Source organism: Acanthopagrus latus, chromosome 6, assembly GCF_904848185.1.
Source record: "Acanthopagrus latus isolate v.2019 chromosome 6, fAcaLat1.1, whole genome shotgun sequence".
NCBI lineage: Eukaryota > Metazoa > Chordata > Actinopteri > Spariformes > Sparidae > Acanthopagrus > Acanthopagrus latus.
In genome coordinates this window covers 22,627,345-22,770,984 of record NC_051044.1, presented here as the reverse complement: position 1 = coordinate 22,770,984, position 143,640 = coordinate 22,627,345, and the positions used below count along the sequence as shown (strand labels likewise).

Sequence of the window (143,640 nt, the reverse complement as noted above, 5' to 3'; positions counted from 1 at the left end):
CAGCCACACAGGTGTTTTCACTCGTGTTACCACACCGAACATTTACTCGGGGCAGTGTGGGCGTCTACGAACTGTGCCTGACTGACACCTCTCTCGACCACGCGTTGGATTTGTTTCATCTGAGGGACGACTCACGTCCTCGCGGGCCTTTTTCACAGCACACATTTTGACCTTTGTTTTAGCAGGAAAAGCACAGGTGTTACTGATGACATTAATGATGGTTAAAGTACCTGTCCAAGGGGCCGTCTTCCCTGCATGTTTTAGTCAGTTCCCTGCTCCGACACACCTGATTCAAATGATCAGCTCATCATCATTTGAATCAGGTGTTTAGCAGCAGGGGTGTAACTAAATCATGCAGGGCAGGAGGCCCCCAGACCAGGTTTGAATACATGAACAGCATGACATGATACAATAACATGTAACATGATGTATCAATAACATGATACATAATAGCATTGATGGAATGTAATTAAGTGAATTTATACAATTTTTACTAAAAACTAATTTTGAGATATTTGTACTCAAGCGTTTCATTTTTCAAGCTACTTTATACTTCCACTCCACTACAATTGTGCTTTGTACACATATTTAGCTTTTTACTCACTACATGTGTTTGATTATTACCTTAGTTACTAGTTACTTTGCAGGTTACATAAATTAATTGACGGTATCTTGATGGCAAGCAGATAAAACAAAAAAACGAAAAAAGTAGTATCATACATGTAAAATGACAAGTATTATTTACTTGTACTTGTACTGTTGATTCTTAAGTGCATGTTTTGCCTGAAAATTACATTTAATACTTAATTACATTTAATATCAGACACATTAAGACTTTTACGCAGGTACAATTCATATGGGAGACTTTTATCGTGTGACTTCACTTTGACACCACATCATCCGAGTCACTTTCCTTGTGTAACCTCGCCATCATATATCAGCTTTATGTTTTATAGTGTTACAGTCGAGCATTTGACTGATTCTTATTATGTATATTTTGCTCCACATTGTATTCATTCCTATGAGGTACCTGGACTGCATCTATGCTGCTAAAGTTATAATTATTCTTTTGTTTTTCATTACAATTATAATTTCTGCAGTTTGTTAAAGTTCTCACTATATTAGTGTTTTTGTTACACCCAACAGCAGCAGTTGCATCCACGCTATCCTTCAGAATTGGGATGAGCTGGTCAATAATGGCTCTGTTGGCTTTTGAGTCAATCTTTGGCTTGTTAAATGTCAGTGGGAACAGAGAAAATCCACTTTCTACCATTTTGTCAACTGAGAGGATGTTTTTTTCTAATACAAGTGTAAAGTTCCACTCCAGCCTGTATATGCAACTCAATCACCAGGATAAATGTTGGTTTCTGATAACTACAGATATGCTGAAACTTAACAGTCCTTTATATTGCAGCTTCAGGTTTCTTTAGTTCCAATTTTATTTAGTGACAAAGCTCTGGAGCTTATTCTCTGGTCAGGTAAAGGTACAAAAACCACTTGGTGAGGATGAGAAAAAAGATCATGTTTTAGCTTAAAATACCTCTTTTGGTTGGACATGTCCTGAGGTTGCCTTACAATTTTAGAATGCAGTTGAACTTTGGTCAGTAGCTTGGCAGCCTTCTTGCTTATCTCTACTACCATCCTCTCCACCTGCCAATATTAAAAGTGAGGACATGAACTGTAAACCCGATGTGACACACTGCAGGAACCTAAACTGCCCACATTTCATCCCGGTGTGAGGGCCGGTGGATGTATATGGATGATAATCAAAGTAAAGACTTTAAATTGTTCTTTGGCATGCAGCTCGTTAATGTAATACTGAGTGTCATGCCCCCACCCGACTGTATACCATATTTCAATTCATTACCGTCACACTCACTCCTGCTGCCACAGAGCGGTACAGTACCAATCACCAGAGTAACTTCCTGCAGTCCAGCAGCAGAGCTGAGGAGTTAAAGGGTTGAAGTGCTCTCCCTCCGTCGGCAGCAGCTCATTACTTATCCATGAAGGACTGTTAACCACACTGAAATGGAATCAGATCTATTCACAACAATGGTTTTAATTAGATCTGTGTGTGGGTGCGGGTGTGGGAGTGTGTGTCTTGATGTACACCACAGCGCGTGTCTGTGTGTGTGTACAGAGCGCGAGCTTGTCAGTGGACGGCAGCAACCTTGAAACCCAGGAATCCCATGTGAAACGTGATGGCGCGCTTTGTGTGTTTATCACCTAGGACTAATTGATTAATGTGTTTCACCGCTGATGTCGTCTCGAAAACAAATGGCCTCCCCCGCACACACAGACACACACGCGTGCGCACACACACATCACTGAACTTTATGTAATTAACGTCTGAATGGACCATGTTTTTCAGATGCGCCAGTGCTGATGTGGAAAATAAGAGGGGATTAATGCAGCCCTCTGTTAATTCCACAGCCTGCTTCAACACAAGAGGCTGACCCAATATAGACAGTGAATCCTATGTAGTTAATAGGGTAATTAATACTTAAGTCTTCTTAACACTGTTCTCTGTGGTAGCGTGACGCTACACCTTGTGCCCACGAAGGTTGTCCAGGGATTTTGGTACAAATCTCCTCTTAATCATCCAATTAAAAAATCCATCAGCACTCTTATATACTGTGTTTTGCTGTTTAGTGTGGCAGCTAAATGTGCAGATAACTGCTGTACCAATCAAGTTTATTATCATTATTAATGTTAGATTGTTTTTTTTTTTTAATAATAACAGAAACATACATTTTCAGCCATGAAAGTGTTAAAAAAAAAAAAACACTGTGTAAGATGATTTAAAGCTGGAAAATGTCTTACATTAACACGGTCACATATCATATTTCATAGTCTGATGTCCAGTCAGTCTGATCTTTGAGCAACACAAAGTGTGACATGTCAAGGACTCGCGTGAAGAAGTAGAAGCTAAAAGTGTCCCTGTTGGCCGAGAAGGGATCAGAGGGATGGATGACAGAGGAAATGGGGAGTGGAAAAATAGAGAGGGAGAGTACGAGGGAGGGAAGGTGAGAGGCGGAGAGGGAGAGAGAGAGAGAGAGAGAGAGAGAGAGAGAGAGAGAGAGAGAGAGAGAGCGTGGTGTGATTTCCTGTGCGACAGAGCCCCACAGCAGACATGGGAGGAATAGCAGGTAACCAGGCGATGGAGAGAGGCTTAAAGAAGATGATACATTTTTTTTGTTTTGTCACATCACTTGATCCAGTGTGGCCTGAGAAGTCTTGTTTCCTGTTTTCTTTTTGTCCTTTTGTCTAAAGACTAGTGGACTAACAGTCCAGCAGGTAAATGATTTTTCATATAGAATTAAATTAAATGATCAAGTAGAAGACAGACAGTGCAGGCTGGGCCCAACCCACCACTGCTAAATGCTAAATTATGAATCAGAGCTAAACGTTTACAAACCTCTCGTTGAAGGAAATAAAAGCCACTGGGAAGGGGAAAAACATTATTTCACTAATGTCTCCTAAAAGAACCCAAGGAGGCTGCTGGGTAATAAACCTAAGCCTTTAGTAATTCTTTAAATCCCGTTTGATTTAAACTGTTGGGAGCTCTCTTGATGACTGTCTTTTTGGCAGTTTTACACTCCACACGCTTCTCGCTTCCTTCAGTGCTGCACAAACCGACTGCTCTCGCTCACATAACACACATACACAGTGTCTATTTAAAAGTATTCATGAATATTGTATTGTGTATTGTTCTTTTGTAACTAATCCCCACAGGTGATTGGTTAAATATTCATCAGTGCATAGCAACTGTACCATGTCAAACTATAGCAGCTATGTTTCAGGCAGATGTTGGGAAGGTTCAACTATACCTTTTCATTTTTGGACTTAGCACAGTTTGATTTAAAACTGTTGAAAGCGATACGCATATGACGTAATATCATATGATTTAATTGTATAATGCATCAAAAGTTCCATTTCTCATTGACTGAATTTATGTCTCTGGGTACACGGAGGGATTTCTCAGTCAATCACATAAGAAATGAAATAATTGCTATATAAGAGAGTAGAGTGGTATCCACATTTTGATGAATGTAGTGTCACAGTTGGAAAAAGGGAAGTTCATATCAGTCAACTTAAGTGTATCTTTCAAACAGTTCATGTTAACTGCTAATGTTTTCGCCTCCACGATTAAAACGGACTGCTAAGATCTGCAACATGAGGACCAGCTTGACTACTTATGTACACATACACAATTGTTCTTGGAAGATTACTTAATTTTCTGCAGGGAAGGAAAAAAACAGAGAAGATTGGTAGTCAAATGCAGTGTTTTTCTTCTGCCCTCTTTTTACTTTCGACAAAGAGTCATTCAAACCATGCACAAAATGACAAATGTACAGGCAATGGTGATGAGAGAAACAAAGTTGTTGCAAAATATGACAGTATGACGTCTTAAAATCACATTCAAGGACCCTGTCACAGTTTCTGTATTACAGCTGTATTATGACATCATTTTCCCTCAGATATTTAGTGTTTGGGTCTGCATGACATCCACCAACTCTGTACAGGATGTCTGTGTGCAGAATCAAATTCCATTGTCATAGACATCAAAACTTAGTTTTTTTAATTCAATACCTGCCGTAATGATCACAATTCTTATATTACTTCATGAAAATTAATGAAACATATTGTTCTTTTTTACATAAAATTGTGATAGTAGCTCAAACAGCCAGTGGTTTCCCAGCAGCAAACATGCTAGCAGACTAGCTAGCAGTAAACTAGCTTGGCTACCCCATCCACATGTGGAATGTCCAATGCACATGTGACATTTTACTTCCACATGATAAATGTTCAATTTACACAGGGAAAAAGCCGCTCACGCATGGAAATGTATGAGAATGTGGAACTTGCATGAGATTTCATGTGCATTAATGTTTTGATATTCCACATGTGGCAAAAGCCAACCGTGTATGAACAGCTCACATGTGAAACTGTACATTTAACATGCAGACATTTTCATTCACATGTGAGAAAAGCCGATGCTGAAAATTCACCTATGACGGTTTTATTTTCACATCTTAAAATTTTGTTGTGCGAATTTCACTTTCTTTCTTGTGCAGCGTGTATTTTTTTCTTCGAATTCTAACCCACGTATTAGAAAAAGTGGCTCACATATGCACCATTATACGTATTGCTGCACAAAAAAATAACACGACAGTAAAAGTAAATAGCAGTCTGAAGCCTGTTTTCTGTTGCATTCTCTCACATTCCCCACAGCAAACGTACAGCAGATGAGCACAAAGAGGCTTGTTTACTTAGAGGTAACCGGCGCTAACAGGCTTGTGTCATTAACCCTCGCCGGGCTGGCAACGCAGACAAAGACCCGCTTTGAACTCGGCAGCCGACTAAACAAATGACATCACTGCAATAATATACAGAACGGCGGGCTTTGTCAAGTTCAGGCAGCAGCCGTGTCTTAGTAACACATTAATCCTGGTGGTGGGAACTGGCAAATCACTGCAGCCTTAGCGGGGCTTTGTTATGACTTCTCACCTCTGAATGAGTGTTATTACACAGATTTGTCATATTTCGCAGGAGATGATATTGCTAATTTCCCATTGTGCTTCGGGAGCGACAAGTTGCATGTGGATGAGAGCAGATATTTAGTCCGAGGCTCTAACGAAAAGACTGCGAAAGCGCTGAAAGGTCAGCGTGGTCAACACAGTGACCACAATACTCACGGACTGTTCTAACATAGCCTGTATCTTTGGAACAAGAGCATTTTCAACCTTTAAATATGACACGTCCAGGGAAAAGCCTATGAGACAAGTGTGACCACTCTGGATTGTGTGCCTCCTCCAAATGTGATGACTACACACAACGCTGCGGCACAATAGTAAGTGGCATAGCCGGGTCCAAATAATCAGCTGAATGAATGCATTTTTCAGAAACCATTATTCGGATGTGGCGATGCGCGCACAACAAACGTACCCCACAACAAACGGAGGCATCTGGAGGAGGGAAAAAAGTTCCTTTCACTGAGCTGGCATGATAAGAGCGTCTGTATTTCCACTCCCTTTATCACTTCCCGTCCCAGACAATGGATTGAATTTCAAAAGCCAATAAACAAGGGAGATGTCCATTCTGCATGGCAGTTATCACAAGCCAGCGTCCCACTCTCATTTGCTCACCCTCCTCCTACCCCTCCCTCCCCTTCCTCTCCTTCGCACCCCCCTTTTTTTCTGAAATGAGTAGGAAAAGAGAGATGAAAATTAAAAGTGGGGAGGGAGAGTTGAGAGAGAAGAAAAGGAGCGGAGGAGATGAGACGCCTTCATGCTCCGGCTCTCCTTTCATTGGACTGATAAAGGAAAGCATCAAGGCCAGGAGTGGATGTGTTTTTTTCTGTTAACTGAATGAGGCTTTTGAGGGTGATAGTGAGGAGCCGCTCCCCTGAGAGATGTTTGGAGGAACGGGGAGTGGTGAGCCAACATAATAAATATTCTTATCTGTTATTGTCATTGTAATGGGACAGGGCAGAGGGAGGGAGGATGCGACAGCGGATAGCTCTGTCGGTGCCAAGGGACCTGACTGTGTTGACATGCAGAGGAGAGAAAATCAAAGGAGAGACGGAGAGTGAGGGAGGAGGGAGAGGGCGAGGAAAGATTTTAAGCCAGAGGGAGTTTGCGTGTAATTATTGATGGGTCGTCCTGGTGGGAAAGAGGATATAAACAAGAAAAAGGTGACAATGAGGCTTTTCTCCTGCAGCCTATTGCTCTACTGTATCGCTCACTGCCAGGTGTTCTCAACAGGAGGGAGGACGTGTGGTTTAATTCGCAGGCATATCATAAATGGGCAATTAGGTCGGCTTTTCATATAGCGTCACTTTGATTGAGGAACGATCTGCCGCACAACTGTTCCACAAGCCCGGTCACACCAGCGCTTGTGACAGAATACCAGGAAATCAGTGGAAGTGGATCCCTTTAAGGAGGGCATTCGTGAGGAGCGGTCACGTATAGTTCAGTCCTGACACACAAATTCACGTTGGCGACCAGGTGCAAGCCGTCTCGGCAGCGCTAACCTTTGAGGAAAATTTGACACGGGGAGTCCAAAGTGGAGGAAACTCATCACAGCTGTGTCACACCATCCAATTTTATATGATCCCACTCTGTTGGATTATAAACCACTCCACAAAGGAGAGGCACTGTGATCTCCAGCCAGCCATGACACAGAGCGGATGGGACAAGTATGTTCCCCCGAATTAACTGTGTCATCAACCGGTTAGCAACCGAGCAACCCTGTGTCTACCAGAAAAATATATACTGCTAAATAGTTTCCACAAGGCTATTGGTTCACAGTGGCACTCTGGTTAAGGTTATGTAAGGATTGTGGCAGAACATGATCTTCCCCTTACTACAACATGTCCTCACAGTGTCCAAACACAACCATAAACAGATTTAATAATGCTGAAGTCCCTACAGGCAGATATTGTATGCTGGTGGAAAACGAAGGAAATATGTTATCGGTGATGTTCCACAAAATTTATTTTTTTCATTTTTGTGACTTCCCAGGTACACAGATTAATATCAATTTATTATGTTAAAATACAAAAAGTAAATTGGACAGCATTATGTTTCCTTTAAAATGACTCTGTCCGAAGGAAACAAAATCCTGCTGGCTGTTGTCGCCTGTTTTCTGTGTTTTGGCAAAAAAAACTAATGAGATTATTCCTCAAAATGTCAAACTGGGGCTTTCAAATAAATACAAACATTAAAAGTGCAACATAAAAAAAGTAAGAATTGGCCACCTGTCCAATTCATTTTCCATCAAGTATCATGGAGTGACCGCTGACTGCTGCGAACTGTGACTCTCATTTGGTAGTTAGCTCAGTTAGTTTGCTTTGGACCATGATGGAGGCTAGCTGATTTAGCATGCTATCTACAGTAGATATCTCTGCAACAAAACACAGACATCATGACATCAAAACAGTAATTTTCCTCAAACTTGTTTATAATTTGTTCATTCTTGAATGCTGTTGATTAAAACATTTAACATTTCTACAAAAGGGCGCACTACTTCATTCACTGGCAGTCAGTGTAGGCTTATTTGGCATTACATCGTTAGCTATCTTGTTCCTTTGGGGCAAGAGGTGACCGTATTTGAAGAGGGTGGGACTGTGGCAAATACCGTAATTGGATCCGACTGAAAGCCTGAGGACATGCCGTCCTGGTAACTTGTCAATTACAAGGTAGCAATGCTCTAAAGAGCACCCTGCTTTATTGTCTGTTCAAATGAGACCATAATTTACTAAATAAACATCATGCTGGAGTGAGGAACACTTAAAACTAAAGATTTGAGATCACAGACTCATCAGGAATCTGTTTACTTTAAGTAATAATCAAGTAAGATGTGGGGTCATTTTCTCATAAGCTTAAATACAATCAAAATAGTTTTTACAACCACTGGAGTTGCCCCCTGGTCATGGTCGTTAGACAGAATGCAAGTTTAAGGCACTGGCGCCATTTTCAAATCAGAAAGCTCGGTCTACATTTATTCCAAAAAGGATATTATGGATGTTATGTTCACACGTGTCCAGTTGTTGGTTTATTTGTTGGTTTGTTGGTTTGTCACCAGGATTACACAAAAGCTACTGAAAGGATTCCCATGAAACTTGTATGGAGGACGAGTCTCTGCCCAGAATAGACCCCATTGACTTTTGGTGCAGATCTGGAAAAAGGGACGGGTCAACACTAGTTGTCACAACTGCACGTTAATGATAACACCATACCTCTGTGTCAAGTATTTCAAAAAGATGGCTCCTCTCTGTCTTTTGATCAAACCTCGAGGATTAACTGTGTCGAGCACCTGTGGAGGTTCACTCCGAGGAGCAATAAGGAGGCAGTAGGTGAGTCAGGGGGTTTGTATATGGAGCGCACATCAATCTATAGACTTCGAAGAACGCTTCCCAATTTCTCCTCCAGAGTAAGACTCTGCTGATGGCCCCCTAATGGAGCGTCATTTTTGTGCCCATCTCCTCCCCTTCATATATTATCATCCAATATATTGATTCATCATCCATACACAGCATGCTCCCAGTCTCCTCTCCCCCTGCCCCTGTTAAATGGCCTGCTGTGGACAGTTAATGTGAGTTATCATGGTGAGGTTCCACCTATAGGCTCAACAGACTATGGTCTCCAATGCCCAGTGGACAATTACAGTGTCCAATGTGCAACAGTGTATTTTCAGCTAAATGGACTCGCTGTAACATATCACTTTAGCCCTGGGACTTAAACGTATATACATTCTCTTAACAAGTTCTTGATGTATGTGATGTATATGCCATTTAAAGCACGCCCTAACTCTCTTCTCTATAGACAAGATGTCACACGGAGCTTTTAAAACATGAAATAGCCTGTGTTCTGGTGGTCTCACAGTCCGATACCCTGACACGTCAAAGCTCCTCACAGGGACTGCCTCGCTTTCACCCTCTCGTTTTTCCATAAAAGAGAGGAGGGAAAATCATTGTAGAGAGAAGCAATTGTGTGTGTGTGTGTGTGTGCGTGCGTGTGTGTGTGTGTGTGTGTGTGTGTGTGTGTGCGTACGTGTGTGTTTGCATGCCTTGGTTGTGTGTGAGTTCTAAGGCAGAGAAAACAAAGAGCGCGGCTGCTCTACTTTGTATGTGTTTGGGTGTGCTTTCATGCGTACATGTTGCTTTAAAATTTGTATTACAAAAATCCACCGACGTTATTGATTTTGCGGTGAGGCTTCGCAAAGAGTGAGCACGAGCTCGTGCACAAACACACAAGCAAACACAGACGTATAGTGTTCTCTATCTTATTGTGATTTCCTTGTATATTAGGCAAGCTGGCTGCCAGGCTGCATGCTCAGTCTGATCAATTATTTAAGCTACCTTGAGCTCTCTGGGTTTTCCCAGGATTTATTAGGTCCAGCTGCTGGAAGTTTGGCACAATGAAAAACATGATGCATTGAGAGAGGGAGACAAATACCACAGAGACTCGTCAGCCATGTGCCACTTATTGCAAAGCGGGGAACGGGAGAAGTGTAACATCAGATTTTTTTCAAAGCGTCGAAAAAGGGATGATGTCTTTGCTTCTCAGAGACGGGGCAAAGTTTGGTTGGTTCCCACCTCGACATGATAGCAAACTGTGCATGAGATATGTTGCTTTTAACTGGAGAGAATGAGATATGTGTGTGTTTGTTTGCCTGAGCATAGTGCATGTGTGCACACACGTTACAGTATCCGGCATTTGTGTGTGTGCATGTTTCCTGCCGCACAGTGGCAGCCTGCAGCTGTAATAAATGGGGCCTGGGGATAGCTGAGAGGATGGGAGGTGGCAGATCATAAATAATCATTTATCCCACCGTTTCCCCTGCTTCGCCGCCTGACAGACCACTGGGTACAGGCAGGGAGCAGCCAGCAGCGCGAGCTGAGACGCAGCTGCAGCGTCCGCGACGCACATGTGGCCTCAATGCTCTGGGGCAGATTTTCTTCACAGCGGGTCTATCTTGCTGATACACCAGTGAAATAAGCAGAGAGAGAAACTAGACAATTGTGCAGATACAGGGCGAGGAGTGATCAGTGTGACAACAAAAAAAAAGAAAGAAAGAGAGCATTTGCAAGGAGACGAGCTATCTGATGAAAAATGCTGCCACGAATGTGGAGAGAGGGGCATGAAGTAATGAAAAGGTAAATGAAAATCAAAAAGCTGGCCTGTATTGTTATGTGTGTTATTTATCTTAAAATCAATAGCCACCTTACCCATTAACTTTTAATGTGTACTTCCAATTGGAGCCTGAAATTAAACAGTGCTGGAGGAAATCAGCAGCACCTAATGGCAGAGCCCTGGGGGGAAATTCACTCATAAACACAGGTTCACTGTTCCTGCAGAGGAGGAGTATTGGCTTGTGAGTGGCAAAAATTTGTTCTGAACACAGGGGTGATAAACTGAAGATCTATGATGCACTTAGGACCATTGTCAAAAAGCTTAGTGCTATTAGTCAAGCAACATGAAGCATTCACAATCATTCACAGTAGTGTAGCCCATTGAAGTGCAATGGCTTGTGTATCGCAGCAGCATGACGCTGATGAAAGGAGATGCAGAGATAGAGTATTCTCAGTATCCACAAGTCCCAGTGCGCCAAACTTTGTATTGCATTTACATTTGATGCAGCGAGACATGGGAATGAAAGAGAATTTTGTGAGGGAAGTGCATTATTCAGGCTTTGTACAGGGCTAGGTTGACACAGAGGGGCTTTTTGTAAATGCAGTTTTAAGCCAGAGGTATGATTTGATCTTCTTTGTTTCCCCGGCTTCAGACGGTCTCTGTCCTCGTCTGTCAGTCCGTCTAACCACACACGCAGACACATGTGCGAGCTCCAGCTAATACGGAGTACCGTGACGGTGCTCAGCACTCAAAGGGAAACATTAATCAGCGCTCCCAACACCTCGGCCTTCTCCAGCCGAGCAAAGTAAATCAGGAAGAAGTTGGACGGAGAGAAAAGAGGAAATAGCTTTGATTTAATTTATGGCCTCCGCTTTCATGTCGCCACACGCCTGACTAAGTGTCAAAGTAGCATTTATGATGTATGAAATTAAATTACGGAGGAACACCACCACACACAAAGCACAACACACCTGCGATGTGTTCTCATCTCGGCGGCTGCACTGAAAAGGCCCTTCATTTCTCTGAGTGTAACAAGTCGCTCTCCATTTATCTCTTTTTGCCTGTTTCTGCACAACATAAATTCGGCCGACATCAAAACCTAGGAGAAGTTAAATTATTGTGTCGAAATGACGCAGAAGTGCTCCTTATGTTCAACAGCCACCCAGGCAGACCTGGGAATTAAAATCCCACAAAATTCTTTGAGTCCACCTTTAGGTTCAAACCAAAGGAAGGAGAATTTGATTTGAATTTACTGTGACAAACTACTCTTGCCAGTGTCCAGTGGAGCAAAGGTCAGCGAGGGAACACGCAGTAAAGACTAGAACTTCTACAAGAAATAATGATGTGACACTTTAGGGATCCCAGTTGAGAAATTCTCTTTATGCTCTCTCCTACTGGGTGCTTCAAAGCATAGGGTCAGCTACAGTTCAGTGCCACTACAGCAGGCAAATACCCAGCGGGTAGTTCATTTGTTTTGTTGTGCTGTACTCAGTATATCGGCCATAAGCACAGTTTGCAAGGTGAAAGTACGCAGGCTGGAGTGTCTATAAATCTTATGTTAAGGTGGCTAGCGGCTAGCAGCGCAGCTATAGGAATGGCAGTGTCAGTCGGTGGTCCACTATATTGGTCTAGACTGAAATATGTGAACAACTGTTGGATTGATTGCCAATACATGTTCAGTACTCAGTGGTGCGTGATGCAAAAAAAAGGTTGACTTCTGGGCTATAAAATGACCCGGATCATCCGCGTTGTTGGGCCCATAGATCATGTGCATTAGAGACGTCCACCGACTGAGCCCGCTAACTTCCTGTTTAGCGCCCGGCTAACTAGACTTTCTAGACTTTCCAAATTATATTAGACCAAATGGTTCAAATTATGAAAGTCAAATGAGTTTTTTTGTAAGGGTTGTGAAAAAAATCTTTATCCAACATTTTATAACAGCTTCTTTCAGAATGTAAGCTTATGGGGAAAGTCATTTTGGGCCCCGATGAATCACATGACGTTGCACTTATACAGTTTGGCTTCAAATTCTGGCCCCATTCCTGGGGACTTGATGTGTACATTCCATGGGCTGGACGACGTGCAAATTATGGGGCAGATCATGGCTATTTAGACCCAGGAAGTCACAATTTTTGGCTTCATGAGCCACTTAGCAGCTTCCATAGGACTGAAGAAGAATCAGCCTCATTGGTATATGATGCATGGCAAAAACAGCATCATAGCTTATCACTGTGAGCATGTTAGCATGCTGACAGTAGCATATATAGCAGAGAACAGTGCTGTTCATACTGGAGTCACAGAGCAGCTAGCATGGCTGTGGCTTCTTCACCTTGTTTTAATTCAGTACTTGTCAAGAGTTTATCTTTCTGCCTTGCCAACTTCACTTTACTGCATTCTTTACGTGTTTGCAGCGTGCGGTAAAGAGATTCATAAGGGTTATGCACGCGATCACATCAGTAATAGCATTGCTAGTAATTTCGTCCATGACATTTTTCATGCTACCTGGGTTGCAGAGCTGGCGATCATAAAACCACAGGCTGTTACACTGCCCTCCGTTGTAAAGTCGTCATGGCATTTATTTCCACAAAGCTGCCCTCCTTCTTAGTGATTTTACACAGCAAAAGAGAGAAATTACACTAATGTGGCCTTGCAGCTGTACACATTAATGTCACTATTCCTCTGTCGGTCGCCGAAGCGCAAAAAAAAAAAAGTTCCAGTGCCCATCTCCACAACAACACAACACCTGCGTCCATCTTCATTGTTTTATGTCGGCCTTAGGCACTCGGATGCGCGGCCAGTCATAATTATGACTCCACAAGTTGCGAGTTTACGATGAGCCCATGAAGGCACGCCCTGCCTTTCATATGCTGGGCTGACAGTGACAGACTGCCTCTGCCAGGCATAAATCGACAGAGAGTCACCCCAACAAATTAACACATGCTGCCTTCAGTTGCCTGGTGGAAATAACAAAATTACAAGTTATGGGGTAAATATGAGGCAAAATATTGGTTTTATCCACGCTCGAAATCACAGATTGATGTCAAACACTCTAAAATGTGAGGTGGGTATCTGCATGTAGCCTGGTTGAAACGGTTAAGGTACCAAAGACTATGTTTTATAACTTAGTCTGAGGCTACAATTAGGTAGAGTAGGTATAAGAAGTGGGCAGATATGAAATTTATGAGATCTGAGCAAGTCTCTTAAATGCTGTCATTACTGGGACATACTAACAAGCCTAAAGGCCCACTTCATTCACTTCATAGTAAGATAGCAGGTTGATAATTGTTGATACATACACTTATCATAGAGAAACAAAGTTGGTAAAAAAAAAAAAAAATCATTACAAATTTGCATCCAAACTGTTCCCTTTTCTGCATTGCTGCATAGCAAATAAAGGACAACATCACAGCTGCAGTCAGTCAGTCTCTTTTTCTTCTTCTGCGTCAGATCACAGATGTTCTGATAAAACCCACGTCCCACCGTGAAATCTGTACATCGTGAAATACATTGTGAAAAATAGACTTTGAAAGACTGGTAGGAAAAAAAAGCTTCCTGACACAATTCTGCGCATATAGTGTCAAGTGTAGGTGTGGACAGCTGCACTGATTAAAACATAAGCATATTCATTTTGACGCAGTGGTGGACTCTGGGTGTTTGAGGAGCATACAAAGGCCAACATATTTATGGGGGTTGGGGAGAAGTGTTTTCACCGGTGCACAGAAAGTCGTGATATATTTATAGCAAAGGGAGGCAAATAGGACAATAATTCACTGAATGATGAGTATATTCTGTCTTAAGTCTGGCCAGTGGGTCATTTTGTTCAGTTCGTTTAGATATGGGAAACTACATTACGATTTTTAGGGATTTTTTGGTTTACAAAACGGAAATAATGTCCTAGGGTTGTAATATTTTGCATTATTTAATATACTGTTTTCCTAGTAGAAGGTGCTTATGGTCGAAGTGAGCACTCAATTGCTGTCACTGAACACTAAAAGCTTTGGATAAGCAGTTTCAGATGTCCAGGTCCCAAAACACCTGCTGCATCACTTAATGTACATTTTGAAACATAGCAGCCTACATATCAGCTCAAATCGTGTGTTTTATATGACGTGATGACTGATTATATTGCTTTGCCCCATAACTTCAGGTGAAAGTAACTGAACCTCCACTTAAAGACAGTTTGACCTAGCGTTTTAGATTTTTATGCAGTGCTTAGCTGTGACCAGAGGCGTTAATCTTTGGCTAAAATTCATCCTGGCCCTTCCAGTCTGAATAATGAGCCTGCTTCTAATCCCCCCCCACCTGCTAATGCATCCCCTCGTTTCTTCCGCGCTTGGACTCTTCCCACTCCAACTTACCGTCCTTAATCTTGCGTCTGCTTCTTCTCACAGGCAGAGGCCACCTTTTTTAACAGGGCTGGGGGGAAAAAAAAAAAAAAACTGCTGAGTAACTTCACCCGCCTCCCTCCTCCTCCACCTCTTCCTTCCTCCTCAACACCCCCCCCCACACACACACACACACACACACAAACACACCCACTGGGCACCTACAGAAAGTGATGGGAGGAAGAAGGGAAGAGAGGGTGCAGGGGGGCTTGCTGCTGCTGCTGACGTTACGCGGCTCACAGGACTTGCCCGTAAATGAACTCATTTTTCATCCTGCCTCGCTCCCTCCTCCCCCTCCTGTTAATGACTGGCACTTTCCTCATACGGAGCACCGGCCCTCTGAAGAGCCTGGCGAGTGACAGAGCACCATTCATCTCCTCGTGACGGAGGACGGGGGGGTAGGGTGAGAGCGGGAGGTATAGGGGCTGGCAGACAGACACGTGGACAGATGCTGGGGAAGAAAGAGACAGAGACAGGTTGCAAGCAAGGCTAGATTAAGGAACACTTCTAACAGTGGGAGCAGGTAGGAGATAAAAGAGTGGAGGAGAGAAGAAGTGGCTGCCACAGATGGGACGGGCACATGTCCCCCCCACCCTTCTTTTTTCTGATGTGCCAAACAGCTCAAATGCCAGATGAGCCATCAAGTAAACCAATAATCAGCATGTTTTCATATAGATTTTTCTATCTTTGGTTAAAATAATAGGCATCCTGCCTTTACCCGGCTAATGAAAGCTTTTGTACTTGCTGTTTCTAAACACCTGGTACCCACAAGGACGTTTCTCAGAACAACCCTCCGAGGCGCAGGGGGTGATGCAGTTTATGTTTACAGAAAGAGCAACGGCAGCTTGTCTGGAATAAATATGATGCTGCTGTCAGGTTCAGAACTTTTCTCCAAGATGTCAACTTTTCACGAACTGAGAAAAACCAGCGATGAGTTTCGGAGTTAAAGATCCCCTCAAGAGATGTTATGAGGTGTACGTGAAATACTCTTCTTTGACAAATAACTTGTATATAATATATTATATAGGTATGAAGTCATTGTAAACTATATTGACCAAAGATCAAACCTGATATGTAACATTTTTCTCATCATCAGTGTGTGTTTTCTTTTCTTTTGTTTTTGTAATTCATGTAATCTGAAAAGTGACACGTAACTACAATGTAGTGGAGTAAAAAGTACAACAAACTAAGTATAAAATAGCAGAAAATAGAAATATTCACGTACAGTACAAGTACCTAAAGAATTCTCCTGAAGTTCAGCACCCTAAAATAATACATTTGTGAGTGGAGGCCAACCTCAATGGAAACGATGCCATGTGAACATAATGGGGGTGTTAGAACAGGGATAGGAACAGTGGTTAGAATAACCAGTGATCAGAAAAAATGTAAGTAAATAACTCAGAGGAATTAGTCATCTCGAGGCATCTTCAGTCAATTTAGGCCTGATTGATTTAAGAAATAAAAAACGCAAATTAGTATCAAAACATTAGCAGTGATCGCAGGTGAATTAAATGTACAGTTGTATATGATGACTGTGTGTCTGACCGACTGTTTAGAGTCCTGCTTTTTGTTACTCTGAGTCACAATATGCCTCGTCTCTTGCTGTTGGTGTCGGCACAAATCTCAGATGCTCAGCAGCGCTCCGCTCAACAGGACAGTCTATCCTTTAAGAATCAAGGACTTGCCCTCTGTGGGCTACAGAGACGGCTGGTTAAACTTAAAAGTTTCCTTCTCCAGGGCACAGCAGCCGTAGTCAGCTTGAGCTCAGTTACATCGTATTGGAAATGTGTTTTTGGTGGAAAACAGTATAAAACACGAACGCTTCTTCTATTTTGTAACTTGCTACTGTGATTGCTACTGAGACACAGTCATGAAGGATCTCAGTTTTTTGGTCCCTGAGGTTTGGGAGGGTTTTAAGTGTCAAAAGTGGGGTCACACATCAGGCTTAACCCACATGTGACTGGAGAACATGGTAATACCACAGTTTCAACATGTGTTGTGTTTATACATACACATAATCTAACACGTCGGGTTTATTGTTGCTTTTGCAAGCAAAATTTAACTCTTATAGCTCTCTCACAAAGTGCACAAAACTTAAGTAGTTTATCTCACAGACTACAACACTGCCATGAACATTCACTAGCATTGTGTGACCTACAGTCTATTTCCTTTTGCGTGCATGTGTCAGCAATGCACAAGGAAGCGCACAAAGAGGAAACACGTGTAGCGGTAGATCAACAAGTGTGTTGATGATGGGATGACACTGAATACACCGTCTGTTCAACCGTCTCTGCAGGATGGTCAGGTTTTCTATCATAACTGCCTTTCAGCAAGAATCTCTGAAATCAGACACATATTTGCTTTTGTGCTGACAGTGCTGTCATGCTAGTTTGGCTGGTTGTACTCACCAGGTTTCCATCTTGATCTAGCCTGTTAACACACTAAAATGAACCCACTAGCAGTAAAGACAGAATGCAATTGAAATTGAAATGAATGTCAGGAATTTAGTGTTGGGTAGAAGCCAGTTTTGACCTGATATGAAGCTAGATCAAAAGCCTGTAGGTTTCATCGTCTGGAATCATACGTGCAGGACTTTGTGCACTGCAAAATTTTGAAGGTCGATTTCAGTTTCAGAAAGCCAGGAAACAGATTCCCTCAGAAGTGCAGAGTAAAGCAGACTACTAAAACCCAAGTTTACGAGCCACAGTAAAAAGTTTTAACAACTCTAACTCAAATTATAACTTTGGTAATTTTGAGGTAATCGGGTTCCCTTGAATTTTGAAAAGTGAAGTCACTCTGTCAGATTTTACAGTGCAGACGTCGAGCTGCTTCGCAGAATAAATGGAAACTGTTCGACTACATTTAATTTTTTATCATATGCTTTATTCCAGTTCCTGCAGCTGGTTTATGGCACTTTTGTGTCCGTTCTCCTATCTCATCTCGCTGCTGTAAATACAATTCAAACAATAATACATACACTTTTTAGACATTCAGTTTGCGTTACTTAGAATTTAATTAAAAGATCACAAACCCTGATTGTAGACGATTTCATTCAACAAATCTTTTTTCTATGCAAAAGACAATTAAAGATAACTCTCACACGCATACAGTAACAGAACGTATGGCGAAAACCAGCAAGTCGCTGGAGCTTCATTATATTTATAAGGTTATTTGTAAGGAATCTGTGCAGTTAGTCCCACATAAGCCCCGAGCCTACATCTCAAATATCAAATTACCATAAGCGCTTGGAAGACGTCTGCCTTTGGTAGACTAGAAAATCATCCCTAGCTCTTGATTAAGAGCACAGTGCAGATCAAATACACCCTCTCTCATTACATATAATTAAATAAAGTATAAATATGCATGAGCCAGTGATGAGCATCTCCATCTCTTGATCACTTTTCGGGGTCGACCTTTTGCTCTTTCGCAGACTCTGGAACGCTGGCAGGTGTTTGCCAAAATAGAAGCGTTATTAAAAATTCAAGCATGCGGTGGAGAGAAAAACACGCCCCACTGTTCAACACAAATCTAATTGTGCTGCCTGTTTCCTCCACTATCGTATTACCTGTTGGTGGGATGACGGATCGCTGAGCCCGAACAATGCTATTAGGATGGGATGCATGTGACTCAGATCCGAGGGTTCGGTTTTGGAAGTAAACAACATTATTGTGATACCGGAGAGCGCGATTAATTATGATTACACAATTATGATTATAAAACAGGCGATGTGCTTCGGAGAACTTGTGGTATCTTCAATCTTTAAATTATTATTATTATTCTTTTTTTTTTTTTTTTTTCAAAGAAAGAAGAAAGTGTCTGAGAGCCGGCATGTTTCTAATGAAATCTGTCAGTTTTAAAGTTATGTGACCTAACAATTCACGTGAGATCGGTGCTGAAGCTGAATTAAAGTGACAGATGGATTGGTGGCTGCTTTGCCAAGGAGGGTTTATGGTCAAAATAGATCAGCCACCGATCACACAACAAAGACCGATGTGTGTTCAAAGGGCTGAGGATCCTTTTTTGAGCTATAACGTTGCGTAAAGAACCTTTAAAAGAAAATAAATTGAACCGTAGAGAGCGTGAAAGGCAACAGATGAACCACCATAAACATAAAAAAACTGATGAATCTGGAATGAAAATCTGAATGTATAAACACATGTGATGTGATAAGATAAAAAAGATGATACCAAACCTTAGAATGCACATAATCCGCTGTGAGCACATCAACGTCTGTATGTATCTGTGTTTGTGTTTGTGTGTGTGTGTGCACACTGTGAAAAAGAGTTTGTTTTTGTTGTTTTTTTTGTCTTTTTCGCCTGCTGAGTGTGGCAGATGGAGTCAGGCTCAAAGTGACACAGCTATAAAGCAACACCTGGTGGAGATGGGCTGGTCACTGCTACATCTGTGGCCATCAGGGCTGAGTGTGTGTATAGGGTGCACAATGTGTGTGTGTGTGTGTGTGTGTGTGTGTGTGTGTGTGTCCTACGGCCAGCACAAGTGTTGGCACACCGTGGCCAGTGCGGGTGACGGTGCCAACCTGAATTCTCTGTGAGAGGCGCCAAAAAATCAGGAAAACACATCAGCTTGAAGATGCGAAAGAAGAAGAAGAAGAAAGAAAAAGATAGAGGCAGCTGTGGAAGCGTTCGCTGTCTGAACCGGCAGATTTGAGACTATTTTATTTTATTTTCCTAATATTTTGCCTCCAAGGAGCGTTTGTAACCGTTAGATGTTCTGGGCTTTTTCATAAGAAGCTCTATTATGTTCTTGTCTGAATAGGAGACGAACAAGCTCTTCATACTTCACACAAAGCATGCGAACTCTTGCCACGACGACTTCTTGAACTACTGCTGTAATCTCTCTAAACGCGTCTGGTTTGCCATCTAGTGCCAGCGACGTTCATTTTTCATGTCGTCTTTGGTTGAAACTTAGGCGGTGGAGAGAGAAACATCAGGCTGCACAAGCTTTTCGAGCGCGCTGGAAATGATTTTATGTTTCATCATCGGACGACTGTCGTACAGCGGATTCCACATTACGGCGTGGTGGGGAGGGAAACGCGTCCACGTGGGCCGGGTGGAACACATGACATGAGATCTGTGTGAGAAGAGCTGTTTTTTCAAATGCTAAAGATTCTCAGAAGACGTTTTGAAATAAGTGCCTACATAGTGTTTATATGCATACATAGTGAAAATCCATACTATAGTAAAACAAAATGAGGTAGGAAAAAATATGCATTAACATTTAAGGGAGGTCAGAGATAATAAATGATGGTCAATGCATTAATTAAAATGCAGGGTCGCGCTGCTCTAATACAAGCAATGGAGAGAAAATACACAAAAACACAGGGCCGTAGATGGCCTTGGTCGTGCCCACAGCAAGATAATCTCCAAAGGGCCCCCCAGCACATGACTGTAAGGGTTAGAGGGTTCTGTCGGGCCCTCTCCTGACCCGGGGCCCAGGACAGACTGACCGGGTCAATCCTGTCCGTGTGCGTTGTCGCTCTTTCTGCCAGCGTTTGTGTTAAAGATAACGCAAGCGGCTGTGTACGAGGGGCACAAACTGTAACTACGGCTAGCCGATGATGCAGCAGGTGCTACGACAGTCGGGTGATTCAGCATAGGCTGATTATGATAACAAATGATGTTGGAGATTTGATTATTTTGTCGCAGTTAGTGAGCAGCGAAGAAACATGTACAACATGTTCTGGTCAGGTAATCAAGTAATTAGCCGACCGACTGATGAATGCAGGCTAATACGGCAGATTTTGCTTACAGTAGTAGCATGCTAGCTGTGTATGAGAGTCATGGTTCGTATGTCTTTCAACAAAATATTTAACAAGCCAGCTACACACCTGGCAGGCCGACCTCCACACTATTTTGTCACAGTGCATTGTTAATCCGTTTTTTTTTTTCTCTATCATGCTCCAAACGCTTAGAAGATTAGTTTGTCTCCCGCGTCTCCTGTGGCAAAGAGCTGTCCTGTTGTGTCTATTTTACATCTGGTGCTTTTGTCCTTTACTGCACCATGAAACACTTAATGACATCTGATCTCGAACGTCGCTACATAAACTTTATTTACTGTCTGCCCCGTAACAATCTGCCTCTCCTGCTCCAGAGACAACAGGGCTGTTCCGATCTCCAACGGAAACATATGTGCGTCAACGCGCACGTGAAATGCTGAGTAAAGTTCCTTAAGTACTGAGTCCAGCTTCCTCTGTCTGCTCTGTCAACCACAGAGTGTTTCTCTACCTGCCTGCGCCCACCTTGCTCTACAGTTAGCCTTTCGGAGCCTCTCCTGTCCCGGCAGCCCGCAGCCCAGCCAGTCAGAAGTCATTACACCCGCTATTAACTCCTGCTCAGCTTCATTAGGCATGCAAATTGAGGAGGGACAAAGACTTGAAAAACTTTACTCTGTCTGACGCCCTCCTCCTCCTCCACCACCTCCCTTCTCTCTCTCTCTCTCTCTCTCTCTCTCTCTCTGTAGTTCTCGTTCTCCCCGCTGCTAAACTCTCACCTGTGTTCAATTAAGCCTGGATCTGCATCGAATGGTCTGATGTGAGAATTCGTGTCGTGTCTCCAACCGTGGAGACTCTAATTGGCAAAGTACATGAGAACTGCAGGCTCAGTGGGATGACCTTAAAGTCCTCGAAACAAAAACTTGGGTGATTGCGTTTTTTCTCCTGCTGTCACATCCGGCCTCGTCGTCAGTTGAGAGGGTACATAAATGCGTTATGATGCTTCCTCTCACGGCATACAGATGTCGCCTTCCTTCCTCAAAGATTTCTGGATTCGTTAAATGTTACATTATGAATATGAATAATTTAAAATCGTGACTTTTTTCTTTTTTTTTTTCAGAAGAAGGATGCTACAAATATCCTCTTGAAATATTCATGAAGATCACGCTCAACTCAAACAGTGGCCGATCGAAATTACACTCGGTTGTATTTGATAACGCGCGCGGAGCTCCGCGATTTATTAATGCACTGGCTTGTCATAATTTTAAGTGGAGGAGGTTTCTGTTCTCACACCGTTGACCTCCATCCCTCTTTAGTAACCCTCTCTCTGTCCCCGCTGTCGAAAGCCACCAACATCAGAGGCGAGGCCAGCATGGGTCAGGGCCAATCCTTTGCTCTGACGGAGCATAAATGCATTACCAGCGGGCTGAATTACCAGGGGATAACACGGTGTGTCGCGCCGTGCCACTGTGCATCACACAACAGGTTCAAACAGGTAGAAAATGTATTCAGAGGAGAGGAATAAAATCAGGCTCTGTCAGGTTGCACGATAAACACACCTTTAACATAATCTGGGGTTGAGCGTGTGTCGCGCCGCGAGGCAAGATCTGAGCGGCAGTTTTAAGATTAAGACATAGATTGATTTCATGTCCCAGATAATGAGAATTGTTGATTTGATGTCAGAAACAATTAAACCATTTTGAAGGCTGTCACTGGGTCGGAGTTCTTTTACAAGAAGGGGATCAATGAAATCTTCAGATGTTTACATCTTTATGTGTTTGTCTTGTGATCTCGTGATTTTTACCAAAAGCCAATGAATCCATCCACATTTGTCATCCGAGTGGAAGCGTTGTGAGCTATGACTGTTTCAGCAGTCAGCTCAGCTGTGGAGCTGTGGAGCAGCTATTCTGTAGTAAACAGTGCCTTCCGCTGATTCTTAAAAGAACTACACTGACATGACTGTCATCTGAAACAGGAGGAACGTCATGTGAAGGTGTTACTGAGATCATCATCGTGCTGCGGAGTCCTTTCTTCAGTCTTTTGATTTTGGCAGACGTCGATGTTTGACTTGTAAATCTATAAACCTGTGGGACCTGCAGAGATAGTGTGTGAATAAACAAAGCCAGTGACTGAAACAAAATCAATCATGTGATTTAAAAGTTTTGACATTTCCAACGTAACTTTGGACATTACTTTTAACGAAGCATAGATTTCATAAATTCCTGCGTAATTTTCGAGACCTTCTCTCCATCAGGCCCACAGTGATGAAGCATGTCTCGCTAAAAATCCTGCCAGTGCTAAATGGTGCCGTGACGCGCGCGGCCCGGAGGGCAAGGGCCAGCCGGAGGACAGGTGGCAAGCTAATCATGTGGAAAATGAGAGCCTGGAAGGCGAGTGTAGGGGTGGGGAATGGGGGCTGATGAGGGGTGTCCACCTTGTGCTCGCAGGTCCTGGCCCGACTGGGAACAAGACCAGCGCTACGATCCCCCATCCCGTCTGCCAGCTCGCCCCCTTTCCACCCGACGGACCCACAACTCTATTTTCCACACAGCGTTTTCTCACGCCACCTCCGAAAGGCCGACCTGTCGCTCCACCAACCTTATCGTTTCCTCGTTAAACACATTCATAAGACACTCACTCATTAAGTCGTTACACTGAAGTTAAGAGGATGAATGATATTTTAACCAACCTGTCTGGTCAATCCAGTGTTTTTCCATTTGTTCATTATGTGAAACAAATCAACAAGTCATTACACAGAGCCCACACAGTCACAACGACAGGCCGATACTTAACCCTCACAATGCAGCTAATTGCTACTAAGCTGTTGTCGGCTGAAGCTTTGTCACTGTCTCATAGAGAGGTCAGCAGTGTTAAAGCTAGACTACATAACTTTGGCTGGACAGCATCCACAAGTAATAATCAGATATATTTATTTAATGTTCCAGTATTTGTGCCTCTTTTAGCTGTGATAAGCCGAGTGTCTCTGGGCGTGGCACTCTACCCCTCCAGCCTGCTGCAGTCAGCTCACTTGTTCCTCATCAGCCTGCATTTAAAGCCTGGTTTCTCACTTGCTGCCGGACTACTCTTTTTTTTTTTCGCTTACGTTTTGTTTGTTTGTCTGTTGTCATCCTAAGTATCCAAATATCTTTCTGCACTCCAGGTCCACTTGTCATCCAGTCTGCCCGCCTGCTGGTCATCATCTCCGCCATGACACTCATCGCCCGCCAGCCCCTCATTCACCTCCTCGTATTCGTCTTGATTTGCCTTTACAATACAAGCTGTTCTAATTAATCACCAGAGTCTGTGTGGTGCATATGGGCCCTTACACTCTGTGGTTTTAACAGAAGCTGATTTGTTGTTTTCTATGTCATAAGGCACTGAGTCTCACTTTGAAGAAAATCGACACAAGACATGTTACACAAGACACAAAACAGTGCATCGCAGTCGGGTGAAGAAATATTGTTCACCATTAACTTTACTTGGACTCCTTGCGATGCCAAAGAGCTGCTAGTTCCACCGTCACCACTGTGAATCAACACCAGACTATTCCAAGTGTGGTTTTGGTGTATTTGGAACCACAAAGCTCATTCATTAGTGGGTGATCGCCGTCAGCCTGACAGACAACATGGCTTATACGTGATTTTGATCCAAAAACAAATATCACCAGCATAGGTCTTGTCGATACTCATGATTTAAAGGTTTGGTGACATTTAGTGGTGAATGTCACAGATTGCAACCCACAAATTAACCCTCGCCTCACCCTCCCCCAGAAAAAAAAAAAAAAAACCTGAAAGGCCCTCTCTGGAGCCAGCGTTTGGCTTGTCCATTCTGACTTACTGCAGAAACATGGTAAACCCTGTGGAGGATGACTTGCTTCCTCTGTAGATAAAATAGGCTCATTTGAAGGTTACAAAAACACTAGTCCTTTAACACCACTGATCACAAATCATAATTATGAGTATTACATTCCATTTCTGCCAATAAGATCCCCCCACCCCCCACCCCAAAAAAAAAATCCTGCAACTTCTTTCAAGGCACCGGTTTAGATATGTGTGCGATCCGTGAGTGAAAGGAAAGAAGCTGCAAGATAGTGGCTTCTACAAAACACATCAACTCAGAGAATGATAACATCAATCTTACAACAGAGGGCATGTCAAAAAACAAACAGGTATTTCTAGGCTATGTTGTCTCCCAGAAGAAAGTGTGTGTGTGTGTGTGTGTGTGTGTGTGTGTGGGTGGGTGTGGGTGTGTGTGTGTGTGTGTGTGTGTGTGTGTGTGTGTGTGTGTGTGTGTGTGTGCGTGTGTGTGTGAGATTCCCACCATCCACATGATAAATTAGTAACTCAAAGCCTGCACCATCAAGCAGAAACTGAATGACTACCACATCGGACACAGGCGCCATGTGAGAAACAATTATCACGTAGCCTCAGCAACTTCCATGTGACACCAGGGTGTGAATGAAGCACAGAGGTTTTTCTAAATGCTCGGACGAGGCGTCCATGTGAAATGGGTTCGGATCAATGAGGCCTGAGTGTATGCTCAAACTCCAGATTTATTCTGATATATTTTTAACAACATTTTTGTATTAGGACTATCACTGAGAGCTGAGTGACCGCATCGATTCATTTAGCGGAAGGCAATTTGGTAAAGCAGGGCATGGTGGGTAGTTATACAATGCAAGACAACAGCTATGTTTTTCTTTGACCAGAGGTAATTATGTGATTTGGTAACAATTTAGCAGTAAGTGGAACTAGAAATAGGATCAGTACTATTGTGGAAAAAAAAAAAAAAAGAGAAGGGAGACAGCATTTTTTTTTTTTATACTTCTCTTATCGATCCTACTCTTTTTGAACAATCAATAGTTTTCTAAATGACACCGGTATTACACGATCAATACTTTTGGTATTGATCTGTTCATCACTAATACCTGCGAGCTCACACAAGCCATTTGTACACTCCCTGTCCATCTTGAATGGGCAGGAGCCAAAGTAAACAGATGGCTGAAGAAAGGAGAATATTTAAAAATAGCTGGGACGAGCACTTAAAAACACTCTAGATTTTTTTAAATGCAAGTGTTTGCGTTCTCTCTTTTTCTTACTTGTGAATCCTATGAATTCTTGCTGCTGGCAGTTAGTACCCAAATATTTTGATTTTAAAAGAAGCTAATGAGTGGAGCCCGGTGGTCTCTAGATATTTGTCCTGGAGCTGATGAACCAGACGAGAGCGAACGGCGAGTGAAGATAATGCTTACTGCACAGTCAGCAGGTGCTGACAAACAATATGACATAGCACTGGTGTTATAAACATGAATGATGGTGGCATTCAGTTGTGGTGAACCATGCCCTTACAGTTGAATGGAACAGAATCAGAATTAATGTGTTTGATTTGAATTTGTTTCAGCTGTTATAATCAGTCAAAAGACCTGTTTTCCCTCTGTCATGGTGGGAGTTTTCATTCTCTCTGTAGTGATCATAATTGGGTAATTTCATACAAACTCACCTCCGGCCTCCAAGTTAATGTCACTATTGAATGTGCACTGTAAGCCTCACAAAATCAAAATGTGTCCTGAACATCCAAGAGACCCCGATGAAACTTGAGAAAATGTATTCATTTAATAGTTGTTGCTGACTGGGTACAATGATCAAATTAATAACAAGAACAAAAAGTCTGTCAGTTTCAAAACTTCTATTCAGCATGGTATTAATGTAGCTCTGTCACATTTAGAAGTTATTTGGTCCTGCATTAAAAAAAAATTGAAGTGGCACAGAGCCTGTTATATATAGCTTTGGAAATAAAAACACGGTTCTGCTCTCCGGCTCTTTCGCTGCTCACTGCTCCACTACGTTCACCAGCTAGTCGTTAACTTTGACTGTGGGATGTTTGGTGCAAGACAATTGGGGTTTTCATAACTCAAATATAACTGTCCACTGCAGCTGTAAATGAGGTTGATGGCAGCATCAAAACATTAAAGCAAAGTGCCATAAAACCAAAACAATCAGCTAAAATGCTAAAAAGCTTCATACCACTGAGGGCAGCTGTCATAACTGTCTGTTGGTTCTGGCAGTGCCTTTTTTCCAATTTATTTCATTTCCATAAAATATTGAGTAGTGAAGCACTAAAGCATTCACACCAGTGCAGATTATACCATTTGTCACCATGGATGAGATGCTGGAGTAACTTAAGGTTTTGCTACTCTCAGCAGTGAAACTCAGAATGCAGCAACACCAATAAGTCACTTACAAACAAACGCAGGTGGACTAAGAAGCTCTGATAAAAACATCTATTAATAGATTGAACTTTTTCCTTTAAAACTCTCCTAAATGTCAACCGCACAGAATTTATTGCAGAAGTGTGACGGAGAAACTGCGACAGAGAGCCTTGGCGTTTGAGCCATTAAAGCCGGAAAACCTGCACAGGAACAGAGGGCCACAACAATGTCTGTCTCCTGGGTTAGCCCTTCTTTGAGAAAATAAGAAGGGCTGCGGGGCAGGAGAAAACGGGTCAATATCACAGTGTTTTTCAGGAAGGAATATTGCTGTATGTGTGTTTGAATAACATCCTGAGGGGAATTATTGATCAACACTACAGCTTGAAAAAGAAAAGTCCCTCAATGGCTTCAAATTGTTCCTAAATTGCTGTCAAATGAATGCCACTCACATTAGGTTAGCTGCATTCGGGGGGGGGGCGCCTTGGGTGAAATCGAGTGTGTGTTGCATTTGGGGGCAATATTTGTTTTCTGTTTTGATGTGCGTCGCAATATTCAGATTTTAAAGCAAATGATTTCTGTGACTGTGATCTTGCATTCATTATAGGGTCCCTATAAATATAAACTGAGTCACCCCCTGATCATACACGTATAATCTAGCTCCCTAACAAAATAAAATACAATCCTCATTAAGCAGCTCATATTGATGTCATGTTGGTGAGAAAATCTGCTCTGTTTCTTTATCAACGTAACAGATTTTGCCACAATTGATGCGATCGCTGACAACAGCAACAGCAGCTCTAGCCCATCTTCTCTCCACAGGGAAAAAAAGGAAAGAAGAAAAAAAAAAAAACAATACCATGCCAGTGTGATGACATGAATTGCAATTTAGGAGTAGCTTCACCCCCCTGACTTGAGAAAGCAGAGGAAAATTAAATCCTGTAACTGAGGGGTTCTTTTTCAGTGCAGAACCCAAATTAGAAATTTTTCGTCTCCCTTTCCCTCATCCTAGGATACAGGCTCATTAATATTTATTGGTACTTTTACTTTGTGGGACGACACTAAAAGTAGAGCCGTGACCCACTTCGGGGTCTGATCCATCGCTTAAGAATACATATTCTGCTCCGTTTCAGATGCGACAAAATAAACCCCCGCGTTAAAAACGAGAAATAAACTGCAAATAAAAAACGAAGGATCTCAATGACATCAAATCCCATTTAGTGGACACAACAAGCGGAATATGAAAGTGTGGTGAGTGAGAGACGCGGGGAGGCAGAGAAGATGTGTTATCGAACTTGCCAGAAGGGGAATCAACTCCCCTGTTCCTCTCCATATGTTGCTACGGTGATGTTCCATGACATCCATCCTGACGCAGACACCTGCCAGCCGGAGGTTCTCGCACTGTTCCCCTGCACGTCCATCTGGACCACTACTACCACTGGCAGCTGGATAAAGCAGGACAGGAAGGAGGAGGCAAAAGTTGGGGGAAAAAAATAGGAAAATATGAAAAGAAAAATAAAGAATAGTCTGCTCTGGTGAGGTCTTTTTTCTCTACGAGAGTTCAACAACATTGTTTCGGCTATCAGATGTTATGAAGCGTGCAAGGTGTTCTTTTTGAAATGAGCTTTAATGGCGCATTCATTCATCCCAGCTCGAATGGAGTGTTTGGCTGTGCTCTAAGCAGCAGCTCCCTGTCTGTTAAAGATAGATCAGCAGGCGAGACAAGGGGAGAAATAATGGAGGAAACAGAGGAGGAAGGAGAAAAGCCGTTTTGTCCCTGTCGCCCTATTAATTTGAGGAGAACTAGGAAATGCCAGCAGGATTAAATGTGTTGCTCCCACGGCTTTTTTTTCTCTCACTCCCCCCCCACCCCTTACTTATTCTTTCTCTCTCCGAGTTCAAATTAAAGGATGGAGGGGGGGGGCTGGATGTTGCGTGGGGCAAGGAGGAGGGTGGAAAAAGAGAAGAAAGGTGTTAATTGCTTGCCAATCGATAATTCTATAATTACTTTGTGACAAATGGCTGGCTTGCGGTGCTAGGGTAGGTTCAGAGGAGGGTGGGGGGAGGAGGAGGAGGAGGAGGAGGAGGAGGGGGGTGGTCAGTGGGTGGGGATGTTAAAAGGGATTGGCCATGATCAGGAACGGAAATATTTGCTTTTCTGCCTACAAGCCTGGCTGCCCCGGGGATTTGTGACAGGGAATTTATGTCAGGTTTAAACGTGAAGCTGAGCCTCCCCGGGGAGGGAGGGCGGGAAGTGGGGAGAGGGGTGATGTGCAGGGTGCGTACACACATGCACACAATGACACCACACAAAGTAGTTTTTTGCCTCAGCATACTTTATCCATCAGGTTGGATGAGTTACAGAATCCCTTCATGCCGCGGTACACGAGACAATAGCCACACAGGGTATGAAAGCATATTAAAGACAGGCTGGCAGATTATCATTTTTGCACCATTAAATTGTCAGACCGGTTCAAGAGGAGAGCGAGCTGTGAAAGGGAACCTGGAGCGAGTGGTTCTGAATTTGGCTTGAAGACTTTGAGTCCACTACCGCTTGTCACAGTTCACTATCTTCCAATCACAGTTTCATTATGCCAGCCGAGCGTGAAGTGATGGGAGTCTCTCCTAGCCGTAGGGGGAGCTTTAGGCAGACAGCAGGTGGGCTATCCGGAGACCTGTACAGGTCAGGGCACCATGACACCTGGCGCCCCCTAGCTGCTACAGCTGGGCGGGGGAGGGTCATAGGGGCCAACGTGAGATTGATGGCCCACCTTCACTCATGTCAAATCACCTGTCAGCACGCCCCTGGCACTGAATCCATTTAGTTCCGAGCCACCATTAACCTTGGACCAGTTGGATTCATTCCCCCTCTCCATGGACCGGGCCCCCGCAACCTTTGTCTACTACAGCTGCCAAACTAGTTACTGGCCTCAACTTTTATCATGTTCACTGAGCTTCCATCAACATGGCTGACTTTTAAACGGTAAACAAGGAGATAGTTGGAGGCAGAGTTGTGCTTCCTCAGCCAAGTCTTTTGGGTACGGAAAAACCAAGACGGACGGCTTTATGCAACGTGCATTTTGGCTTTATTGACCCAAAGCCTTAAAAAGTGACTTGCTGATGGAGTCAACCTCAAGGCCTCTTACAGCTCAGTCTATGGCTGTGCACGCCTTTGGATAAATGCACTGTATGGTCATTGCTGTGTTCTGTTGTGCAGCCTGATATCATGCAGAAGTTGATATTGTGTATGTATGATCCATCTATATATGAAGCATGGTTATGAGCAGATGTTTGATCATTTCACAGGCCTATAAAAGGGCGATTGGGCTGCCAGTGGCCGCTGTAATATTGATTGATGGTGGGCAGGTGGGGGCCACAGTGCTGCCCTCAGACAGACTCTGTTTATTTATACAGTCTGCCGTCTGCCCACCTTACCCACCACAGGGCTACATTCACTGAATTTACAGTCGTCAGGAGTGTGTGTGTGGGGGGGGGGATATGCTAATGACGCAGCATAGCCCTGAGGAGAAACAAAAACATTTTCAATCCAAACTTTCCACACCCGTGTCAGTTATATCAGACCGGATCTCGTGCACGTTCACCACCAGCACGGCGCATACAGTATCTCGGCTCTCCACAGTACAAATCCATTATTTGCTACTCTGTCCCCTGGGGCATACATAAATTGGATCCAATAATGAGAGGCAGTAATGATTGTCTTTGCATATTTGGTCTTGATTTTCAATTATATATCGCTGATATTATTGTTCTGGATGCTGTGCGTTGTGGTATTAAATTGAACTTCTCCGTAAAAAATGGAGTCTTCTTGAGCATGCAAAGGAGGCTGTGGTTTCAGGCAAGGTCCCTGCAACAGGCTTATTCCAATAATGAATCCGTGTGACCACTGCACGAACATTTGCATCATCCCAAATGTGCCACCACAACGTCTGCATCTAACCTGGATCAGATAATGAGCGCGCTTGTAAAATGTTGTCACACAACACAAATACAAGTCTAAGGGTTTATTCCTTTGCTGCGACACAGACAGAGACAGAACAAATGAGAGAGGGGAGATAGTCCTCTCCACACCATTAAGGATGCTGAATAGTGAAGTCCTTGTTCCATTCCAATTTTCTAAGCTTTGAAGGAGTCAGTGGTTGGATGCGGGCTGCCTCACAGAGCGTGTCTTCTGTTCCACTGAGCACACAGTAGCTTAGGGATCAGCCTGTGTCCCTGACAGGAATGTGTGCCACTGAGTGTTGGCCTGTCCACTGAACAGAGCTGCAAGCCTCAGATCAGTGGCATTGGCTGGCCCACGGGTTGTTCTTTATGGCTGTGTCGCTGAGTGGCTGGCTCTCCACTGTGCACACGGCAGCCCTCCAGATGGATGCTGGGACAGCGGAGGCCACAGGGCTGAAAATCCCATCAAGCGGCAGTTCCAGGCCCTTGCACTGAGAAGATGAAGCGCACCGGCTCGCCAGGGGACACGGGCCAAACCCCTCTGCACCTCCATCAGCCCCCAACCCCAATCCCTTCATGCCCCTCTTTTCCTTCCTCCCTTCATCCCTCTCTTCCTCCTTTTCTTCCTTTTACAGGAGAAGACTGCAAGCCCAACCAGCCAGAATATGGAGTGTGGCCCTCGGGGTCTGTGGCCCTCACTTGTTAAATAAAGGAGCTGACTGGTTGATTGATAGACCCTCAGCAGTCCCTGCACCTCACATGTTTCCCGGTTCGCTGCCTTATATACGAATCCTTTGTTGGCCAGGCCTGCGTTAGCGTTTGTTAAATGTAGTGTTTGATGGATGGCACCAATTTTCCTCCAAAACCCAGATGAGCCACCTAAGCACCTTTCCCCCTCCCCTGGTTTCTACCCAGGTAAACCCCATGAGCATGAGGGGACAGGAGTGTTCTAAAACGGTATCAATCAAACAACCTTGTGCACGGCTGCAGCGGCAACGCAATGTTTCAATTATGCATCTGTTCCTCAGCGCCTGACATTTCAACCTCTCACCCCCACCAAGGCACAGAGGAAGTGCCCTGCCTGTTGTCCTCACCTAAGTCCTTAATTTTTGCGTATGCATATCTGTCACCATTTGCTGTAGCTCCATACTACATCTACTATCTGCATGGACTCAAGAGTCAACAGGGTTTATTGTTATTGCCCAAAAAAGACGAGGGCTACAACTGACAATGTCTCAAAATTATGATTTTTATTATCAAATCATTTGCCAGTTATTTTCTTGATTCATCGATTGTTCATCCATTTAACAGTCAAAATTCTTGATGATAATTACCTAAAGCTCAAGGTGTTGGTCATCAGTTTTGCTTCTTTTGTCAGTCATCAAAAAGTCTAAAAAACAAAGTTGTTCAGCCTAGAAAAGAAAAAAGAGACAGCAGCAAATCCCTACATTTAGTCAGTGAACATGAGAATCTTCAGCACTCTTTCGAAAAATTAAGGGTGCAACAGCTACCTGAGCTAAATAGCTAATGGCAGCTACAGCTAGCGGCAGTTGATAGCTGATATACTGCCACCCAGTTACATAGTGCACTTTTAACCAAATGTGAAAACATGTGTCTGTCAATCCGCTGATAACGTGATCAAAGTTTTATAATCGGTGGACAAAAGCATGATTAAAAAAAAACAATTATCTAATTGGACCCACGAGTCTGTTATGCCCGGTCATAAAGTTAACAAACAGTGCCACCAGCCAACACTGACTATCTCTGTCCCTTCTAATGCCAGAGGCATGCTCTGAAACCCACAAAGGCTGCAGAGGAGTGTAAGCCTGATGCAGTGCAGCGAACCGACAGGTGAAAAAGATAAACAGATGCGAGACCAGTCTCTGGGGTGTTGGGTTCATTTGTTACCTAGCGAGGACAGACATATTCCTGTCAGACAAGCCGTGGCAGCACCAGATGCGAGGTCATTCTAGTTACGGAGTGAAAATCTTGGGTTAAGGACAAAGATTCTCGCTTCACACAAGAGACGGCCATGGGGTTTTATTTCCCCTGTGGTCCCCTACAATAAACGCTCATTCCACACTTAACTCCAAGAAGCCGGAAAGCTTTTTTAATAAAACTGAAGCTTATTCGTCATTGTTTGTCTCTTGTTCATTTCGGGCCTATAATTGTGATCAAACAGCAATTTCGATGATGGATTCGGTAGTTGTAATGTTCATCTAGAATTATTTAGTGATTGATTTTTTATGTGGGAATAAAAGTGCAATGTATTTTTCATTAATTAGCTCATAGTGACTGTTAATTCAAGTCCAACTGAGTTTAGCTGCACAAATTACAACTTACACTGATGTAATGGCGCTGTAACCCACAGAAACGTACACTACAATACAGCTCTCAAATACTAATTTTTCTCACACTCAGTTTTAAGCATGCCCATTAAGTAAGCCGGTGCAAAATATGTATTTATTTAAACATATTCTCTCTGAGTCAGCAGTGTTTTTATGGTTGTGGTCCTGAGCACCACTTCTCTCTCTTAGTGTAATATATATATTTGCCTTACTGGGGAGGACAGACAGCAGACAGGCACATAGAAGGAGGATATGGGACGGTACTTGAGACACACTGGCTCCTGACCAGAACAACTGGCGCCTCTCCTCTGCAGATGGACACACAGGTGGGCTCACAGGTGGAGAAGGAAGGGGGGGGGAGTGCTCTGCCAGTTTTGTGTCCTGCTTGGTGTGTGTGCGCGTGTGTGTGTTTGTCTGCATACAGTAACATCTGGACCATGGTCCACTGACATGTCAGACAAAGGATTTATCAATGAAGCTACACTGCACCCTTCTGGATGTCTGCAGCACCACACGGCCAAAACAGCCACAGATTTGATGTCACTGCGTAGATTTCAATGTCTAAATCCTCTTCTCTATCTTTATTCTAAATACTTTGTATCATACTGTTACCTGCCATCAACAACAGGTAAATCTGAATTTTCTTCCTTAAATCAACAAATTCATAAAATAGTGGGAAAGGTGAAGCACGAGCCTCCACACAGAACCAGGCACAAATATAATTACTAAATGCCCAACTGTTTTAATATACGATGGTCCTTCTTTTCATAGCCTCTCTTTTTCAACCCTTCCTATATAAATGTTCAACTTCCCCTTAAAGCTTCTGCATAAATGAATTGTCCAGTCTATGAAAACATGGGCAGAACCAAACAATATGATTGCAGAAAGCAAACTGACAAATAATATTGATCGCTGCAACACACAGACAGCTAATCAATGAATGTATGTCCTCCCCGCACAGGCTGCGAGTCTAGATCAATGTTTTAGAAAGATGAGGCATTGGCAAATAAAGCAAAGTAGTTCTGAAGCATATCCCGCTGTTGTGAAATGGAATAAATTCCCCAAACACGTGAAAGATCGACCAGAGCTGCAAGAAGTGGTCCAGCCAGGCAGTTTGAACTCAAAAACAACAATCATACTTAATGCTATAATTTAACTAAATACTGTTGTGTTTCTGCTTATCATTTTTCATTCTTGTCTGGTTGTATGTTCTTCACTTGCTCCCTGGCCTCAAATCATGAACAACCAGATGATTTATTGATCCAAACGCCGCCTCCAAATAACCTGCACAATTGTTTCATCACCTTGTCATTATTGCCCCATGATGAGGTGGCCGCCAAAAGTTGGTAAAGTCCCTCAAGGGTGTCTCTTTCAATAGTGAATTGATAGGCATATCAGTTTTCATGGTTTGCAGGCCCATAAGAGGTTACAAGTTGTTATTGGCTCGCTGGTTGCACGGTCAGCTTACTGACCTGAATGTCACGTCCATGTGTAAAAAGTAGTCAGGCATATATCGACCACTCTGGGAGTCATCTGGTATTGGTAGTCGTGGCAGCACAATGTAAAATGTGATCTCTGGAGAAAAAGATTCCTGTGTACTCCATGCAAGTTAAGCACACAACAAAATGTGAACAAGCAGCAAAAGTCAAACTTGTATCTTTTAATACATTCACAAAAGATTACATCAATTATGCCTCTCTTGCGGAAATTAGTTCTGCCCTTAAGTAACAAGCAAATGTTGCAAATGTTCCGTTACAACAACTCGAAGCAAATAATAGCACACAGTGGGTCAAAAGAGCCAAAAAGCGAAGAAACATTCAGTCTGAGACACGGCGTATCAGTGTTGTCATAAGGCGAGACTGGCTGAGATGGAAATAGCCTCAGAGGTTGGCCTGGCCCAGATGCTGAGTGAGAACTGCTATAAATAGGCAGTGATGTTACAATAAAACTATGTCAAAAGGCACAAACAAAAACCACTGAGGTCAACCTGTGAGCCACAAGTGAAAGTCAGCACAGGCCACATCACAGCTGAGAGGCAGGCACCATTTAATTACTTCTGAATGAGAAAACTGCACCGTAAGAATTTGCTGAATGATGTTACCAATATCATTCTTTATTGGTGTTCCTTTGTGGGAGGTTACTTAAAGGGCAAGTCCATCAATGTAACACATTAAAGTTTGTTTTCAGGTCTTGAGGCGTACTAGTGTGTACGTGATAATAGTAGTATAAAATCTTTAGTGAGTCATAGGAGAGCAATGCTAAACCAGTGGACTGCTTTTCAAAATCTGGTGCTTACATAACCAACGATGCAACTTTGCCAATGAGTGACTTCATTGGAGGCAATTTATCAAATTACATGCAGCTTCCTCTGGAGCCACAAAAATGTGTACTACTCTACTGGTACTGCTGTTTTTTTACTTTTACTACTTTTTCCCATATATGCATCAGTACTCCCCAAAACCTGTAAGCTTTAAAAAAGGTGCATATGTGTAAGAACTGGCTACTTGTCAAATTCATACTCAAAACAAATATGGTACAGGAAGCAGATCACTGAAACTGCTAATTGCTGCTAGCTACTCTTAGCTAGTTAGCTTACTAAGCCATGTAGCTACCAGGTCAAGCTGGGACGGAAGTGTTAGTGTTTACACTGACAGCACCCGAGCTATGGACCAGGATAGGACGGGGCTTACTCGTTAGCAGTCTAACTTCTGTAGTGATCTATGCAACACCATACGAAAACATCATGTCAAAACTGCTAGTTATTCACTAAAATTCTAACATATTGCCCCTTTGAGGAGAAGAAATGGTGGAGTTACCCTTTAAAAGAATACACTTGCTGCCTTAACAGCAGTTATTATTGTATAATATACAATAACACATTTTGACCCACAATTATGGAAAACTATTTTGAAGGAGCTAAAGGAGAAACTAAGGAAAACTTTTGTTCTGTTGACAATGTCATTGCACATAAAAGTTAACTTACCCATTAAGGGAGAAATAAACAATAATATTGCATAATAAATGTACAACATGCACCAATGTAAATGTAATGAATATAGCATAACAGCATATCACACAAAGTACGTGGCAGTAATTATCAACATATGGCACTAGGACATATCACTGCAGTTTCAAAATATTCACATTAACAAAACACAAGGTGACAAAGAACCCTGTAGTCAGTTCATTTGATCATTAAATGCTTCAAAATGAATTGCATCTATAGACTTCAACACTACATACCAGGCAGGTATTAAGTAATAGTGTTTCAGAATTACAAACATCAGAAAACCTTCCAAAGAGACTTATTATTTTGGATGTGGAAGTCAATGTATTATACATTATAGCAATAGCTGTTTAGCTGCATTCAGAGGTCAGCAAAGCACAATAAAGTCAATTACCAGACACTTAACAAAAAAAAAAAACCGCTACAGCCACAAAAAGCCGTTACCTGAGGTGGAGCATAAAATATTTAGTGCCTAATAAATGCATCTTCTACTGGGCTAAGAGTAGTTACATGACACTGTTACACAAATGAGAGCGCATGCTGTTTGTAATGATTAAGCTTCAAGCATTCATCCTGTTAAGTGAAGCATAAACCCTGACTTCCTGAAAAGTATCTGGTGGCAGACGAGAAGAGGAGTCATTAGTGTCAAAGCAAGGTAGGATATCCCAGTCAAGCTGGGATGTTTTTTTCATCAATAAAGAATATGTTATGTGGCCTACTCCCTGCTTTATGACAAAAATGACACCCCTTCAGTTATCCTCCCATAAGACAATCTGTTTGGCTTTTATTTAAGTTAAAAGTGCACTGACAATGATGATAACAACTTTATGGCACACAATGGCAATTATGCCTTACTCAATTCACAGTTTGCACAATCCCTTTTTGATAAATGACAAAAAAGTAAGACTACCTTCTGAAGGTATAAATGAACATCTGAATTCACTAAAAACACATCCTCACTCACTTTATTACATTCTGGGGTTTTGCACAGCCTTACTTGGTAGCTTATGGTGGTGAATACTAACTGATGTTAGCAGACTTGTGAGTTAATCACTCAGAAGTGAGTGATTAACTCACATTAGTAAGTCAGTTTGTTGACTTTATGACTTTTCTCTTCTTGTGCTACTGTCATATCATATTTTACCATTTTGTTAAGTCATTATTATCCCTTATGGCTAGAGTAGCTGCCAGTAAGCAAGAGTTACATTGTGAAGACAACATAAATCACAAACGATGCAAAAGCATTAATGTGAGTTTAAATGAAATAAAAAATTTCCGGATGAGGTTTTGAGGACGTCACGTAGTGTTAAAACTTTGTTACAGAAATGTTTTTCCAATTTCATACAATGTCCCTCCTGTCAACCACAAAAGCAAAATTTCCTAAGCTTGTCTTACAAGCAAATTGGGTCATAGGCTAATCAAGTCTGTTCGGCTCAACATTCCCTTCGTGCTACACCCAAACAAAGTAAGCAATCTCATCCAGATCCACAGGATAGTCCGTGAGGTGAAGTGGCTCCTTGATATCAAATCTTTCCCCCTTGTAACTTTTCCAACGGCCGGCGGGGAGGTAGATATCACGCTCTTGCTTTCCAGGCTCTAAAACTGGGGCTACCATGAGGTCATCCCCAATCAGGAACTGGGAGTCGATTTTATAGGCTGTCTCATCACCTGTGGCAATCCACCACAGGGGCCGTATGATTGGATCCCCGGTGTCCAGCACCTCACCAGCCAGCTCCAGGACCCGTGGCGCCACAATACTCTCATGGAGAGCTGTGTATTTCCGAGCAATTTCAACCACCTCGTTGTCGTATTCCCATGGCGGAATTGAAAACTGCATGGAGGGCATGAAGGCTGACAGCTCCAGCCAGCGGATATAGAGTTCTCGATCGGGTAATACACGATTCCCATCCGTGCGGTTCAGATAGGCATTCCCTCCAATCATGTCTGGTAGAATAAATTGATAGCCAAGAATGCTGATGGTGAGCACTGTGGGGATAAGAGACTTGAGACCCAACTCATATCCCCACACAGAGTCTCTGTCAATTGGTCTGAAGAAGCAGGATATGTTCTGGGACTGGTAGCCGCTGCGCAGCTCGGCTCTGTCATTATAAGGTATAGCCATTTCCGTGTAACGTCTTGTGAAGAAACTTGGGTCCCGGATGGGAGTTCTGGTACTAAATTTCCATGGTAAGTAGTTGGTCTCCCCTGCGTCAAATTTAAAAGATGACACCCCATACCTGGATCGCAGTGAACGTAGCTCATAAGAAAACCAATCACGGGCTTCTGGATTTGTAAAGTCCAAAATGCCGCCAATGCCATTCCACCAACGCACCAAGGCTGGCAGCTGGCCAGTTGGTTCCCGCACAAACAGCCCCCTCTCTACACAAGTATGGAAGTTTTTTGAGTCGTAGTTAACAAAAGGGTGTATCCATAGTGACACCAGAAATCCGTCTGATTTCAGTTTTTGGAACATGTCCGAGGCATTGGGGAACTTTATCTGGTCAAACTCAAATTCTCCATAGCGGCTAGTGTAGCGATCATCTAGTTCCAGGTGGCTACAGTTAAAGTTATACTTGCGGATGTTGGCAGCATACGTCAACAGTTTCTCTTGGTCAATGTCAGTCTTATGTAGTGCCCAAGTTGACCATATAGGATGGCGAAACATGACTTTGGCGGGCACTTTGTTTGGTTTGTTGAAGTATCTGCGGACCATGTACTTATGCATGGATGTAACATCCAAGCCCACACATACTCTGTAACTAAGTTCAGCACATGGTATCTCTCCTGGGTTTGGCTTGAAGGGACTGTCGTTGTAACGTGCCTGGAAGGACATGGTCTTCTCTGTGTCATTCCAGCCCAAGTGGAAGGGCACGGAATTGTTGATCTTGATTGCCGTAGCATTGGATGAAAGCCAGTAACTCTCCAAAATTCCACCAAATTCATTGCGGTTTGCGTAGATGTCACTAGTAACAAAGGGTTTGGGAGCCTGTTGGCCAGAAATAGAAATAGGCCAGTGCTGAATTGCTGACACTGCACCACCATACCAGTGTGCAAACTTGTATGTCATGGCATGCTCAACCGGAATGTCAGGAACAAGTTCCTCCCAGCGCACTCGGTAGCATTGTACCGTGTCCTTGGGTCGTACTGTCTCGATAAAGAAGTTCAGTTTTCTGTCTGTGGTTCTTTCACAGCTCAGCATCTCTCCTTCTTTGGAGCATGAATCCAAATCAAGAGTACCTGACCTGCCAAGATTTAAATATAATTATATTTTCAAGAATCTCTCAACACACACCTCAGGTTTTTTTTTTTGTAACAGTGAAAAAACTGTAGTTAGCTGTGTTAATTTACATTTAACTTTTCTAAAATATTTTTCATAACAGAACATAACATTTCAAAGACCACTGTAAATACCAACCTGAAATCCATTCTGAAAACAATAGACCCTCCCTGGTTACGGATAATGTAGCCATCTTTATTCAGATCCAGCAACTGAGTCTTAAGCAGCTCAGCTTTGCGCAGGGAGGCTATGTAATAACACCAAGCAGTCACTGCAGCAATCACCAGCACCAGGCCAATCACTCCAGCTCCGACTAAGGGTCGAGTGTCCTTGCTGTGTTTCTGCTTGGGGATAACATCTGTGATTGTCCCTCCCGCTCCTCCTGGTACAACTTGATACATGACTTGTACTGTTCAGTAGGCAAATCTGAGAGTTGCTGTTCTACGGGTCATTGAAATGTTTTCCAGGGAAACCTGTGTCTTTATGTCAGTTTGTCTTACCTGTATTGAGAGAGAGAGATAACCAACATTAAAAAAGTCAGTGCAGAGGTCTTATATGCAATCTTTGCTCTTCTCATACGATCGTTGATTTCAGTGTAGTACTTTCAGCTAATATTAGTCACTAGTTCTGGTCAGCCATGAAATTTGAGCTTTAAAACCACTTAACTATCAGATGCATTGAAAAGAAACAGTCCTAGTCAGACCAGCAGATGAGATGTCTACCCTTTTCTCAGTCTATCTTGTTTCCCTGTCAGTTCAAAGCCTCCATTACATTTCTAGAATTGTCTTACATGATCTGCATTGCTGCACAATGTGATTTCACAGCACTTAGAGGTATTACGCTGTCAGGAAGTAAACTTTAAAGATGTGTCTGAGATTTAACAAAACAAATCTGCTGCCAATTACCCATAAGAGGATAAAGTGGATGTTCCCAGCAGTAATTCTAACATATGAGTTCGATTGAAAGAAAACTCATTAGTATGTAAGGAAGTAGAGAAGCAGAAAAGGGGGATTTTGGCCTTAAAGCTCTGCCAGTCCCGGGAAGGAGAGGAAAGAATAATAAACTTTGTGCTCCATCAAGCTGGTCTAACTAAACCTGGACGTAACCTGGTTCTTTCTCGCCAAAAATCGGACATTTTATCAATCCTGGCAACGTATCCAACAAAAACAGAAACACAGATGTTCATCTCTACTGCAGCAGGGATACTGCAAAAACTCTTATGGGTAATTAACTAGTTGATGTTTGTTACTGTGGCTTTAGCTAATCAGAATAGATTACATTAAAGTGCACAGCTGACCGAGGGGAGTTCAGTCTACTGCAGATTCTCTGTTCGCTGACTGCTTCTCGCTGCAATTGACCCTCGTGGTCTGCCATGGCAGCAAGGGTCGATAATAAAACATGCTTGCTATTAATTAGCAATCTAATTGACTTATCCTGTGTTCAACCACCCTTTGTATAGATTTCCCCCAACAACAGGAGTGATAACATAAGCCCATCATTAATTAACAGAGAACTAAGCATTTGTTCCTTGGAGATCCTCTCAGGCTGCTGGACTTGGGGAAAAACTGACCCCGGAGGTCATGGGAAGACTAACTATATATTAGGCCTTTTCTATTAAATGTATGTCTTTTCATGTAGATTTTTAAAATTATTATCACTATTCTAAAAGTGCATTTGACATAAGAACTTGTGATTTTTTTCTGATTCTTTGATTTTGCACATATGACATCAAGCTGCAACTAACATTCTTTTAAGCATTTATCAATTTATTGAGTAATCCACCCCCGCCCCCACTATCAACACATGTTAATTCCTAGCAGTCAGGATCTAATTAACTTAAATCCTGTCCAGCAGAACAAGAGATCTAGGATGAACGAGACGATGGGTTAAATGCAGACCACAGTGTTGTACTCAGTAGGCACCTTATCAATTTTTAACATGGGGGGTGACCAGTTTCAGTTCATTCACTTATGGCTCGCACACTTTTGGGTTTTTTTGGTTCCAAAGTCACAGTCCAGGTCATAGATTCTAACTTGGACAAACCTCAGGAAAAGGATCAATAACTCAGGCAGACTAGGCAAACAAACACACAACCCTTCTGCCATTGCACTCTTTCTGCTACTGGGGGATGGAGGGGGGTGGCAGGTTAACAAGGTCATTATGTATTCCACCTCACCCCCTGTCAAATCGCCCACTGACTATACTCAGTATTATTCCATTTATCATCGCAGCTCCAGAGCAAATGTTCACATTTGGAAGAAATAATTGATACAAATGACAAATGGAAAAAAAAAATGATAATGATAAATTTCTGTCACTTAACTGATGGCTGACTCATTTCAGCTTTTTTTCCACACATCTAGTGGCTTTTCTGAACGGCCATCTTCAACTCAAACAAGATTTTCCTCACAGAGAGTGTGTGCAAAGGCAGAGAAATGCTCAGACTGGTGCATTTCTCTGTTGTGGGTGTGATCACGGGGGCTCATATCTGCCACTTCAGCCGATTCCCTATCTGATGTGGCCGGGGGAAAACAAACACAGGGGTGCTGATACAGTCAAACAAGTGTGAGAAACACTCACGCAAGATGTTTATGTGCCTGCGCGTTGCAGCATTCACCCTGTAGTTGTGTACTGGGTAACTCGATGCTTGAATGTTTAACTAGCTGACGTTAACTAGCAGAAGTTTCCAGAGCACTTTAAACAGATATAGACAGTGACGACCCTCACTGTGGACGTGTCTATTTGCGTTTGACTGATTTCGCGCTAAGCTTTTTACGTGCGTGTTTTTGTTTTCCCATGAAATGCAAACCTACAATGCATGCGAACAGCACTTCAGAGCTCAGAGCCTCATAACACAGACGAGAAATGTCTTCTTCTGCAACTTGTACACACGTCGCCTCATGGACAGAAAAGCTCCGTCGTGGCGCGCCTCGCTGAGCTGTGCTCCAAAGTTAACGAAGGGAAAGTAACGGAATGGATGCAACTAAAATGGCGTTTAACTATTCTTTACATTCGTCCTGTTTTACTTTCAGCCGCTCGTTTTTTTAAAAAAAAAAGAGTCGTGTTTACCTACCGTCAGCAGCCCCCTCTGCAGCTCCTGCCCCAACTTGTTTTCCACAGTTCACAGAAAATGATCATCAAGGCATCTTGTTGCGTTTCCGTCTTGGCAACGCCCACGGCAGCATGGGAAATGTAGTCCAGTCGGTCTTTATTTACTCACGCAGCAGACAGCTTTTTACGTGATACGAGCAAATCACACAGGTTGAAAAACTTTGGAAAATGTGCTCAAAACATTTTTTTTAAAGGAGCAGGGCAACAATTAATAAAAAATCGCACGTTTAGAAATAGTGTTTTGGTATTTCTATGCAACATGATGACCTTATCAGCACTGGTTATTTATTTTGTCTAATGTAAGGTAGATATCACCACTAAGCACCTATAATAATCACCATAATTGTGATGTAGATGACCACGCTGGTCATGGAACAGGACACATTGCTACAGCCTGGTACTAAACTGAAGTCTTTGAAGAAAAGTGAATGACAGCCAGTTCATCTTGTCAGAGCTTTCCAGGGATGATGTGGAACATGATTTGATTTAATTTGTTGAGAAGCAACAGATCTGAAAAGAAGCATCCGAGTGTAGCTGCATGACATCAGCTCACTTGATTGTGGGAGAAGAGGATGTCTTGGTGCCACTCATGCCATCTTCATTTTAAAATGAGCTCATTCATTTATTAGTCATCAATCAAAACAGCTGCTTATCCTGCAACCTGTCTACCAACACTGAAATTAAAATCCAGCTAATGTATTTCAAATTATTCTGTTGTCAGTAATCATACACAATCATAGTTTCCATTCTGACATTCATACATACAGTTTATTCCTAATAAATGGCCACAAAAACGTTTGTTTTACTGGAATAAAATGTTTTACAATATGAGCTAAAATATGTCACCATCGTTGCTCAAAAGGTCATTATTAGACCCAAAAATAAGATAAATGCCACGTAATAGCTATTAAAAGAAAAATATAATTTTTAAACAAGATTCAAATTTTCAAACCACACCAACAGATGTCAAACCACTGCAAAAACAACCGTAGATACATCTTTTATCCAGCACTGTCTCTGTTATGCTAAATTTTGTTGTTGTAAATGTATTATTCACTGTAGAGAAAATCAGTAATATCTGAAAAAATGAAGATTTGGATACAACTGTTATTCTTTTATTTTCTATTTTTAATTGTTTATCGAGAGTGGGGTAATGTGAGGCTGAGGGAAACTGTAGGAGCAGTTTCTGCCCAAAGTTTCCAAGCCCAATGTGTCAGAGGAGGATACAGGTCCTTTGAGCCTACACTCTCTAAGAAGACAAGGAAAAAAGAAACCTTGGAAAAGGCAATTCAAAGAGGGATCCCTCTTCACGGATGGCTGGGAGAGCAGTGCCCAGAAAGCAAAGCTGGTGCTGCCCAGATCTGGCCCACACCAGGTCTAAGTCACAAGCAGGCCATAGCAAGAGATGTCAGCCAAGAGCGAACAGGCTGCTCTTGGCTGACATCTGGTGCTCCTATGGCCTGTTTGTGACTCAGATCTGGCGAACAGGAGCGGATTGCCCTAGTGCCATCATTCCACGGGGTATGTGGGGTGTGTCCGATGAGGGTGTCTGCAACACTTTTGTTATCTGGATATCATCTAGACAACTGAATGATGTTTGATTTTTTTTCCCACTGCCATATCTGTATTCAAAGCTCAAAACATGTAGTGAAGAACATAATTAATTGATTATCTACACATCTCCATGTCGATTAAAAATGAAATCAACTGTTTTTGATGTCCGTATGTTTTTGGAGTTTCACAACTACAGAAGTGCAGCGTGCTACAAAACGGTAAATGGGGACTTGTTTTAAAGCGTTAAAACTAAACAACTTAAAGTGCCTCAGTACAGCTTGTCCAGTGTAATCAAAGCCTCCAGAAGCCCTGAGATCCCTAATCGGTCTAAAAAGACATGACTTGCAACCTTGACTTCAGGTGGAGTTTGTGCACCCAGTTCAGTCATGCAAATGCTTTTAGCTCAGCAGCTACAGTGAAAATTTCAGCTTTCAAAAGCGTGTAAATGACGTGTTTTCAAATCAATTCGGGATCTCCGGGCTTGCAGAGACTTAAATAACACAGAATAACCTGTATGGAGCCGTCTTGTGGTCTTTTTGTTGTTTGTTTGTTTGTTTCAGTTCTTCTTCTTTGTCTGTTTAACTTATTTGTCTTAGAAGGTGCATACTGCCATCTACTGCACAGGAGTATGTGGTGTGTGAAATATGACACTACTTCACATCATAAAACAAAATCAAATAAAATAGAATCCTCCCTACATTCTGTGGATTATCCCTATCTCATTATTTTAATTCATAATTCATTTTTACATTGTTGTTTTACATTTCCAGTCCCATTCTACTTAGGTTGTTGAGAAGAATGATGCAATGCTGTGTGTTGCTTTGAAGCCAAATAAACGTTTTCTTGACCACAAAGCTTCACTTGAAATGGGGCTGAGCAGATTATAACTATATTTCTATTTTTGGGTGAACTGTTCCTTTGGTGTCATTGACTGACACACGTTAGGCCCACAGCGCCTCATTCGATTTGATCACGACAAGCCCTCCCTCGTGGGGAGAAGATCTTTGCTGCTGATTTAGAACTGAATTGTAAGTGTCCATGCTGCATGTAGGGAGATAATAGTGGTGAGAGTGCAGCCAGCAGTCGCATTATTCATTCTTGCACCTCGTCTCACTGGGTTAATTTGTAGAGAATTAAACAATAGTGAAGTTAATGATCCCTCATTTTGCTGGGGAGCCTCCAGAGCCCCGTCAAAGACCTCTGCAGGTCCCCAATCCCCCACAGTGGAAGCCCGTGCTCTAATAGTCCTAACGAAGGCACTCAGACACAAACTCTGGGTGTATGATGTAGTGGCCAGCCTGGTAGGGCTTCACCACATGGAAGCAGCTGTAGCACCCACTGTTGAGAGATCGTCAGAGCAAAAGTGGTGATTATTTATAGTACTAAGAAATCTTTCCATCAACACAATATTTAAAATGAAACACGCACCTATAATCCAGGCTGCTATTGGAACTTGACCTCCAGAATTGTGTCCGTGGAAAGTGGCGTTGAGGGTTGCCCGTTTGGGGTCTTGTCCGAAGATGAATAGCTGAACGTTGCCTGTCAAAAACAATGTCCAGTTTCAGGTTTGTTTTGTTTTTTTGTTTTGTTTTTTACACAGTAACAAGATTCAGATATCACCCAATACTGCTCAACAATTTATCAGGTGTTTTCAGGGTTTTAAAGGATATGAGAAGAGGTCAGAGGTCGTCCGCTCACCTGAGTTGCTGTGCTGAGAGAGGATAAACATTCCTCTGATAATCCACTCTGATGTAAAGAAAATCAATTAGAATCAATGAGTATTTAGTGTTATCTTTGGACTGAAGATTAAACCGATCAACTGCTACCTTGCTGGGTTCTTCAAAGCCGGGTGGAGCTCAAATCCAGGGCCCGCAGGCGGCTCAGTCAGCTGTAGTTTCTGCACGCCGTCAGCAGAGGGCAGAGCCTGTGCTGTGGATGGGTTGACAGGAGGCATGTGGTTTGGTTTGTCCGTGTCCACTGTGTTCAGGTGGTTGTCAGGATAAGCTGTAACCGGACTGTGGAATGACAGATGTCTGACTGGGGGGAAGAGAGGGCGGTCGGCGTCCACAGGGGCCGAGGGGGGCGGTAGTGTGCGGCACGACCTGTAGTTGGGCTGGAGACTCCGGGGAAACAGAAAGTCCTGGAGAGGTGAGAGAAAGACGGGCACGCACACTGTAGGCAGTGATGTAATGTAACTAAGTATATTTACTCAAGCACTGTACTTAAGTGTAATTTTGGGGTACATGTACTATTTTCTGCTACTTTTCACTTCCACTGCACTACATGTTAGAGGCAAGTAGTTTACTTTTACTCCTCTACATTTATTTGAAAACGTTAGTTAGTAGTTACTTTGAAGATTACATGCTGCATCAATCCAAAGTAGTGTCTTTCATAAATCCAGTGGACTTAATTTTAAAAAAGCTGATTCCTAAAGTCAAAAAAAAATTGATTATTAGATCTGATAATCGATTAGGGAAGAATTGTCAGATACAATTTGTAGCACTTTTTTTGAATTATTAGAATCAGTAATGGGTGTTTTGTGGCTAGTAACTAGTTACTACAATGATTACATAAATGTGAATGTAGTGAGTAAGAATGTTTGCCTCCAAAATGTAGTGGAATGGAAGTATAAACAGAAAATAGGAATACTCAAGTAAAGTCCAAGTACCTCAGAACTGAGTAAGTGCATTTTGTTACATTTATTACTGTACTCAAGTACAGTCAATATCAGATACTGTAACACACAAATAATGACGGGTGACTTCTACTTTTTCCAGAATATTTTTACATGATATGTTTACTTTTACTCAAATATGACTTTAAGGTACTTTTTAAAACACTGTGTACAGTTATAAAATACAAGAAGAAGAAGTAGATAAGGTGAAGAAGAATCTGGATAGCACTAGCACAGACAACGTCACCTCTCCTTCTATTTTGTTTGTTGTTGTTTTTTTCATTATTCTCATTAAATGAATCATTTGTATTTCTCCTGCGTGACTTTCTTATCTGTAATCACTGAAATACACTGGAAACTGTAAACAAAATTAGACCTTAATGTGCAAAATGTAAATGTTCCATACATTACTGTCATAACTTTCACGCAGTCATTGGGTTGTTCTTTTCTTTACAGCAGAGCGGCTTTACTCTCCTCCGAGCTGTGTTTACTCCGTGTCAGGATAAATAAATAGGCATGAAGGAGGTGCTGAATAATAGATGGGATACAGCTTTCAGTGAGCACGGGGAAATGTAAACAACCAGTCGCCAATTAGTGTAAGACACCTAACTCTGGCTGCATAAAGAGCAATAAAGAGAGTGCCAATATTAAGTGACTCGTTTAGTCTTCGTTTGACCTTAAATGCACCACCAGAAATGCAATGCTATGTTTCATTAGTTTGGAGACATTATTTGCTAAATTATATCACATATCAACATTTTTTTTTAATCAATTATAAATGAATACATCATCCTTTTAAGCCCTCTTACCGGCCGGGGCTGGGGGTTGTTCCTGCGGTTGGCAGAGGTGGGTCGAAGTGGTTCTCGCTTGGTCCTGCCGGGAGACGCAAACTGCTCTTTGTACGCGGTGATGTAGAGCTGGGGAGCCATCTTCACTGATTGTCTCACTTATTTTCCACTGCTCTCCTCCTGTCCGTCTGAAAGTCATGAACATCCTTCTCCTCCCCTGTCACCTGCTGGCTCCTCCCTTCCCCTCATACATGTGTATATGTTTAACTTCCACTTCTGTCTGCACAAAAGCCAATTATGTGTATGTTTTTTTTCTGCTGGAATTTGTTGCTATGTTGCCACCAGTGTCGCTTGTATATATTACTTTCACTCTGTTTAATGCATCACGACACAGTATTCATCTTGTGCATATGCATCAGTTGATATAGAGCCTGTGTGGATCCTACTCAGCAAGTCAGAAAAATGTATAAATGTTGTAAAAACGTATAGCTTTTGTGATGAATCTGCAATGTTGGAGGTAGAGACAGGTAAAGAGCATCCTTGCTGAACCAGAACAACTCTTTGTTGCTACCCGAGCACTCAGTCACTAATCCTTCTAAGCCCCGGGCCCCCTGCAGAGACACACATACCTGGGGTCACTGTCCATGACCTACTTCCCCTCACAGGGGCTCTCGCAAACCATTCAGCACTGATCTGAAAACACTAACGCTCAGCTCTCAGCTGTTCAGCCGCCTTGCAGCCAAAACAGAATCAGTCTTATCAGATCCGCGGGACTGGAGCAAACCAGAAGAGAGAGTTCTAAGAATCTCCCACCATCACCACCACCACCGCTACCACCCAGGGTCACCTCCACTCACTGTCAGCATGCCACACGAGCATCAATAATTCACCAAGCGCTGTAGGGTGCCTTTGTGTCTCCATTGCTCCCTTTGAGTTATCTGTGACAGGAACTGGCTGTTCATCTCGCTGCAGTGGCTGGGCCTTGTTTGACAGCCATGTTAAGCCCAGTCAAATCCATGTCAACAGATGCAGAGCAGAGGACACAGGGAATCATAGCAGCGATGTGGCAGGAACGTCCTTCACGGCCACTCAAATCAAATCCCATCTCTAGCTCGTGTTCCCTTTCTGTGGCACACTTTGATGTGAGCAAAATCCCAAACGTCTCTTTTTATTTGTTTCCTTTACAGTACAGCGGATTAGTGAATAATGAAAGATACAAAAATCTTTTTTTTAAACAATATACATTTCACAGCAAATGCGCACTTCACAAGACGTGCATATATGAGCAGTCTGGGCAGGTTCTTGTTGCACCGCTTTCATGTTCTGCGCTGGCTGTGTAGCAGGAGTCCATCATGTGCAGCGCTAGACTTCAAAGCCCTTGTCATCACACACTCAGCGCGCACGGCCTTATTTACTGGTGCTTGGATTTCACTGCTGCTTTGAGCTTTGCGTAGAGATAGCCGAAATTCTGGAAGACAGAGCAAACAGATACTCTAAAGAAAACAAATCCCGATACATCAATCTGCCAGTGCTTTGAAAGTATTCAACGACAACCGAGGTAGTGCAGCAATACAATATGAATGGGGTATAAAAGGTGCATTAACAAACCTGAATGGCATAGTAAACAATCCCCAGATAACCAGCGATGCAGCCACCAAGGAACAGATCAAAGGCTGCAGGCTTCACTCTGGGAATAAAAAAAACTGTCAATGTCCAAGTGTTTATTGAAATCACCACATGCACAAACTGCATAAGAACACAGATATTTACCTGTACATCACTATTGGTTGGTTCATTTGATCAAAGAAGGTAATATCAGGGTCCCTGTATGAAGAAATTTAGATGATTAGTTGTTGGTTATTTTCCTACGGTACAAGTGAGGACATAGAAGAGGCTTCTGCCACCACGCGTTACCTCTTGTCCTGTCGGAAGGCGTGTCTGTGAACCTGCTGCAGGTAACGCTTGAACTCGTGCTCCAGTGAGTTGACCAGCAGGACGTGACTGGGCTCCTTATCCAGCAGCTGGGTGGCCCGAGGGACCGACGTGAGGAAGGACATCAGACTGGACATACGGCCATCATGAACGTCCTGCGTCAGGGGGAAGACGAGGATTTAAGGAAAGGAGCATGTAGGAAACGTATGAGATGAGTTAAAATATCTAAAATACTAAACTTTCTACAATTTAAACCCATTACAGTCCCGATACACTCTAACAAATGATTTCAAATGAATTAAAATGCTAAGGTTATTACCCAGAACCAGGCCTCAAGACACAAACACATTCTGCAATTCTCATAAGGTAACACCAGAGGTCAGTATTTATCTTTGCATATTTATCAAAATACCTGGGAACTTACCATCTGGCCCTTGAAGACCTGCACATCTTTTGGCGTGCCCTTGTAGACGGTTATAAAAAGATAAGACACACGTTAAAACGCGTGCCAAAAAAAATAAACTGATGATGAAATGATGAAAACCACAGTTTCAGTACTCGGACACATGCACTCTGTTTCCATGCATTTATCTACCTTGTCAGAGAGATTGTACATGTAACGTGCCAGTGCTTCGGCTAAGATGACGCCATTACGTTTGAGTTTCCTGAAGTCCACTTGTGACCTGTGAGAAGACACAAAGAACAGGTGGTAAATGGACTGTGTTTATACAGAGCTTCTTTAGTCTTACCAACTACTCAAAGCACAAGTTAGCAATCACACTCATCCATACACTGGTGACAGAGGCTACCATCAGAAGCAGTAACTAGTCACACAACAGTGGAAGAGCCACTGGGATTTGGGATTTTGGTCTGGTCCATGTCAGCTTCAGGGGTCAGGGATCGAACCACAGTAGTTCAGTATCACTTGATTGTGTAATTCCTAACAAAATTACAGTGTGACTCCTTCGATGTGATAGCGTAAGCTTGTGCACTTGTTCTGGGGATCAAAGTGGCAACATTGTGAATGGCAATCAACCTGCTCAGGTTCGTCTCTTGTTAACAAAGCATTTGAGGACACAGTCAGGTGGTCAATCACACAATAAATGTAATATAGTACAATTTGTTGCAATGAATGTTACTGTGCAATGTTAACTAGCTATATTTGTGGTTATTTTGCAGATTAGGACCCCAGGAAGACTAGCAGTCCCTTTGTGGAAGCTAACTGGGCTCCAATAAAGAATGAACAGTATCTAGAGCCTACATGGTGTCCAGGATGGAGCCACGGAGCTCAGATTTGGGGTCTTCCAGATGAGACAGAGTGAAACTGGGTATCCTGCGCAGGCTGTAGCGCTCATGCTCCCAGGCAACTGTGGACTCAACAAGATTGATCTTCTTATGGACCAGTCCCAGCCTCACCCAGGGAAACCTGGAGGTAACCACCTGGAGGAGGGATCACAAATTTAAACTCATAAGAACTAACATAAGTCCACTCCATAGTTTGTAACTGGCAGAAGAGCTTGTTACCTCCTCCAGCTGTTGAATGAAAGCATGCATGGGAGTGTCCGGTTTAGGGGGACGGGACACGTGCATGTACAGCTCATCACTGTTGGCCAGTGTGTCCAAACACAGAACAAACGCCACATTGTCGTGGAGAAGGCTGGACTCTGGAGAGGAAAAGTTTGGATGAGATGCATCAACTGGGTTGCTCATATTCAGATATGTGTTAGCACTGCGGCATTACTTAACATGTCTGGCACAGGACAGGCCCCAGATCCCAAACGCTTGAAGAAAAACTCACCAGCATGGTCCAGATTCTCTTCAATCCATCTCTTTGTGCCAAGGAAATTGTATTTTCCTCCTCCCGTTAAGGAGAACATTAAATTATATCTGAAAGACCAAAAGGCAATCTGACATCAAACATTTTATTCAAGATAAACCCAATTCTACAACATGATTTGCACCAAAAAACACGAGTCAGTCTCAAGATAACGAGATAAGCACATATTTGTTTATCTGGCAGTATCCCCCTAAAAAATTGGTGATCGTCTACAGATGTCTTAACAATGGGACAATTATTTTCTTCACTCATAACAAAATTGCATGTTGTCATGGTTATCATTGCTTACATTTTAGCATTACGGGCCGCTTTGGATACACGACCATATAGCATATGTTTGGTTATGTTAGACGGTCCCTCTATGTGGGAATTATAACTCACAGTGGTCTGGTGCTTGGGCTGCTAAAAAGCTTCTGGAAGAGACGTGCCAGCTCCAGCAGGATGGCAACCCCACTGCCATTAGAGTCTGCTCCATACGACAACCACTGTGTAACACGCACACACACACACACACAAAAAAAAAAACCTGCATTAATATAGTATTTTTAATTTGAACAAGCAGGGCCAGATCAAATGGATAGAATTCACCGGGCAGACTGTACACACATTTTGATATCTGGTAAACAAACCAAAAAAATATTATTTAATGAATTATTTAAACAAAAATAATTAGCCTTATATCAGCATATCACTTTATAATGTTGTATTCATGCAACTGATAAGTAACCATTCACTAAGAAAAGTATAGCCCTACATTACATAGTGAGTTTATATGCATGTTACATTTTAATGCCTTTACTCATTCAGATGTAAATATTCAAATATAATTAAATAAATTATAAATAATAGTTAAATAAATAACAAATAAGGTAAAACCTCAACAGCATTTCCATGCATATCAAAATATTTAAAATAACTGTGAAAGATTATTTAATGTGGCCAGTTGACGTTCCTTCCCCCTCCCTCTGGGCCCCCTAGTGGCAAAGAGGCCCTAAACCTGCACCTAGAGGGCCTGTGCCAAGATCCAAGCCAGAGTGCAGAGGCTGAAGTTTTAGTTTCCATGTGGTGGAGCTTCGGAACCTGTGGCTAACACATGTTTCATGAAGTGTTTCATCAGTGCTATGTAGCTCACCGGTGCCAGCCCATAGGAATCATAGTGCGCAGTGATGACGATGGTTGGCACATCCTCTCCTGCACCAGGGAGCACTCCCTGAAATACAAATCATCAGTTATACAGTGCAGAACTGAGGAGCCAAAGTGATCAGGTTTGACTGAGATACAAAGTCTCACCTCCAGTGCGACTATGGTGTTGTCAGTGATGGCCTTAATGGGAACGTTGTTGCTCACTAGGATCTGAAAGGCCGTAGCTGTGACCATGCTCCGAAGGACTGCCAACAGTGAAAGCACACAAACCTTAGTGTAAACATGCTGTCGTGTCTTAAATCTAAATGTACATCGACGCATCATCTCGCTCCTCTCACCTCTGATGAATATAGATGAGGTCCTGGTGGCTGCAGCTTGCTTAACCTCCTCATACATGTAAAGCAGCTGCTCATCCTCAGGCGCCACGTACACCGGCATGAGGGTCTCCTTCAGCAAGGCTTCGCTCTCACCCACCATGAAGGACTGAGAGGGAGATAGAGACATCATGTCACAAGGCACAAATCATTAATATTTTTTTTTTTCTCATAACACAAGCTGTTATGTTACATAATTCTCTGGAGCATTTGGCTAAGATTATATTCAGAAAATCTTCACTGAATTGTATCTGATGTCATTTATTTCCTCGTTGCCTTGCAGCAGGCCCTTGAGCACAACGTCTGATGACTTGTTACCTGTAAGGTGTCATGGGGGACGGCAGAGATATTTTTGGGCAGCAGGATCAGCACGGCAGCAGCGTTTTGCCTCTGGGCCTCGAGGTATTTCTGAGTGGTGAAGTCCAGCACCTTCATGATGACACAGCGGCGGGTCAGCACCGGCTCGTCAGCTGAGCGCGCCTCCGCCACCACAATAGCTCCGCGGCAACCTCAGCAGACATGAAAAGGACACCAAAATACACTAAAACTGGAAAGTTGTTGACGTTTTTCTCAACCTTTCACAAACCTTTCATTTGTGTCTTTTTGAATCACTGATTATTCTAAATGTAACAGAACTAAAGACCTCTCCCAATCCTTTGCTGGACTCAGCCATTCATGTTGATGGATCTGTCCCTGAAGATACGAATGACATCTACAGTTTTAGAAGATGTATGCCTCAAAAGCACTAAATAACATGTGAGATGAGCAGGGATCCTTTGTGAAAGTACCAGTGCGACAGTGCAAATATAACCAATGAGAAGTCTCGCATTCAGAGTGCTAATTATGTAAAATTATAGAAGCATTATCAGCTAAATTAAATTTAGGTTTTGAAAGGAAAAGCGGGTGGTCAGCAGAAAAAGTGGCTTTCGGCGGACGTCAATGACAATAAAGAATTTAAATTAGCAAAGTTATGCACCACAAATTTATATTAATTTTTCAGACCTTCCCCTGACCTTTGCGTTTTAGGAAATATTGGATATCTTTATCTATTTGGGCCTAACACAGTTAAGTAACCACCAAAAGGGGAAATCTCTTTTTTTATAACTCATTGACATGTAAAACACCCCAATTATAAACTGCTTTTGAATAAGGGGTCACAATCCAGAAAGGTTGGGATACTAGTTTGATATCTGATGTCCGTATAATAAGTATAAAGTAGAATGAAATGGAAATATTCAAGTAAACTACAACAAAACTGTGCTCAAGTACAGAGCTTGAGTACTGTTTTTTACTTCCCAGTACCACTGATGATTAGCTCTGTTAACCATTCCAGTTTACATTTCTGCAAACCATAGATGCATTCAAATTTGTATGTGTCATAGACGATGCACCATTTCCACAAAAATGTCTGACTTAACAGTCACATTACATGTCTTATTAGCTGACATTCATGTCGGGGGTTAACAGGGACAGTGAAGCCAGTGGCCACAGTTCGAGTCTGTGTTTCAACATTTTTAAGGTTGAAACCACTGAATATATCCAACAAGTGACCACAACATTCCAATATTTGCAAACGTCACACTACTGGAAATTGCTAAGGAGACCTTTCGGATAAATTCCAGTTGTGTTTGTGGTGACAATGCACCTACTTTGAGCCATAACATGATGTTTTCCTAACCTTAACCAAGTGGCTTTTGTGCCTAAACCTAACCAGGTGAGTGGTGTTCGAACATAAAAGTTGCAACATAAAGAAATATAGATAATCAACTTATCTGTGGTTATGCAGAACTATACTTTACCAACTTATTACCAATTTATTCTGGCGACTGGCTATCTCTGAACTTACCATGCTTCTGTTGTACCAGGTTGTACTGTTGCATCCTGTAGGCAGTGAACTCATAGGAGGATACAGCAGGAAGAGCGGAGCCATGCAGACACTGGACGCAGAGCAGCAGCAGCAGCAGACCGGCGGCTACACACGCGTCTCTCGGCGACATGATGTCACGTCCTGCCTCGCTTTGGCTATAGTTTCGATCTACAAGGGAAGACTGATGTTACAGTAACCGCAATCAAGGCCTGGCGGTCTACTGGCATCATTTTTGGGTAGAGTTAGGGTTTTCCTCACCTCTCTCCTAGGAGTCCCGCCTCATGAGCTCTTCTCACTACGTCTTCCTCAACTTCACTACTACTCCTTGCAGCGTGGACACAAACTAAGGCTTCTCCCGTAGGTAAGCCACCATTCACCATCTGCTCCCAAGGGATCAACTCAAGGCTAATCACAAATACCCAACCCCCCACCCCCTCACACTCACTACTCATCTGTCTGTCTATATAGCTATCCCTCTTCCTCCCCATCCTCCCCTTCCTGGCTGCAGCGCTACACCCATATACTCCAGCAGGTAATCACACATCGCCAGCAGAGACTCTGTGTGGGAGGCAGGCAAACTGTTTCGTACAGCAGCTATTTGCTTCGTCTCCTGCAGAGAAGAGTTTGGCGGGCCCAGTGGATTGGAGCTCTTGACAACTGACAGAGGCTTTACAGGCCTCAAATCATTGTGTCTGTCATTGGAACATGTAACATACTGTTTTAGAGAAATGTCTGTAAAAGGATTAAAGGTGCAATGCATAAGAATTGGAAGAACATAAATGGAATTCATATTCCCCTATCACCAGAGTAACTGCTGCTGACTGGACTCTGTTTATACATCCTTGACTGTAGCCACAGTTAGCTTGTCAGCTCAGCTAGCTGTGCAGCTAACCAGGCTACTAGGGTAGTGTTGGTGTACATTGCTGAGCACAGGAGCTTTGGACTGCGGCGGAGAAAGCGACTTACAGGCCAGCGTGCTGACTTCAGGAGATACTGTATATCTGTAACACATAACGTAGACATCTATGACATAACATCAATATCTGAAATTCTTTCACGTTGCACCTTTAAAAACAATACAAAAACGTGGCACAGTCAGACTTGAGATATCTAATATTTATTTTTTGATATGTTGCACTATACACGGAACTTTGAACACTGTTAAAATCTAAATGGAACCAGTTTCACAATCATCATAATAAGCACCTGACAAATAAAAAGCGTCCGTCCGCATATGAACTGCTTCCCATTCTTGAAAAATAAATTAAAAAAAACACACAACTGCAAATAAATAGCTTATCTGTTATAATGCATTACTTTAGACTCCCCAAGTGAGACGACATTGGCCAGAAGTAGTGCATCCAGTAGGACCTGTGTGTGAATCTATTAGGATGTTAATGATAGAAAAAAAAGGAGAAAAAAAGAAAAGAAATCAGCACCAGTCAATCACACAGTCAGTCACTCAGTGTTAATGTTTACAGAGCACAGCAACAGGTATCAGTGACATATTACCTGACCGTCTTCATTCTACCTAATGCAAGTCATTTAATTATCTACACATATGGCACCGTATTTGCAAATGAAATGTTGTTTTTAAGCTTGCTTACTTTTGTGACTCAAATGCTATAGAAACATTGAGGCTATATCAGATATATCAGTGACGAGAGAAGTTAATAGTCAGAAGTAACATCTTGTTTTCTCTTTCCCGGTGTTTTTTAAGTTCCATTTACTCTCCACATACACGAACATGAACTTTCTTTACCACACGCTCTCCGAATGAGAACATTCTCAAGAGACGCCGTCATTTGAAGCCAAACATATCACACTGTATCATCGCTCAGTGACTTACATAAGATGGCTTTTGCTGTTTCGCTGTATGGATTTTCATAAAAATGCAAAGTGCTCAACCAAATAAGAAGCGCATCAGGTACAAAAGATGAATGCAAAGTTTCCCCCAAAACACTGCGATATATCCACATAGTATTTCAGAAGTAACTTCACATCTTTATCTGAAATCCTCTGTACAAAAGTCAACAGAATATTCTGAATGTTACCATGAGAGTGTAAAATGCACACATGCTTCAGGATCAGTGGCGGACTCGGGATGTTTGAGAGGCAGACATTTCATCTACCACCGAGGAATCCCAGAGGGTTACTTTCAAAGCATTTTTTTTTTTTTTCCAAACATGGAGATTGCCCCGTCTGCTCCCCCACTCCCCGAGTCCACCACTGAGCGGGATCGAGTTAAAAGTTATTCTAAAGAATAAAGAGTTCTTCTCAGGTGTCGTACTAGTCAAAATATGCATGATCAGGGAGTATTTTACATTTTACAAACTCTCGTTGTTACTGTGTTTTCGGGAAACTCGGCCTGGTCTTCCAGTGTCATTTGTACGGAGCAGACTCACATTCCAGCCCAGTCAATAGGATAAAACGCTGGCAGTTATGTTTCTGCAAGCCACTGATTTGCATTTGTACAAGTCATCAGCTGCGCACCACACCACATCATGTTCACCGACCTTCACATTGGGAGGTGGAGGCAGCGACGGTGGAGTTAGTGGCAAAGGCCAGTAACGGCTACTTGAGGCTGCATTTAGACATTTCTAAGTGTGACTGCTGGATATTTTTAAAGGGGACTTTTGGATCATTTACAGCTTTGCTTGGGTTGAACAGGTATTTTAATAGTATCCATAGTTTGCAGAAACATACACTGCCAACATATATTCTGGTGGTTGGGTTGCACTTGTAGGTGACTTTTATGATCCGATGTCTGTAAAGCTCTACTGATGTCTTCAGAGTGATGTAAACATGAAAAATAAACAGTATTCTTTCAGTTACAGCAATTACTATTTCCTTTTTAACATCATGGAAAAACATCCATTGGCATGAAGCAGTGACAATACACAGCTGTGTCCGGTGCTACATATACAGTCCTCGTCCCCAGATCAGACAGATTGGCTATATTGAAACTCAAGGGGAATATGCACAAATGTACAGCCATACACAACAAACACACCTACAACTAAACCTAAACAGAAGGAGAGCTTTTTACACCTTCCTTGGTTTGTATTAAAAAATAAATTAAAAAAAAAAAAATTAAAAATTAAAAATCCCCTTTCATTTCCATCCAGGCGATATGGAATCACTTTACAGACATTCTTCAGAACCAAAAGTGCACAACTCTCTATGTATCTGCAGATATTCTACACCATTCATCAATTCATGTATCCACTCAAGTTTATGAATTTTTCTGTAGCCACATTCACTGGTGGTGACCGCCTCCGAGATCCACTTAAACATCCACTCATGTCGGGGACAAAAAAACAAAGAACACACCAACTCATGAACGGTTTCTCTATATCTACTGATACTACAGCAGGTGAACCTAAATGTGACTAACTTGATGTTTTTTTCAAAGCACGCCTCACATAATGTCTCATCGGCACAAGGATCTGGTCAGGGGGTCAGTAAAAACTGTGAAATTATCTGCACAGGCTGGTCATCTGGACACAGTGTTAACAGGCAACATGCAAAACTAATTTGTTTTCAGCTTCTCTGAACTGAATGTGAAACAATCGAGCAGTACAACCTTGGTGTAAGAGACGAACCTTAAATAAAAGAAAATCTTGGACATGAGATCTTAGTGTAAGCATTAGTGTTTTACCGGCAGCCGGGTGGTTTAGAACTACTCTCGTGGACATAATTAGACACACACACGTCTTTATCATGTTTGACACGTATACACAAGAAGATGAAGCAGACCGGCTGAAAGGAATGAGAGAGAGAAAAGGAATGGCCGCTATAAAACTTTCCAATCTCCTCTCATCCATCGCCCATCAGCGACACACCAGCAGAAGAAGATTCCACGCATGGTGTGCTGATGTCACGGTAATGTCCCCTTGTCACCATCTCCGGTGTTTTGGTTGAATCGCTCCGTTTCTGCTCTTCCGCCATGTCGCACAATCCTTTAACGGTCCTTGCAAACCACAAAATTATCCACAAGCATGAGATGGAAGTCAAATGAAGGTGAAGCAAAAGTAACGTGTTTTCCTCAGAGGTAATGTTTCTGCCATCAGTCGAGTCCTTCGCTAAACCAACAATGCAGAAGTAAGATGCACAGACCCTACCATAGGAGGAACGTGCACGGATACTGTACATATTGACTCTTTTCTCAAGACCTGACCCATCTCCATTTCTTATTTTAGCATTTAGAAACCCTTGTTTTCCCTTTGTGCCATTGCCAGCCAATAGTTCTTCCTCCCTGCTGCCACTCTGGTCGATGGTTGGCCTCAGTGCAGGTGGCAGGCAGGAGATCTTTTTTTTGGGTGGGGGGGGAGTAAATGGTGCTACTGGATTTGACAGGCCGTGGAGGGAGCAGCCTGGCAGCACATGCAGGTGGGGTTGACCGCTTTTGGGGGGATCAGATCCAGGTCCTCGTCATCCGGGATCTCATCAAGCCGGTACCCGTCCTTCAGGAGCTGGATGTTCAGGTCCTGGTTGATCTGCTGTAGGAGCAAAAGAGAGGAGAGGCAGCATCAGCAGGAGCTTCAGGGCAATCTTGACAAACTATTGAGCTAGAAATGACCTTGTTAGCTCAATTATTTACTACGCTGGATCTAAAAATATTATTGAGAGTGTTCAAGAACATGGTGATCCAAATCAATCAAATTTTACAGAAACAAAAAAAAACAAAACAGGAACATGGAGTACAGTCAGGTTGCTGGTGGAAGTGGAGTGAAGTAAGAAGCAAAAATAAAAAGAGGAAGAAAGAAAGAGGAATTTGGATGAGAATCATGAACAAATATTTACACGAGACTGTGACTGTGAAAGGGTGCACATATACCTGGTGTGGGTGGTGTGACAATGGAACTGGGTGTTCGGGTGGTGATGATTGTGGATTCACCAAATGACGCTGTGAAACAGTATAATGTGTGTATAGATACCTGGTCCCTCAGACATCTCACCTCGGCTGAGGAGTATCCTGATGAGGAGTATCTGGACATGTCGAAGTCATCGTCACTGAAAGACAGAAGACATCAGCGGTTAGACACGGCAGACTCAAACGGGGAGGGTCCAAGTAAAAAGTAACACATGGTGGACGAGCGACGTGCTGTTGTCTGCAGACTTTTAAAAATGGTTCAAACTGAAGCAGCAGAGTCCGAGTTTGTGTAGAGATGTTCCGAACGACCCTTCTCCCAGATGTTCAAACGGAAGTTTAAAGGTGCACAATGTAGTTTTGGGAAAGACATTTCTCGTTTTCTCATTGTGTCAATAAGTCATTTAAATATGCACACTTATAAGACATTATAATAATCATAACAAGTTTGACTGAGAGCTATTTCAGGTGCAGACTGGTGAGGCTATAAACCAACTAAGTACTAATCATGCACATCCAAAAACTGAAATATCCTGAGTTTCAGACCATGGACTGGATTGTATAAAAAAAAAAAAAAAAAGTAAAAAAAAGGATCCTACATTCCCCATAATGCAAATCTAATATTTTTTGTTCTACGCTCCCTGCCCGGTAAACACCCACGTCTTTCGAACTCTATGGTCCCAGTGTGGGGAAGGTATCAAGGTAAAGGTGCAATTTGAAGGACATTTAGTTTAACACATTCAACAATCAAGTAAAACTATTAAAAAGAAGTTGAAGAAATTACAGTTTTGATGCTATACATACATGTACTGTGTTGCACAGATTGCTACTTAAGTTAGCATGCTAACCAGGCAGGCATTTTGTAGGCCACCTTCAGTACCTTGAGTTTACCCTCAGTAAACAACATCTAGACTTCTCCTGTTCTTCTCTCTGAGCCCCCAGTACAGTACAAGCAGAGTCAGCTAATGGGACAACAGGATGAATAGGTGCCTGAGCGTATAAGCTAAAGACAGATACAGCTAGCAGCAGTCAGTTCCTACATATAGGTCTATTCAAGTTTACTTAGTCTCTCTAAAACCGCGATGACATCATCAGGGGCTAAGTAGTAGCCTATATTTTATCATTTTAAAAAGTTCCGGTATTAGTTAATATAAGTTCCACTATCAGAGGTTGTGTCTCTTATCTAAAGTCACAGATTAGTAAACATGCCCTGCTGGAAAAAACCAGCATAGACCAGCAGCAAAACCAGCCCCCCCAAAAAAAACATATTGTGTTTTGGTGCTGGTCTATGCCGTTTTTTTTCCAGCGGGGTGATTTCACATTCTAACCCACCGAGACAATCTGCTGCGACTGCCTTCAATGATGAGGCTGGATGAACAGACACACTGTAGCGCATATAAAACAACAAACGGGACGCTTGAAGCCTTCTCCACACAAAACTGGATCCAAGGCATGGTAATGTCATGCTAACGCTAGAAAGCTAACAGACTTTTACCCCCCCCTCCAAATGAATCATCCGCCTTATTCACACACTGTACGCAGACATAACAGTGCGACAGTGTGCTGAAAGCTGAGCACGTGAATCTAAAATGTGGACAGTGAACAAAGACTGTCATGTGTTGTCGTGAGTCAGAAAGCTCGTCAGAGGGTGTGTATGATGCAATACATGCTTCACGAGCGCGGGTCGGCTTCCAGTGTGCTCGTTTCATATGAGAGTGTTTTCTCCCCCCATGTAGCGGCATACGGAGGGCACAAAGGCTGGGGACTCATCTGTGTCACATACAGACCTGCTGGTACGGGGTGGAAGCGTGCACTCCCTCTGAGCCGCTTTTCCCTGTCCAAATCCTCACCCCCCTATCCTCTAATCCTGCGCCCTGGGAGAGGCTTTGCCCCTTTTTAGGATCCCTTCTGTTAAGAACTCTCTCAAGTTACTCTATGGATTAATGTACCATCACGACAGAGTGAGACCTATAAAACTAAAAGTTAGCTTTTTTTTTTTTTTTCTTTTCAATCCTTTTAGGTCAGCCTGTCATGTTTTGCTCTTCTGGCAGCGTCGTATTTTAGTGTTACGGAACTTCATATGAAGAAACTCAAGAATGTACATACCTGTCAGTGTCCAGTGCCACAAGGGGCTTCTCATCTGGGCTCTGGTCTAAAGAGGAGTAGCCTTTGTTTGGCACCACCAACCTAAAGACGAGCGCAGAAAACAAGACGAAACGCGAGGAAAGCACACAAAGGAGACAAAACTGTGAAAAAGTGTTCGGCACCCACAAACATAATTCAGAACATTTTAAGCCATGGAGGAAGTGAAATAATGAAATGTAAGACAGCCACACACAAAACAGGATAATTGTCCCGAGCGTGGCACTCTCCCTACAGGCCACAAAGAAAACAAAAATTGGGGCTAATCTGCTGCAGTCAGACTGCAGGCGTTCCCAGATTATCTCCCCCCCTCAGAGACTCGGGGTCCGGACCAGTCGGAGTGCTTTCTTACAATTCCACTAATCCACTGGGGAGTGGGATTAGACAGATGAGCCAGTTGTCAATACTGTGGGTTGCATTGGGTTTATGTTTTTAACATGCTGACTCTTTTATCAACATTCACACTCATAAAAACATTCAATTCCACCTGCCCTAAAAAAAAAAAAGCCTTGTTGTCTGTGTGGTTGTAGCATTAGGAAGTCTGATGGCGTCCCGAGCAGGCTGGCAGCAGAGATCGCATTCAGTAGCAGGACGACATTGAAAGTGGAGTAGAGGTTACAGAGACAGACTGCGCGAGATGCTAATCGACAGAGAGTTTAACATCTGTGCTTGTGCTGGACATCACAAGTGAGAAACAAACAGGCAGCGGAAGCGGTCACCTTGTCCTGGCATTCTTCTTGGGTTGCTGATTGACAGGACTTCCCACGGTGCCATTCTTCACTGATCCCTTCCTGGCAAGGTCCCTCTGTTTCTCTGGGAAAACACAGGATCAGGACAGGAGGTCATCAATAAATGCATTAATAAATGTCAACGTCATGACCGCCAATTGTAGATTTACATGTTTTTGTTTCTTGAAATCGGACTTTTAGTTTTCCATTACACCAGTGAGTTACAGTATATAGCCGGCATATAATACAAAGTGACTTAAACATGGCGTCCAATGGCAGTGGCAATGGTTGGAAATTCTTAGCACATACGTATATGGGTAAAAACCATGAAAATATGGTGTTTTCCTACAATAGGGATTATACAGTTGAATGCTAATCTCTTACCCCTTTCACACTGGACAAAAACCCATAAATAGCCGCTAACATCTGGCAGTTGTCTGCAGTGTCAGTGTATATAATCGACATTTATGCCCACAGTTTCTATCTAAACATGCTTTCCAGGAAGGGATTCTTTGGAAAAACTTTTGGGACTAAATAAAGCGAGGAATCTTGAGTGCGACAAAGGCTTTCACAGTGCTGTGGCGGCACAATAACAGAGGCAGCTCAGAAAATGTTCCAACACCTCTGACAGGGGAGATAAATTGCGAGGCTGGAGAATATTATTTCACTGACATACAGCGCTCCCAGTGAATATCATACCATGCTGGATATGAACTGATGTTGAACAGACTCTGCTTATTTTGGCCTTGTACGGTGGAGTTCAGTAAACACTGCCCATCGTGGCCACCTGTGACACGTTTATTGCATGTGCTACATGCACTGAATGCATAGGGGCCTTTCATTATTTGCCTCTGCTTACTGTTAAACCTTAATAACAGAAGGTGAAGTGAAGTCATGTCACATATTTTGATTTGCAGTGTGTTGATTGTCGATACCTATTTGCACTTGCAGGGGTGAGGGCTTGTAGTTCATGGCCACGGTCTCCCCCTTGGTGTCAGGGTCCGCCTCGGAGGTGGAGGAAGCTGCTGGGTCCTAGGAAAACAATGCCACAGTGGAGAGCGTTGTAGCATGGACGCAACCGTATAACAACATTCACAGCATGTGATATTACTTTAGTACAATCTCATAGTACAATCTCTGTCTCTCCATAGATAATCCTTTTTTGTGTCACTGCTGCAGTGTTTGCAAATTCACTAGCTGACAGGGATTAAACTTGGACCCAAGCTGTTTTCTGGTAATACACTTCCAAATTAACTTGTGCTATACTGCCGTTGGGAACCTGAAAAAAAAAAAAAAAAAGCAGTCCTGAGGGCACAATCAACTCAGCACCGAGAGCGACCCACTGAGCTATCACCAGGCGAACACAGGCCGGAAAATCTGCTCCTTTTCACGACCTGCTTGTGTCCAATACCCTGGCGAGATTTCCCAAGCCTGTACGCGCAACTATAGCTGCCTGGTTTTGCAGCATCAATAGGCTGCCTATGTCACCAGCTCTGTCTCTTTTATGTGTGAGCGGTGACGGCATGGGGAGGAGGCCGTGGGAGAACAGAGGGGGTTGCTGTTGGAGCCACGGTTTCCCCCAGAATTGAGAGCGGGGAGCTGGGCCTGCGCTTGGCCTGCTTCTGCTGACAGAGCTCCACATTATGTTGATCCTACAGGCCTCCCCTTGTTGCACTCTGAGGGACTCCTCGGGGCCACATGTGGACGAAGGAGACCACCAGGAGTTCGGCTCCCAGTAACTCTGTGTTCTCTCTGGAGAAGCGGCTGCTACGTTTAAAAGGATCGTCCAAGGAGTTAAATAACTGGAGCTGAAACATGGAACATTATAGCTAAAGCTGAAAATTCAAATAAGCCGTTGCTTTTTCACTGAGATACAGGATTCTGCCTTTAATAATATCTTTTAATAATGTGAAATAATGCTTTGAATCAAAGTGTGGAATATCTATGAGACATCTAACAGGCCTAGGTGTGTTTATACTTCATAAAAACATGATAAAAGTCTGCGTGAAGGGATGACTAAATAAATTGGTCTAGACACAGAAATGCCTGAATCTGTTTTCATCGACCACCCTCATGGCATTATTGTGAAATACTTTAAGAATTTGGGGCAATTCCAGGAAACCAATTGAGCTTATCCAATCTCACAGGAGCTTATGAAAAATTCATGAGCATGTAGTGGGGACAGTGCCGAGCTTATTTTGCATATCTCTTTTCATGTCACACATTTAAAAAAACAAGCTGCCAACAACACTATTTGGTAAAATAGCAGAGCGAGGCACAACATGTTTACATGCATGTCTAGTTACAAGCATAACCCGGGGCTGCACAATATATTATTATCATTACCATCATCACCATCATCATTATTATTATCATGATTATTATCATATCATTATCGATATATATACCTTAACACCGTCTTAGATTTAGGTTTTAAAGGCTCCATTAACCATATTAACCATCCAGCGGCCATTTTCTTTTGACATCACGCTCGAGGTGGGAAGTTCAACCGTAGTACTGCTGTGTTGCAGACTGCAAGCCGTATAAACGTGGGGAATCTGACAGATCATTATCATTTCACTGCTTCCAAATTGATCAGCAACTGAAAAGACCATAGATAGTGAAAATCCAGAGGGACATCGGGACATTATTCAATGTTAAACAGGTTCTGTTAGACAACAGCTAACGTTAGCATTCAACCAGTCCCAAGCTAACAACTGTTTGATAGTGTTACACGATATGATGAGTATTTTAGCTGTAATATATCAACCCATATATCTTGTGCACATGCATTTACACCTGGAAGTGAAACACACTGGGTGTCATCCAAAGGTGACATTAGCTAGAAAGCGGGTAAATGCTAACATTGGCTAATGGGTTATCAAATATGTAGTTAGGGTTGAAATATGGCCCATGTTCCCTCCAGATTTTCACTGTCCAATAATTTTTCAGTTTCTACTCAACCGGTAAGGGATGAAATCATAAAGATTTGTCAGCTTCATACATTGGAACAACCTGCAACAGAGCAGCATACCCTTATCCCAGAATTCAAACGTCTTGTGATAGACAAGTTACCACCTTCCAGTTCGCCACGACTCAACAGGAACTTTTCATTCATGTCTGTGGTCCAATATGGCCGGACACACATTCAATGGATCCAACAGTCTCATCCTCATCTGGTAATGAAGCACTGTTCACTCAGCTGGAATAATTAATGACAGCTGCAACAGTGAATTCATTACGAAGACTAGCAGGAGCAATGACAGCACAGTGTGCAGATGAGGTACTCCCGCTGTAACAGGCGCAGACATGAGCTCTTTCTGTTCTGCGACAGGCCCGTCCCTTGGATCACTGGGCTAACCCGCTGGATTTTTTTTTCTTTTTTATCATTCTTGTTTTTCACACTTCCCATCCGCTACAGGAAGATACTGTGATGAAGCAGGGACATATTGTCTGTCAGAGACATCCCTTTGAACATTTTTCAGCAGAGCTGGCTGCGAATAATGAAAGGGATTTGGTATTAAGCTGTCTATGACAGAATCCACTGCCACTTTTCAAACATAAGACAGCATATTCACTGATGGCAAGTAGCAGGGAGCCCACAATAAACAAGCTAAAACTCTTCGTAACGAATATGACATTTTATTACCAGTGTAAAGTTTGGCCCCAAAAAAAACTGGCAAAAGTTCCCAAACCTAATTACATTACAAAAAAAATGTATATATGGCCTGCTAGATTATTATTCCCTTACTTTGATTATTAGTCAGTCGCAACTAGAGCTTCAAAAATTAGTCGATGAGCTGTTAAGTCATTCAAATTGCCAACTACGTTAATAATTAATCATTTAAATTCCTTTTCAAGCTTCTGAAACGTAAGTATCTGCTGATTTTCTTAGTCACGTATGATAGTAAATGAGAGCTTTGGGTTTTGGACGGTTGGTTGTACAACTCTGAAGACATCACTCTATTTTGTCATTTTACAGACTAAACCATTAACTGATCGATCATAAAATAAACATCTGCAGATTAGTTGATAATAAAATAGTCATAGGTTAACAACAGCTATCTGAAGTGGGCCTATAGATCCATGTAAAACCATAGAAGTGCTGACAGCCACTAACACATGACCAGACCTGACCTGTGACACTTGGCGGTGACACATTGATTCTGATGTATTAAAGTAAAACATGCCAAGTGGCCCTGACCTTCAACATGCATTCACATACACCTATACTCACCCATGGTCTCTCTCTCTCTCTCTCACACACACACATACACACACACACACACACACACACACCCACACACACATATATAAATGAAATGACCTCTTAGTTCCATCAGCCTGTCCTCCTGTTAGTGACTCCTTTACTGCCTCTGATGATGAAGAGCTACAAGGTTGCTGACACAGCACAGACACCAAGCGATTGGTGGATTATACATCATGGCCTCCCACTGGCCAATAGCGGTGTGGACTGATACATCAGGTGACCGTTAAAAGAGTTGCATGTTATCCTTATGACAATGGCAACTGGGCTGGACTGCAGTCTAAATATCATAAAAGTAATCGTCTTCAAAGGCCCCAAACTTCATACGAAGTGTTTATATTTCAGCTAGAGCCTGAAACATCGAACTGATAAGAGACAAACACGTCTACATAAAGCTGCTTAATTTGTGTGAAATTCATTCTGGACAAGTAGGCAGGTGCCGAGTGAATTCATGCGGGTTTATGAATCACAATGAAGTTATTAGCATTAAAATGCACAGCCATGTGTGCCACAGTGACTGCGATCCTGACACAATCAGGTATGGCATAAATACAAAGCGAGGGAGGCCAGAACTGCAAGCAATAGGATAGGAGGGAGACTCGGCCGTGATAATTACACGAGGTGGTAAGGAATAAAATATACCATTTTAGAACCGAAGCTGACCACCGCAGCCACGACCCAAGTATCTCTGATCCAGAGGTATGAAGAAAAAAATCTCACTGGAAGAAAAACGAGAGCATCAAATCTTCATAGGGAGAGGCAATCGCTGCCTGCATAATAAAGCAGACTTTCTGTACCAGAGAAAGTATGTTCTTTCTGTGATTTCTGCTGAAGTTTAGCCTCAGGGGTAGCAGGCCCGGGGAAGCACGGGTGTGATAATGAATATAACAAGTTGGAGCTGTGCTTTTGCCTAAAAAAGCCCCAGAGGCAAGATCTTAAAAAAAAAAAAAATGGGGGGGACAGCTGTTTGAGACTGCTTTGTTTGAAGTGTGGGGAATGAAGCCAGCAAATCAGACCCAATAGTCATGAGCTGTGTTACCAACTCTTGAGGAAATGTATGGAACAGGAGCAGCCGATCAGTTGCCTATTGGTGGCCATGACTTATCATTTTGGATCTAGTCCCATGTGCAGGTTGGGCCTGTATTATAATGGCATTATAGCACAGATAGATGTGTGTCATAAACAGTGCATTGGAGAGAGCACGGGAAACATCAACGTTATGATGATTTGGCTACTGTATTCTAATTTCACTAGCAGATCTGAAACTGTAATAAATCATGGGAGGAAGAGGAGGAGGAGGAGGAGGAGAGACTATTACTATGGGCCTGCTCGGGCTAGTCCTCATCAGGGTTGCTGTCTGCAGTGTCGGTTGGGACAGAGCCCCTATTCACATTTAGGCTAACGGAGCCATTCAGACCCAGATAACACGTCACCAAATGACGGGAAACTGGAAAAAACAGGGGGCCGTGTCAGCTATCGATGTAAACAAGCGCATACAGACGTGGATTTTTTTAAAAAAGGAATCGTGATTCCAGTCAAGTGCGTAGTTTTATTCCTCCGATGGTAGAAAGTGTAGTCTCGTTTAATTATTTACGTATAATATGTATTATTAATGGAAGCATTCTATAGAGGGAGGATCCACCGCTGGCTGCCTGTCCTTTCATCTATAGAAAATCAATTTACACCCCATCCCAAAGCTGCGGTCTGTGCCGCAGCTGTAGATTGCTATCTGCTAGCTCTCACGCGAAGATTATGTGACACAGCTGTCGCGATAACCCGCACACACGAGACAGGAAAAATATAACATAAAACGGTGGTGTACGCTTGCATTCAACAGAGCCATTTGCATAATGTGTGTTTTTGTCTGTCCTCTCTTACCAAAGGCTGTGTCTCTCCGTTGACTGGAGGTACTTGGAACCGGTCGATCTCTTCCATCATTTTGGCGAAGCGTTACAGAAACGACGCAGCAGAGCGAAGACTAAACGATGCCTTGTGTCTCAACTGTCCCGGTTTATGATGCTCGATTGTCGGGATCCTTCGTTTTTCAGCATGATAGCAGTTCGTTTTCCTCCATCCTGACAGAGGTGACTCGACAGCAAAACAGCAGTACCGCCCCACTTCCGGGTCTATAAAATATTCATGACAAGTCCGTCCAATCACAGAGGAGATCATATTGAAATGCGTAGTGAAGCAAATTTATTTAGTGACGGTGAATTCAAATATGTGATTGACATAGTTATCCAAGCCTGTACTTTAAAACCCTACTGTTACCCCCCACCACCCTAGCGTCCATATATTCGTGTACCCTAACACTATGCCTTAATACTTTTACAGAAAAACATGGCCACTGACCTTCTATCTTTCAACAATGCAATGCAGGCTAACGGTACTTCTTCTAGCTTTCTGTTTTAATAACACGAAAGCTATCGTTAAAAAGCTAACCGCAACAATGAGGGTTCAAAACCTGAAACATATTATTCAATTAAAGTATATTTGTCAATATATAGTAATGACAAACTGAAAAAAAACAGACGTGAGCCTAACCTATGTGGGCACCGTGTGTTGGGAACTATCTTGACTTGATTATGATCTTTGCTCTCTTCAGTGACCGACAGAGACGGCTGGTTGCCCTGGCAACCCATATACAGCAGCAGGCAGCTGCTGAGGAGCGAGTTCTCTATGCGTTTGACGATTCAAAAGTTTTATCACTTAAAGTTGTTGTGCTGTTTTTGACAGGACTAAATACCGACACTGTTGGACTGTTTTCACAATGCCACCGCCTAACAATAACGTTGCAACACTTGGGAGAAAGGTAAAAGGTCAACATAGTTTAGCTAGCCTAAACGGTAAGCTTACGTTAGCGAAGTCATAAAGCTAGCTACAACAACTGCATTGACTATAAGCAGTAGCTACCAGTTGACGTTGAGTTCACTGGCAGAGTTTTCTTTACGCTAATGTCAGGATTTACCATTAAAGTGTTTTTCAATCGTTTTCACACAGGGCTCGGTTGTTCAGAAGGCGCCTGGTGCGAAGCCAACCAAAGCTGCGAATAAGAAAAAGGTGGGTGCACCTCCAACTCACAAACCTATTTAAAATGTAAAAATCCAGAAACACAGTTCAGAATTTTGGCATCTGGCTCCAGTAGGAAGGGCTATGAGAAACACATGTGCTTTTACACATTGATGTACTTTTTTTTAATTGAACCAAGATATACATCTCTCTTTGTATGTAACGTTGCAGGATGAGGAAGAGGGTGTGGATGTTGGAGATGGATGGGATGACTGGACTCATGGGAAAGCACTTATTAAGCCTCAAGATCAACTGGAGCTTACTGAAGCTGTAAGCAGATGGCAGATCTTCATTGCTCAAGTTTGAGACATCCATATGGCCTTGTCGAGGGAATTGGCTGAGACTGTGCTGCTGTTGCATAATTCTTCTTTTCCAACTAGAAAAGTTCATCATCCTCCTTTTGGTCATTGTTTTTGCAAATAATACCTCTGCAAAATTACACAGGCCTTCACCTGTCCTGTTGTGATTTCTGCTTTATCTATAATGTTGTCATTAGGAGCTGAAAGAGGAAATCACCAGGATCCTGACTGCAAACAACCCACATGCCCCCCAAAATATTGTGCGCTATAGCTTCAAGGTAAAGTTATATTGAGGCTTATACATTCACATGACTCACTATAGATGCAGGCATCACTGCAGTGCTGAAGCCGCCATGTACTGAAGAATTTTTTCATGAAAACGGCAGATTGTCACTTGCCTTATATGTATTCACCTTTAAAAGATGAGGATAAGGTATTCCAAGCCAATGTTTTTGTGCCTTTTTGTGTCAGATATGTTTGAGACCATGTAACTAGTTGATTAACATACATTTGTAATTTACTAATAACTTTAAACACAATACATTTCTCTGCTCGCTGTTCCTCACGTCATAGCTTTTTGCGTTTCCCAGGAACGTTCCTTCAAGTCTACAAGTGTTGTGGATCAGATGGCTGTTCACTTCGTGTTGGAGGGCAGCCTCCTGCATCAAGACTCTGATGAAGCTCGTAGACTGAGGGCCAAGGAGGGTCTCTCTGAGGGTACTAAAACACACTGCAGTAATATTATGTGTCTATACATATTCAAGCTCATAGTGTTCCCTGTTGTGTTGCTGTTACATGAAGTGTTTGCTGGTGTAGTGCATAATTGTTGCCACAAGATGTCACTTGCAACATGTGCCATCATATTCAAGATTCAAGTTTGTTTTCTACACAGTCAAATCATGATGTAATATTTCTCATGTGTTCAGAGACTGCAACAGTCGACACTGGAACAGAGCCTGATGAGGAGAAACCAGAAACCCCGGTAAAACTATGTTCTATATGACATTTTATATGTTGAACTAAAATCAGAGCAATACATTGTGCTGGACAGTATACTCCATTCTGAACAGAATCCAGTGCCCTCACGAGGTCAGTAAGTTAACACTTCCCCCTGTTGGTTTTCCACAGGCAACACCTGTAGAGGATGGAGGGGAGGTGGAGGAAGCTGGAGAAGAGGATAGACCAGACAGTGCTGCCTCCAAAACTGACAAGAAGGAGCCAAAAATTACTAACCAGTTCAACTTCAGTGAGAGGGCCTCCCAGACTCTCAATAACCCACTAAGGGTAGGAGGAAAGATAACCAGTCTTTCACTTGTCGTCACAACTGTGGTTATTACAGTTGACATAGTAGTTAAGTTAACTACATTCAGACAAAGGCATTGTTTTAATATTGGAGGGTATGAAAAACACAGTATTGCTGTTTGTGTAATAAAATATGCATAGCCTCAAGAATTTGTCTGGAGTAATTTTTTTTATTTTCCTGTAGGAGAGAAGCTGCCAGACTGAACCTCCCCCACGCAACATCTTCTCTGCCACCGCTAGTCAGGTACTGGATTACCTGATGTGTTAAAAAGAGATGTTTAAGGAAGGCTTATTTTCACGCAGTTGAGCATCAGTGAATATATATGCCCACATGGGCTGACTGGAATAACTCAATTCTCTTTGCAGTGGGAGATATATGACGCGTACGTGGAGGAGCTGCAGAAGCAAGAAAAGAATAAAGAGAAGCAGAAAGCGGCACCATCAAAGAAAGATAGTGACAAAAGCAAGAAGAAGACGATGCTGACGGAGGCTCAGGTAAATTGAGACTTGAACTATCCAGCCTATATATATCATTTTTCTATGTACGTGCTGTAATCTTAGCACAGTTACAGCTCATATTAATCTTGTTGCCATACATGCCATGCATTCATTGCTTTACATACATTATTAATGGCTGTTAAATCATAGTATCTTTGAAGTTAACAATATGGCTACCCAGCACACAGGGTGAAACTTTATCATCATACTCGTGTTGTTATTAGGGATGCAATGATAAAAGTCTCACAATAAGTTAATTGTGGGGAATTTTCATTATGGGGATAATTGTGAATCGAGATAACCTTGAATACCCATCCAACATGGTTGATTTGAAAAGCTGTCTAGCCCATACAGTCCTACATCATTGTTTCTGATTTATATTGAATTGCCAAAACCTGTCAATATGGCTAAAGACATAGCTTGCACATTGTATCCCTCCCAATTCGATGGTTATAAATACTACAGATTCCAAACTAAAGAATGACAGAGAGCTGAGATTACTATTTATTTATTAAAGTGATTCCAGTTTGTTTATTGTCATACCGTCAGTCACATTTTTGTTGGACTGGAGAATTCTGACATGAAATTTTCATATTGTCTCATATCTTGTATTCTCTGTTATGTCTCTAACAATGTTTGTCTTATATAGATGGATGACATGAGCAAAATGGGCAAGTTGTCGAAGAAGTCAACTATCCTAGAACGAATGGTCAATCAGAATACATTTGATGATGTAGCACAAGGTATGCTCCAGTAACATGTTAAGTGACACAATAATAAACCACAATTCCATGTGATGTTCAAGTTCAAACACTTTCTCTTCTCTTCTCTTCTCTTCTCTTCTCTTCTCTTCTCTTCTCTTCTCTTTCTCTTTCTTGCCCTCCTTTCATGCCTCTTCAGATTTCAAATACTTTGAGGATGCGTCTGATGAGTTCAGGGACAAGGAGGGCACCCTTCTCCCTTTGTGGAAGTTCCATTATGACAAAGCCAAAAGACTGTCTGTCACTGCCCTCTGCTGGTAGGTTTTATCATCAAGTCTTCTGCTATTCCTTTCAAATTATATTTTTATTCTGGGGAAAAATATGCAGGTGCAACTCTCATTCTATCAAGTATTTTAAAGATAATATCTTTGACTGTTTGCCTCAGCTATCTGTGTTTGTTTTCCAGTGTTTATTTTGGGAATGACTGATTGATGCACCTCTCCTCAACAGGAATAAGAAATATCAGGACCTATTTGCTGTTGGAATGGGATCCTGTAAGTAATCCACAATGAGGGTCTATAAATGTGTATGTTAATCTAATTTGAAACAGTTTTTAATTGCTGCTGTCTATAAAGCATATTTGGTATTTCACCTGATCATCCCCTCTCCTCTCTCTCTCTCTCTCTCTCTCTCTCTCTCTCTCTCTCTCTCTCTCTCTCTCTCTCTCTCTCTCTCTCTCCCCCTGTCAGACGACTTCAGTAAACAGGGGCGTGGCATGCTTGTCTTCTACTCACTGAAGAAGTCTGCCTTCCCAGAGTACATCTACCCCACCACCTCTGGCGTCTTGTGCCTTGACATACATGAGCAGCATTCCTATCTGGTAGTGGTCGGCTTCTATGATGGCTGTGTGGCTGTCTACAACTTGCAGGAGGAGGGACTGGAGCCTGTGTATAAGAGCACAGCCAAGACTGGCAAGCACACTGACCCCGTCTGGCAGGTGAGAGTAGGGGACAATGGTAGAGGTGGTGGGAGTTCAGGCCCTCTAGTTCCTGTCACTATATCCTTGCACTGTTACTTTGTCTTCATTTACATGGAAGCTCTTCTGGCCTTTGCAACGAGAGCCATCCCAAATCAGTTTATTAGGAATAGAAGTGGGCTAATAAACTTTAACACCAGTTATGCTACTGACCTAACCCAAAAGAGAATTAAATGTACACAACAATAAAGGAAATATCACCTGAATGTATTTTTTTTCATTCAGGTGTGCTGGCAGAATGATGACTTGGACAGTAACCACAATTTCTATTCTGTGTCATCTGATGGCCGAGTTGTGTCCTGGACACTTGTCAAGGTTAGCTAAGGAATACTATTTATTTACATCAATTTTTCTCTGTAACTTATGTGGTCTAATTAGAGGCAGTTTTTCCTCTGTTCATGTTATCTCAGCAAAATGAAAATATGCAGCTTGGAAGACGCTAATTAGTTGCTCTTTGTTTGCCCTCTAGATATGTTTGTCTGTGTGTTTCTTCACGTTTGCATTTATTATCTTCAATTTATTTGGTTGTTTTCATTTACATGTCTCTTATCTATTAGCATCTATTACTTCATCACTGTGTGTTTGCATGCTTGTAGAATGAGCTGGTCTTTACAGACATTATCAGACTGTCAGTGAATGGTGCTGTCTCTGAGGGGCCAGAGGATGCACAGCAGCCCTGCATTGGTAAGGGCTTCATTCCACTGCATGTCATTGTGCACATGTATATGAAAATGTACTGTATGTTTTTAATTTTGAAACTCCTATCACTTTAAATATCGTCTGATATTAGATCAGATTTGCCTCAGTCCAGTTCATCAGGTCAGTGTCCGTAACAGTGTGTCTAATTAATGTGTTCGATCCCTCCTGTCCACAGCCAGTGGAACATCATTTGACTTCCATAAACAGATCGACTATCTCTTCTTAGTTGGCACAGAGGAGGGGAAAATACACAAGGTATGTTTCAATGATTCCACTACACTACATTACAGTTACATTAATTAAGCATCTTGTTAACATGGCTCACTTAGGCAGCCAAATGTCCAGTGGGGAAGCGAATCACAGCATAACTTGTGATACAATAACATCAAGCTATTGCACACTGGCATGAGTAATACATTCAAATATAGTGTATGTGTAACTGATTAAAAAATAACCCTATTAAATGTATTTTATAGGGTTATGTTAATAAGGCACTGTATTATTCACCTCATTTACAATCTTTAACGGACCGTTTCATTCAGTGCAAATAGAATATAATTAGCATTATTACATCCATTTTTAGATTGGTCTTCAAACACACAGGCAGCCATGGGTATTAGATCATTTAGGGAGAGACTTCAAACTTGTAATCCTATAATGAGACAGATGAGTCCCAGTTTCATACCATGTACATACACCGTGTGTTAATGTTGTCAGTCCACTATAGTATCATGTAATTGTATTTTTTTCGGCAAATGAACAAAGGTGTCCTTACTTACTGTCGTCCTCATTCATAGCTTGTATCCTCAGTGCCAATATTCTGTGTACATTTTCGATAGAATTCTGTATTCTGTATTCTCTGTTGAGTTGTCCAGCTTGACAGTGCTATAGGAATCAGTTCAAAACAGAGCCAGTGTGAAATCAAATGCAGTACTTGATTTCAGCTATGCATCACAACAGTGGTGCTTCCCATCATGCATATTGATGAGCACTGACAACGGAGCTAGAAAAAAGTCAGACAGACAAAACAAGTCTGGAAATGTAAACATATTCAATACACAGTGAAATGTGCCAAAAGCCCAGCGATCATGTTGAATTATGATTATTTTTGACCCATCATTAGGCCCGGCAGTGGGTAACAAGCTGTGACATCATAAGTCTACTGGGCCCTCTGACAGACGACACCATTTCCTAGATCTGACATAATTTACCTTTAAGCTGCCTTTAAATCCTAGAGCAGATATGCTGCTCAACATTGTATCTGCTTAGGCTACAATACAGCTGTTGGCTCGGTAACTTTATGTGAATGGTTGTGTTGTCCAGCCCCAATACCTGCACACCTGGGTTGGCTATATTTACTTGTTTCGGACCTACTGACTGAATGGCCGTAATGCACACACACAATGGATGTTTCATTTGCGCAAAACAAAAGAGCTCTCCACGCACTATTTAATCCAAATGTAGGCATACTTAAAAGGGTAAGCTACAAGCTGGGTCTCTCCTCCCTTGCGCCGCTACTTCCAGAGTATCTATTAGTGGCTGTGGTGCTGACTCAATAGCTGTCTTACATTTCTCTTAATTAATTCCCTACATCCCTGTTGCAGGCGGTGCTAAACTAGTTGCTCCTACATCCACTTCAGTGTCCATTTTTAAATACCTTGTTGTAGAGTCCGTTGTGCTTATCATCTTCTCATATCAAACTCCTGACTTCTTTACTTTTGATGACTGGCATGAGTGACTTGAGTGACTAGAAACTACTAACTGGCAAAAATAACAAGCTTTCACATGACTCAAAGATACCATAGGCTTTTCACAAATATGTCTGGTTTTCCAAAGTTTGCTGGCTCAAGAAAAAGATTGTCACAAAAATTCTGCTGCTGCTGTTCAGTGAAGCCCCATCCCTTTATTGTGTTTTCTTTCTGTACCACCTCTAAATGACATTAGGACCATCTTGGGGATTTACACTGTCTCCCTGAAAAATGTAAGCTCATTTTGTTTGTGCTGCACTCAGATATCCTGCTGGGCTTGCACTCTGAAGGGTACAGAAGCGAGAGAGTTTCCATTAATAGTATGTGCATGTGTTTGCTGGTTTATATGTGCGGTTGTAGATTTGTGCATGTGCACTTGTGTGTGTCTGTTTGGCCCATTGGGAGCCCTTCAGGCTTGACGTTAAGGGTTTAATGAGTCTTCTTAAGCAGAGGCTCTCCCTGTCCACATCAGACAGCTGGTAGTTTTTGGTTGGCCTCCCACCTTTTCTCCGCGTCTCCTCCTCATGTTCTTGTTACCGTAGGCAGAAAGACACTCATGAACGTCTCATTTATTTGTAGTTGCCAGCCCTTAATCTATTGATTTAATAAAAGTGCAGCTCACTGACAAATGCCCACTTCATTTGAATTGGCATATGTTTATAATATTAAACCTACTGCCTCAGGGAAGACTGTCTTACGTGAACATAAAGAGAATGCACACAGAGACAGGTGAACACACTGTTTAGAAGATAACGATATTGTAAAGTTAAAGGACAAGGCTGCTTTATGTTATCTTTTTAATATTCTCAACATCTCAACTGATTTAAACCGCAAGCCAGTATTGTCCCAACACAGTCTGAACTCCAGTGCTTAAGAACTTCCCTGTCATCCAAAAACAATTTAAAAAAACATATTTTTCTCTTTAGCTGTATTGCTACCTATCTAGATAGTTCTAGTGTGAGCTGTCGAGGTGTGGAGATGTTGGCCGTAGGGATGTTTGCCTGGAATGAGATGGCACTCAGTTTGTGGTGCCAAAAGATGCATTTAAAATCCTCAACAGCAATGTCATTTTCCAGAAATCATGATCCAGTTACTCAAGGTAATCAACAGACCTTGTTGTGAACAGTTTCATGTATCAACTTTTGTCTGCCGAACTATGCTGCTTTACTACACAGTAGGAAGCGTGCATCTAGTCGTGAATGAGAGGCTCATCCTTGTGCCTCTTCAGGATGTCAACATTAATAGCATAATCCTTGGATGAGGTGCAGTGTTAGCTAGCTTTGTTAGCTTGCCTCCATGACCAGATGCACACTTCCTTCTGTGCAGTGATACAGAAAGACAATAGTTCCTAAATGAAACTGCAAGTCTGTGGATTTAATTAAGTAACCAGGCCATGATTTCTGAAAAGAAACACGGCTGTTCACTTTTTCAAATGTATTTATTTATTTTGGTGCTTTTAGCAACACAAGCCGAGTCAAGCCATTTAGTTCCATTTAATTTGAAAGAGGACACTAGATGGAGAAAAAGCCCTTTTTGAGGTGCATCAATTCAGTACTCAATTCAAGATGCTCATTAGATTCACTTGTCTTGTGTTGTCAGTGAAATCACTGTCACAGTTTCCCTTCACTTCAGACAAGAATCATGTTTGCTACCTTTGAATTCCTCACTGTGAAATGCACCTCTTTGCTTATCCCTGATTAGCTCACTCATTCGAGTTAATCGTGAGGAGACACTACTGAAACATGTCTGATTGCATCTCGTTGGCTTTTTACCTTGCAACATGACTGAATCTGCTTCCTATGATGGTTGTGTCTTAGATGAATGCTGGGTGTATAGGGACACACATCACTCTCCTTGCGGACATACAGGCAGACACCCACCCAGTCTGTGAGGTGTCACCTCAAGGTTCAGCAGCACAGAAACCCCAGGAGAGGACAGATTAAGAATCTTTCACCTAGCTGCAGGGCAACAATCAAGCTGTCAGTGCTTAGAAATGCAACAGCTGTCCCCACAAGCCATGCTGTTTTATCCTGGCTCGTCCAGTTAATTTAATACTTAAATCTAAGTCTGCTACTGTGGTGGTACTTTTAATCCTCTTCTGTCGATTGCAAATAAAGTGGAAACGTACAGGGTAATTCAACATTGATTTACAGAGGATTAGAATTCTCTTTTTGGGTCCGAAACTGTTGCACATATTGGACTTCTAGCCTCTCTGTAATTAGTAATGTCACAACAAGACCCTTTCAGTTGCCAATGCAAAATGAAATGTGTCCAGATACATAAAGCATTCTCAAAAAAATATTGTATTTTTAGTTCTGCAAAGACTTGCATGGAAAAATGTTTTAAAGCCCTCTAGTGAAAAGTTTGCTTAAGAGAAATTTGCCTGGAAGAATTGGCCACCTGTCATACTCAAAACAATTAGGGGACACTAAGTCGTTAAAGTAACCACTAGCGGTCCAGACTTGGAGCTTTGGGCACCAAGGAAGTTTTTGTGTTTCCACTGCTAGCACAGGAGCTTTACACTGGGACAGGACGGGGCTAGCTGGTTATAATGCTAACGCCAGTAGATATCTCTGCAAAGCATTACAGACATGTCATAATTTCAAAGTTGTTACTTCTTCAGATTTTTATCACAAATTTACTCTCTTTAATGGCTTTAACTAAAATATCTTACATATTGCAGCTTTTGGAGAAAATCCTGTGTTTACAGATCATCATTTTTGTCCAAGTCAAGACTTTGCTCTTACTCCCCAGTGCTCCAAGACTTACTCAAGCCAGTTTCTGGAGACCTATATTGCCCACAGCATGGCAGTGGATGCTGTTAAGTGGAACCACTTCCACCCGAAGGTCTTCATCTCTTGCAGTTCGGACTGGACCGTCAAGATCTGGGATCATACCATCAAGTGAGACGACTTGCAGCTACTGTAGATATGACACCACTCTAAACACTGTACTGTATATTGTATCACAGCTATCAAAATTCTAATTCCATTTTGTCTACAGAAAAAAGTCAATGGCAGTCCACAACAGAAAAACCCTGTAGCTTAAAACCTATAAGTACATTTCCTTTTGTCATGATGTTAGGCAAAGTGCATACATCTCATTCAAGATGCAACATCTTTTTCACTAACATTAGGTTGTACACCTAATTTAACTATTGTGCTACATGTTAAGAAACTATTGTGGGATTTAGATGTAATGAGGATCTTATTTTTATTGATTGTCAGCGCTCATCTACTGTCACAGCAACTAGGGTCCCACCTTTGACATTGCTGGTGTCCCATCAAACACAACTGGCAGTATTGGCTGGTGGGAAGCTGTGGAGGGACTGTTTGCCTGTTGCTGCACTAGTGACTCCTCCTGGTTGGCTTGAGTACATCTGAAGAGGAGGGTGACATCTCTGGGGAAATGCTTGAAATACTCAGTGCCACAGTCTCCCTGTGAAGCTCTTCAGTGTTGAGTAAAAAGGAGCTTATGACTCCATATGTGTTAGCGTTGACACTTGGAAGGCAGTGGGAGTGAAGAGGTGACAAGAACTACAGTGCATATGACCGTGGAATTAAAAGGATAATGAATGTAAAGACAAATACATAGGAACATTTTGATTGTGAATTTGGTTTATTCAACTGGTTGTTAAGTATAGTTAATATTTTAGTGTTGGTATCATCACTACTCTCTTGGGTTTGAAGGAAATGGAAGATAAATGTATTTCTGTTTAGCTACAGAATAGCAACTGCAATTATGTACTGTATTTATTTTTTTATAGATTGTAACACCACTTGTGTTCTGTGATCAAATGTGTACGTTCAGTGAAGAGGGGACTAGCTAATCATTACTCCTGTAATATTTCATTAGTGTTAAAATTTGTCTTTATTATTTATTATTATCTGATTCTCATCATGAACCCGGAATGATTTGACTAACACGTAGTGCCTCCCACTTCTTGTCAGCACAGGCAGCTTGACTGAATAATGATAGTAATCATCCCCCCATTATGGGAGACAGGGTTTTCAAAAGTGATCCATTACAAGACATATTGTCTCGGGGAGAGGCTGATGACTGGATCAAGCAACTTTTCACTTTGTCACACTGTTCAGAAGTGTGTGAAAGCTTTACACTGAAAAACTTTATGCTGAGGCTAGTATATTCTATAAAAACATCAGATGATGTTAGCCAGTTCTGAATCAACTGAAGGGTTTGTAACTTTATAGATGAGACTTGCATCAAGTCTATTAATCAGTCAGTTAGCTTTATAAATTTGCACCTCAGCCTGGTGATGAACTTGGACATAATATAAGAATCCTAATAGCTCGGACTCTCAAATTTACAGTATTTGCAGTGTCAGTCTGCTGTAAAAAGCCTCCTCTTTAAAGACTCTGGGCCAGATTTATTAGCCTTTGGCACATAATTTCTGATATATCCTATGCCTGCATCAATGTATGTTGTCTATCAAACAGGCACAGCATCGTGGCAGCACATTTGTTTGTCTGTCATCTAGGGAATATCTGCACAAATCAGTAAGGGAGGCCGTTGCAAAAAAATGAGAGGAGTGTTAAGTGTGGATGATTGTGCATTTTGGTTTGTTAACCAAGGTTCATGCAATTTGTGAGGGTCAGTTTTGCAGAGTAAATACTCGACATCTCTTTAATGCATTCTTGATAACACATTCCAACATTATTACTTTTTAATTAGTTTTTTGGAGCTTGCTGGTAGTAAACATCTTCCACCACCTTGTGAGCTCTAATTCACTTGCAGAATGTGCCCAGAGGGCCTCGGGTGTTGATTAGTTCCTCCCTTAGTTAGTCAAACACTTTACTATTACTCAGAGAGTCCAAGCGCAAATTGCTTTCATGGACGAGTGTATTGGATTTAGTGGCTTATAGTGGTCAGGTTACACATTGCAACCAACTGAATACCTCTTGTTTCACCACTCCTATAATGGCCACTAAAAAAGTAAGAAACACACAAGGCCTTCTCTAGAGCCAGTGGTGTGTCCGTTGCAGGCTACTGTGGACACATGGCTGTGTGACATGTGATGACTCCATGAAAGAGAAGAAAATTCTTAGTATCAGGTCACTGTACACTAATGAAACATAACTGTGAATACTGCATTCTGATTTTAGCAAATAGGTCCCCATAAATCATCCTAAATTCTCATTCTTTTTTTTTTTTTTTTTTTTTTTTTTTTTTGAAGATTACCTTTTTGTGCCTGGTTTCAGCTCTTTTTTATTCTTTGTCGTGCCTCCGGTCCATGTAAACAATCGAAGTAGTGTGCATGTGGCTTGTCTCTCATTTTCACCCGTTTCCTCTGCCAGGCTTTGATGAGGCATCAGTGACTGGACAGATTGTAACTGATTGATTACCTTGGATGACAGTCTGAAGATGGTTTTCTACTGCTTGAAACTTGTCAGAAGAAACCACAGATGTACCTTGACTATAGATACAAAATCTGCTGTTTTTTATGCACAGTGCAGAATATGATAGTTATACTGAAGTAATTTCTCTGACTCCAGACACTGTAGTGAGCACCAACTTAAGCTGATGAGTTGCGGTTCCTTTTCACTCTGGATGAGTCTATCGCAGAGGCACATAGCGTTTTATGCAATATAATGCAAAATGCAGATTTCCTGTCTGACCTTGGCTGTATGTGCGTTTTTTCAGCACTCCAATGTTCACCTTTGACCTGAATGCAGCTGTTGGTGACGTTGCCTGGTCTCCATACTCCTCCACTGTATTTGCAGCTGTCACAACAGATGGAACAGTAAGTGTACATTTTGCAACCCACAGCTTGGCTTGAACTTCATCATGTTTTTGTTGCTTGCTTTAAGAGACTATGGATCAATCTCCAGTGCATTATGCTTGGTGTAATTAAGAATCTCACATTATTGATTGTACATTCAAGTGTTTTACATTTATAGTCGAGGAAAGCAGATTTTGCGCTGACTAAATCTGTTACAGAATGTAGAGCTGGGCAATATAATTAAGATAAATGGGTCGGACGAAATGGTGGAAAAAACACAGAGGATATAATTCAACACAAGTCAATAGCATCACAAAGTACAGCCTCCAAAATGCCAATCCAGCTGAATCAACACCTCTCAGAGACAGTCTCAACAAATACTGAACAGTATAACATTCATGATGGTTGGATTTATTACAGGGCTGTTGTATCAAACTGCATCAGTTTAAGTGAGGTATACATCCCATCCATCCATTATCTGTACATTATCTGTACGCCGCTTAATCCTCTGCAGGGCCGCGGGGGGGCTGGAGCCTATCCCAGCTGACTTAGGGCGAAGGCAGGGGACACCCTGGACAGGTCGCCAGTCTTGTCACATAGAGACAAACAACCAGGCACACTCTCATTCACACCTACGGACAATTTAGAATAATCAATTAACCTCAGCATGTTTTTGGACTGTGGGAGGAAGCCATGAAAACCCACGCTGCACAGGGAGAACATGCAAACTCCACAGAGAAGGATCCCAGGAGTCCCAACTGGGACGCGAACCGGGGATCTTCTAGCTGTGAGGCGGCAGTGCTAACCACTGGGCCACTGTGCAGCCCGAGGTATACATAATTAACTTTAACAATGATTGAAAAAAGGACACATTACTAATGATCACAAAGTTCAAATCAAACATGTCATAACATAAAAAAAATCTAAGTTATATAAACCAACTACACCACTAGTCTCATACCTATGTGACTTCATATACTCAAGGATGCTTTGTCTAGGATTATCTCCACCTCACATCTGCTGTGTGCCTAAGATAATAATTACAAACAGCTGTGCCATCTACCACCTGCCATCCTCTTCATTATGATCCTTATAACATAGTTACAAACCCAGCTGACTTAACCCTTGCTATTGATCCATCCCCAGATTAGTGCACTGGAACCTTGGGCAATAGGGTTTGATAAAACACAGTTTCTCATCACAAAGGCGGCTTCCTGCCCTGCCAGTGGTTATTGATTCCAGCCAGAAGTAATTTTAGTGGAAGCCTTGTTGCTTATCGCCACATATTTTCTTAATATGGCTGCAAGCTGTCCCCATCTGTTTGTCTTCGCACCAGTCTGTGCCATCGCTCCGAAGTCCAATGTGTTGTGTCTGACACATTTCCTGTCCAGTGTGCCAAGTGAATTCCAGTGAGAGTGGCAAAGAGGAAATGAAAGCTGAGCAATTTGAAAGACACCTTATGTGATAGTGTGTGCAAGTGTGTCCCGTCTTCTCTGACGCCAGGATTCAGTCACCACAGGCACAATAAGTACTGTAGCATATCCAAGATTATGTAAATTATGTCACAACCAAGCATATCGGTCTTGGTAAGATATGGAAGAGAGGAAACGTAAGAAATTCACAAACTAAATGTCTCTTTTATCGTAAATTGCAGTTAAATAATCTGCAGTGCGTACCGCTGATGTTTAAACCCAGAATAGAACCAGCAGTTTGTTCAACTGTAAACATCATCTGCAGAAATAAAACATTTAATTAAATGACTTTGTTAGAAAGTATATCAAATCTCAGTCCTTTCTGTAAACGATGGTAATTTATTCTTTCAAACTGGATCAAAAGCAGTTTTCAGAAGCTATTAAAAAACTCATTAAAATCTCATCAGTTGGCATACATTTTACAAGCACTAAATCCTCTCCTTTCTAAGCGGCAGGAGCGACAAGAATATTAGATTGAAGTCGATTGAGGTCAGTGTGCCTGGTTCATTTTTTTCTCAGTCTGCAGATATCAAAGTTGAACCATCATCCCAGTCAGGTTTTAAAGGATGCGCTGAGGCAAAAATAGCTTAGATTTTGTTGATGGGAGCTAGCCATCATATATAGGTATACTAGAATTTACTATACTGTCAAAATTTAAGGTAGGTGACTGTCAGCCTGGGGTGTGCAGAATTAACGGGGTCCGTTATATAATCGTACTCTATTAAGTCCAAGGCTCGGCCTCACTCTCCGTTGGATTGAAGAATGACAGAATATTGTCAGAATTCCCACATTCACTGGTTCTATCACAGTACATGATATTAATTGCCATAATCTTCCCACAGGATAGCAGATTCTTCGCAGTACATTTGTCATTTTCTGTTGACAAGTGTCTGATAGAGCTTGAGTGACTCAGCATGAGTTGTGCGCTGCATGACGTGTATTTACTGTTGATGACAACCTGGCCTGCCGCTGCTGCTGCCAGACTGCAAAATGTCAGAGACACAATTGCTCACGTGTGTGTGTGTGCACGCGTGCGTACGTGCATGTGTAGGCGTTTTCATAAGGATAATGACTTGCCTGGCCGGCTGAGGTGTAAGAATGACACTGAGCTGTGCCACTGCAAACAAATATCTCTTGGTTCTCTCTGTCCTTGCATCTCCATCTGAGCCGACTGTTGAAGAAATAAAGTGTCAAGATGAAATAATGAGTCCAGGCTTGTGCCCCCGTGATTTCTCTCCAAATCCATATTTGCCCCCACGCAGCTCCCTTAACCTTCCGCACATGGATGCCACATATTGCAGGTAGTATTACTGCATCAGTTCATGCTAGATTATTAGATCTGAAATGTTAACAACATCAACTGGAAGCAATAAAAAATGACTGATTTAACTTATTTAAAACCTTAACAGTCAACTTTTCAAATTCACACCCCCTAGCATTCCCCTGCCATAAAGAGTTAGCTAATAGACTGGTTACTGTCAAAACCGGAAAAAAAAGAAAATCGTAAGAATCACAGTTTGACGGAGAAACCGCAATTTTAGTGCTATGAAAAGGAAGAGTCAAATACCCAGTAGTATTAAAAAGTAGGCGGGTTTTGTTGCTTGCTTATCTAGTAGAAAGGATGTCAGTTTCAAGTCCCCGTGGCAAGAGGAAACACATATCCACCGGGGGACCGACCTTGAAACAACACCAGAGCGCTCTCCTTTGAGTGAATGCCCATCCATTAAATCTCTTTCTTCAGCTTTTTTGCCTGAGCAGGGTGCTTTATCTTGAGCAGTGTAGAGTTTCCACAGTTATTGCAGTTGTTCCACTGTTACCTGGGGGTTGCGACAAGGGAAAACAATGCAGCTTCCTAATATGGTTGCACCAATCTGTGGTGGTGGATGGTGTCAGTTTCTACAGCCATCAGTTTTTACTCCAGAATGACAAGTTAAAGAAAAACAGAACTTAGTTATCTATTGCCAGTTAAATATACTAAAATAAATTAATCATTTTAACACAGTAATATGTCTCAGTGCCCAAGTTCATGCATGAATTACAAATAGTCAGTGTGTACTGCAATCAGTCATGACTCATGTTACATGAGTGCTTATATATCAAAAGCGAAAACACTACAGGTAATGCCTGTCGTGATGGGGGTCACAGAAAGTCATACTCTGGTAGAATATGATGATTCGTCCCAAGTGATGACTGCAATGCTTTATGTGGTAGTGGTACACACAGACAGTGTGAACCCTGGTGACCTGATCACAGTCATCTCTCTGGTAAAAGGTGTGAGCTGTGCTTTGAAGTGGGCTCATTTGTTGTCAACAGATTGTCGAAATGCACTTAGGCTGACAGAAGAATATCTGTGATCTGGTTCCCTCTGGAAGACGATGTCCATGATTTTGTATTGGGGCTGCCAAACACACGCAAACACACACGTCCTCACACAGAGGGACAGAAGTGCACGCTCATTGATATGCTGGGAATGCGCTTCCTTGCAGCAGATGGCCCGGCTTGCATCCCTGCAGAGGCTTGTGCTCCACTGTTCTCCCGCTCACATTAAAGAAGACACAACCACGAGATATGAAAAGACAATAGATATTTTCTTTGCTTACTCACACTCTTCAGATGTGCATCCTGCAGCCTAAGTATGTTGGTCATAAAGATGGGTCAGTTTTGCTATATATGCTCATTTTCAGGTTAATACTTTTATTTTGGGTGTGTAGTGTTTACATGCTTCAATGGTCAAAAAAACATCACTCGATTTCAGGGCCTGTCTCTTTAAGGCCCCCCTCCAAGAGAGCCCAGTCTGCTCTGACTGGTCAGCTCACACAAGCTTGAGCATGCACCACCCACTGTGTTTCAGAATCAGAATTGTCTATGTTTTTGCAACCATGGCTGTGCTGGGGGTGTGGCTGAGGAAGGCTGTGTGCACTTCTGTTTTGACGCTTTCATGGTAATGATATAGAATCTATACCTGCTTTACAATTAAAGAAAATCTCACTTTCCACGTTATTGGACCTTTAAAACCTCGGCAGATTCGTTTTGAGTTTTGAATTGTCAGTTCAGTTACAGAGTCAGAGCTGTACAACACATCATAAACAAAACATTCAATCTTTTTAAATCACTCACCCCTTTCAGGTTCACGTTTTTGACCTCGACATCAACAAATATGAGGCCATCTGCCAGCAGCTAGCGGTGGGCAAAAAGAAGACCAAGCTGACTCACATTGAGTTTAATCCCATCCACCCGATCATCATAGTGGGGGATGACCGAGGATATGTCACCAGCCTCAAGCTCTCCCCTAACCTCCGCAAGAAACCTAAGGTAAGAGTCTTATCAAGTTGCTAGAGGGCAACTTTCAACTACATTAAATTTGTCTCAGTTAATTTAGTCCAAAGCTAATGCCCATGTTGAGTCTGGCAACAAGGAGATAAAGAAGCTGCCTTTACAAATGCAGCTTCACCATTTAATGTTTCTGCTCTTGCTGCTTTGTCTTTATGATCAGGCTGTAATGTCACATACGAATGGACGACAGTACTTTCGGCACTAAGCAAAATTGTGTTCTGCAGTGCTATCATTGCATTTGAATGGCCTGTTGTGTTCTTTCACCTTATATACTATCTTATCTGTAAACAGTCTGGATACATGTCCAGCCTTTTGCATTATTTATGACTGCCACTTGTTCCACATCAATGAAAGCAGATTAGATGATTCATTCTTCGCGGAGTGCTGACCTCAAGCTAATTTCACCAAATTACAATTGAATGGAGGCCAGAAACACCCACCCCCACCCCACCAGCAGCTCATTATCAGCATCACTAATCGCCCTGTATTTCTTTCTCCCTTGCTCATTTAGGCCAGTTAGCAATTAGCCGCAGAGAAGCAGTGTTGTTTATAATTGAATAATCTTGTTACAAAAGATAACTCAAAGGCGAAGCAGAATATGAATTGTTATGTATTGGAACTTTTGCTGAAAATCGCATAACTGCGACCACCCTGGTCTCATGGGTACCCTGTCGGTTTCTACCTAAACATCCTGTCACTTATACTGTCAAACTGCCAATTAAAGTTAAGACAAAATGGGGACCAAAATCTTAAAGTAAAGCTAAAATAATTCTGTATGTAAGTTGTGTCCCACTTTAGCCCCATTCACAATTGATGAGTCACTGAAGGCTCTGTTGCCACTCATGACAATAGTTAATGAGCAGCGGAGTAATCACAGCGGTCCTACTAAACACAGGAGGAAACCAAATGGCGCACTGAGTCACAACACTTTAATCAGGGCCCATTTACAGTCAGCTTGGCAGCCTCTCCAGCCTCCTTTGTGTTCCTCACAATAATTGATGCATGTAAACTAGAAGGCATGCTAACGACTTGAGTAATACGTGTTTATTCTCAGGACACGTTTTTGTGCATTATACGTTGCCGCATCTGGGTGCCACACAAGTCAACAGTTTTCCTTCAACCGCACGCATGAATACAGTTTGGATGGGTGCAGCAAAACAAAATGTACACGCACTTTTGGTGCTACCTCATTAGCGACCTCAGACTGTAGCCCTAAAGTGTACAATTGGGAAATAATTGCACAGTTCAGCACCACTGACAGCGCTCAGAGCATTTTGGAAACCCAGTGTGGCAAATAAGCATCAGACACAAAGACCCACTGCAAATATTTTCAATAATATGTCTTAGAAAATTGGCACAGCAGCCCTCTAAGAAGAGCACAATGGGCATGGTGGCTCATGAATATACCCCAAGCACTGCAGCACAACACACTGTAACAATAGAGGTGTGCTGTACTCACTTATTTGAAGAGCATTGGGTAAAGCTGATGAGAGAACTCCTTGTCTCGTTGACTCTCATTAAACTGGTTCAGTCCGCTTGACCTCTCGCATCCTGTGGTGTTCCCCTAAAATACTTTTTAATTATCAGAAAAAGATGACAAAAATTTAAATTAGGATGTACCTACTAAAGTGTGTTCTAAAAGGGGCTTTGTTTTGCTGAAGTGAGCAGTTAGTTCCCAGCCGTAAGCCAGAGGGGCCACAGACACTAATGAGGTAATATCACGTGTGCGTGCTGTTATGCTGTACGCACAGAAATGTATGGGCCTGTGGGTATGTGGTGATATCATGTAGGGTCTGTGTCGGCCCAAGTGTCCACTTCCCTGTGACAAGAGGTCTCTGTGATTAAGATGGTTTATGTGGTCATCAATGTTAGTTGAATCTGATCTGAAAGTGCACGTAACACTCAAAATGCTCATCATCTCTAGATAACCACTAACATTTAATGAACCCTGTCTGTGTTCAGCTCAACACACTGTTCTGTTCAGCTGTGTGTGCAGCATCGATGTGTTCATCTCATCTGTTCTCTTTTCACTGCCCTCATTACGTGTTTCCCGCAAATCACAAGTGGCCGTTGCGTTACAAAAGCAGCCTTATGTAATATTTTGTTATTGTCCATTAATCCCAGAATATTACATATATAAAGACATTTGCGTTTGTATTAATGCTGAGTGCCAATAACAAAATTCTGGGGAGTATACAGCGCAGGTGAGCAGAACAAGAGTGGGATTTTATTGCTGCTTTCAGCCAACCAGTGAGGAAAAATGGAATTAGAAAATATATGAGAACACATGTTGAGAGATAAAGAATGTTTATTCTATTAAGAAGATTAAGTAGCCTTTTTTCGCATGCGCTTTATCGGGCCATTCATCATGGCCGAGATATTATGTTGCATAGACTTTTGATGCTCATGCGTTTAGGGAACGCAGCTGTCTGTCTGGATCAGCCCCCCTCGCTGTATCCATTTCAAAGTTCAAAATAGCCACACCAAAATATAGATATTAGTGTTCCAAGTTTCAAAGGAGTAGTCAGCAAGACCCACCACCCCTCATTCCTTCATTGTGTTTATACTAGTAGAATTAAAAAAAACATATTGTGCATTATGTGCTAATTTTGCACTTTGTGTATGTTAGTACCAGAGAAATTGCAGCAACAACCATGTACTTTTTAGCTGGTTATTCCATTGTTTGTTGCATTATATGATGACCATATCCATTAACACCACACTCAAACTGATGTATTTATCCTGTGTTTTCCTGGCGTAACAGTTAAAGACGACACAGGAAGCGCTTCGACACGTTTCTCCGGCGGTCTGTATTATAAACACAAGTAAAGTGTAGAGTGCTTCCATTTTGTCCGTTTGTTGAATGTTTATGAGAGCAGAACAGTCAATTATATTCAAATAAATAGAATTGTTTGTTTTTTTCTACGGTTCTATCTGAATTTCACGCAATCTCAGATTGTTTTAGGCTTTTGCACGACACTCTAACTTTTTCTTAAACCTGAGAATCCGATAAACTCTAATCATGCTTGTCATTATTAGTAACAGGCCTCTCTTCAAAAGCACTACACATAGAAATACAAATGATCTATTTGTAACTGAAATTGCAAGTCTATCAGCATATCTAGCCATATTCAATAAGTTATTGTACCCTTATGTTAACAGTTGCATCATTACAGAGATACAAACTTTTAAATATGTTGCCACTTAAATTCCCCAATTTTTTATTTGCTGATTAAGAGGGCTGAAACTAAAAATCAAGTGAAGCTTTGTTGGACTATAAGATTCTATCAAGCGCCATTAATCAAAGTCCAGTTCATTTGAGGAAAACCTGTGGCAATGGTAAATGAGCCTAGAAAACGATAGGCCTGTTAAATATCCTTTAACAGAGGTAATGAGCTCCCGCAGCAAGACAAGACAAACATTCAGCCATATGATGTGGTTCTGAAGTGTCTGTGCTTTTCTACTCACAGGAGTAATGTGCCAGTTTAGTGTTTGTAACTATTGACCCTATGACTCTACTGACCCTAAATTTCTGTCTGATTCTTCTTCTGCCTGAGTCTTTTTTCTCCATCTTTGTGTGTGTGTGTGTGTGTGTGTGTGTGTGCACGTGCACTTGTGTGTGCGCGCGTGTGTAGGCCAAGAAGGGACAGGAGCTGCCCAAGGGTCCAGAGGTGGAAGTAGCCAAGATGGAGAGGCTCCTCAGCCTGCTGAGGGAACCCGAGCAAAGCACAGTTTAGGGCGGCCACTGTGGCTTCTCTCCCCAACGCAACAACATGGTACAGTCCTTGATTCTCATTCAGGAAATGCACCAGTAAACAACATCGACATAACAAGAAAAACATTTGTACGAGTTTATTAAAAATGTTGTCTTCAGATCTTTCTTAAGCTGTTAATAAATTATTCATTTTCAATCAATAATGCATGTATTTATACTGTAGTACTTTAATCATATTAAACAGGCAACATTAGAACTCCGTTGACTCAAGTGACCTCTTCTGCAGGGATTTGTCAAACCCTTTCTGTACGTTCTGTAAGTTGATTAAGCTGAAAAGTGAGGGGGAGAGGTTCTGCGGTGAACGGGGAGATAAATTAGCGTAATAGACTGAACATTTATGGACCACGTCCAGACGACTTATCTTGGCTGGCACATGCCGTCCTGGGCAACCGTCCAGGGATGAGACAGGAGCCTGTTAATGTCCCATGTACGGGAGAACTTTGATTTCATTCGTAGCGGTGTCCGTCCTTATTTTTCCTTTCTCTCCGCCCCTCCCTGTCTTAATGATCTTGTCCTTCAGAGAAGAACCCACCCAGTGCTCTGATGCTCAGCTGGACTCAGACGCTGCCTCGGTGTCCCGGGCTCGCTGCCTTTCTCTCTCTTCTCATCTTCCTGCGAAAAAACACATGCAGCGGTCTCTCCCTTAAGTGTGATTCATTGCTTCATCTCCACGAGGTTTAGCGAGAGAGGGCCGCTCCATCACCTCATTTTTACAGACAATGCGTAACAAATGATTGTGGCTGTGGGGCGGTAATGAGAATGCAGCTGCGACAGTTAGTTCATTATTGCGGTAATGGGGAGCATACTGCAGGGTTGGTCAAATAACTGTTTGTTCTGCTGTTTCTCACTTTTGTTTGTGTTGTATTTTCATAGATTGCTGTTGCAGCATTTATGAGTTCAGGGTTTGGTGGCCGGTTAGGGGCATGGCAAAGGACACGACTGTAATATTGTAAAATTAAACCCTTGTATACAATAACTTTTATGTTTTGTCAATATGTGAGTTCCAGGAGCCAGGTGTTTATGTGTCTTTTTCTATTGTTTTCCCTTGTTCATTGATCCTGGCAGTCAATTCCAACAGTTTGTCTTAACGTTGTCAAATGTTGTCATATGATAGTTTCTCTAGAGCCAATCAATCTTGTTCCATAGAATATATTTGTGATTGCAACACTTTTTTTGAATTATTCTGATTATTCTGAAGTTTGTGTCCCTAGAAAAATTAGCCGATCGAGATGTAAACTGGTGCTGTGTAGGGAAACATTTTTGGTCCAATACTGCAAAACTTACATTTACTGTTATCAGCTGATGATGAAATTACAGCTGCTTTCACTGCCTTAGCAAGCACAGCATCTGCACACTCTGAAACAGTCGGTGGCAATATGCATCTTTTATGGTTGTTTTGCAATTCTGACAATAAACATGGAAGGAAGGAGGAGAGCGCAGCAAGGTGTTGTCATTATCATGACGTCCAGCTGCCCTGCCTGGGTAGAGTCACTCAGCGTAGACGAGAGAACCAGACATGTCATCGCCGGCGAGAACATTTTTCACAGTTTAGGAGCACATGTTTGACAAGCGTGTACTGAGGGATCTGTGAGAAGGGAAAAAGTCTACAAGTTTGAACACAACATGTCTTATTAGAGCTGTGGAATACTGAATCCTCCAACTTTGCTGCCAACTGCTTTCTACATCTTAGGCGTTCTTACCCTCAATCTGAAATAGGTTAGGAGCTTCTTTTTAAACACAAAAAAATGGAACGAATTCAATATGCTTCATATCTGTCAGCCTAAAGCCTGGATGTATCATGAAGTTTTAAATACACATCATAAAATGTTTTGACTCTACAACATGCCATGTTGAGTCACCAGTGATACAGGTTAAATACTTTACTAATTTGAAGGGAAAGGTGGGCAGTTTCTGTTGGCGACCTGTAGAATTCCATACGGCAAAATCCCTCGGTATGCAAAGCGTCCTGTGATTCGGTCCAGAGTGAGTGGGCCATCATGGACGGACACAAGCAGATGTCAGTGAGCGGCCGTGTTGAAGAGGACACAAATCTCAACTAAGCCTCTCTCGTCCTTATATAACACTCTCAGCAAGGCGTTATGCCTCACAGATCGCTGGTATTTATGAGTGACAATGACACACACACTCCACACAGGCTCAAGTCCCCGTTCTGAGCAATAGACTCTCTGTTTTTTTTCTTTCGTTTTTTTTTTTTTTTTTTTTTCAGGAGAGAGTATGAAATAAGAGGATATATTTAGAAACCTCCAACAAGAGCAACCGCTCTTTGTGTACTGAACGCTACATTCTCTCTGTCTCAGTGCAACCTGAATCCATCCATGAGGTCCTTTTTCATCATGCTGCATGTGTGTCTGCATCCCTCCATGCGCTTTGTCAAACCAAGAATGGGATCCGACAATTGGTGTCTCTCCCCACCGCCATTTATCCTTGTGGTCTTTTTGAGGCAAAGCCATTTGTGCCATCAGATCGGCAGCCGACTTTAAAAGCTATGAAGGGGCGAGCCTGATTATTGTTGGCAGTTGGTCCCTCTCCCGTGGAGGAGCCCCATCGCTCGTTGCTACATTTGACTCATCCTTCTGCAGTCACGAGGTCAACAGGTACTTGTGCTCGTTCGTCTGCTGGGTTTCTCCTCCACTCGGAGCTGCCAGCACCGGCAGCCTCTCCGGGCTGGAGGGGACCATGCAGGCTCGGTAGAGGATCAGACAGAGGAGGAGCAAGAGGATGGCGACGAACGTGTTGCAGGCGATGGCCACCAATGCAGCTGTGGACAGTCCTGTCATGCTCCCTTCAGATTCCATCATTAAGCTGGACTGCAGTGTCCAGAGACTTTAAGCTGGTTCCCTGACGTCCCTCTTTCATTAGTGGGGAATGTTTCACACTGAGCATCATCCGAGTCTTGATTGAAGATTGGGATTATTATTACTCATTCCCGCAGATTTAATTTACTTTCCTCCCATCACATAGGCTTAGGTACTGTGAGGCAAAAAAAACAGTATGTGTTGTGTCTGTAAAAAGGGGAGTGTTCCTTGGTGCGACGCACATTGTGTTTTGAGGAATATTTATGTCGGACGAGAAACCGGGAAGCCTGTCTGCACTTCTCGCTGCAGATAGGAATGTCAGCTGCTCAAGGCTCTGTTTTTCTTTTTTAGCCGCTTTCAGGTGACAGGCCACCGCTCAGCCAGACAGATGAGCCTCGCAGCATTTTCTGGAAATGCGGATTTCACAGTCATCAAGGTAGACGGTCAAAACACAGCTTACGGTTCCAGGAAATGACTATCAGTGCCTGCAAGAGAAGAACAGATAGGACAATTAGGAAGACAGAGTACGTGGAGCGACGGATGAAAAAGCTTTGTGTCAGTCAGTAAACGTATTAACATTCATCCAGTGCGCAGACAGATAGCTGCATCGTTGAACTTTTCACATGGCTGCATCTGGGCTGGTGTGACCCAGTGAGCAGAGGCTGTTTTTTTCTAGGGTTTGTGTCATTCGGTTTGGAAATTCGATGAATTTGTGTTTAGTATACATGCAGATATTAGGCTGTAAAAAATCTTCTTGGGACATATTTTATCCATTTTCAGCAGCAAACTGAGCGGAGGGCCTCTGGGTTGGGTTGCCAGGTACTTACATCCCACACAGAACTGAGAGACACCTATTTGATTTGCATCACTATGAAATCAGGAGATTACCAGGATAAATTACCAGTCTTCTTACCAATTACCAGGGTTAAAAATGGAGACTCCAGTGAAAGATGGGAACGTTGACAGGCATGAAATTAGAAACAAGTGCCGATTCTTGGTCTGTAAACGCCGTTTCTTGTCACAGTCTAGGATTAGAAGCTTCATTATTTAAGTTTGCATTGTCCTCAAATGCTGTAAATTCCTAATTAAATTGTCTTGAGTACAATTACCACACGCAAACACAAATCAAGCATCATTCCACTACAGGCCTCCCCTTCCCGTAGGCTATACAGCCATACATATATTCTTGTGACTGAACTAATGTCTGTTTTCAAAGCAGAACTATGTGCAGCAAACAGAGTTTTCGGTTTGAAAGAATTGGCGTCCATCCACGTGTCCTGGAAGATTTCAATGTCCCCAGAACTGGAGAAATTCTGGTCCCAGTTTTATCTGTGTTTACCGAGCAAGAAAACAATTGAGGCAGACTGCTGATGCCTTGACCTTTTGGGAATGAGACTCAGCAATCATTTAACTCGCTTCGGAATCACTTGCTTCACCTCAGCACACTCGAAATTTTGCTTGGAGAGAATCATTTTCACCAGACATTATGACGGAGAGATTTAGGTATGTTGGACTTCCACAGGTTGTCCCAGAAAAAAAAAGTAATAACTCGGTAACACCAGGCACCTGATGGGGGCGGCTAGTGATCGGAAGGTTGCGAAGTGACCTTGAGCAAGATACCGAACCCCAAATTGCTCCTTGTGTGCAGTTGGCACCTTGCATGGTGGCCTCTGCCATCAGTGAAGGGCCCTGTGACGACTTGTCCAGGGTGTACCCTGCCCTCGCCCAGAGACGGCTGGGATTGGCTCCAGCAACAAACCCCGCGACCCCTTGAAAAAGGGATAAAGCGTTTACAGACCATGACGTGACATGACAGGCACCAGATCCCATGTGTTTAGATTCAGCACATTTTACATTAAGCTGTTGTAAAATAGCCGCTGTACAACTCTGCACTCCACACACACAAGAATGCATTTCCCTCTTTAAAGTTGCTTATCTTGGCTCTCCACTCCATTGCCTCAGCTGTCCGTATGCACTGCTTTTAAAGTGATGATATCGACGTCTGTGATTGTTACAAGACCAAATCCAGTTCCTAAGGAACCCACTGATATGGTGCGGTGATGGATTCCTCTTAATCCCATCCCAACGTGCACTGCTGGCGCTCTGCAAGCCTTCAGCCACACACCAGAAAATGCAACTGCGCTGTGCACTCTGCGATTTGATTCACCTAAATAAGCTCAACCTGTGTTTCAGATCAGATGCTGCCTTGCCTTTGTTCCACATGCGCCCTCACACGGCTCCACGCACAGCCTCCACGTGCTCATCTCTCTTCATAATCCTTCAAATTAACATCTGCAGACGGCCCACATGCTAAATGAGGGCGCACAATATCAGGAACTAGATTGAAAATTCACTTCCCATTATTTTTCCCATTCTGCTAAATTAGCATATCCATAAATTTGCATGGGAATGGCACTCCACAGTGTGGATAGTTAACAATGAACTTACGCTACAGTGAGAGTGAAATGGGTGAATGGTGTTTACATGGAGAGTGCTAATGAGTCCTGCTGAATTCATGAAATCCACCCAAAGATATAGAAAGCGAAAATACAGACAGTGCCACTTACTCTGAGGATCAATTAAAGAAATTCAGGTGAGAGTGTCTGAGTGAGTTGAGATCAGTCGTCTTTATGCACAGACAACACCTGTCATTTCATTTTGTTTTCTTTCACCATGAATGTCATGAAAAGTCGACAATGACAGAACATGAACATTTTCCTCCTTGTACAGTCTTGTTGGATGAAATTCAGTCCGATTAACGATGTAGTTTCTATTCATTAATTGCATTAGTCAGGGCGGCAGTTTGTTATTGAGCCTTTGATATGAAATTGTAAAAACATTGGCGAGAAGATAAACCTGCAGCACGGCAGAGAGTGGGAGCTGTCAGTTTTAATTTGTATCTGCCCGAAGGTGCAAAAAGAAAAGGTGCACTTTTTTGGGGAGGGATGAAATTTTAATCACAAGAGGAAAATCTTCTTCATCTTCTTCTTTGTTGTATGCCTGAAAACTAACTAACTAAACAAACAAACTCTCTTCATTTTCATCACTGAATAAACTGACCAAACAAACTGACCTGAAAGGACAGTTTCATACTGTTTTAATTTGTTTATATGTGGCGGACCCTGCCACCTTTCTTGTACTTTAAACAGTGTTCTGTGAGAACAGCTTGTTTATTCCGTTACGGAGAAAATGAACAAACACGTTGTCATTATTACTTTGTTAATATTGTATTCATTAAAATTCTGACTTTGAACGTCTTCTTCAAAACCAAACATTGCCCCTTTAAAGCTCAAGAATTGTGGCCCTAGTTCTCACTTCAGGAGTTTCTCTCTCAGTTCTCAAACAAGTGGTCAATAACATCGCTTCCCGGGAGAAAAGCTTATGAGTCACGAGGATGTAACTCCCCCAGCAAAATCCCTCCCTTGAATCTCTCTTTGCTTATCAGTCGATTCTTCTTCTGTTTGTCTCTTTCCCTCTCGAGGTTACGCTCTGCTGTAAAACAGGTCTTCCTGGAAGTGTTGGGAAACCCCCGCTACAATGCTTTACTTACATAATACGACAACATACAAAACATCTGCATGCAAGTGACAGTGACACACACACACACACACACACACACACACACACACATCTGTTTATCAATCAGTCTGATCATGTTAATCAGATTCCCCCGCTTCTGCCAATTTCATGCCCCCCAATAGCTGTAACGGGAGACGCGGCTGCCCACAGACTGTGACGGCTGGATTTGATCAGAGAGCGTTTGATGTGGCTTTGGTGCAGCCGTCAACCCTCAGGTGGAGAGCAGCCTCCCTTCCATCACTCTTCAGAGTGTCGAGGGAGGGTTTGTTATTCATCACAAACACTTCAGAACTTCTCCTGAGAGTCTGAGGCTGCAGCAGATCTCCTGTGTGGGTCGCTGCTTAATTCTAGTGTCTAATTGTGTCCCGTTTTAAGAGGCTCGGTTTGCCTCCATGCATGTGGGAAAAAATGTCAACTTCAGCCCACAAGGATGCTCAGACTTTTGAATTTCGTGTGCCGTGACATGCCGGAGCAAAGTACTAGTTGCTCACTTACCCCACCAGCCAACAGTTTGCCTTCCTGCATAAATATCCCACTGTATCTTTCTGCCGTCCTCTGTTCTCCGTTGCGCGGGTAACAGTTCCCCACCTCAGCTGTCCACCATGCTCTTTTCCCCTCCTCTCATCTCTGCTGCCTCTGTCTCCCCCTCTCCCATTCCATCTCCATCTGCTCCGCTGCAAATCACACACACACACTCACACACACACAGCTGAAGACGAGGCAGGACTGCACACTCACTGGCTTGTGAGCGAGCTTTAAAGTAGAGGAGAGACAGGGAGAGAGAAAGAGAGCGAGGAGGGGCTGTGCGTGTGGATGTCAGCAGTGATATCAAGCGTATTGGAGAGAGGGGAACGGGTTGGATGTAATTACACAGGGCTGCTGCGGCTGCAGACAGGAGCGGAGGGAGGGGTGGAGGTTGTTACGCAGAACAAGCACGGCCGCCTGTCAGACAAAAAAAAAAAAAACAAAACAATGACTTCCGCCTCGCAAACAAATTGTTTCAGCTGTTCAGCACAACAGAGGGAGGCACGCTCGGCTATTATGAGAGGAATCCAAATTAAGGCGCCATCAAGTCAATTGTGTCGTCTGTATATGGCACACCCGGGGCAAAGTTTACCCAGTTTCCAAAACTGGAACTTTTCCTTCTTTGTCCTCGTCAAATGGTTGTTCGTCCGTCCTGATGATGCTCCCATTTTATCCAGCACCACCCCTCCTTTTGTGGTTATGCTAATGACGCACCCTTCAGGGTTTGATCGTGCCCTATGACTGGATACTCCAGAAACACATTAGTAGGAGCATTTATGTATGAGTTTATAAAAGCTGGAACACTATAAAACATTGATAGAACAGAATGTAATAATATGATAAATCTTTTTGTCATATACACAATCGAAAACATAACACAAAGAGTATATTTAATGTGTTACCTCATCAACTACATGTATTTTTTTAAACATTTTCTTATTCTGAATTTGATGCCAGCAACTTATTTCTCAACATTTGTGACAGTGTTACCAGAAAAGTTGCAGAATGCTCAAAAACACATAACATAATACCCTCGAGCTCTAGTAACAAGATACAAGTGTTTTAAATCTCTGTTAGCTGGGAAATGATCCCCATGTCATGGTTTCCAGTAAGTGACTCCGTTAGATGAACTGCTCACAATAGGATTCAGGCGCAGAGAGAAATGTCTGTAAGAATGAAGAGCAGCTAGCAGAGAGTTAAACAATTAACATCGCAGTGTTTGAGGAATGCACAGGGAACCCACACAGAAATGCTCCAGGAGGAGATCATTGCAAATCGTTTTCATCAGAGCGGATTGACGATCCTTCTTCGTCAGCCACACTGATGTCTCTCATGGGATCGAGTCGCTCCGACTTCCCAGTTATCTGAAGGTGGGGGGTTGACAACGCAGCACATGCTCAGCGCGAGGACACGAACCGACATCTGGCTGGTGTGCAGAAAGCCAGATGAACGTGTTTTTATCTCACTAAGAAGACTTTTATTGTTGTTGTTTAATCTGTTTGTTTTTATTTTTAGGATTAATTATGGTTTAATCAAATCTTGCGAAGCCCTCTCGAAGAAAGTAACAGGATTAGAGATGTTTCAGGCGCAGGTGGAATAACCAAGACTCTAATTACACTGTTTACTGAGGCTGACGCCGGTGATATTCGGATCACGGCTTCATTACGGCTGGCTGACGAAGGCAAAGCAAAATATTAAAGAATGAAATGAAGGACAAATGAAAACACTCCGTCAACTGAGTGACTGATATGAAATGTTTAATTTATTTTTAGAATTGAAACGCATTTGTCGAAGCAATTCCAATCAACTATCAACATTATTAGTAATGACGTCAGTGTATACAGTCAACTGTCAAACAAATAATTGTTTTGGCAGATTTCTTAACGGGGCACTGTGTAGTTTTAAAAGGAGAAATTCCAACTATGTAATTCACTTTTAAGTACAAAGCGAGTGAGTTTTGAATTCATTATATAATTCGTTTATAATTGCAACTAGGATTAAAATAAGTTGTTTTCTCACCGAGGAACCTGCTTCTGTCTTTAGACACACTAGCTTGCTCTATGTTCAGTACAGATACAGGTGTTGCGTTCATTTGAGTATGTTTAACTTCTCCTCTGCTTGATGAATGATGGCATGAATATACACTCTGCATGTTTATTCCCTTATCTGTTCACTCTTTAACCAACTGGAAGGCAGGACCAGTGCTGGGGAAAATATTCTGCTTGAGGCCCCTCTGCAGGCCAGAAATATTATTACTGGCAAATGTGGACGGGTCCAGGTTGTAACTTTGAATTGACTTTGGAGGACAACTTTGTAGACTTACAGGCTTCACGGGAAAAGTCAAGAATCTGCAGCCTCCAGGTGGTAGGACTGTTAAGCATCGCCATCCTAAAGTCATCAGTCGTATAACAGGCTAGTCATGTAATCTGTGATTAATGGCAAAACAACATAGGCTACTGTTAAACCAAAAAAAAAAAAGCAGAATTTACCAGAAAAGGCTTCATGTTGTTCTCCTGTGAAACTGTCTCTGTCTCACACACAACTCCAAATGCCAGGATCTGGGATCAAAGTCAGTTATGGCTTTGAGAGGGAGAGGCTGTTGCAAAACAGATTGGCACCTTGGCAGCGCGTAGGCAGGACATACTGTAACTCTCTGTTCGCTCCCAAAACGTGACGGCAGACATTTTCTTCGAAGCGGGTTTTCCCAGAAGCAAAGACGGAGGAAGATCAGGAGGGGATAGGGGGGAAAAAAGCCGCACACAGCTGTGACGGCAGAAAATAAGACTTATTACACTTTCATCTGTCATCTGGTCGCTATAAATCTAAATTCCCAGCACCTGTGGGATGAATATTAAAATCATGGAAAATGTGTGGGAGGAAATCTGTCTTCAATGCTGATTTCGCTGCCAGACAGTGGCTGAAACTCCTCAGAAGACAGAAAACAATACAAGCAGAGGTCTGTTGGATATACTGGCTCTTATTACTGTCTTCTTGGAGCGCACCTACTCTTTTATGTCGGACGGATTGACGTGATTTGAAGATTAGACTTTCATCATCAAGGACTTTACTGTGAATGCAAATGTGCTGATGAATGTTGTGTTTGCACAGAAAGACAATCTTAAAAACTTGCTATCCTTAAATTACATCATTTGAGACCTGGGTTGCACTGAGGTTTGTCGCTTGAAGTTCATCAAATGCAAACATGATTCGCTGGGCTTTCTCTGTGGCCTTCTTCCTGATCCTAAAGAGTCATAACTTGACTGTGTGGCTACGTGACCTCCCTCCGTGAGCTTTTTATTATCAGGGGTTGTATGAACTTAAAAACACACAATATGTATTTTCCACCACTAGAGATCTCTCGGTCAAAACAAAAGCCGTTTGCTGAGTGTTGTGTGGGTGGGGAGGGCGTGGTGAAAAGTGTCCGGGTAGAGCCGGACCCATCAGAGGAATAAACAGCCTGAGTAACGTCAGATCCTGCTCTGATCTGGAGCCGTTTTCCAAGCTCAGAGACTACTTTCAAGATTTTGGAATTAAAAAGTGGATTCGCCCTCCCCCTGTTTTACAGACCCGCTTGCAGCAGTGATCCATGGGGCTGACCTCCATTGTCAGGTGTTTATGGCTGAGTTTGTCGAGAGGTTAAATTCAGACATACAGACACTCAGTGGTTGAGTCTCACTTCCCTCCTCACCGTCTGACTTATCTCGTAAGTTAGAGCGAACAGGCCATCAAATGAGAGCGGCATTTAGAATTCTCTGGTTTTGAGCACTGTTGGAAATATTTATGAACATATGTGGGATAAAGTCGGCCACTGAACATAATATATAACAAAGGTGTTGTTGTGTAGTTTACGACTTTTTAAAGTAGAATTCTTAGATATTATATCTTAAATTGTTTAGTATCATTAAAAGGTAACATAGCTATGTTCAGATAGCTGTGAAGTATTTAACTTAAGATGCCGCATCATCAGGAATTTATTTCATGACCAAATTTCTCTTGCAAATCCCAGACCTTTATTCTTATATTTCGGGACACACACGCACACACACACACACACACTGGCCTGTGACTGCTCAGTAATCCACTGCCTGACTAAATGTAAACGTAAACCATAATTAGATCAATTCATACACAGCCGAAACAGCCAAATATCATTTATTTCTCCATTCATCTCTCATTCATCTTTGCTTCCCACAGATAAGCCCGGGCGTCTCTTCGCTGCAGTGTTAGTAATCTCCCCCTAGCACACCACACACCACCGTGCTGCAGATATCAGTGGCCGCTCGGAACGGCTTCCTCCAGCTGAAACACACCCACACACGTGAAGCTGATAAGCATAACGTTTCAGAATGGAACTGAGGAACCGCAGGACGTGTAATTCACAAAAAAAAAAAAAAAAAAAGCTGTTTTCAGAGTGGGTGCAGTGTGCTCAGCATGCTCAGTCTCAGCCTTTGTAAGTGTGGATGATGTAGCAGGCAGGAGTGTGTTGATGTTGGCATATCGATGTGATATCCAGTAGTCTTCATACATGCCTGCGTAGTGACAGCCATTATTTGTGTGATGACGCGATACTCTACAGGATGAATCATCCATACAAAAACAAACTGCAGCAGGTCAGAGAGGGCCATGTCTTGCAGGTTACTCTTAGGTGAACAGTTGTGATGTAAAAAACAAGATAATATGAAACCTAACAAAAAGAAACAGAACAGAACATATGCCAACAGTGCATGTGATTTCATATTTAATCCAAAATATACGGAATATGTAACCTCTCAGTTAGTCTTTTGATTGAAACGTTTACATTTTGTTATTATTTACCTACCAGTGATAGACAATCGTCGTTGGTCATCAACACTTGATCACAGTCTGGTGTGTGCTGGATAATTTCAGGGTCCTCTACGTAACTGCCACTATAAAACCTTTCATTCCCCAGACTTCAGGCCGAGCCTCACGGGACACAGATCAGCCAGGATTGCCACACAAGTGTTCAAATATAGCTGCCACTAGAGGACATTTGGAACAAGCATGCAAGCCGCCCCCTTTGTATTTATTTCTGCACCATGGTGGAACCAGTGACGAACCACAGACATGTTGAAATCAAGGGTTGAAGAAGATTTTATAACAGTCAACTCCTCTGGCTGACTGGGCCTCTCTTCAGCGGGGCAGTGTCCCTTTGTCTGTGTGAAGACCCCAGTTTCATAAAATAAATTAATTCAAAGATTGATTTAGATTAAACTAATGAGATCTCCCCAGACAACCATCCGGCCACGCTGCCACTAGCGTCCGTAACAATCGATGGTGGGCGCCACTTCAAGTGGATAAAGATATGGGTCGACACAAGCAATATCGGTGTAGACGCGGGTGTCAAAATACTCTGTTAACACGTTTATGCACAGAGTGAAACGCGTCTCAGCAGCAGACGGCTGCAAATAGGCGGTGACAGTTTGTCAAACGACTGTCAGAGATATTCAGTGACCCACTGCATCCAGATCAACAAACACTGAGCGGGACCACGTCGTAGCGAGCCTTCTGAGGTTAAAGCAGCTATAATCAATATGTGTTTATTAACTCTGGATCACATAATTAAGTGCATGTGAATTGGGTGACTCAGCGATGAATCCACAATGTTTTAGTGTTGTTTAGCTCAGTCTTTTGGGTTTTCTGGCATGGCATTTCGCTGTTTTGGTTTCCCTCCCACAGCTCTCATCAGGTACAAACCAAGACGCACAAAACTGTGTATATTCCTGACTGAAAACTGAATGTACATACTAACTTTCCTCAGATTAACGAGGCTGTGTGTGTGCCTGATTCTGTTGTATAGATCTCAGTCTTTGTGGAAACGGCTGTGTATTCGTGAGCTTGATTTCCATATCTACAGTTATCCACCAACTGACATGGAAAACATCCTTCGACACTGTTTGCATATTGATACTTGTGCACCATCACTGCAAATGATCAAATGAAAAGATCATCAGCGGGGAAGTAATTGTTCCTCTGAGTTACCTTTTACTGACTGGCAAACCTAAACAAGCATGTTTCAGTCTAAAGTTACATCTCTCACCTTATATTTCAGGTCCACCTCATCGTTTCACCCACAGGAAAATATGTGCACGGCCTGTCTGACTTAGAGGTACGCACATTCTTTCTTTGTAAATATCGATTTATGTGCGGGAGAAGGCGCACGCATCGTTTGTACATCCAGCCACGGATGTACCAGTAGGTGGCAAGATAGCTGCCAGCATATACTTCTTTCCCGTGCAAAAATAAAATAAAATAAAATAAATTGGACAAGGAGGAGATAGAGGGGACAAAAAAACAGAGCAAAAAGGAGAGTAAATGTTGTACCACAGTATGTCAGGTGGTCACAAATATGACCATGTATATATAATGCTGATGTTGTTCCGTATCTGCTCACTGTATAGACAGGACAACAGGTGACAGCCTGTCCAATACTGTGTCTTCAGCCATTTAAATGCCTTGAAAGAAAAAAAAAAGGGGAAAAAATGGTGTTAAAAAAACGAACATCAAACATTATAGGAAATATTTTGTCGGTACAGAAACTGAATTCTCGGGGAGTGTCGATGGCTTCGGGCACCTGAACGCATGTTTACCCTTCCTGCCCTGCATCGTTCCCACAGATATCCTCTTTCATTTATTCAAACTGGATTAAACTGCTGCTCCCTGGGAGGAATGTGTCATGGGATATGTAGGTATGGAGGCTCTATCTGTTGCTAATGGAAGCAGCTGGTTAGAGTGGCCTATTTATGAGCACTTGATATGAGTCATGGAGTGCTCTCCGGCTATAGCGCGGCTAACAACACAAAACAGCACAGCCTCAGGTGAGCCGCTGCTGTGAATGCAAGCTGGAAAGCAGTGTAATTCATTATTATGGCACAGAAAAAAAAGCAGCTGTCTCACAAAGCTGGAAAACAGCATCTTTCTAATGTACCGTAAAAAAAAAAATAAATAAAAAATTGCATGAAAACCATATTAATGAACTGCGATTGTGTGAATGTTCAATACAAAGAAGCTTCATTATATGGTAAGGTAATCAGCTTCCTGTCACAAAGTCTACCTCTATCCCCGGATAATCGCGCTAAGTGCTTTCAAGTCGCCTAATCCCCACACTCATTTCATTTTTCATCCTGTTCTCCCGCACTTTGCTTTGGTGCCACATCAAAGAGGTGGCACTACAAACACGTCGCGTTTCTCTTTCAAGTAATGGGAGTTGATAGTACAAGACTGCTGCCAAGGCTCATTTGTCCAAGTGCAACAGAATAACTGCTGAAACTTGGCAGACAGCCCGTTACATCAGAGGTTTGCTTACTTTTTTTTTTTTGAGTTGCACCTGCACACAGAAGATTGCTTTGATGGGCGAGAGGCAAACAGGTACGTTTTGTTTTGCTTTGTGCGGAGCATGTACGTTATAATGTGGAGGTCACTGTTCCGCCGTGGAGAGCCGTGGAAATCAATGTATGAAAAAAACAGCCACGCAGAGTGTTTCTGCTCAAGAGCTAACAGTGAAAAGCTGATGGGGCGTTTAAAAATGGGCTGCGCAGGATCGGGACCCTCCTGCTTGAACCCCCTCTGAATCACCACTTCATTTCCAGCCCACCTTTTTATGTCACTTTTTTTCATATGTTTCAGTTACCTCGCAACAGGGTCGCTTCTGCTTGACCACATGACACGCCGGGTCGGGAAGTCTTCTATATTTAGTTGGGGATATACTATGACATATCCAGCGACATGAAAATGTTCCAAGGGTGGTTGGTTGTAGTTCCAGGTTCAGGGGGAACTCGGGTGAATAAAGAAATATTTCTTTAAATGATTCTAACACTTGTGCTTTAAGGACTAACATGGTTAACATGGTTAAAAGATTTAAAAGGAGGGGTGGGGTGTGAGGATCCAACAGGCAACAGGTGTGGAGGATCTCACAGACATGTAATGTGATCTTTTGGTTTTGTTTATGATATGAAAGCTTTGATGCCAGATTCTGGCATTCGGGCCTGACACGTCGATCCACACAGGAAACACTAGTCATTAACCCGATGAAATGAAGTGAGCTCATGAAATATTCCCCGTGCTTACGAGGAAAGGTCAGAAATCGCTTTAACATGTTGTCCAAGGGGCACTTGAGAGGTGGATTTGAAAAGGAATGGTCAGAACTGAGGCAGCAAAGGCCAAAATACTCTCAATTTCTCAAATTTTAGTCTAGAGCCAAATAACCATATTTGAGACATTATTTATGTCATTTGAAGCAACATTATGTAACTTTTATTTACCTTAGAAAAACAGTTTTAAAATCATCAACCCTTCCATTACTGGCTTCTGCACTATGAAACATCAGTGAGAGAGAAGGATCACAGCCTTTCATACATGTTTACTTCAACATATAATAACACTATAACACATGACATTTTTATGAAGTAATGAGTTTTGTTTGTAGTAAGCACCGACTTTATCTGACAGACTGTTCCGGGCCTTGGTTTGTTTTTACAACCACTCAGAAACTGTTGGGGGCGCACAAAAAAGTTTCTGCATGAAGTTGATCTCAAGTGAAACTCTCTGCAACCTAGGCTTTTTTGTGACTGTATATGAATCAAACCTTCATGTAAAAGCATAATGACCACGAAAGAGGCACTTTTAAGATTTACCATATTTTCGTTTTTGGATCAAGCTCATTTTCTCAGTGCACTTTTACATAGCATCAAAATCGCTATTTTTAAAACACCACGAAGGCTCGACACAACATGAAACTTTGCTCGTAGTATCAGCAGGGTCTCTACACATAAACACGAGCACTGAGAACATTGTTTGTGTACACAGAGTTTACTAAAAAGATACTTGTTGGGCAACTCATGTTAGCAGATGTTTCCTCCGCTCGCCGCCGTCCTGCCAGTGAGAAGTATTGATCTCCAAATGCGACGCAACATGGAGGTGAGTTAAGGTGGAACGCTCCTAAAGCTTAGTTCCATATAAATGTACGGATAATTTGTTGTTTTGTCGTTAGTGAAAAACAATATTGACCTTGAAGTTGAAAAAGGAGCCTCAGGTTACGTCACATTTGGAAATCACTACTTCTCTGCTGCCATGACGACTGGGAGCGGAACAAGCTACTGTTAAGGTGAGTTGTTAGAAAAACCTTCTTTTCAGTAAACTCTGTGTACACAAACAATGTTCTCAATGCTCGTGTTCATGTGTAGAGACCCTGGTGATACTATGAGCAAAGTTTCATTTTGTGTCGAGCCTTCTTAGTGTTTTAAAAATAGCGATTTTGACGCTATCGCAAAAGTGCCCCTTGCACTGAGAAAATTAGCTTGACCTGAAAACGAAAATACGGTAAATCTTAAAAGTGCCTCATACGTCATTCACAAAAAAAAGCCTTGGTTGCATTTTGGCGAGAGTTTCACTTTAAAGTGAGACTTTGTACCCTCTGCTGGACAGTACTCACTCCAGCCACAAGTGAGAATCAAACACAGGCTTAACATTTTGCAACAGCAGCACAAGCAGAGCAGAGTAAGAAAGTCAGTGAGGTTCAGCTATCTAACCAAGGTCTGCTAACATAAGCTAACAGTGGCTAACGTGAGCCACTGGTCATACCTCTCCACATATAGCTGTATCAGCAAAACCCATGACCACATTGAATGGAACAAGGGTTAGTTTTATTGCTCATGAGCTTGAATTGTATCTGTGAGGGGAACACTGTGTTATTATCTCTTTTAAGGATTAATAGTCTCACTTTAAAAAGCTTGCTCCAAACCCGCAAGTGAACAGATTCACGTGTAAAACTGGTGGAGTGCCCCTCTAGAGTAAAACTGGAGTAGTGAAAACAAAATGAACCAACGACAGGTTTGTTTCTATAGTAGTTCTTAGACACAAGCTTGATGTACAGCAGGAACAATGTAGACAGTTAATGTAAGACTTTGCTGTTGTCAATAAAAAGCATCCAAACACTGTCAGACACATTATAATAATGGTGAATATAAATGTTCAGAACATCAGCATGATTGTGGAAACAAAAGTAGTGTTTTCTTGTCTTAATATCAATATCAAGCCCTCTCGTCAAGTGTGTTATCTTTCTGGAGGAAGTAGGTATTATTCTGTTAGTTAGACGAGTCATGAAAAAAAAAAAGAAAAAGAAAAAGTGAAAATACATTTATTACATGAGGGCCACAGCCTGACCGAAACTTGCCATAGGAAGCTGCCATTTTGTCGATATCAATCACTGAAATGTGTACATGCAACAGAATTTACAGTCCTCGGTTGTCCATGTGAAGAGTGTTAATGTGGGAGGAAGCCACGAACAGAAGAGGGAAAGTCAGAGTCCTTACACCGGCAGATGGTACAGTACGAACTGGCCACCCCGAGCCCATTCAGACATCACCATCATCAGTTTCTGTTCAAGTGTTTGTTTGTTTGTTTGTTCTCTACTTCCTCGCTCCACTTCCACAGCACTAGAAGTCCATCTGGAACACAGGCAGAAGCACAGGAAATAAAAGGGATTTTCACATTGAAGAACATTCTTGTCATTCTATCTATATTGAAATGATATTACAGGAGACACACCAAGCAGAATATTGAAGAACTGTATTTACTTTCATTTACACCGACTGGTCAGATTATGTAATTTTGCTTTCATGAATGCATAATTTAAGATGCATATTTCATATACAGTCATACCTTCCCTTCCACTAATGTGCTGCATCATCTGTGATGTCATGTGTCACCATCGCAGATATGACACAAAATATTCAGCCGGACTTATGGACTGTTAAAACTGATTCATGAATAATGACCCTAAGAAACTTGCTGTTGGTAGAGCAACAACAATGCCATAGTAGTTCTGGATCAACTATCTGACTGCTGCTGCAAATAAAACACAGCACACAAACACAAAACTAACATCTTGACATTTTAAAACACTAAGTATTGGCACCATGGGTCTATCATTCAAAGCAAAACAAGCTTGCGGGTGGAGCAGGAGGGGCAGAGGTGGTGCCCAGCTGCTCAGACCCCAGCAAGCTCTGGAGGAGACGGCGGGAGGAGAGCCAGACTTATCATCACTCCAGTTTATCAACCCAAGAACAGCAGTGATCTGTGCAGGCGACCCCCGTTGTCGAGTGTTTACAGACTGTAATATTGACTGCTGACTGGAGCTGGATGCAATGTACGTGGCTCTAGTGAGTGCTGACTTGAGTGGAGGGTTGACCTGAAATCAGAATCACAGAAACACACACCCTCCATGTGTCCTGTCGCTGTCCAGCTCACAGCTCCAGCACGGTAAATTCATCTGGGTCTATGTGACGAATAAACATTCTCACGAGCACAGCAAATACACAGCGGCATCGGTGAAGTGAGGCGTCTGCACAGACTCCAAAGGTTACTAAAAAACAACACCCTTTTCAGCCACAGTCTGTTGGAGTAGGATCCACTGCCGTACCACCAGACTACAGAGCAGCAGCATCTCACAGGCTGTGACACTCCTGAGCTCATCCTTAACACTCTCTTTGTCTAAAGTAGATGTAGCAGGACTCAAGGACTCGGTGATTATTTTGTTTTTTAAACCCTTGTTTGAAAAAGGAATATTATTTTATTAATACAGTTACATCCTGCATCCTGTATCTGATAGGAGTAATAATTCAAGCTCACAAGTTGGCCTAGCATGTCAGCCAGCTGTGCAGAATGAGAAACCAGAGAGGTTTAGTTTGTGTCCGAGTATTGTGTTTATTCACAGCAGCAGCTTTAGAGTTGACCAACAAAATGCCTTTGGTGTTCAAATGAAAATCATGAAAACGTCCGTGTCTTACAGTGGTAAAATGAACGATGCAGGTGATAGCGATGATTAGAAGGCCGATGATGATGGAGGCGACCGCAACGTAGAGGGCGTTCCTCCCCAGCCTCATCGACCCGTCAAAGTCCCCTTGATAGTAGCTGTTCCTAGACTGAGAGTAAGAGTCAGAGTTGCACATGGATTAAGGACTGGCACCAACAAACCTGCTGAACAGTTCAGAAAGCCAATAAGCGCTTTTACTCCCATGTAACGTAAACTGACCGGAACTCTAGCTTGGTTTAACAGTTTAACTCTGCCCTAGAAAATGTTGTCAAACAACACTTGCCAGGCCTGCGGACTGATCACCAGATCACCGGTAACAGAATACAGTGTTTACCGTCTGGTTTTTCAGTTTGCCGACTGACTTAATGTTCAGAATGTCAGCCTGCAACATGGACATTTTGATTCATTTTCCAAAATGGAATATCAGGCAGGTTTGTTTGATGGGCAGAGCAGGTGTGTGTGACTCGGTTTCATCTCGGTGTCCAACACACTGACTCACACCACCGCACGTCAGGACACTGTGTGACTGAAACACATTAAACAGCCCAAAGACTGAATGCATTTCTCCGCTCTCTGTGACACCAACCACACACAGCAGTAGTGCAAACTGTGAGATGTACAATGTACATAATCCATGCTCACCATGATGGAGAAGACCAGGGCCACGATGTTGATAGGGTACGCAGGACAAAAGCAGGTGAAAATAGTCAAACACAGGTAGCTACGCAGCGGAGGTGGAGGTTCCTGCTCTACTATGGATCCACGGTCAAAAAACACGCTCCCGCTCAGGGAACTTTTCACTTGTGGATTCAGCACTCCCAGAGCCATTCTGCCTTGCAGCGATAAAACACAGTCAGAGGGCGAAAAGCATCCAAATTAGAAAGGGTGACAAGCTGCAAATAGGCAGAACCTGAAGCGACAGAAATCCAACTGGAGGAGCTGAAGTCCCTCTTTTAACCAGAACCCAGAGGCTCAAAGATCCGGTTGATGTGTCTGATATGTTGTGTGTTTGGTTCTTGTCTTCTTTCAAAGCTTGGGGGGAAAAAAAAATGAAGTTTGTGGGGGGTGGGAGAGGGAGAAGGAGAGAGGTGGGAGAGGATCAGTAACCCTGCTGGCCTCCGTCCAGGACACTGCCCTCAGATGATGTGTGAGGAATCAGACTCTGTTTACCACTGTTGGCACCTCACAGAGCCACACAAAGTGCTGGTGCATCGCGAAAATAAGTTCAGTACCATGTTACATGTATGAATGTGGTTATCACTGTATGCCATTTAGAGTTTACAAGGGTCAGCGATTCAGCTGTACCATGCGGCCCTCTGTTTTGTCTGAAACTGTCACACTTTGGTTTTAAACTGCTTAAAACACTGTTGAAAACATCAGGCTGCGGTTAGCACACGGTTCATCCATCCACACATACTGTCACGAAATTGACATCACACTGGCATATGCAATAAATCACTGAGATCTGGAAAATAAATACTTGTCTTAGTCAACACAGACATATCACATCAACCATTTCAACTGAGTCAAAGCTCAAACCACATACTAAACCGAGAAATGTATATAACAATAATGTAACTGTATTTCGTGAGTATCTGCCTTAAAAGAGACATATAATGCTCAATTTAAGATTCATCATTTTGTTAGGGGTGACTACTAGAACAGGTTTACATGCTTCAATGATCAAAGAACACATCAGTTTTCTGAAACTGTCCAGCGCTGCAGCTCTGGCTTCCCCCTCTGTCTGAAATGCTCTGTTTTAGCCTCTGACTCTTTAAGGCCCGCCCTCCCAAATACCCCTCTGATTGGTCAGTTCACACATGTCTGACCCAGCACTGATGCAAATGTGCGACGTAGTGTGATGTCACAGAGTCGCAGAATTAAAGGCGGGACTACCGACGAGGCGTTTCAGGAGCAGTGTTTTCTGTGGGAGAGAGGAGCTGCCTATGGAGGGGACTCTGGGCTTTCTAAGATCTTTAAAGATCTTTTACCTGCATGAGAACATACAGTATATTAAACAGTAAAGGACAGGAAAAAAAAACAAAAAAGCACAACAGGTCTTATTCAAGGAGGTAAATGTGAAGTTTCATAGGTAAAAAGCTAAAATGACCTTCAAGATATAGCTGTAAAAACAAAGAATGTCTCCTGATCTTAGAGTCAAAGGCTTCAGAGGCTCGTGGGCCCTGTGAAAAACTGCTTACAGTCAGGACTGGGGTCACGACCAGGGTGGACCAAACAATGGAGGAGGGGGTCACAATATAACTGTCACACGTTTCCTTTGTGTTTAAAGCCTCTTATGTTTTATTGCATCTCTAAATTTCTCTGGTGGAAACTTTTTGTTTAAAGAAACAATAACCTGGTGAAAACTGGTTTAGTCTATTTATGTGTTGGGTTTTTTTTGTTTGTTTTTTTTGGCCAATCATCTGTGTTGGTGGTCTCAGGCCACACACAAACAGCAACACGTTGAACATCGAGCTGCACAAAATTGTTAACGAGCACTTTTCTGCCATACTTGAGTTACTTTTGCTCAGGTGCAGCTATGACCAGGGAGTAGTTCTAACTGTGAATTCAAAGATGCGTGTGGTATCACTCAATTTTGCGTTCAAATTGTCTCAGCCTTAAGTTCCACCTGCTTCGGGCGGTTGCTGCTGAGGTCAGAATAGTTTAGTTCAAAGGTAAAGTCAAATTCTTACTTCACAGCTTTGCATAAAAACCATCATTTGTGCGCTGCGTGTTTGGTACATTGGAGCACTTGTTTGCATAGGTAAAATCTGCTCGGGGAGGGCCGTCTTTTGTCACTCGTTTTGTGAATTGAGATGTGAGCTTTAAGTTGGAATCCATTTGATGAAGAGCAGTTGCAGGAGTAGAAGTTAAAAGGGGCTCTTCTGCACCTCAGACTGAATGCCGATGCTGGTCAACTGGTGTGACACTGACGCGCCTGCATTGACCCTCAGCTGTGAAGTGAAGACAACCAATCACAACGGAATGCTTTAGAATAATTTATTAGGATTTTAAAATTGAAATTATCAGAAAAATAAAACAAGGAAAAAAAGAAAAGCATTGCTGTAAAGCTTGGCGGGGGACAGCCCAAATCTTTAACTTTAACTGAGCTCGTGTAGAGCTTCAAGCTCCATCCAAAGCATTGGCCCTTTTCCTTACATCAACACAATAAAAGACATCAGTAAAATCAAATATACAAGGGGAACAAGATCTCAAAACAGAAAAATATAGTTTCTTTTTTTTTTCTGAAAATAAGTCTTAATGCCGCAGAATTATCCACACGTCGTCTGCTATTACCAATAATAGTACTATTTTCATTTGTAAGGTAAAAAATAACTTATTGCTTTATTGTAAGTTAAAAAGTTACAGTGTTGGTGTCCAGCAGTAGTTTTATGTCGTGTCCCAGGCGGTCCGACAGAGGAGCTACCGGCTGGGTCAGGAAGTTTTTTTTTCTGCTGTGCTTAAACATCAAACAGGCTGCAGCAAGAAGGCTGAACAAACAGGCTTCTTGTTTCTGCGAAACGCTGAATTTGTTCCAGCATTTTTTTTTTTTTAGACTTTTCCTGCCAGCCAGTGTCGTCTGTACTGAGGTCCTGTATCAGAGCCGACTGGGAGCGAGACCCTGTTCCATTTCTGGTTCCCTGCCCAAAACCCCCTCTGTTCACCACTACACAGAGCAGCAACTGTATATAAACAATAATATGTCGGTTCCAGAGGAGCCCGATTTTATCCAACCTAAATATGAAATGGGAGGGAGGCAGGGTGGAGGAGCAGACGAGCCAAAATAGAACAGGGCGATCTTTTTTTTTTTTTCAGTACCAAAAACACAGGCAATCGAAATGCTCCTTCGTTTGCCAAAAGTAGTTCCATATTACACCTTGATGTATGCGTACAAACACTCACTCACACACACTCAGACGCAATCACATGCACCTTCAATAGTGATAAGAGGACAGAACATGATTGTGATGTTTTTCTACAATTGCTTCTCTGAGAATGTCCTTCATTTTGTTTTCACGGCGGAGAACACCGCATAAAAGAACTTTTTTTAAAAAAAGAAAAACAATAACAAAACAAAAAACATTAAGAAGTGAATCGCGCCAAAAAATATATATAATATTTTCAAAAAAGAGGAAGTCAAGTCAACCCCCCGACCCCACGAACCCCTGATTTCTCCTGTTTTACGGTTGTGATTCTTGCGTAGTCCATCGTCTCAAATCTGACCTGTTTTTTCTTTTCGCCAAGATGCAAGAAATCTGGTTCATCATGGTGTTAGAATCGTAGAGTCAAAGTTGCTTTTTCAAGAAGCAAGGTGACGACTTCGTAACAAAACTGTTTAACTGAACGAGTACGCCAGACGAACTCCTGGAAGTTTTGTTTCTCGACAGCTCTGCGCTGAAAAGCGTCGCCGGAGCAATCGCCGGAGCAGACTGGACAGCAACGTACACATATATACCATATGCATACGGATCAAAGTAGTGAGATGACCACACATAGTAGTAGATGACATCCAGTCAAATTGCTGTTAACCCTTTCCAAACCAACCAATGACATGCCAGCCGGTTCAGTAACCCCTCCACCCCCCCACAACCCAACGATTATGTACAATATCTTACAGGAAGACATAAAAACATTGCTTTAAAACCAATTACAGAATAAAATACCTTACAGATTATCATTATTATGTCAATATTAATAACAATATTACAAAGGTTTTGTTTTTAAAGACTACCAAAATATACATTTTAGCTTTTTTTCGTGTTTTCCGTGATGTTCGAGTTAAAAAACGGACTTTGTTGTGTTTGTTCTTCCTTAGTTAAAAATGGTTTTCGGACAAAGACCCATCTCGCACGGCTTTTTCTCTCTCTGTTCACATCCGTAACAGCTTTGAAGGATTTCATGATGAAACGACATATCACATTGAAATAAAATAATAATAATAAAAAAAACCAACTCAAAATAGTCCTCTGTGTCTTTGTCAAAGATGACAAGTGTTTCCTCAGAGATTTTTTTTTTCTTTTTCGCAGTTTTCTTGTCTCAGCTTCAAAAGAGAAATAAAGGATAACAGATGGAGGAGGGGGGGATCTAGTTATTAGACTACAGGACAAAAAAGGAGAAGACGGGGACGTTATGTTTGAAGTGAGATTAGTACAGCAAAACAGAGTTCAGGATTTAAAAAGATATTCAGTCGGTGGGTGGAGCCACAGGGAGCCAGGAGAGCCCGGTGGAGCCTGTGGCCAGCCAATCAGGTTTGTGCCATCAGTGGGCAGCCAGCATTTCGATTGGCTCATCAGCAGAGGAGAAACCCTCCCGTCTTCAGTGACCTGAGCTGTCTCAGTGGTAGCCATTAGTGAACGCAGTAGCAATCAGAGGACCCTGAGGACACAGGAGAGGACTTTCTGTTAGCTCTCTGGATAATAGGTGCATCCATGCATGTAGTCAAGTATGTGCGTGTGTGACCTACCCCTAGACCGTGGCCGAACCCTGTGCTAGGGGCGGGGCTAGCGGCGCTGATGTAGCTGCTGACTCCTGAGTCCTGATTGGCTGCAGCATACAGGTCAGCCATTGGTCCAGGGCTGCTGGTTCCCAGGAAACCAGCTGTGCGTGAAGGGGTGGAGCCTGTGAGACAGGCGGGGAGACGAGTCAGCACTCGAGGGCTTCACACACACACACACACACACACACACACACACACTAACACAAGCACACATCTAAAAATATTCCTTTATTTGTACATGCAGGACACTGTTCACACATTCTACCTCAGGCAAGCATACAAGTACGAACACACAGTCCTTATCTCACACACACGTACCTCTAACTACTGCTGCTGCTGCGGCTGCCGCCATTGGTCCATATGCAGTCAGGGGAATGGCTGAGGGTTACAAACATGGCGTCATTGTGGATCGCTCTCATATCAGATCACAAGTAACAATCCACAGCTCAGTGTCAGCTGACCTGACATCTGTTCAAACACCTGCCATCCGATCTAAATCCAACTGGTGGAAGGCGCAAAATCCAAAACCAAATGTATCAGTGATATGACATCCAATTAAATCTGAATTTAGACTCAAATGCTGCTCATGGTAAAAATGTGGAGGATGACGACGCCATGTGAAGATGCAGGTACAACTCGGCACCACCAGATGGCAGCGTAGACAGAGCTGCAAGAGCTCCTTGTAGATGTAGCCACAAAACATCCTGAGGCTAAAAATAGCTCCTGAGTAGGAAGTTGGGAGAAACTCTTTATAATAAGGAGAGTATTAGTCCTTCACTTTAGGTTTATCATTTGTACACTATATTTCTGGTCCAAGAGTAATTCACAAAGCATTTTTAGCGCTAACCCCTGAGGGAGTTTAGACGGAAGTCAGTAAAAACCATCTCACGATCAGTCAAACACTGTTAATTTTTTTTAACTTGCAATTTTTCTGTTGAATCTCATTTCGAACAAGTTTTCTCGGTTGCTTTGTGAATAACTCTAAGACGAAACTTTGCTAGCAGTTTTAGCGCCCACTCAGGAGGACTGCTAGCGGCAAGATGTGGCACTTTGTTGATACAGTCACAGGATTCACAGACAGAAAGCTTCATTGTAAATTCAAAGGATTATTCGTGGGGTAACGGGAGCACACTCTCTCTAAAGATGCATTTTCACATCAACATTTGACTGGAATAACTGCAGGTAGATACAGAGCTTGAGTTGTAATTGTTTTCCCCATTTTCACAACCACACTCAAATGGTCCCTTGTTCCGGTAAACTACCTGACTGTTCTCATCAAAGGAATAGTCAGGTTACATTTTGGAAAACGTGCTTTCTTGCCAGCAGTTTCACTCACTGCTGCCGAACAGTTATTATTTGTTCTCTCGGCGAGGAGACACTGACCTGCCAGCTCAGGGGGGTGGGATGATGTCAGGAGGGGGGTCCTCTCTAAATGGAATTCTAGAAACAGAGAAGGTCAAGAGAGAGCGCTTTGTAAGTACAGTCACCATTCAGCGGCCACAGTACAAAGCCACGTACCCAGAGATATTTAGCCGCGGCAGAAGGCTAGCGTGGAAGTTAAAAAATCTGTTGTGGGGACAGGCAGGAAGGTCGGAGCCGAGGAAAAGGAGGGGCAATACGGGCAAATGAAAGGGGGTTACATAAGCAGATAAATAAACACAGAAGAATATAAAGGGAACACAGGCAAATAATAGACAAGACGTGAGGAGGTATTTTAGAGAGGGGCGAGGTTTTGGAAAGACATTTTAGAAACAAAACCTTAACTCTACAAGCAGCCACTCTGCTCAAATTAACAATGAGTATATATGTGTGTGTGTTTGTGCTTTTGTAGTTGGTATACATTTCATGACCCCATCTAAATCATTTACATGCTAACTCCTTTTACCATTCTTCTCACCCTCTGACGCCGAGATGAACCTGGACTTACCTGGGAACTGGTAAGTGTAACCAGGAGCAATGCCAGAGTAGCTGCGGCTGGTGTAGGTAGTAGTCTGGAAGCCCGGGTAGCCTGTGAGAGAGACAAAATAATCATCAGTTTAGTTAACTTGGCTGAATAAAGATGTGAAACTTCATGAGCGTTTCAGCGGGTTGATTAAAATGTGTAAACCACAGAGGCACCAAAAACCAAATAGCTAAAACGCTTATTTATTTATTAATTAGTCCATCAAAAAAAAGCTAAGGAATTAATAATTACAGTCTTTTTCATGCCAGAAAGTCACAAGTCTGTGATTTTGGACTGTCGGTTGGACCAAAGAAGCAATCTGAAGACGTTGCTCTGGTAAATTGTGAGGACTATTTTCTAATCATTTGCCAGCTGGAAAGGTTCTTATCTGAGCAGTCTCCAGTCAGGCACTTCCATCTGCTCTGACGCAGCCAGTATGCAAAGTATTCAAAATATGTGATGTCACATCTTGTCATATTTCCAACATATCAGGAACTGTCCCACTACAGAGGTAGCAGCACTTCATTTCAATGTCATTAAGTCCTCTCCCCCTTTTGGCTTTTATGAAGTAGAAAACAACTGATGTCGGCCACACTGGGTCTGTGGCACAAAGGGAATGTATAATACCTATAAAGAGAGTAACTTGAGCAGTTTTGACAAAGAATGAGTTAACATAATAATTATATTGTATATACATTTGAACAATTTCAAAGTCAAAACACCACCAAGCGTAGTCATCAGTGAGTATGGATGACTTGACATTCAGCTGAGCATCACCTGAACTGCTGGGAACATATTATGGATGACTGTTTGGGCGTTTACATTATACACAATGAATATGTTTTGCTCTGTATTTCTTCAAGGGTCTGGTTCTTCATGGAGTAATTGCAAATCTACCAGGCCTAATGAGTCATCAACCACCACTAGTGAGACTACAGTACAGTAACACTCGAGTGTCCAGTAGAGGGAGCCAAACGCCCATAAATGGTACACGCAGCTCTCAGTTTGTTTTCTCAATGAGAGATTTTACTCCAGTGTGTAAAACTGTATCGCCCTTCAGCCTGTGACCTCTAAATTTATGATACATCAGAGCCTCATTCGCTGGATGTTTGCATGTGAGAAATCAGCTCAGGGAGTAATATCAGCCAAATTAACACATCGGCTCTAGTTCAAGGAACCAGGATTATTTTATCTTTAATATTTCATGGGTGAAGTCAAGAAATATTTCATGTAAGGGGTGACGGAAGATGCCTTTCACATGGTGTGGGCTGGGTTTTATATTGCAGCGAAAGATAAAGAGCACTAAACTGCACAAGGCTAAGATGAAATGAAATCTGAGGGTGGAGCTGGTGACACATATTCAGTTTCTGCATATATAAAAATGTGTCGTCACTGAGCCTCATTAAAAAGGTTTCTGATATTGAGAGATGTTGTTAGACGTAGAACATTCTTCTCAGAAATATCTCTTCATTTGTACATGTGAAAATAACCCTTAACCTAAAATATATTTGCTAAAACTGTCATTAGAGTCAGTGTTTGTGTACAACAACACCCAGTGCTTGTGGAGTAAACCTTTAAAGACGCCCCTCAGTGGCTGCTAGATTAGGCATGTGTATATGTACATACACTGCATTCATACATGTTTCTGGTGAAGTGTATATGTTTGGTCCTGGATCTTACCCAGCATGCCGATTCCCAGCATGAAGGCGTCCATCCCGTAAGGCATCACTCTGGAGCGGCCCCTGGCTGAGCCCGTCGGCGTCATCACTTCCTTGGGCTGGGCTTTCTTACACTCGACCTGAGACACAGGAGGCCACCGTTCATTAACAAGTTCGGGAGAAAAATCAATACACAGCATGATTATGTGACATCAGCTGAACATACATCGGAGATTTACTCCTTAAAGGGGTTTTACTTCTGTTGTTGTGACATGCGTACCATTTTGTTGTTGATCTCATGGAAGTGGATCTCGCACACTTTTTCCACCACGTCTTCATTCTCAAAGGTAACAAAGCCAAAACCTGGAAGACACACAAACAGACTCTTTTTCCAACACTTGACATCCCTGATCGTGACCTCCCCCGAGGAGGCTGTGTTTTTGCCCTGTGTGATTGTTTGTTGGTTGGTTTGTCAGCAGGATCAGACAAAAACTACTGAACGGATTTCTGTGAAAATCCCTTTCACTTTTGATGCAGAATCAGATAAAGAGACAGAGTCTGTTGGATTATAATACATGGATCTGGATAAAAAAATGTAAAAAAAAAAAAAAAAAAAAAAGCTATGTTGAAGTAGCCTCTATCTTTAAGAGAGTACAATGTGAAGGGAATAAAGGGCACTGTTGGCCCTTGGCCTTTATACGCGTTCAAGGTAATTGCTCTGCTGAATGCCAATTTAGTTACATACTGCACTACCGCTCAGTGACGAAGACGTGTAGCTCTCGTCAGTTACACTGATAAAAAAAATGTTGCAAAAACACTGAATTTTCAGTTCTCTTCAAACAGTGTATTTTCCAAAATGTGTTCCTGATTCAACATCCCGGAAACTTTTCAAAAACAGGTCACCTACGAGTGGATATAATACGACCGCCATCGGCCATTTCTAACACAAGGAGCTGCCGACGTCAGGCTCGCCTGTCAATCAGCTGTTGGCATCCCCGAGCAGCGGCTCTGGGGTGTGGTTCGGCCGAAAAGCTGCGCCCAGATTTACTGTCTTCTACTACCAATTATCACATCCAATCTCTCCCTCTCCGCCCTCCTCCTTTCCCTCTCCCTCGTCCTCTCACTTGTCTCATTAAGTTACATCCTGGCCTGTAACCACCTGACCCTGTATCACGACCCTCAGCGGGCGCTGCACTTCTAACGAGCTGAGAGAGGACAGAGATGGATGATAGAGGGAGCAGCGGGGAGACAAAAGAGTGTGATATCCCCCCTTTACACTTATGAGAAGGTGTTTGTAGGTGTATGTCGACACATGTTGACAGGACGTGTGTGTGCGCATCACGACTCTGGTTACGCACCTCTGTGTCTGTTGGTTGTTTTGTCGAACATTAGCATGGCATCGTCGACCTGTGAGAACAAAGCAAAGAGTGGATGAGCTTGGACATACACACGCACACACGCACACACACACACACACACACACACACACACACACATCATTACACAGTATGGGGTGCCATTGTCCCTCTTTAGCATTGGAGTAAGAGGGGAAAACAGATGGAGAGGGCGGAGGGGAGAGAGGGAGGGAGGGGTTGACAGGTGACGAAGGAGAAAAGAAAAAGAAAAGCAGGAGAGGGGGAGAAAGGAAGAGAGTGATGGGGAAGGCAGAGAGGGAGGGAGGAAGAGGGAGGGAGGGAGGGGGTGGACGCTGTGTAAAAATAAAATGAAATGCAATCTATCAAGGTGAAAAAGAAGTGAACGCTTCCCGTTCGTGAGGCGCTGGAGGAAAATTCTTTCCCATTCTTTGCTCTGTCTGTCTTTCTCCCGAGTTCTCACAAACTGCTCTCTCGCTCTTTTCTTTCCCCTTTCATTCGTTCACCCTCGCTGTCTTTCTTTCCCCTCTCCACAAAGTTTACTATTCCCATGGAGACCCTGTAAAGAATTTCAATTAGAAGAACTTGCATCCCCCCTCCCCACACACACACACACCCCTCCTCGACTAATTTCAATGAATAGAATGGAGAGACAGGAGAAAAAGAGAGGGAGAGTTAGCATGTGACAGAAGAGGGGAGAAAGGGAAACAGTGACGAATAATGGGGGTGATAGAGAAACAAAGTTTTGACAGAGGATAGAAATTCTGTCAACCACCGTTTCGGAGCGGAGAGGGTAGAACAAAGTGAGCTGGGGTCTTTGTCAACACGCTCTCCTTTTATTCTCCCTTTTTTTTTTCAACTTTCCCTTTTGCACTCACTCCACTGCCCTATTCATATTCCTCCTCCTCCTTTGCCTCCTCCCCCCCTCCCCCTTTTCACCCTCTATCCTCCCTCCCTCCCCTCTCTCACTTGTCCTTCACTGGCAGGAAAGTTAGCAGCTTCGGCTCGAGCTCTGACGGCATGAGGAGAGGGCAGCCGAGGCCCCGGATCACCGTGGAAATGTAGTGTTTTCTGTCCTTTACCTGCAAAAACCGCTGCGGTAGCATTCGCAAAAAAAAAAAATCCACGACGCGGCCTTCCCCTCATCACATGGAGACACATGTGCATTATGACTACATGGCTATTTTCATGAGGCAGCGAGCACTGAAACTCAAACCAGTGTAACATGAGTGGCGGAGGCCTCTGGATGACAGGGCCAATCCGATTTCTACCCTTTACCTCAGATGAAAAACACCTCCAGAGCGTCTTCTGCTCTGATTGAGATCACGCCTGTGCCCCTCAAAGCGGCAGATTGTCAGATTTTCCCTCTCCGATGATGAATAAAGATAGGATCAAGGTTGCTTCCACCACCTCCCTGACCCTTTCAGCTCTCATCCTTATCAACATATAGCTCACACACACACACACACACACACACACAGCACCCCCTCCTCTTTCTGTCCTTCATTCAGTTTTTACACCCCCCCTCCTCCTCCTCCCACCTCCTCTCCTCTCCCCTCATGCCTGCCTTCCACCCTTCCGGTCGTCCAAACTCAATGACACAGCAGAGAGCGCCAGGGAACAGGACAGTAAGTAGACAGCTGCAAGCCAACATGTTATCATAAGAGTAGAGTTACACGCACAGCTAGTCCTCCTGTTAGCATTAGCGACGTCTATTCTGGAAGAAGATGACCGGGTGGTTAGCATTACCAGGCCCGAGGAGCTGCTCTGAAGCCAGATTTGAAGCCAGGAAGGAGATAATATTCTCTGCTAATATGGCTCATCTAATTGTCCTCCGTTGGAACACAATGGTGTGCTGACTTGAGAAGTATTCTGTCACGTGTGTGAGCTTATGCTGTGGTCGCACACCAGCCCCCTTGCCCTTGCCAAAACCAATAAGAAGACGATCTCCGATGTCCACTGCCCAGGGTGCTGTAAGACAATCTGATTGGATAGCTGTGGGGGTCTGAGATTGGCTTAGCAGCGGCTCAGTTGTTAACCAGTCCGCACGCACGCAGAGAGTGGAGAAAAGTTAAGGTCATTTTCTCATGAAGTTCTGACATTCGCCAAAACAAGGGGGTCGCCCGAGATCAGGCGCAGCTTTTTTTTTTTCCACCGAACGCAGCGACGAAAATATCCAGTTTTAAGTGAAGCGTGCAGCTATTGTCTGAAGAACAAGCGTTTGCTGACAAGTCCATTACACTATTTGCCAGATTATGAAAGGTGGCATTCACATTTTTTCCCCCTTCTGTCTCCTCACATCTCCCTCTTTCATTCTCTCCTCCCTCTCCGGCCATCTCTCTCTAAACAGGCCAGCAGACAAAGTGTTCAGTCAAGCCTCCTAATCGCCAGCTCACATGGGTGAGTGGAGTCCCAACTTTTCCCGTCTGCCCCGTCCGTGCTGCATTTTTCATCTTATCCACTCCTTCCTCTGCTCGGGCCTGCTCTCTCTTTTGATTTCCAGAGGAGTTTAAAAGAGGAGGGGTTCGGCTGGTTAGTTTTTCATGTGCGGTAGTTTTAAGAGTGCAGTGCAGCGAGAGGGGGATAACGAGCGTGAAAACAGGGATTTCACATGGATTAAATGTAATTGACTGTATGACAGAAATGCCTGAAATTCCAATTATCAAATTACCTAAATGCAACACATTTCCCTGCTTGACAGAAAAAAAAGGGGGAGGTTTCTCTCAGCTCTCCACCAGGTTGAGGGGGATTACAAATCCTCCACCTCAGGATTCAGACTCACACAAACATGGCTGCTGTGGTCTTTATGGGCCTGGGGCACATTTAGCACTGGGAGCTCAGATTTGGTCAAACCGCACATTAACATCTGCCTTTGACTCCTCGGTTTGCTCCAAAACACCTGACGTGTCAACTGAGCCCCCATTTCAGTCGGCTCCTAATGAAGTTTGTATAGGTGTGCTTTCAGAGGCGCGCGCCAAAAAAATAAACAACAGCGCGTATCAAAGAGCTGCAGAAAATGCATAGTGCATTCTGTGTTTTCCTTTTGCGAGGCGGTGCCACAGTATGAAAATAAACAGGACACTGGGTCCCACTCCATCCTAACCTGCACCTTGTAACCAGGCTCGGATAATAAACAAGAAATACCTCCCGCTCAGCAGGAATGCACTGTGGGATTGGCGCTATCCTTGATACAGCTTTGGTCTCACGTGTCCAAACAGTCCAAATATTCCCTCATCCTGCGGAGGGAGTGTTGTCTTAGATATGAGTGTCTGTGATCACCAGGGAGAACTGATTCGGCACAGGGCTGCCATTTTATAAAGCACAGTCAGGAGGAAGCGTGACACATGTCACAACATGCACCTTACAGCGAGCCCAAACTGTGTGGTGGTCACACACGTAATCCACCGGGATCCGGGGGGACCAGAATTAGAAGGCGTCGTTTTAAATTTGAACTAGCAGCACCTAAGATATGGTAATAGCCCGAACATGAGTCAGAGGCCAACTGAGAGGAAACGCAGCCAGACATCAGGCAGAAGGAGGTTCGTGCTGTTAATTTCTTCCAACCCATTAGGCCGACATCCTGAAGCCATGTTCATTTTCAGACTCTTTTTCCTGATCACCAACGGCAGAAACACACACTTAATGTTTGTGACAACTGGATCGCCGGCTGTGAGTCTTACAGTCTCCCAGTGCAAATGTATGCAAGCTCGCCTCCCCTCCGCAGCGATGTCACACTTTCATGCGTACACGCACACACACACACTCACATATACACACACCCCTCTTTCCATTCATGCAAATGCACACTTCTTACACTTTTTTTTTAAAGGAAACAAAAAAACACTGGATTACAGCGGGACAATGGGCGAAAGCAGGTCACCACGGCAACAAGCTGAGAGGGACTGGAGCAGGGTGTGTGTATGTGGGATGGGAGGGGAGTTGGTGTCTGAGGTACTGGTTTTGGGTAAGGTGGAGGAGGGAAGGGGGGGGCTGTTACAGGAGCAGCTGTTGCATTTGATTAGTTAATACTGAGGAGCCTGAACTCTACTCAAACACACTCCCAAATCCCTGCCAACGTGGTGGTTAGCTAAAAAGTAACCAAACATTTCACGCACGGTGGATTCTTTGATACATTTATGGCCCATCAGATTGCTGTTTTTCCCTTTCACAGTCACTTTTCCTCCTCACCATCTCAGCATTCCTCCTTTTCTCTGCCCTTCAACCCTTCCGAGTTCCCCTCCCTCTCTCTCCATGGGGGGTTGCTTCTTCCCTTTCAGTCCCCCACCATCTCCCTCTCCCCCCCCCCTCCCTCCCCTTGCTGTGTTTTTTTTTTTTTTTTGTCCTCCCTCTCCCCAGCCACTCATCTGTCTCCACAGCATGTGTTTGCCTTTCACCAAATTTCATTCAAAGGAGCAGAGCAGGACAAAATGTAGCAGGCCAAAAAACACTAAAGATGCGATTGGAAAAGAGCAAAACAGCTAACAAAAGGGGATAAACTAACAAACTAACACTGTGGCTGGCAGAGCGGGCCGTCAATGACCACACAGCATCTTCTTTCCCTTTCTTCTAGCTCTTCCCCGCACTTCTCACAACTTCTTTGCCCAAAGTTTTTGCACTTTCTGAACATTTTGTCGTGCCTCAAATGAAACAAAACGGGGAAACGAGGGAAACAAGAGACGGAAAACAAGCTGAAGCTGAAAGATGTCAAAGGGATATGGCCAGCAGATTAATATAATCTATCAAAGGCACAGAGTCCATTAGAGCAGTGGTTCCCATCCAGAGGTAATTGTACCCCAGGGGGTACTTCTGCAGTTGCCGGGGGGTAAGTGGAAAGATTGTGCAGTAGCTCAAGTAATTTGATAACACAGAAATCTTGATTTGATTTAAAATATATGTCCACATATTGAGTCGGCTTTATCACCTGAACACCAAAAGTTGCAACCAAGTGTGTGACAGCTAGCAAGTGTGCAGAGAAGCATAGAGAAACAACTGACATTAGCTTAAATTAATAGATGAATAGTTATAAAGATACCAATAAAACTGAAATAGACTATTTAGCTTATGCCAAATGGCTAGATTAGCTGATAGCAATGGGCACAGACATTGCAACAGTTCAGCTTGTTGACTTAAAGTCATGCTGAACTTAATGGTAAATAGTTAAGTAGTGGCTGAAAAAGTTAGCTGAAATTTAATGGATGCTCGCTTGAATTAGCTATAACTAAAATGGCTGAAATAGTGCACGCTATCTAAAAGTAATGTATTACACAGATAGCATAGCATGATATAGATAACCAGTTGAAATAGTTAACAAATGGATAGGCTAAATTACATAGCCAAGAGCGATGGATACACAGTTGAAATAGTTTGCTAAAAGTAATGACTGAACAGTTGTAATTGTTAGCTTATCGCCAACGATTAAAATAGTTAGGAGCAGGCCAAATGGATAAACAGTTCAAGTGTGTAGCTAGTAAACATTTAGCTAAAAGTAGGCACTAAACAGTTGAAACAGCAAACGTTAGCTTATGGACAAACTGTCCAACCGAAACAGCTAACAGCAACGGACAAACTACTGAAATAGCTAATAGTAATTGATGAACTGTTGAAATAGTCAGCTAAAAGTTATTCATATAATTTTGAAATAGTTAAAGGATAAAACAGCTGAAATAGAAAGCTTCAACTAAAAAGGTAATGGTCGTGTCTGCTAGCTTCTGCCACCCCAACAGGCGTCACAAATGTAAACTGAACAAACAATTAACAGGTTAACTGGACATATTGTTGTAAGACACACTATTACATGAATTGTTATAACGTTATTAGTTAGATGAAATCTTCTTTGAACCTAATTCAATGTGACCAAATGTAATGTGACTCTGGCCGGCTGGTGGTGAAGGGTTAAGTTTATCTGACCAGGCTGACTGGGAACCACTGCACTAGAGAATCTGACAGACAAGAGCTGATCACGGGGTCCGATGGACACAAATAGATGCCAGATTTGTGTATAGTTTACCTTTCCAAACTGGTCGAAGTAATGCTTCACATCTTCAATGGTGGTATTGACTGACAGTCCTCCGACAAAGATCTTCTTTGTCCTAGTCACCAGCTAGAAACACAGCACAAGAAGAAGGCATCGTTTACCACTAATCACATTAGGGAAGGGGGTAGATGCCAGCTGATAAGAGACCTGTGTTTGTTGGTGTTTATCTAATCTCAGAGCTTTTCTGAAAGCCCTTATGAGCGTTCAACCGATTTCCCTTCATTTGAGAGTTTGCTACATTTAGGGCTCGGAGGTGTGTGCATGCATACAGGTGACTGCTGTGCATTAATGAGTGTGTGCGTGCATGTGTAAGATGCTGGGTGCTGACGGGTGGGGGGTTGGGTGGGGTCAGGGAACAGGGTCACAGTGTCAAGATGGACAAGTGGATTGCCGCTCCTCTTTGGTCACTGCCTGACTCTAATCTCAGCCAACCAGAGCTGAGTGATGAGAGGCGACAGATGACATCATCACCACGCCTCCCTGCTGTTAACCCCTTCAGGGTGCACTCACCTTAGGCTGAGCCCGGCGGGGGAACGCCACCTTCGGGTCGATCTGTAGGGGAGAGACGAGTTGAGATGAGTTTTAAAGCGGTAACAGTGGAGGAAGCCATTACTCTTCTTGAAATGGGGTACACATTTAAAGACATCCTACTGTGGATTTGATTGCAGATGTGATGAATTGTGCAAATCGTGACAGGCCGTCGCTACTTTATTACAGATGTTTAGAGGATTCTATTAGAAGTGAGCTTTTGTTGAAGCCCGCTTTGCTTCTCATTGTGTGGAGACTCAGACCAAAACGTTGCAAGTCTAAAAATAATATATTTTCCCCTCTTTGCTTTAAAGAGGCTCTGTGGAACTTCTGTGTTGTGGAAGTTTAGGTAAGCAGACTCCATTTTTAAAAAACATTAGCTACGGTTGCTCTCTATTAGCATGGTGGAGAGAGGCACTAAGACGAGGCTGAAGGACAGTCACTTCAATTAAATGACTAAAAATCCAACCCCAAAGACGTCCAGCAGCATCAAACAACTGAAACAAATTGTCCACAGGCTTCACCGAGAGAGATGGGGAGGGTCTCATTTTTCACGTTATTTTACATTCTACTTACATACGGCCAAAAAAAGATTTGGTGGCACAGAATGTTACATTGAGCCCCTTTAATCAAGTGCAAAATGTGGGAAAGTATTGATGTGGTAACCCCTCCCTTAATCACAGACCGGGCTTTAACAAAGATGCTGAAGTGGAATTAAATTATAAAAGGATATATTTCCTATTTTCTATGTTACATGGTAACAAATATAACATATTTCTTCGATTTGCAAAGCCAATCACAGCTTATGCTCAGATTTTATACATAATCATGTTTTGCAGCTGGGGTCTCCCAACAAATGTGAGTTTTTAAAATGACCAAAATCATGCTTGTAAGAAACATGACTGGAATTAATCAAAGTAATAAGGTATCAATATGTTAAAACAATGTCAAACATGTATTTTGGGCTGCAAAAGAGCACTTTAAGGTTAAGGTAATGGTTCCGTCACTCTTCCAAGACTGGGAGGCAGACCTCTTCTTGCACAGAACACCCACCTTTAAAATCCCCTCCCTTCCCCCAGCTTAAGTTTCTTTGAGCAAAGACACCAAATCTCTACCATGTCCGGATATGTAGTTCAGCAGCTGATCCTGTGCTTGTGTAAACTGAATTTCACTCTGGGCACCAATGAATTATCACACTGTTAACCAACTAGAATACGTTACAACACAGAGCCTCTAAGTCTGAACCAATCTGAGGGCCTGCAAGTCCAAAAATAGAGCGTATGCTAATCTGCGCGTATGTATAGTAGTCCCTTGTTTATGCAAGCCCCCAAAAATCCAAACACACCGGCCAAACAAACAGGCGGCGGGGAACAAAATACACACTGTGACGTGAATATGTACATTTACAAACTGACACAACTAAATGCATCTCAGTTACAAAACTAGACGGAGCAGGACAGTCTGGAATCCAAAATGAGCATTTAATATTCTGAATACATTTCAGATGGATATATATTTTCTTAAATCTCACAAATCCAGACAACCTCCATTTTGGATTAGCCAGATTTGACTGCATCCATATTTCTCCCAAGTGGAATGTCTCAGCAGTGGTCAAGGTTACAGATAAAATTAGAAGCAAATGAGTTTTGAATGAGCTGGCCTTTAATAATGCTAAATATGCAAAGCCTGGCCTGGCATTTTAAATTTGCGAGGAATCTCGTGTTATTCTCACTCAAGCCAACGAGAGACATGATTTTAGGTCACAGGACCTTGTAGTGTATTATGGTCTTAGACTTCCATCTTTGTTCTAGTAATTGGATGTGTGAAGCGAAACCCCTTGTGTCTCACACGGCCGCTATCAGAGGTATTGAATTGATATTGGCTACTAAAGGGAGCCTATCAAATGGCCAGGAATAAGCACTTATCATGTGAGTAATACACACAATACAGGGCAGGGTGTTCATCCAATATTCAAGCAATCCTTTCATCTCTTTCCTGTGATAATGCCCTGCTTCTGATGACAAATCTACAGACGAAAATATCCCACGAGGACCTTTAAGAACCTCCAATTTAACACTGCTTCGAGAGCATGGCGCTGTGTAAGTAAGATGCAGCTGCAGCGTCCTTGGAAGGGATTGCAGAAGGACTTTGCACCTTGAAGTGGGACACAAAGATGAGGAGAGCCATGTCACCTCCAGCTGGTCTGAGCACAAAAGACAAAGGTGACAAGGACACGCAAAGCCACCGGCGACTATCGGCAACAGCAGTGCGCCAACAGAGCGCGCTCACAAACAATGACAACACAGCATTTCTTACCAGAACTGTGCTTAACGTTACATTACAGATACGTGGTTTTATACAGTAGGATTACCAACGGTGTACCAGCTGATGAGAGCAGAAAACACAAATGCTGTAGATGCAGTCATCTCAACATACTACGTGTCTGACTGTGTAAATCTTTGCATCTGCACTACTGAAAAACTCCTGTGTTCCTGTTATCCACGTATTTGATGAGAAAAACACAACAAGCGAGGAAACATAATAAAAACGGAGAGCTGCAGTGACCTCTGAAGCAGAACACAATGACAGACCCACAATAGCAGACCACCACAACAGGCAGTAATGTACACAGTCACGAGGGAAAACAAAATCATAACGCGATTATTTTTTACGATATGATTCAGTGGGAATGATCATTTTTGCATCCCCATTCTCATTTTCATTGAAAAGAATCTATTATGATGATGTGTGTTTGTTGGGGTCTGTAACGAACAGACACGTTTTCCTACATCTGGAGAACAAGATTAGTGGGTCAGGGCATCTCTGCAGCGCTACAGTACTCCATTATAGCGCTGTTTTTTTCACACATTTTACATTTATCAAAAGAAAAATGCTGCTTCTGCGATTTGGATATTGCACTTGAGACGCGCAGCCCCGTGAATCATAACATATTATTCTGTGCTACGTTTTCTCATACATTTTTCTGAAGACTTTACAAAATCTGGTGTGAAGTGGCAGAAACACTCGGGCAACATGTCTGCTGTTTCCTCCTAACTGAAAGTGGTGAGAGGTAAATGGCCTCTCATGTTCAGGCCGGCCCACCTGCCCTTAACTGCCTTAGTAAGACTAGAGGGCAGGTGCTGCCCCGAGGCCATTATGTGGCAGAAACACAGACCAGGAGCTGACAATGACAGCGGTCACAAACCAGCTCTCACATCTGACAAAAGGCTGCAGTCACGTACAGTGTGTACAGAATATGAGCTAGTCTGTAAAATCTTCTCAAAAAGAATATCTACAAGCTGAAAAACAAATGTCTGACAGGCTTCCCATTAATTAAACAGCAGGTGGTGATTTTGAAAATCAGTCTTTGTGAGATCCATTTCCTCTTCAGCTCTGCTGGAAACACTGGCATTTTTAAACGAAGTGTGGGCAATCACAAAATATGGAATATATCACAAGATCAAGAAAAATTATCGTGAAATTCAATTGAAATGCTGTTTTTTAACTGGGCACTTCATTCTTTCGCTTACTGAGTAAATTAAGCACCTGACAAATCAAGATGTGTCATCCTCCTGATCCTACAATCGTGTTAAATGTTGGTGTAATCAGAGAGTTTACAGTGAAGGACACCTGGGCTGTGCGATATGACGATATATACCGTGTGACTATACAAAACACTGCTCTCTACCGTTTATACTGTGTCGCAAATGACACACTTTACCGCATTTTTTTCCTGTCATTTGGACGGTTCTCTGCGCTCTTCTGCGCAGGACGGGGTGCGGGCAGGAGATTTGCATGAAGGCAACACGAAAGAGACTGAACCTGACACAGAACAGGACAACTCCAAACAGGAATCTTACCAGCAAAGACAAAACAAGCAGCTCGTACCTAAAAGAGGAACCACTTCTAAAACGGAGCAGAAAACAGTACTTTGAGAGTCATGTCACAGACTGGTCTGTATTTTTTTTTTATATATATTTTGTTTTTATACTTAATCGGATCATATTTCTAGAGTCAAGTGCTCAAAAATAAAAGAGTAATCGCCTTTCATTTGTCAATAATATAATTCAAAGGTGCATTATGTAGTTGGGGGAAGAAATTTGAATCAGAAGAGAAAAATTCATTAATTTGCTGATTTTTTTCCCTGCTGATTTTCTCGTAAACAAACTACACAAACAAACTCTTTTCATTTCCATGTTTGAGTGAACTGAATAAACAAAATGGCCTTGAATTCTGAGTTTGAATTTCATCGTCAAAATGACAGAGTGCCCCTTTAAAGTGTAAAGAAGTACGCTTCTTCAGTGTAGACAATTTGAATACTGTATAAATATGACTATTTATTCATGGATTTAGCAGAAAATGTGCTAATGTATCGTTATCTGCATATGAAATTACCTATATCGTGATTTTGGTCATACTGCACAGTCACAGTAGACAAACAGTACAGAAAAGTGGGGTTACAAATATACAAGTTGGTATATATCATCATTTCCCCGCCCATATTTCACATACTGTCAAAACATCCATATTTCATAGCTTTCAAATGATCAAGAGCTCTGAAAAAAACAGCCTAAAAATAAAAAGGTTACCAACTAGACTAGGTTAGGCCTAATGCAGTATCTGTAGTAGTGCTACTACGGCTACATTCATGCCATGCTGTTAAAAAATCATTCCACTTCAGCGAAATAACAGAATATATCTAACATGTAATTTCTACATCTGGCTGTACTCAGAGGAAGGCTGTAATAAATGAAAAACTAAAGCATCTATCAGACTGGCGGATTAGCCTCGAGGAAGACAGATAGGCCACAAAGCAAAAGTAAAATGACTTAGCCAGGTCACCGTTTTGCAACACTCAGAAATAACTCTTCAGAGGCCTGACATTAAGAAGTGGCTCTGCGATGTAGCAGTCCCAATCAGCAGCCTCGAACAGTGCTGGAAATGTAACGTCTTGGGGAGGGAGAAAAAAGTTTGCTCTTCCAAGACTGACACAGAAAGAGTTATGACTGAGTGTTCGTGAAATGGCCTGACTAACATCCTGCTTCATGACATCCAACCTCCGCTCAATTTCTATGTAGCATAGTGACGGCAGAGCCTACAATATGATTTAGGTGGTTTAGCTTTTGAGAGACTAGACTAATCTACGACCAATAGTCACCTCACGTGGCCCAGCACTCCCACCAGTGTTACAAACTGGAAAACAAAAATAAAAAAAAAAAGAGTAGAACGTCAGATCAATAGATGGAGGGGTGAGAGGAAAGGGAGTGTGAAAATGAGAAAGCACAGGGAGAAAGAGGAGGCATTCATTTGGAAAACAGAGGCAGGCCCATGAGAAAGTGGGCCTGTCCAGTGTAGCGGTGCAAGCGGGGCCGTCCCAGCAGGCAGCCCCTCTGATTTCATTAATTAACAGGACAAAGAGTACAAAACAGATGGGCCCGTAGAGGAACTGGGGCTCCCGTGCTACCCCCACAGGCACACATACACTCCCGAGCGCCATCAAACATAAACACCAACACATGTATACAAAGTGACACACATATACAGGCAGGGAAAGACATGAAATATTCACCCCGATCCACCTCAGCCAACAAGTGTATTCCCCGTCATGCATATAGACATTAAGGCGCTGACACATTTTGGCCAACCTGCCAAGACATCCTTGCAACAAAATGGCAAACACCCACACTGATGAGAGGGGAAAAAAAAAAGGCACCACAGGCTGCCCCATTATGCCAATATAATCAATATAAGCTAAACAAAAAGCTATAAACAGAAGAGGAGACAAAAGGAGCTGGCATGTCAATGCACGCACACAGACTGAGAGGGAGAGACTTGGTTTGGGCTCAGGCCAGCAGGGTCAATCTGCACAGCTGAACAATGGCACAGTAATTAGTTAACGAAGCTCACTAATGAGGACCCCCCCCCACCACCACCACCCCAACACAACCCTACCCCACCCCTATCCCTGTTTACCCTGCGAGGGCGCTTTGCCAGGCTGGGTGAGTGTGGTGGTAGTGGTAGAGGGGTGGGGTTGTGCACATGAAGCATGTGGAGAGAACCCTGGATCCACCTTCAGAGCAGGTCCAGGCTTTATCCCCGGATCTGAGGCCGCAGCGCACGGCCCCTCGGAAGCCCAATCCAGTTTGTTTCCTTCAATCCGATTAGTTGCTTTTCAGATCTATACTAATTACAGCACGGGAGCCGGGCCTCCTTCTCCTTCTCCCTCTCTCTCTCTCTCTCTCCACCTTCTCCAACCACTGCCCCCCCCAACCCCCCTTGCTCTCCAGTTTTGTCCACGTCAGCATTTACAGCTAATCTCCAGTCAGGAGCGAGGAGCTACAGTGCTAGCATCTCCACTCTCCATTTACCAGGTGTTAGTTAGACCAGTGGGCACGGCAGACTGTGGTGTCAGTGGTCCACAGAGACTGCTGCTGACATGTGTTGTTGGAGAGCGGCTACATTAGCACCTCCATGATGACTACGACTGCACAATCACAGGCAGTCGAGCAATTACCGCCTACTACAACAGACTTGAAAAGGGCATACCTGTTTAATTTGTGTAAAAAGCAAAAAGAAAAGGAGAATCTTCTGTATATCCATCACTCCTGCCATTCCCTTCATCTTTATCTTTTAAAGGTGCAGCATGTAGTTTTAGAGAAGAAACCTTTAATTAGAAGAGAAAGATCTTCACTGGCTTTTTTTAAGCCTAATCAAACTACATAAAGGAACTATCTTTGTTTTCACGACTGAATAACACGAATAAACAAACTGACGTTATAGGGCAACACAATTTGATATTTTTTGTGTTACACTTTTAACGGTCATTTTGGGATACGACCCTTAAAAACACAACACATACGTAATAACACAGCACCGCTGAACACATAAATCCTTAGCACTCACTGATGAACTATCAGAACTACTAGTTTATTTCTCATAAGACCAGAATATTGCACAATAATCCATCACTTATTCACCTGATTCCATGATGCAAATTTGTGTTGACAAACCTGATGTCAAACTCTAAATAAATGACCCTTTGTGTCAAACTGAAACCACATCAAAACCTAAATCGCCCCGCACGAATCCAAGCAAATCCTGTTTCAGAGAATCTGTGGCCTCATCTCTCTTTCTTCTTCTTCTTCCCGTAACTGGTTCCAGTAAAGGATCTCTCCGAGAAAACAAATACCAGTTGTGCCCTTCTTCTCTGTCCAGGGAAACACAACAGCACGCCACTGCCCTCGGGCCAAACTCGGCCCCGACAGGAAATCTAACCTCCAACCGAAACAACAACCTCAACAGAGCTCCCTCTAAAAACAACAGACAACTCTCCCATTTGTTGCATTTACATTTACAGCCACACAGGTACTGACGGTATTCAGTCGGTGGCTTTTTTATTTATTTTTTTGCTTTTCTACGGGTGGATGCAACAATGCAGAACATGACAGAACTGTAAATGTTTAATACCACGTGTAACCAGCGGTGTGGACCTTGCACCAGTTAATGTGGCTCCCTTCTCACACCGTGTGACCTCACCCAGCACCCTGTTGCTCTCCTACATCCCTTTCATTCACCTTCCCCGTCTTCCTGCTTTAGGCCTTGTCGCGTCACAAACCAAAGGCACAGCATAAAAAGGGGGGAGGAAAAAAATCAGAGCGTTGAATATTCTTCCTCATTCCAGGAGGAGGAATGTCTTTTCTCACATCTCATGCCGATCAAACAATGGTTATTCTCCTCTAAACGTGGAGAGAGGGAGTGGAGAAGAGGCCAGGTGTGAGACAACACAAGAATAAATGAATAGCAGAAATAACTCAAAGATGTGGGATACGTTGGACAGAGGCTGTTACCATGATGCTTCGCTAGAATACAGGGCTCCAACTAACCTTTTCTGTCCTTAGCACAATAGATCGATTCATCATTTAGTATAAAATGTCTTCAGATTACTTCTTTTGTCCTACCAACCGTCCAAAACCCAAAGGAAAAGATTTTTTTTACCATAAATTAAGTAAAGCAGCAAATCCTCACATTTAAGATGCGGGAACCAGCTAATGTTTGACATATTTTTGTGTAAAAAAAAATGAAACACAATAAACAGTGCGTCATTTTTCTTTCTGTTGACTGATCCATTAATGGTTGCACCTCTGCTAGTTATCAAAATACTCAGCCTAACGCTGCAGTATGTGACCCATAGTTGGCTTAAAGCTACTGTTGAATCAATAATCATTTACAACCCCCAAAATGGGAAACCGTGTTAACCTAACACAGTGGTTGGAGCTCCTTCTGCAAATCGTTCGCTCAATTTGCGTACATGATATTCTATGTATCGTCGTGGAATTAGGCTGTAAGCAACGACTAAAATCACAGTCAAAGTTGCTGTTGTCTTTAGCGACACGGCCCTCGCAGACCTGAGAGGTTTTTGCAAACACACGCGGAAGGAAAAAAACGATCCCGGGCTCCTGTTTCCAAAATGGAACGACAAAATGGCAACCATACCCATGTTTAAACCGCCTGGTTGGATAAATGGCACCACGGCGCGCTTCCCCTGCAGACTGCTGCCACAACAACCTGAGCAACCAAAGCTGCATTTGAGTGGGGCATTATAATTATTATTGTTTAGCCTTGTGCTGTATTTTGGTTTATAATAGGGCAACGCCTAACCCCGCCACCAGTGGCCTGCCAGGCTGAGCTTCTGCCTCCAAACTAATGTTCACAACACACACACATACACACACACACACACACACGGTCTGCTTCTCAAAGGCTCCGGCTGTACCTAGTTTTAATAGGTAATATGACTCACCAAGTAACACTTTACAGTTTCTAAGAACTCACACTCAAGCTTAGTGAAAAAAATTGACAGATTACCAGGAGCAGTACTTATTTTGTAATAACAATTAAAGTGACTGTGCGAAAAGCTGCAACACAAGACACACAAACCAAGTGTAAAGGTCTGCCATGACGCAACATTGTCTGCGTGCGTTAGGGCTCTGCTACCCAACCGAGCCGGGTGTCTTGAGTTAATGCAAAATAGCCGAGAAGTTGTTATGGAGACATAAATCCCATCAGGCTGTGCAAGTTACAGGACTGTCTCCTGTGGCCGGCGTCCCCCCTGGCAACAGGCTTGCTCCGACAACTAACCAACTCTACCTCTCTCCACCCCTGGGCTCGGCTGCCTTTCTGTGCCACCGATTTTCACTCTCAAATGATCCTATTGTGTGAGCACGCACGTGCGTGTGTGTGTGGAGGCCTACGTATGCATGTATATGTGGTTAGGAAAGGACACACCCAGTCAGCCGGCCTTCTCTACGGTCGATCTACATGACCAAGACAGCAACATTCACACCTTCATAGACATTTAAATCTGACTCAGCAGCCTTGAATCCCAACCAAAAAGGCCGAGCCGCGGGGAGCCCGTGCAGCTGAACGCGGGGCCTAACGTGAGCCCTGGCCTCTGTTTGACTGATTTGCCCCAATTACCCACACTTGAAATTTCATGTGTCGGCAGTGTAGGAGGGGAAATCACAGAGAGACCCCCTGATCGCAGTAGTTGTAAAAACAAACCACAGCATCAATATTTAAATTCAGACTCATTTGGACCTCACAGGCTTCCTCCCCCCCAGCTCACCACCACCCCTGACACCAGTTTGGGAACCACTGCCACAACTGTTTCCTCCCCTCAAACTTTTTTTTTCTTTCTCTCTCTCTCCCTCCTCTGCTGCCATTAGAGAAAGGGTGCAGTTATTTTCTATGAGGAGCAAACTTGCGAGCCCTCTGCATAAACCCTTTGAGAGTTTTTTTTTTTTTTTTTTTTTGCAAGGGGCTCCTACCCCATTCAGGTCCCCCAGGTAACCATGGCAATGAAGACCAAGAAAGAACGCTTTCATGTTGGCGCCCTGAACCGGGATTTGGAGGGGGAAATGAGCAGAGAGAGGAGAAGGGGGAGGAGGAGGAGGAGGGCAACACTCCCCAACCTTACAAGCCATAGGGTTGGAGGCAAAAAAAAAAAAAGCACTGAAGGGGGGAAAAACATGCAACACAGAATGAGCGAAGTTAACCCAAGACAAGTAAGTGACAGGGTCCAGCTCCTCAAAACTCACCGTTTTGGAGTCCAACTCGTGTCTGTTTTGCGCCAAAACCTTCTCCACGCCGGCTTGTTCTGCGTATGTTACAAACCCAAACCCCCTGAAAATAGAGAACATATACAAGTTGTGTTGAAAAAAATAATATAAAAATCATAATGCGAACTCACTTCATCTTAAAAACAAATCTCATGGAGCGACAAAAAAAAATGCATGGCAGAGCATGAGGCATCCAGTGATAGGACGGCGGAGCGCACACGCCTCCTTCTTACCTCGACCGCTTGGTAACGGGATCCCGCATCACCATACACTCCTTCACCTCGCCAAATTTACAGAAGTACTCCTTCAAGCCCTCTGCGGGAGACAGCAAGGGAATGGGGGGGTGGGGGGGTGGGGGGGAACAGTGGTTAAACACATATCAAAGCAGAGGTGACTTTCCCTACAAGGCCCCGGCTGGTTGCTTGGTAAGGTAAGGTAAGGTAGGTGAGGAAGGTGATGTGCAAGCTGGCAGCGAGGCTGGAGAGAGACAATGGGGGTCGGGGGCGGACCACGTTGTGTTTGTGTCCCTCCAGAGATCGTGCAGCGGGGAGGCTATCTGGCCATTCAGCATAATGGCCCATTAGGCCCTGCGGACCACAAACAAAGCTACACTGGGTGACGATCGCTGTTTTGACACAGCAGCCGAGGCAGCGGCGGCAGCGGGATAATAACACGGGGCCGCCGCACCAAGAACGAACTGTGTTCACGCACCAGCCCCTGCGCTCCTCACAGAAATGAATGGATTCATCGGAGCGCGACAATAAGGAGAAAAACAAGCGCGGGCAATCGACGCGAGCCCAACTTGTGTGCCTCGGCGCTCGATAATCGATGACTTTTGCTTTAAAATGCCCCCTTTTTTTCGTTTTTTTTTTCACTGTGCGCACAGAGAGGGAGAGAGAAAGAGGCAGACAAAGTCGCTGAACGTGCATGCGTTTCCCGTGTTAATCTCCCTGCGTCTCGGCAAGTCTAAATCCTAAGCGCTGATCCTTATTGAATAGGAGGCTTTGGTTGAACTATTTACAGTGTCGTCCCCCCCAACACACACACACCACCACTACCACCTTAACTTCAGCAAGCCTCGCGGGTTAACATGGCATATATTATGGAGCCGGAGAGGGGGAAACAGGAGGCTTTCATTCAGACTTATTAAAGTAGCGTGCGGGACAGCTCACCTTGTGTTGTCTGCCAACTCAGACCCCCGATGAACATTTTGCTGAATGAGAGAAATACAAGCCGTAAGTCACACAGAATAACATTGGGGAGAGAAAGAGAGGTGGGGAGGGGGGGGGAAGTGGGTTAAATGAGAGGAGAAATCATTTGTAATATAGCATCAATAAAGTAAAGGAGAAAGCATCGGCCATGTTGCGAAGTCACCAATCGGCCAGTCGGGCCGTTATAATCCCCTAGAGGAGGGGGAGAGGGGAAAAAAAGGAGAGGATTTTTCCAGATGATGGAGGGAGAAGTTGCGATGTGGCCTTCTGGAGGAAAAGCGAGATAAATAAACAAACAAGAGGGGGAGGAGGAGGGGGTGAGAGAGAGAGAGAAAAACAGGCGGAAAGCAGCGGCGCGTCTGTGTCTCCTCTGCTGAGTGGATCCATCCCACACATACAGACACACACACACACACACACACACACACACACACACACAGCGTGCTTGTCTTTTGTCTCGGCGCGGCTCCGCTCCCGCACTGAACTCAACTAAAGTCCAAGGTGAACTCAAACCGGGCCGAGAGGCGAGCGAAAAGGCAGGCGGTCGGGGCCGAGGCTGTTACCAGGGGTCGTGGGGGGAGTTGTCCGTGCCGGAGGACAGGCTGCTCTGGCTCCCTTCCGTATCCATTCTGCTCTCCGCTGGTATATTCCCGCACTGTGAGGCGAGGAGAGGCAGTGAAGCTCCACTGCTGCTGCTGCTGCTGCTCTCCAGACTCAGGGGCGGGCAGCCGAGGCAGGGAGGGGAGGGGAGGTGGAGGGCGGGTGGTGGTGGAGGGGGGGAGGAGACGTGGGGGTGGGGTGGTTGAAAAGGAGGAGGGGTAAATGAGGAAGCGCACGCGCGCGCGCACACACACACACATGCTTGCACACGCGCTCGCAGAGAAGCTCCGCCTCTACCTCGTTTTTCCCGTAGCCTACCCGGGCCTCGGACCTCCCTCCTCCCAGCCTGCTGCACGTTGCCTGCCTCTATTCATGCTGCCAGTGGCGCTCTCTCTGTAGTGTTTCCCCGCCGTTCTTGTCATTGGTTGATCACATCAGCATGGCCCATTAAAGCGTTTTGAATGTTTGGAGATCTACAGAGGGTTTATTCTCTCTCTCTCTTTCTCTCTCTCTCTCTCCCTTTCTCTCTAGTCAATATTGTAGTATCATATTGAGAACAGAGAAAATATCTAGAAATAAAATAAATGAAATTAAATTTAAAAAAACAACAACAAGGGACTAGTTCAGATGACAGATAAAAACCATAGCCTACAGGAGCAGCTTTGATGGAAAATGATGTTCTCCTGCAGTGCCAGGATTGATCTCAGGTGAAATGAGGTGTCTGGAACAAGGGTAGTAATTGCTCCCTGTCCATTTACACAGACACTCAGGCTACATGTAACAGCTAGCTTGATATGAGATTATTCTCATGATCTTACACTGCATAGAGGTTAAAATGTCCTCTTTTATTATCGTTATCTTATGTAATTATGTATGTTATGTTGTGTTATGTTATGTATGTTGTTATGTTATGTATTTTATGTTGTTGTGTTATGTTATGTTATGTTATGTTATGTTATGTTATGTTATGTTATATTACATTATATTATGTATGTTATGTTGTATTATGTTATTATCATTTTGTGTTATATTGTATATTTTTCGTTATGTAGGTCATGTTGTTATATGTTATATTGAAATTAAAATGTTATGTTATGTTATATTATGTATGTTATGTTGTTGTTGCGTTGTGTTATGTTATATTATGTGATGTACATTATCAACATGATGTTATGTTATGTTACAATGGTATGTTATGTATGTTATATTATTGTTAGGGTTAGGGTTAGGGGTTAGGGTTATATTATATTATGTTAGTTATGTTGTGTTATGTTATATTATATATTTTGTGTATGTTATTATCATGTTATGTTATGTTTTTTATATTATATATGTTTTGACACATTATGTAAGATCATATTATGTATGTTGTGTTGTTATGTTGTATTATGTTGACCCTAACGGATGTATTTTGAAGTGAATTTATATGATGCAATGTGATGTAATATTATCTTATGATGTGATGTTAATGATGTATATGTGAATGTATACGGTGTATTGTAATGGGATATGATCTGATATGTGCAATGTGTTCTCTTATGCTATAATATGAATTGGTCTAATATGACATAATTTGTTTGGGTCATATACAGTATATGATATCATATATATGATATGTCATATGGTATGATGTGATGTAATGTAAGGCTGGGCAATATGGCCTTGAAATATTATTGGCATATTTTCAGACTATATTCTCCTAGATGCCACGGAGGGTGAGATAATCAAATATCACAATATTTCTGACCATATACCTCGATGTTGTGAGAATATTGTAGGGATGACTATTGGTACTTCGATGACTATACATCAGTAATGTGGATTTAATAACTAAGCTGGCATAGACAAGTATTAGAACAAATAGAAATGTCTGGGCAGTTCAGAAAATTGTAATTCGGCCTTTTAAAATTACTATGTAAAGATATCCACAGATCAAGAAGATATAGTCTTATAGTATAATGATTACAGTATACAGATATACTGATATATTGCCCAGGCCCAGTGTTATATGGTGTGATCTGTATGTCATAGTGTAATGTCACATTCTATGACTCAAACACAAATAATAGCACGATAATATTATCCCATATGATGTGATTTGAGATCTTATGTCATGTGTGTTTATGACCTGTGCTGTATCCAACCCTCACCTCACCCATGGCCAGATCTGTTGTAAGTTTTAATTCATATCTATCTGAACTTGTTTCCGAATCACCTCATGAATTCATCCATCAATCACCTTTGCCTGGTCCAACCCTCAGCCCACCTGTTCTTGTTGTCCAGCTCTCATCCCTAATCCATCACATCCAAAACAGCTGTGATCAGCACTCCACATTCTTCATCCACTCCTTGCCCAATCACAGTTCAAACCTCATCTAAAACTTGATCTCACCCGCTCCCTCTCCTCTCTCTTTCAGCCCACGTGACAGGCCGTTCTAACCAGCTAAGTGGAAGATTAGCGGCATTACCTCTAAGTCAGTCTCCTTCTCAGCCGGGGCAAGCCTGGTCAGCTGAGAGGGTTCCGTCACATACCTCAGGTGCTCTCGCAAAAGTAAAACAAGTGCTTGTGTGGTTACGTAAAATGCACTTGTTCAGCTCATCAGATCGTGACTTTGACACAGTCAAACATTGTTTCTTTGACTAATGAGATCATGTTGAGACTTATAGTTGTCTGAAGTTTGTGTATGTAATTTGATGACTTCTAATGAAATAACCTGCATGCAAACAAGTTAGAAGTGAGAGCTAATCAGAGACAGAAACGAGCCTTTCCTTGTGCACCTGACTTAAAGTTTTTGGTAAGAATGAGTTAACATTCCCCGCACCACATGATGATCTGTGCGCGTGCTGGTGCTGAGATGGGCCGCAGCGTGTTTCTGTGTGTGTGTGTGTGTGTGTATGTGTGTGTGGCAGTGGGGGGGAGCCAGTGAGGGGAGACAGATCAGGGGGGAGGGTGTGACTGTGGTCTGCTGGACCATAGCGAGAGAACAGTATGTAGGACAGGGCCTTGCACTAGCTAACCTATCCTGGCTAGAGCCGTGGTTGGGCGTGCTGAATTTCTGCATGCATGATCAATGGCACTGAATAAAAAAGAGAGGCGAAAGACAGCAGTGTGGGGGGAAGGGAGGGAACAAGTTGGAGCGATGGGAAAAAGATACGGGGAGAATAAAAGCAGAAGCACTTGACTTTAGTTGTGATTATGATACCAAAGAGAGTTCATTTTAGCTAGTAATTATTCGTCTGAAGAGAGTGAAGAGGACAAAGTCAAAGAGGTAGAGGTGTCTGGCTTTTAAAATCTTTTAAAATCTTTCAGAGGCTGAAAAAGGTATTTTTCAGGGTTTTGGTTTTTTTAGATTCAATCTGGTAAAGTACAAGTAACAACTGTGTGTGTATGTGTGTGTGAGGGTCGGTGTGTGGTTGAGAGTGGATTTCAGTTCGCTCACATTGCACTTTTTTATTTCTCCCCTTTTGCTCTCTCCGGTCGCCCTCCCTCTGTCTTGTTGTCACTCTGACACCTTTAAACCCTGCGATAGTTTGTCCACTCCAGGTCTTCACAGCTTTTGTTTCCTTGACCACAGCTGACCCAGAGTGGGAGCCCATTGTCTGTGAGCGACCTCTGAGCTGCGAAGGGCCTGGGACCTGCACTCCAACCACCCTGGAGGCCGTTTGAATGAGGGTTTGGGGGGAGAGTCAAGATAAAAGAGGCAACTTTTGACCATCTGAAAAGCTCTGTGGCTCTGTCAGCTGCGTGCTTTTTAGAGCCCGAAACCATCATTTGCATGAGATGCAAAAATGTAAACAAGCAACAAGTAGTTCCAGGAAGACCTCACCGAATTAAATGCAGGCCATGGATAATGAAAAAGGATTCGAACGGAATGTTTGTCGATGGATAAAGACTCACAGTACAATCAAAAAAGTCTTTTATAGGCGGAAGCCAGGATGCCATTTTAAAGCGCTCCATTTGCTGTGGGTGTTTTTTCCACCTGGCAGGTGGCGAGCCAAAGAAATCATGACATGAGAGAAGGGAAGGGAGGAAACGAGCACACCTGTGGTTGAGCCAGGAGCCCCACCTCCGTTCTCCGATCACAATCCCTCCAAACCCCAGGGGAAGGTGTGGCAAAGGGAGAGAGACAAAGGGAGGAGAGAAAGGGAGAGGAAGGAAGAGATTGTGGGGGAGATTTACAGGCCTCTTCAGCAGTTGACTGAGGGCTGAGTTAACCTTTTATTAATTGCGTATGCACACAAAACAAACTGGACTGACAGTGGTGGGAGGCTCAGAGAGGCTTCCAAAGGCGGCTGTGGGCTTCCTACCACAACCTATTTACCCTGATGACACGGGACTATTTCTGTCTGTCTGCTGTGAGAGTGTAAGCAGCAGCAGTGGAGATCTGCACTGTAATACCACACAGACTGTTGGGCTAACAAACTCAGGGAAACACACACACACACGCACACATACACACAGAGAGAGGCGGCACAAAGGCTTCTGGTTACAAATCAGCAGAGACCTAACACTTAAAGACAGATTGTCAATACTGCCCTTGCCAGCATGGAAATTGGTATGGGAATCACAGTTTGTTAAAGGACTGTCTATCCATCACTGCTGTACTGAGTGCATTATTAACTCCCAGATAAGTAATTATCTGTTATCTATTGTCACATATACAAAGCTTCGCAATGAATGACATTGAGTTACAGCATCCATTCAAGCCAAAAAACGAGACGTTCATTCAAAATTGTCACATGGGTTTTTTTCTAGGGTGGCACGAAGAGTATTTTAAAAGGTAGTAGTGATGTTAAAGGGGCGCAATGTAGTTTAGGAGAAGAAATTAAAACTAAGAATTTTCATGTTTTCAGTATAAATGAGTTAATAATACAAACTGAGAAATATTTATATTTTCTATAACTGAATAAACAAGCTGTTCTCGGAGGACAATACGGTCCCCAGAAAACAGTTTGAAGCTGGATAGGTGGCAGGGTCCGCCACATATAAACAAATTTAATTAGTATGAAATTTTGTTGACCTTTAAGGTTTGTCTATTCAGTTTATTCAGTCATGAAAACAAAGAGGGTTTGTCTAGCCATCATATTCCCTCCCCAAAACTATATTGTGCACCTTAACTTAACATCCTCTCCATCTGTCCTGACCGCTTCTCAAGGGGTGAGATGATGTCACTTAGCCATTGCTGGAAATGACATCATGACACATACAGATGGAGTCACGACCGTCTTGGAGAGCATCGTCATGCCGACCTAAAGGAGAGGGGCTGCGCCGTGACTCATCATCTCTTTGTCGGAAGATGAGCTGCGGGTAATGCAGTGTTAACACATGACGGATTTCACACCAGGGCCCTCGGAGCGGGACGGAGAGAAAGAAATTAAAAGGGAAATAAGGAGTGATACAAGTGAGAAAGAGG

At 42.8% G+C, this 143,640-nt stretch overlaps 7 protein-coding genes across 11 annotated transcripts; 1 reads left to right on the top strand and 6 right to left on the bottom strand.

The window, feature by feature from the left end:
• Window positions 1-34,909: 34,909 nt before the first annotated feature.
• myorg (myogenesis regulating glycosidase (putative)) lies at window positions 34,910-42,746 on the bottom strand. Of its 2 annotated transcripts, none has more exons than XM_037102196.1 (3): window positions 42,627-42,746; window positions 39,692-40,053; window positions 34,910-39,518 (listed from the first exon to the last, which is right to left on the bottom strand). In XM_037102196.1, exons 2-3 carry the CDS (start codon window positions 39,952-39,954, stop codon window positions 37,727-37,729), a joined length of 2,055 nt encoding a protein of 684 aa, XP_036958091.1. In that variant the 5' UTR covers window positions 39,955-40,053; window positions 42,627-42,746; the 3' UTR covers window positions 34,910-37,726. The 2 variants fall into 2 exon arrangements, with proteins under 2 accessions (XP_036958091.1, XP_036958092.1); XM_037102197.1 differs by having other exon boundaries at window positions 42,623-42,721.
• A 2,690-nt stretch (window positions 42,747-45,436) lies between these two features.
• On the bottom strand, window positions 45,437-47,821 carry LOC119021892. Its single transcript, XM_037102481.1, has 5 exons — window positions 47,702-47,821; window positions 46,045-46,358; window positions 45,917-45,964; window positions 45,647-45,757; window positions 45,437-45,556 (listed from the first exon to the last, which is right to left on the bottom strand). Exons 1-5 carry the CDS (start codon window positions 47,819-47,821, stop codon window positions 45,466-45,468), a joined length of 684 nt encoding a protein of 227 aa, XP_036958376.1. The 3' UTR covers window positions 45,437-45,465.
• A 1,029-nt stretch (window positions 47,822-48,850) lies between these two features.
• On the bottom strand, window positions 48,851-55,237 carry zgc:109965 (uncharacterized protein LOC619266 homolog). Its single transcript, XM_037100760.1, has 16 exons — window positions 55,092-55,237; window positions 54,813-55,001; window positions 53,285-53,475; window positions 52,931-53,075; window positions 52,740-52,837; window positions 52,582-52,659; window positions 51,831-51,934; window positions 51,411-51,499; window positions 51,137-51,276; window positions 50,874-51,052; window positions 50,208-50,295; window positions 50,037-50,075; window positions 49,595-49,767; window positions 49,451-49,504; window positions 49,289-49,367; window positions 48,851-49,148 (listed from the first exon to the last, which is right to left on the bottom strand). The coding sequence occupies exons 2-16, from the start codon at window positions 54,961-54,963 to the stop codon at window positions 49,092-49,094; spliced, it is 1,665 nt and encodes a 554-aa protein (XP_036956655.1). The 5' UTR covers window positions 54,964-55,001; window positions 55,092-55,237; the 3' UTR covers window positions 48,851-49,091.
• A 697-nt stretch (window positions 55,238-55,934) lies between these two features.
• fam219aa (family with sequence similarity 219 member Aa) lies at window positions 55,935-69,450 on the bottom strand. 3 transcript variants are annotated; one of them, XM_037100762.1, is made up of 7 exons: window positions 69,388-69,450; window positions 68,722-68,969; window positions 63,512-63,608; window positions 62,568-62,661; window positions 61,813-61,893; window positions 59,774-59,849; window positions 55,935-59,335 (listed from the first exon to the last, which is right to left on the bottom strand). In XM_037100762.1, exons 2-7 carry the CDS (start codon window positions 68,779-68,781, stop codon window positions 59,177-59,179), a joined length of 567 nt encoding a protein of 188 aa, XP_036956657.1. In that variant the 5' UTR covers window positions 68,782-68,969; window positions 69,388-69,450; the 3' UTR covers window positions 55,935-59,176. The 3 variants fall into 3 exon arrangements, with proteins under 3 accessions (XP_036956657.1, XP_036956656.1, XP_036956658.1); XM_037100761.1 differs by lacking the exon at window positions 69,388-69,450 and adding an exon at window positions 69,196-69,326; XM_037100763.1 differs by lacking the exon at window positions 69,388-69,450 and having other exon boundaries at window positions 59,795-59,849; window positions 68,722-68,990.
• A 20-nt stretch (window positions 69,451-69,470) lies between these two features.
• dnai1.2 (dynein, axonemal, intermediate chain 1, paralog 2) lies at window positions 69,471-91,954 on the top strand. The gene is made up of 21 exons (XM_037100759.1): window positions 69,471-69,655; window positions 69,844-69,903; window positions 70,084-70,182; window positions 70,409-70,489; window positions 70,802-70,928; window positions 71,138-71,193; window positions 71,340-71,495; window positions 71,698-71,757; window positions 71,880-72,008; window positions 72,661-72,754; window positions 72,912-73,029; window positions 73,223-73,266; window positions 73,462-73,709; window positions 73,974-74,063; window positions 74,345-74,432; window positions 74,623-74,702; window positions 78,950-79,098; window positions 81,857-81,956; window positions 86,534-86,719; window positions 90,376-90,516; window positions 91,036-91,954. The coding sequence occupies exons 1-20, from the start codon at window positions 69,614-69,616 to the stop codon at window positions 90,475-90,477; spliced, it is 2,109 nt and encodes a 702-aa protein (XP_036956654.1). The 5' UTR covers window positions 69,471-69,613; the 3' UTR covers window positions 90,478-90,516; window positions 91,036-91,954.
• A 15,236-nt stretch (window positions 91,955-107,190) lies between these two features.
• LOC119020948 (transmembrane protein 233) lies at window positions 107,191-110,328 on the bottom strand. Of its 2 annotated transcripts, XM_037100765.1 has the most exons (4): window positions 110,176-110,308; window positions 109,908-110,094; window positions 109,240-109,374; window positions 107,191-107,898 (listed from the first exon to the last, which is right to left on the bottom strand). In XM_037100765.1, the coding sequence occupies exons 2-4, from the start codon at window positions 110,091-110,093 to the stop codon at window positions 107,887-107,889; spliced, it is 333 nt and encodes a 110-aa protein (XP_036956660.1). In that variant the 5' UTR covers window position 110,094; window positions 110,176-110,308; the 3' UTR covers window positions 107,191-107,886. The 2 variants fall into 2 exon arrangements, with proteins under 2 accessions (XP_036956660.1, XP_036956659.1); XM_037100764.1 differs by having other exon boundaries at window positions 109,908-110,328.
• A 2,737-nt stretch (window positions 110,329-113,065) lies between these two features.
• Window positions 113,066-138,358, bottom strand: LOC119021869 (RNA-binding protein Musashi homolog 1-like). Its single transcript, XM_037102428.1, has 14 exons — window positions 138,190-138,358; window positions 137,588-137,628; window positions 136,649-136,730; window positions 136,395-136,479; window positions 126,280-126,321; window positions 125,743-125,835; window positions 119,721-119,769; window positions 118,643-118,725; window positions 118,385-118,502; window positions 116,690-116,770; window positions 116,146-116,202; window positions 115,081-115,140; window positions 114,730-114,884; window positions 113,066-114,641 (listed from the first exon to the last, which is right to left on the bottom strand). Exons 1-14 carry the CDS (start codon window positions 138,252-138,254, stop codon window positions 114,600-114,602), a joined length of 1,053 nt encoding a protein of 350 aa, XP_036958323.1. The 5' UTR covers window positions 138,255-138,358; the 3' UTR covers window positions 113,066-114,599.
• Between the last annotated feature and the right edge of the window lie 5,282 nt (window positions 138,359-143,640).

Bases quoted from the DNA above. Each gene is read 5' to 3' on its own strand.
- myorg (XM_037102196.1), bottom strand. From the start codon at position 39,954: ATGTATCAAGTTGTACCAGGAGGAGCGGGAGGGACAATCACAGATGTT. The intron at 39,519-39,691 runs GTTGGTATTTAC...AAATCTTGGCAG, and splicing joins GTTTTCAGAATGGATTTCAG to GTCAGGTACTCTTGATTTGG.
- LOC119021892 (XM_037102481.1), bottom strand. From the start codon at position 47,821: ATGGCTCCCCAGCTCTACATCACCGCGTACAAAGAGCAGTTTGCGTCT. The intron at 46,359-47,701 runs GTAAGAGGGCTT...TCACCTCTCCAG, and splicing joins ACAACCCCCAGCCCCGGCCG to GACTTTCTGTTTCCCCGGAG. The intron at 45,965-46,044 runs GTAGCAGTTGAT...TCTTTACATCAG, and splicing joins GCTTTGAAGAACCCAGCAAG to AGTGGATTATCAGAGGAATG.
- zgc:109965 (XM_037100760.1), bottom strand. From the start codon at position 54,963: ATGTCGCCGAGAGACGCGTGTGTAGCCGCCGGTCTGCTGCTGCTGCTG. The intron at 52,838-52,930 runs GTGAGAGGAGCG...CACTGTTGGCAG, and splicing joins CTCATCTATATTCATCAGAG to TCCTTCGGAGCATGGTCACA. The intron at 49,149-49,288 runs GTTTGTTAATGC...TCTGTCTTCCAG, and splicing joins TTGTTTACTATGCCATTCAG to AATTTCGGCTATCTCTACGC.
- fam219aa (XM_037100762.1), bottom strand. From the start codon at position 68,781: ATGATGGAAGAGATCGACCGGTTCCAAGTACCTCCAGTCAACGGAGAG. The intron at 63,609-68,721 runs GTAAGAGAGGAC...TTGTTTTCCTAG, and splicing joins ACGGAGAGACACAGCCTTTG to GACCCAGCAGCTTCCTCCAC. The intron at 59,850-61,812 runs GTATGTACATTC...TCTGTCTTTCAG, and splicing joins GTGGCACTGGACACTGACAG to TGACGATGACTTCGACATGT.
- dnai1.2 (XM_037100759.1), top strand. From the start codon at position 69,614: ATGCCACCGCCTAACAATAACGTTGCAACACTTGGGAGAAAG. The intron at 69,656-69,843 runs GTAAAAGGTCAA...GTTTTCACACAG, and splicing joins TTGCAACACTTGGGAGAAAG to GGCTCGGTTGTTCAGAAGGC. The intron at 73,710-73,973 runs GTGAGAGTAGGG...TTTTTCATTCAG, and splicing joins ACACTGACCCCGTCTGGCAG to GTGTGCTGGCAGAATGATGA.
- LOC119020948 (XM_037100764.1), bottom strand. From the start codon at position 110,093: ATGGCTCTGGGAGTGCTGAATCCACAAGTGAAAAGTTCCCTGAGCGGG. The intron at 109,375-109,907 runs GTGAGCATGGAT...TCTTACTCTCAG, and splicing joins CCCTGGTCTTCTCCATCATG to TCTAGGAACAGCTACTATCA.
- LOC119021869 (XM_037102428.1), bottom strand. From the start codon at position 138,254: ATGGATACGGAAGGGAGCCAGAGCAGCCTGTCCTCCGGCACGGACAAC. The intron at 125,836-126,279 runs GTGAGTGCACCC...CTGTGTTTCTAG, and splicing joins CCCGCCGGGCTCAGCCTAAG to CTGGTGACTAGGACAAAGAA. The intron at 114,642-114,729 runs GTAGGTCACACA...CTGTGTCCTCAG, and splicing joins GGTTCGGCCACGGTCTAGGG to GGTCCTCTGATTGCTACTGC.